General features: G+C 35.9%; 8 protein-coding genes, 4 non-coding genes and 1 pseudogene across 17 annotated transcripts; 7 read left to right on the top strand and 6 right to left on the bottom strand.

Annotated features, from left to right (window-relative positions):
• Positions 1 to 771: 771 nt before the first annotated feature.
• LOC130512072 (small nucleolar RNA R71) lies at positions 772 to 878 on the bottom strand. The gene has a single exon (XR_008945633.1). It is a non-coding gene; the product is annotated as a small nucleolar RNA R71 (small nucleolar RNA).
• Positions 879 to 6,166: 5,288 nt separating this feature from the next.
• On the bottom strand, positions 6,167 to 9,358 carry LOC130511143 (uncharacterized). Its single transcript, XM_057008004.1, has 2 exons — positions 9,354 to 9,358; positions 6,167 to 7,346 (listed from the first exon to the last, which is right to left on the bottom strand). Exons 1-2 carry the CDS (start codon positions 9,356 to 9,358, stop codon positions 6,167 to 6,169), a joined length of 1,185 nt encoding a protein of 394 aa, XP_056863984.1.
• Positions 6,921 to 7,027, top strand: LOC130512071 (small nucleolar RNA R71). Its single transcript, XR_008945632.1, has one exon. It is a non-coding gene; the product is annotated as a small nucleolar RNA R71 (small nucleolar RNA).
• Positions 9,359 to 17,383: 8,025 nt separating the features above from the next.
• Positions 17,384 to 20,432, top strand: LOC108848263 (la-related protein 6A). Its single transcript, XM_018621584.2, has 11 exons — positions 17,384 to 17,805; positions 17,949 to 18,030; positions 18,453 to 18,547; positions 18,656 to 18,721; positions 18,826 to 18,905; positions 19,004 to 19,088; positions 19,195 to 19,242; positions 19,339 to 19,404; positions 19,492 to 19,638; positions 19,860 to 19,941; positions 20,039 to 20,432. The coding sequence occupies exons 1-11, from the start codon at positions 17,512 to 17,514 to the stop codon at positions 20,227 to 20,229; spliced, it is 1,236 nt and encodes a 411-aa protein (XP_018477086.2). The 5' UTR covers positions 17,384 to 17,511; the 3' UTR covers positions 20,230 to 20,432.
• A 482-nt stretch (positions 20,433 to 20,914) lies between these two features.
• Positions 20,915 to 48,627, bottom strand: LOC108833607 (DNA replication licensing factor MCM3). The gene is made up of 16 exons (XM_057007851.1): positions 48,617 to 48,627; positions 24,657 to 24,730; positions 24,467 to 24,573; positions 24,093 to 24,301; positions 23,870 to 24,000; positions 23,556 to 23,794; positions 23,239 to 23,475; positions 22,993 to 23,147; positions 22,696 to 22,904; positions 22,444 to 22,603; positions 22,153 to 22,352; positions 21,998 to 22,057; positions 21,828 to 21,917; positions 21,551 to 21,729; positions 21,235 to 21,454; positions 20,915 to 21,151 (listed from the first exon to the last, which is right to left on the bottom strand). Exons 2-16 carry the CDS (start codon positions 24,717 to 24,719, stop codon positions 21,095 to 21,097), a joined length of 2,316 nt encoding a protein of 771 aa, XP_056863831.1. The 5' UTR covers positions 24,720 to 24,730; positions 48,617 to 48,627; the 3' UTR covers positions 20,915 to 21,094.
• Positions 36,386 to 39,502, bottom strand: LOC108855705 (3-oxoacyl-[acyl-carrier-protein] synthase I, chloroplastic). The gene is made up of 7 exons (XM_018629583.2): positions 38,968 to 39,502; positions 37,826 to 38,257; positions 37,427 to 37,600; positions 37,225 to 37,338; positions 37,008 to 37,109; positions 36,791 to 36,857; positions 36,386 to 36,701 (listed from the first exon to the last, which is right to left on the bottom strand). Exons 1-7 carry the CDS (start codon positions 39,415 to 39,417, stop codon positions 36,634 to 36,636), a joined length of 1,407 nt encoding a protein of 468 aa, XP_018485085.2. The 5' UTR covers positions 39,418 to 39,502; the 3' UTR covers positions 36,386 to 36,633.
• Positions 48,628 to 53,667: 5,040 nt separating the features above from the next.
• Positions 53,668 to 53,774, top strand: LOC130512069 (small nucleolar RNA R71). Its single transcript, XR_008945630.1, has one exon. It is a non-coding gene; the product is annotated as a small nucleolar RNA R71 (small nucleolar RNA).
• A 12,570-nt stretch (positions 53,775 to 66,344) lies between these two features.
• LOC108851652 (dihydrofolate synthetase) lies at positions 66,345 to 68,781 on the top strand. The gene is made up of 9 exons (XM_057006772.1): positions 66,345 to 66,720; positions 66,800 to 66,897; positions 66,971 to 67,115; positions 67,210 to 67,272; positions 67,338 to 67,499; positions 67,582 to 67,776; positions 67,860 to 67,959; positions 68,057 to 68,191; positions 68,279 to 68,781. Exons 1-9 carry the CDS (start codon positions 66,433 to 66,435, stop codon positions 68,683 to 68,685), a joined length of 1,593 nt encoding a protein of 530 aa, XP_056862752.1. The 5' UTR covers positions 66,345 to 66,432; the 3' UTR covers positions 68,686 to 68,781.
• A 24,499-nt stretch (positions 68,782 to 93,280) lies between these two features.
• LOC108852434 (high mobility group B protein 13-like) lies at positions 93,281 to 95,354 on the top strand. 6 transcript variants are annotated; one of them, XR_008944288.1, is made up of 6 exons: positions 93,281 to 93,519; positions 93,623 to 93,859; positions 93,967 to 94,013; positions 94,093 to 94,158; positions 94,241 to 94,416; positions 95,012 to 95,354. XR_008944288.1 is itself a non-coding variant. In XM_057007057.1 (5 exons), exons 1-4 carry the CDS (start codon positions 93,433 to 93,435, stop codon positions 94,134 to 94,136), a joined length of 327 nt encoding a protein of 108 aa, XP_056863037.1. In that variant the 5' UTR covers positions 93,281 to 93,432; the 3' UTR covers positions 94,137 to 94,158; positions 94,241 to 94,695. The 6 variants fall into 6 exon arrangements, 2 of the variants coding, with proteins under 2 accessions (XP_056863037.1, XP_056863038.1); XR_008944291.1 differs by lacking the exon at positions 95,012 to 95,354 and adding an exon at positions 94,509 to 94,695; XR_008944289.1 differs by lacking the exon at positions 95,012 to 95,354 and having other exon boundaries at positions 93,623 to 93,794; positions 94,241 to 94,695.
• Positions 95,355 to 102,316: 6,962 nt separating this feature from the next.
• LOC108833932 (B3 domain-containing protein REM9-like) lies at positions 102,317 to 104,360 on the bottom strand (annotated as a pseudogene).
• A 118-nt stretch (positions 104,361 to 104,478) lies between these two features.
• Positions 104,479 to 106,224, top strand: LOC108833931 (putative FBD-associated F-box protein At5g53635). The gene is made up of 4 exons (XM_057007016.1): positions 104,479 to 104,610; positions 104,816 to 105,377; positions 105,460 to 105,600; positions 105,696 to 106,224. Exons 2-4 carry the CDS (start codon positions 104,916 to 104,918, stop codon positions 105,978 to 105,980), a joined length of 888 nt encoding a protein of 295 aa, XP_056862996.1. The 5' UTR covers positions 104,479 to 104,610; positions 104,816 to 104,915; the 3' UTR covers positions 105,981 to 106,224.
• A 714-nt stretch (positions 106,225 to 106,938) lies between these two features.
• Positions 106,939 to 107,018, top strand: TRNAL-UAG (transfer RNA leucine (anticodon UAG)). Its single transcript has one exon. It is a non-coding gene; the product is annotated as a tRNA-Leu (tRNA).
• A 2,010-nt stretch (positions 107,019 to 109,028) lies between these two features.
• LOC108833933 (two-pore potassium channel 3-like) lies at positions 109,029 to 110,694 on the bottom strand. Its single transcript, XM_057007875.1, has 2 exons — positions 110,018 to 110,694; positions 109,029 to 109,449 (listed from the first exon to the last, which is right to left on the bottom strand). The coding sequence occupies exons 1-2, from the start codon at positions 110,575 to 110,577 to the stop codon at positions 109,275 to 109,277; spliced, it is 735 nt and encodes a 244-aa protein (XP_056863855.1). The 5' UTR covers positions 110,578 to 110,694; the 3' UTR covers positions 109,029 to 109,274.
• Between the last annotated feature and the right edge of the window lie 7,994 nt (positions 110,695 to 118,688).

Consider the following 118,688-nt stretch of genomic DNA (forward strand, 5'->3'; position numbering starts at 1 on the left):
TGGATTGACATCCTTTATACTTCAACATTTGAATAGGATCTTAGCAAAATCCTGTTATCAAATTGGCGCCGTTGCCAACTTCTAAGTTGATTGTGACATTGGGATTTAGTCATTTGCTTGAGACTAAATCATTTTTATTTTCTATTGTGATATTGCTTCTTGCCTTCTTTCTTTCTTTGACTTTTCAGGTGTATGAACTTGAGGAGCAGAGGTTCATCAAGCCTTGTTTCCATTGTTGAAGACATTTCTGCACTTGAGAGGGATATTGTGAGAAGGAGAAGGGAAGAAGAGCAACAGGCTCACATTCAGAGGTTGGGTTTTGATATGGAGAACCTGCCTCAAGATAGAGCTGCTGAAGATGGTCAAGGAGCTGCCAACCTTGGACCAAGACATCCACAGCGCCAAGCTAGAGCAATTGGTGCCCATGATCAGCCTAACATCCATGGAAATAGGGCTGGCATTAGAGCACCAGCTGTGGAGATCAACAAATTTGAGATCAAGTCAAGCTTGATCAACATGATCCAAAGCAACAAGTACCATGGGCTTGCTTTGGAAGATCCTCTAGATCATTTGGACAACTTTGATCGGTTGTGTGGCACCATCAAGATTAATGGTGTTTCTGAAGATGCATTAAAGCTTAGGCTGTTTCCATTCTCTTTGGGAGATAAAGCTCACACATGGGAGAAGAGTCTCTCAAGAGATAGCATCCGGACATGGGATGAGTGCAAAGAAGCCTTCCTCACCAAGTTCTTCTCTAACTCAAGAACTGCAAAGCTTAGGAATGAGATTTCAGGATTTCAACAAAGGAATCTTGAAGGTTTTGGTGAAGCATGGGAACGATTCAATAGCTACATTTCTCAATGTCCTCATCATGGTTTCACCAAGGAAAGCTTGCTTAGTACCTTCTACAGGGGAGTTCTCCCATCTTGCAGAAACAGGCTTGACACAGCTAGCAATGGTTTCTTCCTGGGCAGAACTGAGCAGGATACAGAGGAGCTGGTGGAGAACATGGCAAAGAGTGACTCAGTTTACAATGAGGAGTATGATAGAGCCAGCAGAGGTGAGGATCAGCAGACAAAGAAGGATATCAAATCCTTGCAAGACAAGTTGGACTTGGTTCTTTCAAACCAATCCAAGAAGGAGCAGGTTAGCTTTGTTGGTGATCCTAGTCAAGAGGTTCCTCCTAAGGTGAATGAGGTTGATGGTTTGGAAGGGCAAGAGGAGCTTTGCTTCATCAACAACAATGGTACTTGGTACAGGAAGGAACCTAACTTTCAGTACAACAAATACCAGCCTAGGCAAAACACACCTCCTGGTTTTGGGAACAACAACAATCAGTCCACTCAAGCTCAAGGAAGCTCTTCTCAAGCTACAGCTCCTGACTCAAGTATGGAGTCAATGTTCAAGCAGATAATGGATGCTCGGTCTAGATTAGCAAAGGACATTGGCCATGAGTTCCAAACCGTGCACTCCAAGATTGATACTAGCTATACCGAGCTGAACAACAAGTTCCTAGTACTTGCCTCTCGCTTCAACGCTTTGGAGAGTCAGGTCGCCTCTATGCCATCATCTTCCAAGAGCCCAATGGGATTACTACCAGGGAAACCAGATAAGAATCCCAAGGAGTCTTGCAATGTTGTCATCTCTACTACTTCTTCAAAGATTGAGCTCAGTGATCATGAGAAAGAGGTGGATGGGATTGAAAGACTCTTGCATGGAACAGAGATTGTAGCAACAGCTGAAGCATATATGGTGGATAAGGCTATGGAAAGGGTTCAGGTACAAGCTGAAAGGAAAGTTGAAGCAACAAATATGCAGAGAGCTGAGACTAGGGCTGAGAAACAAGTTGAGAGGAGAGCTGACAACAAGCTAGAAGAAGCCACTGAGGTTGAGCTGTCACCATATGAGGTCCCACTCCCATTTCCACAAAGGGTCCTCACCAAAGCTCAGAAGAAGGTTATCTCCAAGTTCAGGAAGGACCTAAGTGATGTTGGCGTCAACCTTCCAGAGATCTCGGGTATGCGTGAGGCTCATGTCCAAATGTTGCTCATCCAGGACATTCTCACTCACAAAGAAGAAGTAGCAGAGCTCCTAAACATCTCTACACTACAGCTTGACCCACCAGTCCCTCCAAAGTCTCTTCCTAAGCTTGGACACCAAGGGATGTTCACTTTACCTTGCTCCCTTGGTCAGCTCACTCTTAAAGATGCTCTTGTTGATTCTGGTGCTAGTGTGAATGTAATCTCAATGGAGATGGTGAAGAGTATAGGGATTGAGAGTATGGAACCAGACAATTCTTCACTACAGTTCGGGGATTCTTCTTCTACAACCCCACTTGGTATCATTAAAGACTTCCCTTTGAAGATTGGAGCATGCACCATTCCCATTGACCTCACTGTCCTTAGCATGGCGACTGGGAAGAGAGTTCCTTTGGTCTTGGGCACACCTTTCCTCACAACAGTTGGAGCTTGCATTGACTTTCCCAACAAGAAGGTCACTCTTATGAATGTGAACAAAGTTGTCTCCTACCCATTACAACCTCCATTGGATGCTAGCTATTGTGGGACAATCACTTTTAGACAAGAAGCTGATAAGAAGCCCCAAGATGAAGTTGTTGTTTGTGAGACAAAAGGTCTCAATGGAGAGACTTCTAAAGAGTTGTGTGTTGAGCACTTGGAAAGTGCTAAAAAGGAGGGGATGAGTGGAACCTCAAAGGCCACTCATGGCAAGAAGAAGTTGCTGCAAGAAACTCATCCTCCATCTCTTGATATGATCTCACACACTCTCACTCTCCATCCAGTGAAGCTCAAGGATGGTGTCATTGAGTACAAGCTCAGGTGTAAGGGCAAGTCAAGGCCATTCTCAAGTGCAAGAGCCATCATCAACCCTCAGCTCCAAGATGATCCACTCAAGCTTCAAGAACTCCTCTCTCAGGTCCTCACCATCACTCTTGAAGGTGGGAAGGACCCTCCCTCTCACTAGCCAAAAGAAGGAAAGTCAAGCTAGAGACTTCAAACAAGCTCACTTGGGAGGAAGTCCCATGACTATCTATGTACATATGTCTTTTGGATTTTCATTTCAAAGACCCATGGAAGAAGGATGGCGACCAGACTCAACTCCGAGGCATCAGCCTCTTCTCACGCTCCATAGAGGTACTCCACCACTTTCCATTGTATATACCATTTCATATTGCATTTAGATTTTCTCGTAATCATCTCTCTCCACTTTTCACACAAGAGACTGTGTGAATTAAGTGTAGGGGAGGTGCAAGTTGCTGATGTTCTTGTGTTTTCTTGTCATTTAGCATGCATTGTATATAGTTATTGCATAGAAAACCCATAAAAATTTGAAAATTTTGAAAAACACAAAAAGAAGCGTTTAGTTGCATCATTGGCAATTTATGATTGAGTCTAGAAGCATTCATATAAGTTGCATTCATACATAAGGGGATGATTTTACCTTGAAAGATGCTCATGCTAAGTTCTCATTTTGGCAACCTTTGTAATCATGAAAACTAGATAGAGCATTCTCTTGATAGCTTGTAGACTTTGTGCCTTGAATTCTCTTCTCAAAACTCATTGGATTGTTTGAAACTCTCTATTTGAAGATGCTCCTGTCTTATTTAAACTTAATGTCTCTTGCTTATGGTCCTTTGTGTGCTGAGTCATGGCTTATACACACTTGAATTGTCTTATCCTTTTTGTCCAATCTTTTTGACAATTTCAAGTGGCACTCCATACCTTAAACCCAAGCTTTCTTTCAAGCCATCATTGATTGTTGAGTGAGGTCTTTTTAGAAAGCTTTGCATGTGCATAATGTTGAGAGCATTGGGAACGACAATGCTTAGTCTCCATTCTAGCTAGATTAGACACTCTTTTGTCTAGCATTTAGGATGGGGTGGTGAGTGTTGTGAAGCTTATTTTGGGAGTATTATTTGGTTAAGAAAGAAAAGTTTAGACTTTTAGAACTCTAAAGTTAAATCTAAGTCTCAAGGGATAGTTAGATAAGATCTTTGACTCTTGTATTAAATGTTTTGCCCCCAAATAAAAAAAAAAAAGAAAGCAAAAAAAAAAAAAAAAAAAAGCAAAAATATAAAAAAAAAGAAAGAAATGAATGAAAAGGGGGCTAGCAAAGTTTAAAAAAGGCTAAGAAGTGTTCAAAAGTATAAAAATCCCTTGATTGACTTCATAAAAGAAAAGAGTTCTAGAATAGAAAGTGTTTTAAGTTCTTTGAGAAATCTTTGGTGAGTGATGAGAGTTGGGTTTTGGCACTTAAAGTTTAAATTTGAGTTTATATGTATGTTGGAAAGGGTAGGATAATGGAGATTGAGCATTGTATGCATGAATTGATTCCCTTTCTTAGATATATTATGTGCATTACCAAAGCTACTTTGTTTTGAGAGTAAATCACCTTTAAAGATTGTTTTGAACTTCCTATTTCATCATTGAACATAAGCATTTTCTCACCAAACCAAATGACTTGGACCTTTTGACCATATGCAAGATTTTCTATTGAGTTTGCTTAATGATTGTTAGAGAGTTGTTGGATTTGGGTTTGTGGAATCATGATGATGAGTGTAGAGATCAAAAGAGTTGAATATGCCTAGAGAAGTTAGAGAAGAATGGAAGTTTTGCTCTAGCTAGTTGTTATGATTATGCAAGGTTGTTAGGATGAGAGCTAAGAAGAGCATCTTTTGGTTATGAAATCCCTGTTTTCAAACCTCTCCTCCTTGGTTCTTGAAAGTTTACTTGAGGACAAGTAAAGGACTAGTGTGGGGGAATTGATATCTTGCATATTTACATGTTTTTAGCTTTCATATCTTATGCATTTTGATCATATAGCTTAGATTTTAGTGTCTTTAGGATCCATATTGCATTCATATGTCCCTATCAGGTGTTGGAGCATACTATGAGATGATGTGAAGTGTTTAAGAGCTCAAAGATCCAAAGGAGGTGAAGAATGAAGCTCAGCAAACCAAGTACTCTCTTAGACTCGACTAGACCGGAATGTCAAGACCGGAGTCACCATGCCGGGCGTGGAGAGACAGGACCGGATTGTGAGGACCGGGAAGTACACCCCGGGCGTGAAGCCATGGACCGGGATGGAGGACCGTGAAGAGCAAGCCGGGCGTGAGGCAGGACCGGGATGCAGGACCGGGATCACCATGCCGGGCGTGAAGAGAAGAGAGAGTGGTCTAGGCTGGTTTTCTCAAACTGGTTCGGTTCGACCCAATTCGACCTTGGGTCATTTTAAACGCTATTTTGAGGTTCTAATTAGCCTTATCCAAGGGGCACTCTAGTCTTTTATCCTATGTATCTTTCTTTACCCTAAACCTAAGTATAAATACTTTGTAATCTCCATTTTGGAGAGATTATCTTATTTTCTCTTAAGAATCACAAAACCTCTTTTGGGTGAAAGTTCTTCCCTTTGTTCTTGTGTTCTTAAGTGTTTATAATTTCATTTCTTGCTTTCTTAAACATGATTAAGCTTGGAAACCTCATGGGTTCAAGAGTAATCATGGTGATTAGTGAGTAGATCCACTTTTGGATTCATGGGTTAGGGAGATTAAGGGTGATTAGGCTTGATCTAAGGTGTTTAAGTGTAGATCCTTCTTAATCTTTGCTAGTAGAGTACTTTTAATGCTTCTTTAGGGTTGGCCTCCTTAAAGTTGAGTTCTAGACATTTCCCACCCACAAGGTGTTTGATGAAATGTCTGAACCAACTCTCCTAAGCTTTTAACATACTCTACCAAAGAGATTTGTTGTTAGAGGTGTTAAGATGGCTATTAGACTTGTCATTAATGATTGCTTCCTAAACATTCAACCAAAGAGATTTGATGCTTGAGTTTTGGAAGTGAATGAGCATTCATCTAGAGATAGAGTTTGTTTACTCTTGTGTCTAGGTCTAAGGTAGATAGATTGATTGAAAGCTGACACTTTTAGATTAAGTTTGATCACCCAAGGTCTAAATCCCTTATCCCATGAGTCCTTTACTCTCATAATCTAAAGAAAGTTTCTTGCTTTATTGCATTTTTATTCCTATTTTAGTATAATCTCTCATCTCATCTTGATAGCATTTAGCTTAAGCATGGTCTTGCATTCCTAGTGCTTCGCATTCTCTTAGAATTGGATTGACATCCTTTATACTTCAACATTTGAATAGGATCTTAGCAAAATCCTGTTATCACTTTCCCTGGTAGAGTTCCCATAGGCTGCTTGGAGGATGAAGGCAAAGAAGCAACCTGGCTCTCTAAAGCTTTGACGTGAGAGGCAAGTTGCATGTACTTGTTGTTGAGGTCAGAATAAGTTCCATCAATCTTGGCATGAACAGCCTTGAACTCATCTCCAATGTCCTTAGCAAATTTCCCTTGAGTTTCTAGGATTTGTTTGAACATAGATTCTGTGGTTGAACTTGGAACTTGAGCTTGAGAAAAGCTTCCTCTAGCTTGAGTAGGCTGGTTACTTTGATAACCACCTTGTTGGTTGTTGTAGAGGGGCTTTTGCTGGTAGTTGTTTTGGTATTGAAAGTTAGGCTCTTTCCTATACCAAGTTTCATTGTTGTTGATAAAGCACACCTCTTCACGTCCTTCCAAGCCATCAATCTTCTTGATCTCAGCAACCTTGTTTTGTTGCTGTTCCCCAACTGATTTCATCTGATCCATCTTAGCTTTGTTGGCAAGAAGTAGGTCCAGCTTCTCTTCCAAAGACTTGAGCTCTTTCTTGGTCTGCTGATCATCACTTCTGTTGACTCTATCATGATCCTCACTGTATACTGAGTCACTCTTGGCCATGTTCTCTATCAGCTCCTCTGCATCCACCTCGTTTCTGCCCAAGAAGAATCCATTGCTGGCTGTATCAAGTCTGTTTCTGCACTGTGGTATAGCTCCCCTGTAGAAGGTACTCAACAAGCTCTCTTTGGAGAAGCCATGGTGTGGGCAATGAGCTTGGTAGCCTTTGAACCTCTCCCATGCTTCACTGAAACTTTCTAAGTTCCTCTGCTGAAAACCAGAGATCTCATTCCTGATCTTAGCTGTCCTGGAGATGGAGAAGAACTTGTCTAGAAAGGCTTCCTTGCACTCATCCCAAGTAGTGATAGAGTCACTTGGGAGAGACTTCTCCCACTGTCTTGCCTTGTCTCCCAGAGAGAAAGGGAAGAGCCTGAGCTTCAAAGCATCTTCTGACACTCCATTGGTCTTGGACAAACCACAGTAGCTATCAAACTTGTCCAAGTGGTCAAAAGGATCTTCAGTAGCAAGACCATGATACTTGTTGTTCTCAATGATGTTGAGCAGTCCTGACTTGATCTCAAAGTTGTTGTTCTCCACAGCAGGCGCTCTTATTCCCAACCTATGACCATTGATGTGAGGTTGATCATAGGCCCCAATGGCTCTAGCTTGGCGTTGTGGGTGTTGTGGTCGAAGGTTGGCAGCTCCTTGACCATTTCCCTCTTGGGCAGCTCCCAAAGGGATCTCTCCATCTTGATTCTGGTTCTGATGGTGAGCCATATCAAAACCCAATCTGTTGAAATGAGCCTGTTGCTCCTCTTCTCTCCTTCTTCTTATATTCTCTCTTTCCAAAGCCCGGATGTCTGGTACTAGAGGAGTGAGGTTTGTAGTCCCACTACTTCTCAAGTTCATACACCTGAAATGAAAAAGAAAGAGGAAAAAGCAGAGCCAATATCACAATAACAATAAAAATGACTTAGTCTCAAGCAAATGACTAAATCCCAATGTCAAAATCACAATAGAACCCCGGCAACGGCGCCAATTTGATAACAGGACTTTTCGGGTCCCTATCAAATGCAGTAGTATAAGAGATGTCGAACCAATCCTATGTGATTTCGATGCACTGAGAATACAAATCTATGCTTAATCTAAGTGCAAACAGGTTTTGAATGATGATGCTAACTAGAACTATGCTAAGATGCAATAAAGGAACAAGCTTTCAATCAATCTAGGACGATAGGACTCATGGGGCTAGGCATTTGACTTTAAGTGATTAAGATCCAATCTAAGAATGACAAACTTTCAATCAATAACTTCCTTAAGTCTAGAACACTGAAATAAGCAAGCTCTATGGTCAAGAAGAATGCTCATTTGCTTTAATCAATTAGACATCAAAGGTCTTTGAGCCTAAAAGATCTAAGCAATCATTGGGGATGAGTCTATTAACTATCTAAACTCCCTTAACACAATGGTCTTTGTGTAAGGTAAGTTTAGAGCAAGCTCTACTTGGTTCAGACATTTCATCAAACACCTTGTGGGTGGGAAATGTCTAGAGCTCTAGAATAAAGAGGCCAACTTTAATCTAGCATTAAGAGAAGTAGACAAGCAAGGAAACAAGAGATCTAACACTAAACACCCTTAGATCTTCACTTAATCACCCTAATCACCCTAGCCCATGAATCCAAAAGGTAACTACTCACTAATAGACATGAATAACCCAAAACCCATGGATGATTGAAGGTTAATCATGCTTAGTGGTCAAGATTGATCAATAATCACAAGAGATAAAGATGAAAAGAAGCTCAAGATTAAGTCTTTCACCAAAATAGCTAATGTGATTACAATGAAAACAAGATATCCCTCAAAATTAGGTCTAAAGGGTATTTATAGAAGCCTAAAAACGAGTTGGGTCAACCCAACAATCCTGGATCAACCCAATAAAAAAAAGCAGTTTTTTCGCCCGTAGCGACCTTGCTTCCCGCTACAGGTAGGTCGCTACAGAACTCTTCAACTCTTCAGGATCTGTAGCGACTTTGCAAGTCGCTATGGTGGTCGCTACGCTCACTCGGGTGGCCTCCTAGCGACGTGATCATGTCGCTACGCAGAGGTCGCTACAGACACTTAGTCATTTCTTGGGTTCTGGCTTCTCCCATCATAGTGACTTGGTAAGTCGCTACGCATGTCGCTATGATGGCTCGGGTTGCGTCTTAGCGACCAGGCGAGGTCGCTACGCTGATGTCGCTACAGGGTTGATATGCCTCCAGTAGATTGATCATAACTCCTTCAATACAGATCCAAATGACTTGAAACCACCTCCATTAGAAAGCTAACTCAATTTACTTTGTCTTCCCAAAATTTGAGCTTCAAAAGATAGTTTAAGGCCTTCATCCATGTTCATCTTTCACTCTTTTGACTCAAAACCCCTCAAATGTCTCCAAAGTCACCAACAAGCATCTCCAATATCTGATAGAGACAAATGTAATGCAATGCGACCTAAATGCACTATAAATGCATGCAAAGGAACAATATAAAGACTAGAATGAAGCTTAAAAACATGTAAATACACAAGATATCAGTAACACATTTCTTCATTTTTGTGGGACCTACCTTTTACTTTTTCTCTAAATACCCCATCAGAATACTGCAATAAATATGCTCTTACACATCGTGCTAGTTTATTCGTCTTTATGTTACTGTCATAGTTCTTTGTTAGTACAATGAATACTCTTTTACTGTCATAGTTCATTGTTAGGCCATATTTAATAGGACACCAAAATATTAAATTTGGTGTAATTTCATATCTAATAAGACACTAAAAATATCTAAGAATAAGTTTACCAAAAGTTTAGTACTGTACTTAGTTTCTGAAATATCTAACAGTTGTTTACTAAAAGGCAAAAGCTATCGACAGAAAAAAAACTATTAATCAAAGTTAGCTTATATACGACGTGTATATGATTCGTAATGTCTAAATTTACATAACTCAGGGAATGGTTGGGTTTTACGAAGTGTGTTTAGTTTTAATTTTTAACTAGAACTATAAACTTACTTATTATATTTTATTTAGTTTTTAAAGATAATTCAATTTTTATTTAAGATGTTAAAAAATCTGTTTTTAAAGCATTATTTAGCAAGCTGTTAAAAATCTGTGTTACTTAATTAATGGACCATTTAAAGTAACTTACATTATATATTATACGCTAATACTAACAGAGAGAATATATAATGTGAATTGGTTGACCGGGCTACTTAAAAAAAAAATTCAACCATTTCGAGTTAACCAATCTCATTATCCAAAATTTACAATACAAACAAATAACCTACGGTGTTGTACTATGACATTAACAATACCAAGACAATATCAAAATCATACATAGACCTCTTCTTAATAGATTAGAGTAGATGGTCATATTTGTTTTTTTTTTTTTGTAACCACATTTATGGTCATATTTGTTATCTTCCGATCACAATCCGAAACCAAAAAAAAAGGTTACTTAGTTTTTTTTTCTTTAACGCTGATTTATTATGACACTACAATTATGAAAAAGATTACAAAGACGATTCGACAACCGACAAACTATCTGCCTTATGAAATCTACACCTAACTGCATCACCTGAACCGTCCTATAAAGATCCACTCCTGACCCAATTTACTTGCACCATGTTGAAGATCTCTTGCACGCCTTTCTTCTGTTGTCTGCATTAATAAACCGCTTTCTCCGGGACTTGAAACCTGGATTTCCTGAAATCTGCAAGAAATTGTATAGTCTGGGGTTCGAACTCCAGACCTAGGTGTAGAAGCCTTTAAACCTTAACCATTAGGCTACGGTGCTTCCACAAGGTTACTTAGTATTGTGGCTATTTTAATCATATTTCACGTTCACAAATATAGTATGCTTGGTTATTTTTTAACAATTACCTCTTCTTAATAGATTGGAGTAGATGATTGATCATATGTGCTATCTTTCGATCACAAACTGAAACAAAAAAAGTTTACTTAATATTTTGGCTATCTTTAATTATACTTCATGTTCACAAATATAATATGCTTTGTTGATTTTTTAACAAAGATAGCCAAATTTTTCTATGGGATCGCCTCCTTTCTGAAAAAATATATATATTAACCAGCCAATATGAACAGAATTGTTCCAGTTTTCGTATTCAATTATATGTTTCAGCATGACCATTTGTTACTTTAGATTATATCCAAACATACAATTTATATCATACAAATTATACACATGTTATATATGTTACATTTAATAAAATCTTTAAAACGTGTTTTCCAAACAAAAAAAAACGAAACAGTTTTACATATTCCTAACAAAACTAGATTCCATCAAATCTTTGTAACGTGTTTTCCAAACCAAAAACCTATATATGTTTAATATATTACTAACAATTATTAAAAATATGTAATAAATACTAGATTCCATCAAATCTTTGAAACGTGTTTTCCAAACAAGAAAATCTTTAGTTGTTTCTGTTATATTTTTATAACAAGATATATAGTTTTCAATATTTTTTCCCTAAAATGTCGAACTTATATCTATTAGTTTCCGATCTACATTCGACATATTGCATATCTTAACTTCTTTTAACAACTTACACAAAATAAGGTAATCAGAATATGCCTACAATCTTTGAAATATGTAAATCAGAAATATCCTAACGATACTCATTATACCGATTTTGGTTCAAAATTTTAGAAGTAAATGGTTATAACGTTTTCAAATAAAATTCAATTTCGGCCCTGATAATTTTTTAAAATTTTACAAAAATGTCAAATTTTATTTATTTGCATTATATATATATATATATATATATATATATATAAAACAAATGGAAACTAATCTTCTAATGTTACATTAGAATGTGTTTTATAACCAAATAAAACTCAAAAAATTAATATTTTCTTAATTATTTAATCTAATCTCATGACTTCAAATTATATAAAACACAAATATATTTTACTATCTCACATATTTCTACAAATTCTTTTTATTAAAATTAATTCCATACAATATTTGTTCCAGAAAGTCAGACCTTTTTAACACTTATATTACTTAGAAATACATCATATTTTTTTGTTAGAAATTTTAATAAATACTTTCAATAAATAAATTAGTGAAAAGAATTTTTGAAATAAAGTATATAAGTGAAAAAATTGAAATCCAATAGATCTATATTTACTAGGCCTGGGAATTAAAATCCGATCCGGTATATGTTCTGATTTGGTCCGAAAAATGGATATCCAGGAGCCCACCGGATATTGCTTTTACGGATCCAATGGATTTGGATACGTATCTAGGTGCTGAAATTTTAGGTTGGGTATCCGGATCGAGACCTATTATATATTTAAAATATTTAAAATATAATTATATTTATATATGTATATCATATATAGTTTATATATAAAATAACTAAAATTTTAATTTTAGTAAATTTCAATAATTTTTCAATTTAAAAAAAAAATTAAATAGATTAAATAAATAGCTAATTTTTTTAATTTTTAAAGGTTCGGATCCGGGTATCCGCGGATATTTGGATTTTAATCTGGATATCCGAACCTCGGATACTCTGAAGACACGAATCCGGATCAAGATAGCAATTTTACGGATCCGGTTATCCTATATACCCCGGATATCCGGTCTGTCTCACCCCTAATATCTACTATATTATATTACAAACTAAACATCTAATATTACAAACAAAAAGCATACAACATTCAAAGTGTGTCCTAAAAAAAACAACATCTACAAAATAAAAAAAAAACAACATCCCAATTCAATATATCTATAAAAGTAATTATATATAAATCAATTTCATACAAATATGATATAAATTTATAGTATATCACTAAATAAAAATTTAACACGTTTGTAAAGCGCGGATCCGAATCTAGTAACTAAATTATACATCAAAAGCTACGTCCTAACCAATCATCCCTTGAGTTGTATTTATTAGTTAGCTAGAAGAATCTGCATAAAATAATCTTAACAAATCTTTTATAAAAACAATATTAACAAACGTATAAAGCTACCCCTTTTTTAATCAAACCCGTATAAAGCTACCCTTTGAGTTCTGCTTTTTGTCAGGGAATGATTGATGTTGAAGCGATTTTAATCAGGGAAAGTTAATTTTTTAGGACACTTTGAATTAGGAGTGTCACACTAGAATTTTTACAAGATGTTTTGTCAAATTAGGATTTTAATTTTTGTAAATACTAAATGCCCTTAAAATCTCAATTTTGTAATTGAATTATAATTATAAATAATAATTTTTGTAATAGATTTATCATTTAAAACATTTAAGAAGCAAAAAAAAATTAAAAAAGGGAGAACAAAAGAGATCCCATTTATCGAGTAAAAGGAATCGACACCCTAATTATTTTTTACCGTTTTCTCCGCCGACCTTGCTCCCATGGCGATCTATGAGGTTTCTGTTTTCATCTTCTTCTTTATCTTCTGAGATTATTGTCTCCATCTTTGCTTGATGTCCTTTTTAACCTCTTTGATTTTGTATTGTGTCATGTGAAGATGGTTTATAGTCTCTTCAATTTTATTTTGTATTTGATTTGATAGGTTATTTTCTTTTGTTCTTGATTAGATCATTTGCTAATGGTGGTCATTAAATCGGAGTCACCAAATTTATTCACGTTTTATAAATTTTGAAAGCTTGAAATTGGAAGATACATGCTAAATCTACAAATTAAAATCATACCCAGCAAGAAAAACACAAAATAATGGATTAAATCAATCAAATAAAATATGGTGGCTCTGTAAAAATGTCTATGTAACCCTAAAAGCTGTTGATGAAGATGATGACTTATTTACGGTTATGCCATTAATAAAAATAAACACTAAAAAGAGCAAAACGCGTTACTTGGGTATCGAACCTGACAACCGAACAATGGAAGTTTCCATATTTTCACGATTTGCCTAGAATACGCATACTACCTATCCAGAACACCGTATAATAGGTGTGAACTGTATTCTACCTTTAGGTGTCATATAAGGTAAAAGGTATAACAGGTTATGACACGTAATGTAGCGGAGCTCTGTGACTGAGTTGTGGTTATATCTCGTTTTCTAGCTGAAGGTACACCAAAGACATTTTTCTTGATTATAACGTAACTGATTCTATCTTTGCCAGGGTATAAAAGAAAGGTTATATACTTATATTACAGTATATAGCTTGGATATATCAGTGTTTTAAACTTAGAATCCGAATTATAAACTAAGTAGACTGCCAGGATGAGTATTCTAACTGTAGACAGAAGATAAAATAAAATATGATTCAAATTTTTTTTAAAAAAAATTAAACTTATATATTGTCATACTTATGTTTCCTACAGTTTTAATCTTTTTTTATATTTTTAAAACTCTACTTACTATTTTTCTCATAAAACAAAGGTAAAATATGTCCAAAATTGCTAAAAGTATGAAAAGTCTTGTTGTGACAAACAAAAGTTCAAAGTGTCCCATTTTTCTAATTTTCCTTTTAATCAATTACCCATAATTCTATTTCTTACGGCTATCTTGTAAAGATTCACATCTATCTTTCCAGTCAAAAGCAAAAGGGAGAGAACTTCATTTTTTAGTATTAGTGCAAAAAGGAACAGATGCGAAATTGGGTATTTGTTTCCTTATAAAAAATTAAGACCTCCTATTTACTTTGACTAATTCACTGACTATTTTTGCCCCTCTTATTCTAGATTAATGCTCTTATTCTAGATTAATGCTGGCAATAAAATTGTAATGAGTTTTGACTTATGAGACCAGTTCACTTTCTTCCCCTCGTGATGATGAGATTTCTTGCTTCCAAATCTCTGGTAATTTTCACGTGAGATGTTCGAGTGGGGATATTTGGATATAGTCAACTCGATCATTTACTAAATTTACTAAATGGGATACCAATACAAAAGAACATATATCCACCAAATTTTAGCAAAAATAAAAAAGAACATATATTCCTACGGTTTACGGAGAGGGTAGCCTTTCACTTTTTAAAGACTAAAACAGTAATACCCTAGTGATTTCGGAAAACCTTTTATTGTAGAGACGTTAGCAGAATATCAAAGTGGCTTTCTAGCAGCCAAAAAGTCTCATTATTACCTTTCGTTTGTTTGTATTTCTCTACGAAACTCGGTTTTCAGAAAATGCTGAAAAGTAATGCAGATCAGAATATGTACTTCATATCTCGTATCTACGCAACGAATTGGAATAAGCATTGTTATTCCCTTTTGAAACGTTTTCACATTATGAACAACACTTTGAAATTGTTGATTCAATTTTTTTTAAAATAAAAACCACTATATAACGCTATGAATCCTTAGCAATGTTATAATTTTTAATAGATGTACGGACTAACTAGTCTTTCAGAATACATTGATAGTACTTGATTCTGTGGAATATAATCAATATTGCTAGTGACATTTTAGTGTTGTTACATCAAATATTCTAATCTAGAAAAGAAACAATATGTGTGTAAGTTATAAACTGATCGTGTTTAATAAGATGCCCTAAAAATTAATCTTTTAGTTATTCCCACTGTTCTGAAATATAAGATGTTTTAGGTTAAACGCAAAAAAAAAATAAGAAGTTTACTTTTTATCTAAAGTGTACCAATTAAACTATAAGATTTATAACTATTAGATCATATAATATAATCGGTTGCATAGTTTTTGATAGAGTTAAAATTCAATTGAAAATATAAAAAACATCTTACATTTTGAAACATAAAAAACTCTTACATTTCAACATGGAGAGATTTTATTAGCTACAGCTATTACATTGTTTGATCAAACTATTACAACTTATAATAATATTATCAACAACAATCTTGATCAAACAATGTAGAGTATTTATCAGCTACAGCTAGAAGTATTAAAAAAATTACTTGACATAGACTCCATATACAGATTGTTGAAATAGAGGAGAAGGAATATAAATGTTCTCATTTATTTGGTGGAGGACCAAAGATGGACCAAAAAAACAACTTAGCCAATCGCACTTCAGGCAAGCAAGAAGAAACTATATGGGCCAGTTACAGTGTTTCATTTATTATGAAAGTTATTTGGACCAATTTTATCATATACAAGAGTGAAGTGAGGAATTTCGCATAATGGTATTTGAAAATTTGATAACTATTGTTATTTCATATGCATTTAGTTTTTATCTTAAAATATTAGTTAATACTCCATCCGTTTCTAAATAGACGATGTTTTAGGAAATTTTTAATGTTTCAAAATAGATGATGTTTTCATATATTAATGTACTTTTTCATTTTATTAAAAATTGTGTGACTAATGATATTTTGTAGTCTATTTTGCAATTGATTGAGTAATTTTTAATTTATATTCTAATGATATTTTAAAATAAAAAGAAAGTTTCTTAATAGTTGTTCACAATCCTAAAAATTCATCTATTTTGGAACAGAAGGAGTATGTTCCATTACAATGATCTTTCGCTTAGTTAACAGCTTGTGGAGTTTTAGAAAACTAAATACAAATATCATTGCAATTTTGAATTCGACCATTTAAATTGCCTGGTCTACATATATCTTTCAAAATTCAAAAGTACTTACATGATTCGTTTAACACATAGGAAATAAAATATATAGTGTTATACTTACTATATCAATCTAAGTTGGTCATTGTCAACATGTATAATTTTGATCATTATGTGTATAATTTCTGATGATATGCTAGTGTATAGATCAACATTCCTTTTAAGTGGTTGATAAGAGAGACTATAAATTATTAATCTCCGAGTCATCATTCCAATGGAGTGTTTATAAAGGTTACTTGCCCTCTCATGTCTTAATAGTTTAGGGTTCAAATGCAAGCCAAGGTTTTAGTCACATCATTTACAAATATGGTATCCATCATTTTTCAACATATGCTTCGTCTTAAATCAAGTAGAACGTACAAAGTTATTGTGTGCATTACTGAAACATCAACATCTACAAAGAGCATGAGATTGAAAAAAAATATATACGATGCTCTCTTTCTGTAAACTTTACTTGCTAGCTAGAACCAGTCCTAATCTAGCGCAAACATGGACTTTCGGCTTCCATTCTAGCAAGTAATTAATTTGCCAAAATAATATAGAAAAGTGTAGTTATTTAGTAAACAACTTGTACGGATAAAGGAAAGTGGGTCAAGTTTTCCTTGTTGAATGAAACTGTATCATTAAAATCTTAGAACCGGTTCTACTGCTAATATATATATAAACTAATTAGTTTCTTCTTCAAAATACCAAAAAAAAAATCCCTACATAATTCTTCATTTCATGAGTTTTGTTCTTGTGGTTTTACTAATAGTGATAGAGCCTCTTAATTTGATTTGATCTGAAAATATAGATGGTTTCTGCAAAATTTAAATACAAAATATATGAAAACTATTGAGAAAACTTCCGAGAAGAAAGCCTAGTCTGCCAAATTGATGGAGGATAATATGAGACTTGCGTAAGAAAAGCTTCTTAAATGGCGTGGCTATATGAAAGCCCATCATAAGCCCGTTGTATTCGTATGCCAACTAATACGATGCCGTTTTAGCGAATGACGAAATTAACCTTTGACCGATCACGAAAAAGTCTTCCTCATATAAAAAGAGGAAGAAGGAGAAGACGCGTCGGCTGAGAGGTGAGAGGAAGAGAGAAGACGACACGACAAGAAAGAAAAAAGAGGGGGCAGGGCGGGACGGGAGGTTTCCTTTTTTCTTTTCCAACTCAATTCTTCTCCGGCGAGATCTTCCTCGGTCTCTTCCTCTTCTCTCCGTGAATATGGAAACGCCTTCCGTCTCCACCGCCAAACCGCAAGCAGTTGAAGACGCGGTTGCCTCAACCGCCGATATTTCCCAATCGCAGCCACAGCCACAGCCGCAACCGCTGTCACATGAACTCGATGCTTCACCAGTTGCTGGATCTTCCGATGTTGTTGTTGTCTCAGATGATGATTTCGACCACGAGAGAAACATGGGCGAGGATCGCGATCACGATCACGGCGATAATCCGATCGATACCGACGGTTCTGTTGTTCCAGATGATGATGAGTTGAAGCAGAAGATCATCAGACAGGTAAGGCGTCTATGCTCTTTTCTTTTTCTTGTTTTCTTGAAAACATTTGGTTTTAGTGTTCTGTCTCTTTCAACGTTAGTTAGTTTTGCTTTAAGATTTAAGTTTTTGATTGATTCTTCCTTTTAATTTTTTTGTTGTTGCAGGTTGAGTACTACTTTAGTGACGAGAATTTGCCTACTGACAAGTTTCTTCTTAATGCTCTGAAGAAGAACAAGAAAGGCTTTGGTGAGTACTTATCTCCTTTGACTTTGAAACGAGTAATAGTGCCTTCATTTTGTTACTAGCGTTGAGAAAATTCGCTTTTGTAGTTGTTTGTTTTCTGACATTTGAAAAATGGACTACTGAAAGTTTTTGACCATTGCTTGATATGCAGTTGACTTAAAAAAAAAACACTCTTGGATTGATATTTTGCTACTGATAAACTAAAATGTGTACGTACTTAAAGGAAAACTTTACTTCTTGGCTTCTGCATCAAACTTCTGGTGATGGACTGAATGAGTATAGATGTTGGCTTGCTGATAAAATCTTTGTTGTTATAATGAAATTGTACTAAAATGTTGTTATTCATAACTTATATATATCATAATTTGTGTATGAAAATTGTAAAGAATCATGTCAATGGCTTTCTTTTTTCCTATGCTATGCAGTTCCCATATCTACCATTGCTACATTCCATAAAATGAAGAAGCTTACGCGCGACCTTGATTTAATAGTATCTGCCTTGAAGGAATCGTCATTTCTTGTAAGCGTATTCATAGTATCTAAAAGTAGTATGAATGGAAAATAGCTGGGAGTAATAATATAGCGATAGGGAAGTAGAATAAAATATCAGATCTGGTCCAACCTGCAGGTTGTCAGCTCGGATGGGAAGAAGGTGAAGCGTCTGAGTCCACTTCCTGAGGTCAGGGATCCAAAGGTATTATTTGCCTCAAACATTAACCTTCTCTCTCGGTCTAACTCATGTCTTGTGTATTTACTTCCTTTTTGGATTATATTCGCTCCTAATCTTGTGCTCCATAGATTTTCACTGTTTTGGTAGAAAATTTGCCGGACGATCATTCCGAGGAGAACATTCGTGCTATATTTGGTAAAGCTGGAAGGTAGACCTTGACTTTATCTATCTTTTCATTTACTCCTTTACATCTTAGTTATATCATTTATTCATACTGCTGATTAATATTTTTTTTTCCAACAATAGCATTAAAAGTGTATCCATATGTGATCCAAATGCTGCTGAAGAATCAGAGAAGGGTTGTAAGAAGGACAAATTCATCCGTACCAGAGTAAGGAACTTCATAAACTTCATGGAGCATATATGGAACCATAGTAACGTTTTGTTTTTTATTTATACGCAGCTAAGTAATTAGCTTTTTCTTCTTTTGGCCATAGTTACATGCATTTGTGGAATATGAAACAGTGGAGGCAGCTGAGAAAGCGGTGAGTGTCAATTAAAAAGTTACACGAAATGCATCTTGTTATAGTTAGCTCTATTTAGGAATGGGTGTCTTTATCTACTTTGATTAACTGGTGTAGGCCGCTACACTGAATAACGAGCAAGACTGGAGAAATGGGTTGCGAGTTAAGCTTCTTGAACAAGCAGTAAGTAATTCCTGAAAAATCTTTAACTTAAGCATACATACTGAATCAAACGATAGCTTTTATAAAATTATACTTTATTCACCATAGGTAAAGTATGCACAGAGGAGACCAGCTAGGAAGGAAGTAGATTCAGAGAAGGACAATACAGGCCGAATGCATGATCAAACTGGAGGAGAGAACAAAAAGGCAAATGAACATCAGCATCACCATCATTCTGATACTCCGGCTGATAATGTAAGTTGAATATTATTTCTATTGCTAGATCTCATGGCCTATCTTTCATTTCTTTGTCTAAACATTTGATTGAATGTCATGGAATTCAACATTACCGTCTGGAATAGTTTAGGAATTGATCAAATTGATTCTACTAACGCGCACAGTTATGATGTGCGACTAAGCTAGGATACAAAACAAGTTGTTTATAACGGAAGATGTGTCTTTTTAACCATTTTCAGGATGCGGGGGATAAAAATGGGAACAAAACCAGAGGTCGGGGACGGGGAAGGCGACAGAATCATCAAGGCAGCAACAGTAGTGGTACTTTCTTTAGTAAAATCCATATTCGTACCACAATGGAAGATGGTAATGAAATTCTGAGACTTTCGCTTTCTTTTGTTTTGGGAATATGCCACAGGACATGGAACTTCACCATCAAACTCATCATCGTTCCATCATAATTATAATCAGCACCATCATCATCCGGTGGATGTCTCAAAGCGTCCGCCCGGCCCGAGAATGCCTGATGGGACGAGAGGGTTCACAATGGGGCGTGGTAAACCGCTTCCTACTCCTCCCACGTCTGCTCAAACTAACCAAGAAGTTTGATGGGTTTCTCATGTGTGTGGTTGCGTTTCGCTTAAAGTGTGAAAACATATGTAAGTAGTTATGAACAGAGATGTTGTGTGGGATTTGGGTGTTCTTTTGGCATCTGCAAGTACTCTGAATCCTCACTTGGGTATTCTAGCTTTTGTGTTGTTGTGAATGTTAAGTCTTTCTTGAATGGAAATTAAAGGGAATCCAATCTATTTGATTACATGGTCTCTTGTTCTTTTGTTGTTTCCTGTATTTTTTTAGTTGCGTTAATTACTCAACATATACTGATACAGTTTTAGCTATAAATAATATTAGTAATAAAATAAATTTACTGATTTCTCAAATTATCGATGAAGCCGGTGTGAAGACATCTGGGATCCCAAGTTCATGAACCACAGCGGACATGCTGATCTAGACTCCAATGGGAGAGAATAATTTTAAGAACTGGAGATTCCCTTAAACGACAGTTCATAACATCATTTACCAATTTGGGAAGAAGAACGACAGTTCATAACATCATTTACCAATTTTTTTTTTTTTGAATGATCATTTACCAATTTGGGAAGAAGAACCGTCTCTTAGCCTTGGTTAGTGGTTACCATTTTACTGATTTCTCTGCGGGGTAACAAATAATCATGCAAGGCTGAATGAGTTGAGAACTTAATGAAGAGGTTGCATGGTTCACGTACACAAGATCTTTAGGAAGAAAGCGACACTGACTAGCAATAGATTTGTGTTTTTTGCTTAAATAATAGATGCAAAGACGAATTAAAAAGAAATACTTTGGTCCCCAATAGCTTCTCTTCTCCCAGTACTACACTACTTTTGAGTTCTCTAATAAGAGGAAACTACTTTAAGTGCATGTCTTCATGAAGGATCAAATGATATGGACTTTTCCGTCGCTGATCATCACTTTGTTATCATCTTGCAGTTTCTGCATAAATCCACAAATAGGCTTAGTAACGAGGAAATGTTTAAACAAATAAAAAGAAATGAGACGCTAATTTTGTGATGTACCTCTAATAGAGCCATAATCTCATCTGCAGAGTAACGAGAAGCTCCAACTCCATTGTTGTTGACTACTGTCTCTATATCTGCAATAGAAATGTCGTCCAGCCTGTTTGTCCTCATGTGCTGCCCAAACACTCGCTCAAACGTTTCAATCCTTGCTGCAGAGACAGTCCCACTAAATTGCTCCGAGGGAGGTTCGTCGACGTCCATCGGATCTGCTGCTTCACTGAGTGAACCAGCAAAAAGAAAAAGAACAATGTATTACTATTAGGATTAAGATAGCTGCAATATGAGCTTAGATGGAAGGAATCAAATTAGATACCTTTCGACGTTTGCAGAGACATTCTCTTGATTGCCTCTGTTACCACTTGGTGTTCTTTCTTGTTCTGATTGTTCCCTTTGACGTTCTTCTTGTTCCCGCTCATCCATCTCTGTCAGTTCTTGATGATATATTGCAAAGTTCATCAGCTTCAAGGCAGCCTCTGCGTCGACTTTAGTAACCTTTAGAAACAAAAAAGTACATTTTAAGAGTGAAACTTAGTACAATTTATTCACGACGACCAGGTAGACAAAACAGAAGATTTGAGATGGTTTGTTACCTTTCTGCTCAACTTCAGTTTGGCATGTGCGGTGGCAAGACGGATTATTGTCTCTAGAGTTCTTGCTGTTATCGGAAGCGTACCTCCAGTCTACAAAGATGTGGATGGTCATGTCAAATACAAGTTTCCTAAGACGAAACACAACAAATCATACCGAAATGATTTTTTACCTTGGTATCAGAACCTGCATTTCTGAGATCTGCATATGCTTCTGCAATACGTTCAGATGCCTGAAGATTCAATAACAAAAGAAACATGTAAGCGGAAAAAAGCTTTATCAGATATCAAATAAGTAAATCTGCATGTTTAAAGTTCAGTCTCTCACTTCATCAGTAAGCTCTGGCTGAATTCGATGTTTGGCATAGTGAATGTACTTCTTGAGGAACTTAATCGTAAGAGTTTTCTCATTTGTTTGGCCTCTTTTCTTCTTCTTCCCATGCAACATTCGGTTATACTTAACAAACACTTCACTTTCACCATCTTCCTCTCTCCCATACGGCAAGTTTCCATCTGGCCCTGCCTCCCCTATAATACACTCAAAAGGCAGATATGTCTCAAGTCACTGATTGTGAATGAAATGTTTATAAAATCGGAGAAAAATGGTTTGTCAGGCTACCTCTATCGTTTTGGTAACGATGCATGCGCAAGACGTGTTCTGATATCATGCTATCTATACCAGCATCCATTTGGTCCAACACGATAAACAGCAGATCAAAACGAGAGAGCAGCGAGTCTGGAAGTCCAATGTTCTTTGTTGGAGTCAATGATCTATCATACTACAGGCAGGCACAAGAGTAGATTATCAGAACAAAGGATACTTGGTAGTCAATCGAGTCAACAGATCAGGACAAGTTATATGCAAACTTACGGTTCCATAGATGGGATTTGCTGCTGCAACCACACTGCATCTAGCATTTAGTGATGCATGGATACCAGCTTTGGCGATTGTTACAGTCTGTTGCTCCATCACTTCGTGTATAGCAACTCGGTCCTGATCGTTCATCTTATCAAACTCGTCAATGCAGACGATACCTTTATCAGCGAGGACCATTGCACCAGCTTCCAGTCTTCTTTCCCCTGATGATAAAAAAGAAAAGAAAATTGATTTTCGTGAGGCAAAGCACTTGTACCTTTTTTTCTAGCCATTGTTGAAAAAGTCTTTTACCTGTTTCTTGGTCAGACGTCACAGCTGCAGTTAACCCAACACCGGAAGAACCACGGCCTGTAGTTGATATTGCCAAAGGTGCAATATTCATTATTGCTCTAAGAAGTTGAGATTTGGCAACAGATGGATCACCAACCATCATCATGTTGATGTCCCTGAAAGCAAAAAAAAAAGAGTTTTGGTTAACAGAAACTTAGAAACAGCCATACCAGTGAACTGAAATTTATTTTCTAAGCATGAACTTACCCTCTTAAGTGGGTTCCGTTCTTGAGGTTCTTTTCCATACCACCAAGCATCAGTAGTATGACTGCTTTCTTGATCCAAGCGTGCCCATAGATAGAAGGTGCCAAGGAACGAGAAAGGAGATCAAATGCATCATCTCTTGCTGCAATCTTTTTAATCTCCTGTAAGTCTCGTGGGGTGTATATAGGTGCATTTGCTTCTTTGTTGAGCAGAGAGATATTATTGGCTATGAGGATAGTCCTACACAGATAAAGCTCTGTAAGGTTTATCACAGTGAAAAAGACCATACTGAGATTAAGAGGTTTTAAGAAAACACGCACCTAAAGACTCCATTAACGCTACCCTTGCTTTTGCCTGGAAGAGCTTTGTAAATGCCGACAATAGCCACTCTATCTCCAGGCTTGCAAGAGTCAACCAAGTCATCCTCAGCAATGACATCAACGCTTCGTGGAAGCTGACCAGGAGCAGCGTTTTCAGGCACTTCTTGAATTGACAAGGTCTGGTGATCTTTGTATTTGCACAGACCATACTCAGTCACCAATAAGTTGCCATTATCATCCTGAACATAAAAAAAAAACTCAGTAACAGACAAATCTTCCAGCAACATCAGATTTAAAGAAACATATGTAATTACCCTAGTGGGATAGACAGAGCCAGTGGGTAAACCCGCATGGGACGTAATGTCTCGATACTCTCGATTGGTAAATTCACCGGTAGATGGACAAAAGTGGACACTTTTAACAACCTTTGGCCTCACAAGAGAGCCTGAAAGCAAAAAAAGATGTGTCAGTGACTTTAACTCATCAGAAAAACAAGAACGAGTAGAATAAATAAAAAAAAAGAAGAAAGAGACTTACATTTGGTGACAATGCCCTCAACACAGACCAAAGATCCAATAAACTCAGAGAGGAGCTCTCTAGGTGTGACACGGCGAGAGACAAAATGACCTTCGAATCCGACAAGGACCTGTTCACCTTCTTTCAAGTATTTAGGGTCAATATTACGGGTAGCTTCAGTGGCTGCGTCGCAGAATGACTGCATGTACTCAATTGGATTCTTCAGTATCCTACACAAAAAAAACAAAGGAATCAACTTTAATTGAAAAAACTGAGAGAAACAAGCGAAATCATTATCATCTACTCTGACTGACTCCTAGTCCTAGGGCTTAATCTTTATCCCCAAATTGACAAAACCCTAAAATTCCAGGAATCAAAATTGAGAGAGGAGGAACCTAGAGGAAGATTCAGATTCGCGGAAGTGAGTATGAATGTCAGATATATTCACAATGAGACGGTGACGCTTGTTCTGCACCAGCGCCTTGATTTCATCCATGTAGATCTACACAAAACAAACTCCAGTTATACGAATAGAAGATTGAGATGTCTCGCGAGAGAGAGAGAGAGATAAGAAAAGGAGTTTACGTTTTCGAGGAACTGGATGAAATCTCGCTTGTGGCGAAGCCTCGTCTCCTCCGGCACATCCATTTCTTACCAAAAATCAACCAAATCTCCTTTCTTCCTTTGAACTCGGACTAGTGAGTGATTGACTGATGAATGATTCATATACCTAAAGGCACAAAAGGAGAAGGGTTTAGTGTTGTTGTGGCGGGAAATTGTGAGATGACCTGTTCCCTTTTTGGCGGGATGATTACAGAGTTGTGTTGGGCCTGATTTTAATTGGGCTTTTATGTACGCGCGTTGATTGAACCAACCAGGCCTCGGTATTTATAGTTATATCCAAAAAAATATCTAATCCGATTTGTAAAGATATCTTAATGGACTTGTAGAGCCGTAATTTGATATCAGATATCATTCAAATTCCATTCTTAGTCAGGAAAGCTGATGTTTCATTGATTTTCACATAAAATAAGTTGTGCATCTAATTTCGAGTTTTTGGAAGATTTCCGATCAAAATATTGTGCATTTTGGTGTAAGCAAATCCAATGTTGCGCCTTTTACATATGAATTGACGTAATGAGGTATCGGATGGAAAACCTCTGTTTGGCAAAAGAAAAGAAATCACTAGAAGCGTTACTTGAAAAGAAAAATTACTAGAATATGCGTGTGTGATTTGGAAAAAATAAATTACTAAAATATGGACTAGTGTTGTGTATTTTAATGAGTGAATTTGCTCAAAATCCTAAAAAAAGTTGGATATTAGGGATTTGCTATAGGAGAAGGAGGAAATAGTAGTGATATGGAGAAGAAAAGTGGGAGGATTTAGTGTGTGGGATGCAAATAGGGTGAGTTTGGTGGGTAGGGAGTGCAATTATTCTATTTTAATCGGCTGTGTGTTTTTATTTTAAAAACACAGTAGCTATGTAATATAACCATTTTTCATAATTCTATTTTTGATCAAAACACTAAATCTCTAATCAGATCTTTCTCCCTCTTCAAAACTAAACCCTAAACCCCCCTCCCCCATGGATTAGTGAACTCATGGACAAATATTTAATTTCTATACTTTTCAAATTTGAAAAAAAAATATTTTAGAAACGTTTTTAAACCTTATTTTAATGATTTTCGTGAAAATATGAAAAAAACAGTTTTTTGATTTTTGAAATATTTTTATCAAATTCTATAAATCAAATAAAAAATATTCACGTTTCCGATTTAATTTTATGATTTTTCGTTAGATATATAAAATTAAAAGAAGAAAACTGTCTAATAGAGAATGAGAATTGAGATATAGGGACATGAGAGGAATTTCCTCTAGGGAAGTGAAGGAAACTCGCGCTTCCGGCCTTCGTTTTTATAATAACTATTTCAGGCGTTAAATTTTAGAGATCTACAAGTAATCTAGTGGTAATGTAAATGTGTTTTTAGAAAAGATGTGCAGTGTCGCACACAAAAAAAAAAAGAAAAAAGATGTGCAGTTCGAACCTTGTGGCTTCATTTCCTTTGGATCATACTTTTAGAATTTTTTAGTTTAATGGGCCTTAATTTTTTTAATTGCTTCTGGTCTTACTATTCTCAAGTCCGACACTGGATATTAAGATGTTGTATTGGTTCTTTCATTCCACTATTTAGGTCTGATTTTGCATTAGTGGAAAAAACATAATCAATGTTTTAATATCCGACACTGGATATTAAGATGTTTAATTGCTTCTTGTCTTACTATTCCCCAAAGTTTTCAATTTAGTAAGGTAAAAAAAAAATTGAACAAAAAAAAGTAAGGTCAAAATTATATAGACTTACGTGTGTATAATATGAAATGTAATGATTGTAGTCTCCTTGGATATGTTGTAAAAGGGCTGTTTATTTTATTTTTCTCTTTTCATGTTCTTTCTTTTTTTTTTTGTAACTGGCTTCTCTTTTCATGTTCTTTCACTGTCTATGAATCATCTCAGCAGCTTGTGATCATTTCTTAAGAAACCAACCACATAGTTTTGCTAAAAGCTATTTACATCTGCACAAAATATAACAGAAGAACAAAAAAAAAATTGTTGTTGAAGGAATAACAACCACGCACAATGGTTAATGTTAAACACATCTCATAATAAGACTACGTATAAGTTTACACTCACCTAGTACTTTCGTCTTATTTCCATGGTTTGGTAAAACATATCCTTGAAAATGAAATCATACAATATACAAACAAAAGTATACGTACGTGATACATGTGTATATTTACTGGTGTAACGACAATTTCCGTCAGAAAAAAAAAGAGACGAGAGGGGCCGGGTGTTCTTTTTACTTTTTCAATCTTTTCCTTTTTTCACATAAAGTGTGGAAAACAATTTGCTATATTATTGAAATGCAGATTGCGTTGCACATAGATTTGATGTTTGCAAGTTTTGGTGTGAATTCTAATTTTGATTCTATTCTAATTTGAAATGGTTTTGTAAGATTTAGAGTGATCCACCATAATGTGATCCTTGGAAGATTGTTTTCCATAATAAATAATTTTTTTTTATAATTAAGAATTTAGTTATGCAGTTCAATAATTCATCAGGTCTCGTGAACACGAAAGAAAAACACAGAGACAATCAAATTGCTTAAAATGAGAGATATGAAAATCTGTATTCATTATTTGTTGCTTAGTAATAAATACTAGAGTAGGGGGAATTGTCACATTAAATTCTGAGTGAGAAGAAAGAAGCATCAAAAAAGGATTAGGATTATTAGTTATTTAAAAGACTTACAGATGGAAGTTGTAGTACATATAAGGGAGACAAATGATTGCCATGAACCAGTGTCCTGTAAACAGATAGAATACACATAGAACTCCGGTAACACCACGTAGTTTATCCTCGACGCAGAGTCGTATGGGTTGATGTAATCAAACTCCAGATCCACTAAACAAACAAGCTGCCAAAAAAATGAAAAATATATATTTTTTATTTCTTCTTCTATCTCTCAAAACATTTTGGGTTATTAACCAACACTACGAGAAAAATAGTGAAATTCTGACGACCATTCCGACGGAAAGCGAAGTCGTCGGACTATTCCGACCATATTCCGACGACATACCGACGAAATCCAAAAACACGGGTTCGTCGGTATTTCGTCGGAATAGTCCGACAAACTTCCGATGAAGGGCGGTCGTCGGAATATTCCGACGAATATTCCGATGAAAGCCCGACAAAAATTATAACCGTTACATTCGTCGGAATTCCGTCGGAAAATACCGACGCCGTTCCGACGGAAGCTCTCGACCGTTGGCGAGAAAGAATATGCCCGTTTATAGCCGTTAGACATTTTAAAAAACCGACGGAATTCCGACGGATTTTTTATATTTTGTCGGAATTACGTCGGAATGGCGTCGGATTGCCGTAAGCATTTTCCTATAAATGCAACCTCTCCTCATTCATCTCATTCACTCCTCATTCTCTCTTCATTCTCTCTTATCATAAGAAATTCGAAAAAATCATGTCTTCTGGAGATTATTTTCGTTCGTGGATGGATAGACCTCATTTGGATCCCAACACCAATTTGCTTACAGAAGAATACGTTCGAGGTATTGGAGAATTCATGAAGCTTGTTCAACAGCACCCGGATGCAAATACTGGTATGGTAAGATGTCCCTGCTCTTCTTGTAATAACAATAGAATTATAAAAGAATGGGAAGTTTGGAAACATTTGTATAGAAAAGGGTTTGCACAGAATTATAAAGTTTGGTATCTTCATGGGGAAACTGGTTTTGAATATGGTAGTAGTAGCGAACCTCAGCCTGTTAGCGAACAACCTCAGTCTTTTGGTTGGTTAGAAGAACCGAGAATGGATGTAGATTATGGTGTAGGTACTGAGCAGATGGTACATGATCATTATAGAGGGGAAGAACCAAATCTCGAATCGGGGAGATATTTTGACATGTTGGATGCAGGAAAACAACCTTTGTATAAAGGTTGTAGAGATAGTCATTCACCTTTATCATCTGCAAGTAGATTGATGGGTATTAAGACAGATTATAATTTGGTTGAAGAATGCGTAGATGCGATAGCTGATTATGTTAAAGGTGTTCTGCCAGAGGATAATCTTGCACCGGGTTCATACTACGAGGTTCAGAAACTTGTTGCGGGTCTTCGATTACCGTACGAAGTGATAGATGTATGTATCGACAACTGCATGATCTACTGGGGAGCGGATAAGGATCGGGATAAATGCAAATTTTGTTGGAAACCTCGTTATCAGGAAACGAGGGGAAGAGTTCCGGTACCATTCAAAAGAATGTGGTATTTGCCTTTGACGAAAAGATTGAAGAGGTTGTATCAGTGTGAGCGCACGGCGAAGGCAATGAGATGGCATGCAGAACGTTCTACAAATGGTGAGATTAGACATCCTTCAGATGCGAAGGCTTGGAAACATTTCCAATCAACATATCCAGAATTTGCTGAACAGGAAAGAAATGTTTATCTGGGATTATGCACTGATGGTTTCAGCACATTCCGACGACTCGTGGTTAATTCAGGGTTTAGCCTTTCGTCGGAATTCCGTCAGAATATTCCGATGGAATTCCGACGGATTAATAAAATCCGTCGGAATTCCATCGGAATATTCTTACGGAATTCCGACGACCTGAATATTTGAAATTTTTATATCATAATATATCTATATTTGGATACCGAAACTACTTTAATAACACATATTAGATGTTTAATATAATATTACATATCAACCGTTCGAGTTTTACAAGTTATTTAAATAATTATATATGTATATCATTGTTTTCATAACATCTCATCTTAATACTCATATACTTTCATTCATATTAATATAAACTTACACTACAAAACACAATTGTGTGTAAAAATTGGATTTGAAAACCTTATTATAGTTAATCTTTTTTAAATAGTCTATTTATTATCAAAGTTTTGGATTTGATCAGTAAGAAACTTGTTTTTAAACCCTAAACCACAAGTCGTCGGAACTCGGTCAGAATATACCGATGGAATTCCGACGACCTGCCCCCATTCCGACGGATCTATGTTCATCGGAATTCCGTCGATTTGTTACTTTCCCGAAATTACAAACCGCGTGAAAATTTCGAGTGGACCGCGTGAATATTTCATTAAACCGCGCATTCAATTTTTTATTCGTTTTCCGACGACATACCGACGGACCCGTGTCCGTCGGTTCCTTTAAATAAAAACAGACCATTCTTCCTTCTTCACCATTTTCGTCTCTCTCTCTAAATCCTCTCCGTTTTCTCTCTCTTCTCCGGCGATTCTCACCGCGAATCCGGCGTCCCCACCTCCAAGAATCCATCCCACCGGCGTCCCCACCTCCGTGAATCCATCCCACCATGTAAGTATCATCTCAATCTCTATCTTTTTCATTTTTTTTTGAGTTTAGGATGTTAGATTTTAGGATTTGAGGTTTGATTGATTTGCATGTTCGAAATTGAATGGATAGTTTAGGATTTAGGGTGTTAGATTTTATGATTTGTTGTTTTTTTTTTGGTTTATATATTGGATTTGTTGATTTTTTAAAAACGTTTTTCATATTTTTTATATATCTAACAACTTTTTCTATATTTATAAAAGTTTATTAAAACGTTTTTATGCAGATAAAATATTTTATGAAGATAAAAAACTTTTTTTAATATTTTATATAGATAAAAACGATTTTTAATATTTTATATAGATAAAAACAATTTTTAATTATTTTTATGTATATAAAAACTATTTTAATATTTTATATAGATAAAACGATTTTTAATTATTTTTATGTATATAAAAACTATTTTTAATATTTTTATATAGCTAAAAACGATTTTTAATATTTTATATAGATAAAAACGATTTTTATATTTTATATAGATAAAAACGATTTTTAATTATTTTTTGTATATAAAAACTATTTTTAATATTTTTATATAGCTAAAAACGATTTTTAATTAATTTTATGTAGATAAAAACTATTTTTAATATTTTTTATAGATAAAAACGATTTTTAATTATTTTTATGTATTTATAAAACCATTTTCAATTTTTTTTAGGATAAAAAGAATTTTAATTTTTTATATATATGTTTTGACTTATATATTAATTTTATTTTCTAGGTCTGATGATTCGAGTTCTCGTCAGCGTGCCCGACCTCGTCGTTCCGCACCCCGTGGCCGAGCTAGTTCGGTGAGCAGTTCCCGTGCATCGGGTTCGTCGTCTCACGAACAAAACTCGGTTCCTGTTGCTCCGGCTCCCGCTCCGGCTCCCGCTCCAGCCCCTGCAGCCGCTCCACATGACCCGGGGGTCATGCCAGTTGAAATATTGGTTCAACAACCAGGTCGAGAGCATCTCCCGGTTCTCGAACAATACCCACGAATGGGACACTCGACTTGGTTAGTATTTTTTTTTTATAAAATAATTATTTTTTTCCTTTTAATCTAACATTTTTTTTTAAAGGTTCAATAAGTCGACCAGTGGGATTAGCGGGAGCATCACCCAGATGATGTATTCGATGCTCCAGATGGGATATGACAAGTGGACTTCGATGCCTTCCGCGGAACGCGAGTTGTGGTTTCGTCAGTTCGCGGTAACTATTAAGTTTTTTTTAAAACATTTTTAAATTTTTTATATTTTATATGTACTAATCAAATCGTGTGTTTTTTGTAGCAAGAACTTACTTGGGACTCCGGCCTGACGGAAACAATCCGTCAGGCATTCAGCCGCAAAGCCCAGACCATCTATACGAAGCAGATCTACGAGTGGAAGCAAGTATGGCTGGATGAGAGGAAGCCCCGGTTACTTAGCGGGACGGTGTGGACCCAATTGATCCAGCACTGGGAGAAGGAAGAGACTATAGAGAAGTCTCTACAGAACTCCGCCAACCGGAAGAGCGATCGTGGCGGGAAAGGTATTTACGTGCACAACCTCGGCGCTTGCAGTATGTCCTCTAAGGAGGATCAACTGGTAAGTTTTTTTTTATTTGTCTTTCTAGTTACTTAAATAATTTTTTATATGCATTACCTAACACATTTTTTTTTAGATTCAAGAAAACGATGGTAATCCCGTCGATCATCTCGTCGTCATTAGGGAGGCCTACACCAACAAAGGGACGGGTCAAATTCAGGATCCGGTGATCAGAGAGGTCATTGAGATGGTGGAATCTCAAAAAGAAGCTTTTCTAGCTTCTCAGCAGCCTCTTTCTGACGACGATTCTACGGGTGCTTCAAACAACATGTCCCGACTGCAAATCAACGAGCTGGTTGAAAAGGTAATTTTTTTTTCTATTCTTATATTTGTTTTTAATACTTTATTTATTAATTTTATATTTTTTTCTATTACTATATTTTACTAACTTAAATTTTTTCTAGGCGGTCCCTAAAAAAAGGGTTATTTGGTAGGGTTGGCCCGTCGTGCTTCTTCATGTCCGACTTCTTCATCTCAAGTCCCGTACGCCGATCCATTGATTCTAGAGCAGCTACAGAACAAGGATCAACGGATTGGAGCATTGGAGGAGCAGAATGCTACAATCCTTGCTGAGTTGGCAGATCAGAAGAAGACCAACCTCGAGATAATGCAGAAGTTGGATCGTTTGTTCCCGGATTAGTAGTTTTTTTTTGTTTTTTTAATTTAAAACTTTATAAATGTTTTTTTTTCAGTTTGTATTAAAACTTATTTTCTATAATATTATTATTAGTTTCTTAATTTCAGTTTTTGTTTAAATTAATTTTAATATTTAAAAAAAATAAAAAAAAAAAATTAATTAATAAAATATATAAATCAGAAATTCCGACGAAATATTTTCGTCGGTATATTCCGACGACACCTTCTGTCGGTATATTCCGACGACATATGTCGTCGGATGATTCCGACGGATCCTTTCGTCGGAATATACCGACAACTCATCTCGTCGGAATTTCCGACGACTACGTTCGTCGGAATATTCCGATGCAATTGTTGTCGTCGGAATCATGAGTTTCCGATGAATACGGTGATCGGAATAGTCCGACGAACTTCCGAGGGAATTCGTTATCGGAATGGCGTCGGAACTCCGTCAGAATCGGGTTCATCGCTATCCGTCAGAAAATCGTCGGACTGTCTGATGGATTTCCGACGAATTTTTTTTCCGACCAACTGAAACCGACGACCACTTTCGTCGGAATGTCGTCGGAATAGCTCTATTCCGACGACATTCCGACGGTTTTGTCCGTCGGTATGCGTCTGTTTTCTTGTAGTGCAAAGCTTGTGATCAGCGCATGTAATATTTGAAACTCAGACAGCAACACACTACAAGATTGACTCCATTATGCTTAAATGTAGCTCCTTTATACATAACATTCCCAAAAACGATGGATGTTAATCTCCTCCATGATCATCTTAGTTTTTTTTTGCTGAGAATGTGTATTTTTAAGTCGATGGACAAAAACATCAAAAGAAAGCGACTCTACCAGTAATTGAACCCGCAATCTCCAATTTCGTAGTCCGGCGCCTTACCGATTGGGCGCCAATGGAGTCTTTCGGTTCAGTTTTCCCTTGTTTTACCTTTGCTCACCTTTTTTATTTACAATTTTACATTATACGTTTTGTTTCTTTCAGCTTTGAGAACAAATGGATTCAAACTTCTCTGGGTGCTATACCAGCAAACTGTTTCCGTATTAGATGCGTTTTCCCCCAACCTATTCACGTTGCTATTGGTCAAACCATAAGTGGGAAAGCTCGTTTTGTTGCTGTTACTGACCAAAGCTACACCATAGAGATAACGATGACAGGTTCGTTACTCTCGTTTGTTTTTTATCATTTAAATACTTTCTAACTTGATTTCTTCTTTGCAGCTGAGACATTTGGTAGAGTTGGAAGTATGATTCGATTTCAGCAAACGGAATCTAAGTTCAACCTTTGTGAAGTAGAGCAACTTTCTGTGATACCGCGAGCTCCAAAGGCACAGGTAAAAGAAATGTACCTTATTTTTTTTTGTGACTGTTCTAATCATTCTTGTGTTGGTCCAGGATGAATTAGGGGAATGGTATGGCCAGTTCCAGAAAGGCCTTAAAGATGAATTCCATGGATTGTTCTTACCCTCCAACTTGGTCGAAAGCTTTGATTCTGCAAAAGATGCATCATCTTCCATTGTGGTGGCGATTCTAATTGGAACCGAGAAGAATAGGGTTAGCCATCTCATGCTACCCCCACAGTGGACAACCGAAGGAGAGCTAAACATATCAGCCATCCCAATGGAGGACATTGATGTAGCGGAAGCTACGATAACACAATGAATCCTATTTAGTCTGATAATACATAGATCAAAGTCTTCTTGATTCGTTGAGAACTCTCGAGTTCTATCCGTAAAAAAAGGAAATAAAGGGTTTCAAACCTCTCTTCATAAAATATCAATATCAATAATCTGAATACAAACTAAAGTCTAAATGACTATATATAAGAAAACCATGAAAACCCTAAAACAATTAATGCAATTATCTTAATAATAAATAAAACATCAAATATTAAAATATTTAGAATATTCCTACATTCTTTGCATCTGACATGCATCTCAAAGGGACAACGTTGATTGGTTATATACGCTCGGGTGCACCTGGCAAGGGACCAACAGCAGGTGATGTTGCCTTCCTAACCAAACATTTTGGTCCAGAGGCAGTTGTTGACATTTTCTCCTCCACTACCTCCACCGGAACATCTACGTTGGCTTTATACGAACTCTCTAAGGAAGGATTTAAGAAAACAAGCTGGACGTTGGATGAAAAACTGTCTGCTATGTTCCTGGTATAAAGCTTGTCCATCCTATAAATTGAGTGTTTCTATGGTTCTAATGTGATTTGATGTGTTTGCTAGGTTCCTCGTGGTGATAAATGGAACTACAACACTATCAACAGCAGCATGAAGAACATGCCGTATGGTTTAAGGATTGATTATGTTTTCTATAGTAAAAGAAATGAATCATATGTATCTAAATGAGATTGATTATGAGCCGATGAGTTGCATAATGAGATTATGATTATATTGTATCTAAAAGTATTGGTACATTTCACGAAAATGAGATTATGATTCATTTAGAATCTATTTATAGCCAAAACAGAAAATTGATTGATTATGTTTTCTATAGTAAAAGAAATGAATCATATGTATCTAAATGAGATTGATATTCAAGACTTCTCTGGTGAATAAGAAAATAAAAAGAAATCAAAATTCTGATTTACAATGTCTTATATTTAATCTAATTTAATCTGAAAAAAAACTCTTTTGAGATCTTATCCATTTTTTTCTTGCTTGTCATATTCTCATTTTTTTCAGGATCTTGAATGAGTCTTCATGTAGGAGATCTCAATCTTTACAATTGTTTTTACCTTTGTCGAATGAGAAAAAGATGGAGCATTCATAACAGTGGTCGGAGTTGACGGGTCGACAATAATATCAATTGGAATAGATTGATTTTTCAACTAAAATAATATTAAAATATTTTCAAACACATGCATCAAATACTTTATGTCTATTTTTATTACATATGTAAAGAACGTATGAATTTAGTTTATCATTAATAAAATATGAAATATTATTCACATAACATAATTTGTGCATATAAATAATCTAAGGATTTAATTTTTTTTGACCCAAACTTGCGAGTATTGTTAATGGTCCACTAGCTATCAATTTTTTTTATCTATTTGACTTTATCCATTCGTTGAACTTGGCTTTAAGAAAAACGATAAGTTTCAACTCATGATATACAAATGGCTACGAGTTAATCCATTAATCCATTAATCCATGAGATATATAAATTTGTCTATATAAAACAACCTATCAAAAACTCTCTTTTTTTCTTTCCATTAACAACACTCATCTTTTTTGGATAATGCCATACTTTCATGCTATTTTCTACACCAGAAGAGAGCATGAGATATCTGTCCATAGGACAAAAGTAGCTGATAGAGGTGTGCGTGATTCAACATAGAATTTGATTTGGCATGAACTGGTTTTGATATTCCACAGTCGGATTTACCCATCTTTGCTAGCACTTAACACATGTTCAGTTGAAAATGGATTACAATGTATATCAGTTATGTGATCCTCATGATCTAACTATCAATTTAGAGAGTGTTATTCAACTGGGTATTTTAATATTTTAAATCTAAACATAGTCCAATATTATTCTAATGATGATTCTACATTATATTTTAAAATCTATTGTTACAGGATATGATATTTATAATCTTATTTAAAATATGGTGCTATTCAATAAGAGGAAAATTTATAAGGATGTATTCGATCTAGAGTTTGAATGGATTTGTTTAATTAGTTTTCAGATGAATTTATATGAATCCTAGAGTTTAATATGATTTTATTAAAGCATTCTAAAATATCACCTAAAACCAAAAAATATTTGATTTTTTTAAACTAAGAAATTTTATCTAAAACACTTTAAAATCAATTGAAAGCTTTAAAAATCATAATTAAAAATATTTTCAGTAATAACAGTAAATATCATAGTATTTTATAAAATATCAAATTCAATATCAATGAATATTAAATGTTTAAAAAAATATGTTTAATAATAGTAAATTTATCATTTTATTACAAATCAATTCAAAATTCTCAGCAACTACCAATCAATTCAAATTCAGTTGTAAAAGATTAGAATTTTCTTTTTTTAAACTGATTTAAATCATTTGTTATGGATTCTCATCGTAAATGATTGAAATCATTTTTTTTTCAAAGTAGAGAAAGAGATGTACATATCTTGTTGAGGGAAAAAAAGATGAAAATCTCTTACTTGATTTTTATTCTGACACTAACACCATTGCTACAAAGATTCTTGGTTTGTTTAGGCAAAGTATGAAAGGAACTAAGATACAACTTTCCGTACAGAAACAAAATCTGAAATCTCAACCAGCTTAATGAACAATAAGAAAAAAGAAAGAAAAAAAAAACTGAATGGAACCGAACCATGAAGCTGCAAGGACGATAGTGGTGATCGAGCAGAGAATCTAAAGGGTATGAAGGAATCAGGGTTTGAATGCAGAGAATGCCACGACTGAGTTATGCCCACCGAACCCAAACGAGTTTGATATGGCTGCACCAGAAAAAAACAGACACACCATTATCAGAGAAACCATCGTGGGTTTTTAATCAAAATGACAAAGAAGACCCGTCGTCACTTACCAACATTCACCTCATGCTGTTTCTTCTCGTTTGCAACCGTGTCAAAGTCCACTGCTGGTTCTGGGTTCTACAATGACAAACAACAGAGTGTAAGAGTAAAACGAGAAAGCCAAGGTATCTAAATCCACTATGAGTGGATCCTGTTCGTGGGTTCTTGCTATGGATTATGTCGAACTTGTAAATGATTTTGTTTTAGAAAAGGAGAGAATGTATGTACAAATTGGTTGATAGAGGGATGAAGCCATCCAGTGTTGATAGCCTTCACGGTGGCAATGGCTTCAAGACCTCCAGCTGCACCTAGGCAGTGACCTATCATAGACTGTAACACGATGCATTCACAAAACTGTCATGCATAGGAAATGTAAAGCAAACCAATACAGGAAATAGAAGACGAGAAGAATTAAAAAAAATAGCATTGAGCGTTGGGGACGAACCTTGGTGGCATTGATTTTGATCCCTGAAGTGCTTTTGAACACCTTTTTAATGGCATTTATCTCAGCAAGATCACCAGCAAGAGTGGAAGTTGCATGGGCATTGATGTAGTTTACCTGGAAAAAAACGTTCAAACAATCACAAGCTATAAGTAATAAAATGGAAACCCTTTTGTTAGAAGCCTGAAAAGTTAGTTCTTGTTACCTCCTCGGGCGATACACCAGCATCTTCAAGGCAGCTCTCAATGCAGGAAGAGACACCAAGCCCATCGGCTCTTGGATCAGTCATATGATGAGCATCACAGTTAACAGCACCTCCAAGATACTCTGCTACAATTGGAGCACCACGTTTCATCGCATGTTCCAAGCTTTCCATCACCTATTAGAGCATATAATAAGTTAACACCAATTAATGCGTCTTTTACATTAATTGGTTGGATGAAACCAACTTTGTTACAGCAATTCAAATGCAATGACATTTCCTGAGCTAATCAACTAAGGGGACAAATGTTTCAACACAGAGAGTAAGGATCCTCCGCTACAGACAGCACTGATCAGACCCAAACACAAATTAATAGTTTCAATGTGAAGAGTAGAGACATACCAGAACACCAGCTCCTTCACCCATGACAAACCCATCTCTCTGTTTATCCCACGGCCTTGAAGCAGTTTGAGGGTCATCATTTCTCTGCGACAGTGCCCTGCAAGCAACAAAACCTCCCAACCCAATAGGTATAATAGCAGCCTCGGTCCCACCAGCAACCATCATATCAGCCTCACCACGGCGAATGTGGTTGGCAGCAGCGTAAAAGCAGTAGTTAGAGGTGGCACAAGCGGTAGAGATGGAGTAGTTGGGACCCATAAGACCAAGATCAATCGCCAACAAAGCAGAACCCATGTTGGTGATAGCATAAGGAATAAAGAAGGGAGATATCCTCCTGTGGCCTTTCTCAACTAGAGCTTGAACACCGTCTGAAAACACAGTCAAACCACCCATACCCGTCCCAACTAGTACTCCAGCTCTCTTCTTATCAATCTACAACAACATCCACAAGTTCAAAAATATTCAAAAAAGTATTTGAAAAACACTTGCAAAGTATCCAAATTACCATAAAGTATCAAAAGTATCCGGATATTTTTATCCGAAATATCCAAAATATTCTCGAAATATTCAAGATTTATATCTGAATCAACCTAATTGTTTGATATTTTACCAAAATTTTGATATTTAACACTAACTACCCAAAATAACCGAACCAAATTTTGGTATTTTCCGGTTTCTAGTTTTAGTATCCTAGCCGAACCGAAACTACCCGAACGGAAACCGAAAATAAGTAAGTAATAAATGAGTATCAAAAGTTTCCGGATATTTTTATCTGAAATATCCAAAAGACTCTCAAAATATCCAAAAAATTTATCTGAATCACCCTAATTGTTTGATATTTTACCCAAAATATCCGATATTTAACACGAACTACCCGAAATAATCGAACCGGAACCAAATCGGAACAAAATTTTGGTATTTTCCTGTTTCTAGTTTTAGTATCCTAGCCAAACCGAAACTAACCCGAAAAATAAGTAAGTAGCAAATGGATCCTCTAGTCCCCTATCAAAACTACCCAATACCCAAAATTCCCAGGCATAGTGTAAACTCATGAAAGATAAATCAAGATCGGACATGAACTATAAACTGAATCAGTTCTTACAAGATTTGAACTTCGATGAATCTAAGAGAGAGATTTGTACCGTGTTAAGCTTATCACCACCAAGGTTGGCACTTTCGAGAGCCTTCTTCCCAGCGACAATGCAGTACTTCAAGCAATCATCAAGCCTCCGCTCGTTCTTCCCATCGATGTACCCTTCGGAGCTAAACCCACGGATCTGACCACCGAATCTAGTCGGGAACTTGGACGCGTCGAATCGATCGATCAAGCTGATTCCACTCTCGCCGGAAAGGAGTTTCTCGTAGTAAGCGTCGACGTCGTTTCCGAAGACGGAGACGAGGCCCATTCCGGTGATCACGACGCGTTTTTTCGGATCCGTCTCGCGTTTGGGAGCCGATGCGGAGATGATGAAGGAGCGTCTCCTGGCGAGGGGTCGAGCATTGGTGATCTGATGGGATTGGAGGTTGGAAGGTGTTCGGAGTGGGTTCGGCGGAGGAGATGCGCGGAGGGAGGAGGATTGAAGAGCTTGCATGGCGGAGAGGAGAGGGAGGGAAGGAGGGAGGCGATAAGTACGATGTTGTGCAAAATGTGATGTGCGTTTGCGAAGGGAGGCTTCAGTTCGTCAGATTTCACGAGCTGTTTGATTTTTAAAACACTAAAAATAAATAGAGGAAGTTTATCTTCTGGTCCCTATATATTAGCACTATTTTAGTTTCGGCCGTGTAATTATTTTTACAGGCTTTGGTCAGATGTTACGTCTCGATTAAATGAGATATGATTTTTGGGCTTTTTGCAAAAGTGACTCAAAACTTGAAGTCAAACAGAAAATTAACATTTTCTTTTGATTCATTTTTTTTTTGAGTTTTTAACCCCACACCTGCATTTTATCTACGAAAATGCCATTAACTTTTTATTTTTTTTGTTTTTCGAAAATTGCTTCTTTACTGTCTCAACCTCATCTTCTTCAAGTATTTACAATATTGCCACTGCAATAAATAGTGGGAACAACCTTGTACGAACTGTTTGGATCTTTTAATGCCATTTAATGCACGTAAATCTCTTTACACTCTCTCTGTTTCAATTGTTATGAACTAAAAATAACATTTCTTTCACTTTCTCTCCATATTCATCCAAAAAACTCAAGCTTTTGATTCAAAATATAGGCGATGGTTGACAGAGCCATATTTCTTTCGTTTTGACTTACGGTTGCTTTCGTTTGAGATTTTGGGTGGTTGGAGAAAACCTTGTGTGCAAACGAAGTCATCTCACCTAGTTTAAGGTACGAATTTGAATTTTTTTTCAAAATCTGTTGGCGTAGAAGACTTACAAGTAAGTCATCTGTATGTAGAATACTTACTGATGAGTCTTCTGGTCAAACGGACGACTTAAACTAAGTCGTCCAGCTTTGTTTGTTGAAAAAAACTAAGTCGACTTATATATAAGTCGTCTACGAGAAACATGCTAGTTTTGCATTTGACCGAATCGTGTCAGATCTTTGACTATTTCTGGACGACTTATAATTCAGTCGTCTCTGGGAAAGTTAAAATTTCAATATTTTATTAAACTAGACGACTTACATGTAAGTCGTCTTAGGTTAGTTCTGTAGTTGAAAAATAAAACTTCATAATTTAACTTTTACCAGACGACATAATATAAAGTCGTCCCGTCATAAGACTAATTTAAAGTCGTCCGGGGAAAGCAAAGTCGTCCAGAATTTTTCCCAATTTTCTGGTCAAACCTTGCTTATCCCGGACGACCTTAAATTAAGTCGTCTAGCTGGACGACTTTTAGTTAAGTCGTCTGGAGAAAGTTAAATTTCAAGTTTTATTTTTCAATTACAAAACTAACCTAGGACGACTTACATGTAAGTCGTCTAGTTTGAATAAAATATTGAAATTTTTACTTTCCAGAGACGACTGAATTATAAGTTGTCCAGAAATAGTCAAAGATCTGACACGATTCGGTCAAATGCAAAACTAGCCCGTTTCTCGTAGACGACTTATATATAAGTCGTCTGATTTTTTTTTTAACAAACAAAGCCGGACGACTTAGAATTAAGTCGTCCCTTTTAATTTTCAATTGCAAAAGTGACATCTTTAGACGACTTACCTTTAAGTCTTCTGGACGACTTAATTCTAAGTCGTCTGCGATAATGTTTATTGAACTTCTTCATTTTCTCTATGTTTACTAATGTGTTTTATTTTGAATATTTGCAGATGATTTTTAAGTTACATGCAGTGTATGGAGAATGGTTGTTGAGAGATTTCCGTTGGAATTTTGTGGTTGATGATCTCAAAGGAGCAAGATTGTTTTTATTGAATGAAGATTCAACACATGCTGAACTTGTTGCAATGGCTCAAAAAGATTATAACCTGGACATGAGATCAGTGACTGTGGAGATTAGCTACTCATTACCAGCAGAAATAATGATGACTCCAGGCAGTCCTCCCATTCATGTTACAAGTGATAGACAAGTTCGAAACTTGCTCGAGATACTCAAAACGCATAGAGTATGTCTTTGTGTATCAAGCCGCAGCAAGGTGGAAACGGTTTCAGAGAAAAGAGAAGAAGCTGGTGAATGGGAAGAAGATGTTGGTGGTAATGATGAAGCTGGTGAATGGGAAGAAGATGTTGGTGATAATGATGAAGCTGATGAATGTTTTGAAGATGTTGGTGATAATGAGTCTGTTGAAGATGAAAATCAAGATGGGGAGGAGGAAAATGGGGAGGAGGATGCTGATAACACTATTGTTGGTGAAACAAATCAGAATGGTCGGGATTACAGTCTTTATGGAGATGTTCAAGATGAGGACGAGGAAGATGATGATAATATTTGTTTTGAAGAAATTGAAAAGACATATACTAAGACAAATGCTATTGAAGGAGGAAAATCAGATTGTACCAGCATCTATGTCAACCAGAGTTTTGTTAGCAAGGATGCACTGCTTTCAGAGCTGCGGTTGACAGCAGTGAGAGGTAAGTTTTCTTTCAGAATATACAAATCAACAAAAACTCTCCTTGTGGCAATATGTCGGGTTAGCGGTTGTGGATGGAAGATCAGAGCGAGTGTGAAACATGGGCCAAACACGTTTTGGGTAACAAAGTATGTGGAAAAACATTTATGTTCAATTGGAGACCGAATCGCTCAGCGGAGACACTGTACTCCAAAGTATGTTGGTAGTCTTTTCATTGATCGTGTTGGAATCATTGATGGGATAACTCCACAGCATATCACTGATGTAATGAGGAACATGTTTGGCATGACGTTTGATTACACCACTTCATACAGAGCACTGTTATATGCACAAAAATTGGTGAGAGGATCAGCAGAAGAAGGGTATTCGCGTCTGCCTTCATATCTCGAGCAAATCTCCATTGCAAATCCTGATTCTATCACGGCTATAGAACTTGATTCTAAGAAAAGATTTAAGTGTCTATTTCTCTCTTTTGGAGCTTCTATCAAAGGTTTTAAGTATCAGAGAAGGGTCATTGTGGTGGATGGAATTCACCTAAGTGGAAAGTATGGAGGTGTTATGTTAGTTGCAGCCGCACAAGATGGCAATTTTCAGATATTCCCATTGGCTTTTGGGATCGTGGATGCTGAAGATGAACCTTCTTGGGAATGGTTTTTCACAAAATTGGCTAGTTGTATATCTCATGACAAGCCTCTGGTGATAGTCTCCGACCGGCACGCGGCCATTAAAAGTGCGTGTGAGAAGGTGTTTCCTTGGGCAACCCGAGGAATATGTTATTATCACCTTCAAGATAACATTGACAAAAAGTTTAAAGGGAAACATCTCATGTACTTGGTGAAAGTGGCTGCTTATGCGCACACGGTTTACGATTTTGACCGGTACATGGCTGAGATACGGAGTGCAAACCCGGAACTTGCAACGTATTTGGAGAAGGCCGACGCCAGGCTATGGTCAAGGGTTTATTGTAAGGGGAACATGTTCAACATAAAAACAAGCAACATAAGCTGAATCTATTAATTCCGCACTGAAACGAGCAAGAGGATTTCCGATTCCGTTCTTGCTGGAGTTCATAAGGCAGAAGTTAGGAAAATGGTATTGGAAAAGAAGACAAGATGCTTTGAGTCTCCCAACTGAACATAGTCGGGGTGTTGAATACTTGCTTGCTGTTCGATCAGAGATAGCGGATACGATGACGGTCGAACCAATTGATGGATGGCGTTTCTTTGTCAAAGGTGGCAAAATGGACTGTGTGGTTGATTTGGAACATGTAAAGTGTGATTGTGGTGTCTATGGAGTGGAGAAAATACCTTGCTCTCATGCTATAGCTGCTGGAACACATGCTGATTTGCATATCTCCACACTTGTTTGTCCACTTTACTCAAAGAATCATCTGTATGCAGGATACTCAGAGAATATATATCCTATCGTGTCACAACATATTGAGGAACGAGAATGCTTTCCTCCAAACGTAAAGCGTGGTCCGGGGAGACAGAAGAAATCAAGATGGCAATCTTGGTTGGAGCTATCTAGGATGAGAGGACACAAACCCAGGAAGAAACACAGGGCACGGAGATGCTCAAACTGCAAGGAAACTGGCCATACGAAACCACAATGTACACAACCAGTTGACTAGTTGTCCAGACGACCTAAATTTAAGTCATCCAGTCTTGATTACCCGTCCAGACGACTAATTGTTAAGTCGTTCAGTGTTTCGTCTACCAGATAACCTTCAAGTAAGTCGTCCAGAAGACCTTCTACTAAGTCGTCCAGTGTATTTTATTTTTAGACGACCTTCTACTAAGTTGTCCAGTGTATTTTATTTTTAGACTACCTTCTACTATCCCTTCAAGTGTATTTTTTTTAGACGACCTTTTACTAAGTCGTCCAGTGTATTTTATTTTTAGACTACCTTCTATTATTTTTAGACTACCTTATTTGTAAGTCGTCCAAACCTACCAAACGACTTATTTGTAAGTCGTCCAGCTGGAAAACCATCCAGACGACTTATTTGTAAGTCGTCCAGCTAGAAAACCTTCCAGACGACTTATTTGTAAGTCGTCCAGCTGGAAACCCTTCCAGACGACTTACTTGTTAGTCGTCCAAACCTACCAGACGACTTATATATTTACAAATCTATACAAAGACAAGTTCAAATAAATCATACACAAGTTAGAAAATCTATACAACGACAAGTTCAAATACAAATACACAAATCATACACAAGTTAGAAAATCTATACAAAGACAAGTTCAAAGCCATACACAAATCTAATCATACATGCCCACGAACATACCACCATCCTCATTATCTTTCAAATGCTGATCAACAAGCTCCATCCATATAACCACCGCCATATTATCCCTCATAGTCTTCGCATTGGACCTAGCAAAGTCTTTAGGGCTAAAGGGGACCCCAAGAGCATGACATTCAATGTACTTTAGAGCGTACACGCCACAATCATCATTGTTGGCCGTGGGTACATCTTTCAGCCGTCTCTCATATGTGTATCGCTCCAACCCGTATTTGACCTGTAATTTGTCGGTGTCTGCGCACTCAACAAGCAGATAAGGAACCATCTCGAGAAAAGGCTCCATTATCTCATCCCATGCTTCTGGTATGCTAGATGAAGGTATGCTGTCCCAGACGTCTATGTGCCTCTTAGGGATCGATATCCAAATAGCAACCCAATGTTTGTTGTCCAAGTTCACTGGTGCATAGATATCATCAATGTCCTCCCCCCCACTTCTTGTTTGATTGGCAAAATGAAGGCATTGATCCGTCATAAAAACTCGATGCCCCACTAGGTAGCATTCTTCCTAAACCTTTGTGATCAGGTTCCGATGCTTTGAAGAACATATACTGGTCTCTCCAAGACTGGGAAAAGTTGTTATCCAGGAAGCACATTCGCTCGCTCCGGAAAGCTTGTGGGTTCTCCTGATACCTCTGCCTCAGCACATTAATCCAAGCATCTATATGCTGCATATAAAATAATACAAGTTAGAACCTTCCAGACGACTTTTATTTAAGTCGTCCAAACCTACCAGACGACTTATTTGTAAGTCGTCCAGCTGGAAAACCTTCCAGACGACTTATTTGTAAGTCGTCCAGCTGGAAAACCTTCCAGACGACTTATTTGTAAGTCGTCCAGCTGGAAAACCTTCCAGACGACTTATATATTTACAAATCTATACAGAGACAAGTTACCAGACGACTTAAAGATAAGCAGAAGACTTACTACGTCTTCCAGCCATGCTTTGGGTGTCCGGAGAATGTGATACCACCAAGTTGGTGATGTACGCGGTTTGTCCTCTTGCTTAGTGAAATAATCACTGCAAACAAAAAAGCAATCAGTTTTGGTAGACTAAATCAAGCTATTATGGGTAAAGCAATCACTTACAGATCAGTTTTCAACCAATCAGCGAGCTCCTTCAACTTAGGTCTGTTTAGTGTGGGAAATGGATTATACTTTCCCACTCTAAGGAGTTTTTTTTCTCTCTGCCGTATAAGGAGATATCTGCGTGGGAGCAGGTTTCTTCGTTCGTTCACTCCTTGCACGCACATAAGCAGTGGGAGCTGTTTTGTCCAATACAACCAGGCTCGGTTCTGAAACTGGAACGCTTAGATCGGTGGAAGCGAAGCTCGGTTGTTGATTGTTGGAAGCGAAGCTCGGTTGGTCAGTGGAAGTGAGAGGAACAATCTCTTTGGAGGTGACACCATCTGCTTTATCCTCCGGCAAGATCTTATATACCGAGATCGCCTCATCTGCTGTATCCTCCGGCAACAATCTCTGCAATAAAAGTTGCACACAAGTTAACCCTGGACGACTTAAATAAAAGTTGTCTAGACGACTAGTTGACCCTGGACGACTTAAATAAAAGTTGTTTGGACAACTAGAAGATCCTGGACGACTTAATTCTTGTTGGGAGAGGATTTGATACTAACCTCTTTGGGCAGAGGAGAAGGTTGTTTCTTTTGAGGAGTAGGCTGTTTCGTTTGAGGAGAAGTCTGTTTCTTTTGAGGAGTAGGCTTTGCCTTTTGAGGAGTAGGCTGTCTGGTTTGAGGAGTAGGATGATTGGTTTGAAGTGTAGGCTGATCCTTTTGAGGAGAAGGCTGTTTCTTTTGAGGAGTAGGCTTTGCCGTTTGAGGAATAGGCTGTCTAGTTTAAGGAGTAGGATGATTGGTTTGAAGTGTAGGCTGATCCTTTTGAGGAGTAGCCTGTTTGTTACTAACCCCGGTTTCTGTGGCTTGAGGGGTAGGCTGTTTGTTACTAACCCCGGTTTCTTTGGCTTGAGGGGTAGCCTGTTTGGTTAGAGGTGTAGGGGTAGCCTGATTGGTGACACCAACCTTCTTCTCCACAGCTTCCAATCTATCAGACATCTTCCTAATCTTCCTGATGCACTTCTTAAACCCATCTTTCATCATGTCAGCTAAGTCCTTGAATATATTTTCCAACTCCTCTCTGGTCACCCAACTAGCCTCTTCTCTAGCCTCTTCTCTAGCCTCTTCTCTAGCCTCTTTAGGAGCCTCTTTATGAGCCTCTTTACGAGTTTTCTTCCAAGGTCTCTGATTGTCTTCCTCCTCCTCCTCCACCTCCACCACGACCATCTCTTTGGCTCTTTTCGATGGAATCACAAACTTAGGTTTTGTACCAGTGACTTCCCAGCAATCCATGGTCCACTTCCACGGTCTCCGATCATACATGACTTTAATGATGTTCTCCGCGGGCACGTCCACAACCTCAGAGTCCCATTTTGGCCATATTTCACTAGTGTCCTTCTCAACAAAGTTGATCACGCGGGTCTGCAGTAAATAGAAGAAGAATCGAGTTAGATATTTGAAACTAAATACTAAATAGACGACTTAATTATAAGTCAACTACTAAGTCGTCCAGCTGGACGACATTCCAGACGACTTATTATAAGTCGTCCAGCGTGAAGACCTTCCAGACGACTTATTATAAGTCGTCTACTAAGTCGTTCAGCTGGAAGACCTTCCAGACGACTTATAATAAGTCGTCTACTAAGTCGTCCAGCTGGAAGACTTTCCAGACGACTTATTATAAGTCGTCTACTAAGTCGTCCAGCTGGAAGACCTTCCAGACGACTTATAATAAGCCGTCTACTAAGTCGTCCAGCTGGAAGACCTTCCAGACAACTTAATTAAGTGAAGATGGAAAGGTACCTGACTCAAGATAGCAGCTTTCATGAATCTGCGGCCTCTGCTGCTCTCGTAAGCCAGAATCGGTGGAGACGGACTGTTTGCTCTGGGACTACCAATACTAGCACCCATTCCTGGAATAGCTGTGTACGCCCAGACCTGAAGAACTTGTATAAACCCATCCACGGTGTAACAGCCAGTAATATCTTTGTTCCACAAAGAGTCCATCAGCACCTTAAACGCGACTCTCCCCCATGGATAATTCTCAAACCGTTCTAAATCCATCACTAGTCTTGCCAGAGTAGATCGTGTAGCGGTTGAAAACTTTCTCCCTTCAATGAATCCAGTGAAGATGGAAATGTACGCGAGCCGCTTGCGATCTTCCTTGGACCAATCCCCGCATCTCTTCAGTGCTGCTATTATCTGATCAGTAGTTGGTCCAGCTTCCAGATGAACTCCCATCATCCCCCAGAAAGAAACCATCTCTTTGGTAACTTCACATTTTGGTGTCTCAAGGTCTTCGATGTACTCGCAGTTTAGACCAGTGATGTTTTCAAACTCTAACAGTGAAAACCTCGCAGGTTCTGGACCAACGAGACACCACATCTCGTACTTCTTCTTAATGTCCAGCTTTAAACAGAGCATGTAGTGAACCAGCCTTGAAGCCCAACCAAATCCCTGCTCCTTGAACTTGATGAAAACTCTCAATCTCGACTCCTTGAGCTCTTCAATTCATCATCAGTGAGAGCTTCCCTAAGAGCAGTATGCAACTTCTTGTTATCCGTATGATACGAAATGCTATTGTGGGGTTCTGGCTCTTCCCCTAATGTGTATAACCTACGGGAGAGTTCTGGAATATCCATCCTTTTTGTCTGCAAAATAATCAAAGACAACAATAGAAGTCAGAACACAAGCTAAATCAATCACGTCTTAATTGTTACTCCAGACAACTTAGTAGACGACTTATATTTAAGTCGTCTGGAAAGTCTTCCAAATGGACGACTTATATTTAAGTCGTCTACTAAGTCGTCCAGTTGGAAGACTTTCCAGACGACTTACTTACAAGTCTTCCAGTAGAAAAATTCAAGCGGACCTGATTAGTCGCAGAAGGAGTTGGAGTACTCGTCATTGTGGTTATAGATCTGAAAAAATAAACGTGAAACAGTGAGAATGAGTAAATTGATAGAGACAACGTTTTATGTTCATCTTTTCCTCGAGATTGATGACTTACCGGCGTTAGGATTTACAGAGAAACGGCGCTACGGTTTACAGAGAAGAAGCGGCGGCGCTAGGGTTTAGAAGAAGCGGCGGTGCTAGCTAGTGTTTAGAGGAAGCGGCGTGATAACAGGATTTTGCTAAGATCCTATTCAAATGTTGAAGTATAAAGGATGTCAATCCAATTCTAAGAGAATGCGAAGCACTAGGAATGCAAGACCATGCTTAAGCTAAATGCTATCAAGATGAGATGAGAGATTATACTAAAATAGGAATAAAAATGCAATAAAGCAAGAAACTTTCTTTAGATTATGAGAGTAAAGGACTCATGGGATAAGGGATTTAGACCTTGGGTGATCAAACTTAATCTAAAAGTGTCAGCTTTCAATCAATCTATCTACCTTAGACCTAGACACAAGAGTAAACAAACTCTATCTCTAGATGAATGCTCATTCACTTCCAAAACTCAAGCATCAAATCTCTTTGGTTGAATGTTTAGGAAGCAATCATTAATGACAAGTCTAATAGCCATCTTAACACCTTTAACAACAAATCTCTTTGGTAGAGTATGTTAAAAGCTTAGGAGAGTTGGTTCAGACATTTCATCGAACACCTTGTGGGTGGGAAATGTCTAGAACTCAACTTTAGAGAGGCCAGCTCTAAAGAAGCATTAAAAACACTCTACTAGCAAGGATTAAGAAGGATCTACACCTAAACACCCTAGATCAAGCCTAATCACCCTTAATCTCCCTAACCCATGAATCCAAAAGTGGATTACTCACTAATCACCATGATTACTCTTGAACCCATGAGGTTTCCAAGCTTAATCATGTTTAAGAAAGCAAGAAATGAAATTATAAACACTTAAGAAAACAAGAACAAAAGGGAAGAACTTTCACCCAAAAGAGGTTTTGTGATTCTTAAGAGAAAATAAGATAATCTCTCCAAAATGGAGATTACAAAGTATTTATACTTAGGTTTAGGGTAAAGAAAGATACATAGGATAAAAGACTAGAGTGCCCCTTGGATAAGGCTAATTAAAACCTCAAAATAGTGTTTAAAATGACCCAAGGTCGAATTGGGTCGAACCGGACCGGTTTGAGAAAACCAGCCTAGACCACTCTCTCTTCTCTTCACGCCCGGCATGGTGATCCCGGTCCTGCATCCCGGTCCTGCCTCACGCCCGGCTTGCTCTTCACGGTCCTCCATCCCGGTCCATGGCTTCACGCCCGGGGTGTACTTCCCGGTCCTCACAATCCGGTCCTGTCTCTCCACGCCCGGCATGGTGACTCCGGTCTTGACATTCCGGTCTAGTCGAGTCTAAGAGAGTACTTGGTTTGCTGAGCTTCATTCTTCACCTCCTTTGGATCTTTGAGCTCTTAAACACTTCACATCATCTCATAGTATGCTCCAACACCTGATAGGGACATATGAATGCAATATGGATCCTAAAGACACTAAAATCTAAGCTATATGATCAAAATGCATAAGATATGAAAGCTAAAAACATGTAAATATGCAAGATATCAACTCCCCCACACTAGTCCTTTACTTGTCCTCAAGTAAACTTTCAAGAACCAAGGAGGAGAGGTTTGAAAACAGGGATTTCATAACCAAAAGATGCTCTTCTTAGCTCTCATCCTAACAACCTTGCATAATCATAACAACTAGCTAGAGCAAAACTTCCATTCTTCTCTAACTTCTCTAGGCATATTCAACTCTTTTGATCTCTACACTCATCATCATGATTCCACAAACCCAAATCCAACAACTCTCTAACAATCATTAAGCAAACTCAATAGAAAATCTTGCATATGGTCAAAAGGTCCAAGTCATTTGGTTTGGTGAGAAAATGCTTATGTTCAATGATGAAATAGGAAGTTCAAAACAATCTTTAAAGGTGATTTACTCTCAAAACAAAGTAGCTTTGGAAATGCACATAATATATCTAAGAAAGGGAATCAATTCATGCATACAATGCTCAATCTCCATTATCCTACCCTTTCCACATACATATAAACTCAAATTTAAACTTTAAGTGCCAAAACCCAACTCTCATCACTCACCAAAGATTTCTCAAAGAACTTAAAACACTTTCTATTCTAGAACTCTTTTCTTTTATGAAGTCAATCAAGGGATTTTTATACTTTTGAACACTTCTTAGCCTTTTCTAAACTTTGCTAGCCCCCTTTTCATTCATTTTTTTTTGCTTTCTTTTTTTTTTTCTTTATTTGCTTTCTTTTTTTTTATTTGGGGGCCAAAACATTTAATACAAGAGTCAAAGATCTTATCTAACTATCCCTTGAGACTTAGATTTAACTTTAGAGTTCTAAAAGTCTAAAATTTTCTTTCTTAACCAAATAATACTCCCAAAATAAGCTTCACAATACTCACCACCCCATCCTAAATGCTAGACAAAAGAGTGTCTGATCTAGCTAGAATGGAGACTAAGCATTGTCGTTCCCAATGCTCTCAACATTATGCGCATGCAAAGCTTTCTAAAAAGACCTCACTCAACAATCAATGATGGCTTGAAAGAAAGCTTGGGTTTAAGGTATGGAGTGCCACTTGAAATTGTCAAAAAGATTGGACAAAAAGGATAAGACAATTCAAGTGTGTATAAGCCATGACTTAGCACACAAAGGACCATAAGCAAGAGACATTAAGTTTAAATAAGACAGGAGCATCTTCAAAGAGAGAGTTTCAAACAATCCAATGAGTTTTGAGAAGAGAATTCAAGGCACAAAGTCTACAAGCTATCAAGAGAATGCTCCATCTAGTTGTCATGATTACAAAGGTTGCCAAAATGAGAACTTAGCATGAGCATCTTTCAAGGTAAAATCATCCCCTTATGTATGAATGCAACTTATATGAATGCTTCTAGACTCAATCCTAAAATGCCAATGATGCAACTAAACGCTTCTTTTTGTGTTTTTCAAAATTTTCAAATTTTTATGGGTTTTCTATGCAATAACTATATACAATGCATGCTAAATGACAAGAAAACACAAGAACATCAGCAACTTGCACCTCCCCCACACTTAATTCACACAGTCTCTTGTGTGAAAAGTGGAGAGAAATGATTACGAGAAAATCTAAATGCAATACGAAATGGTATATACAATGGAAAGGTGAAGGAGTACCTCTATGGAGCGTGTGAAGAGGAATTGGTGTCTAAGGAGTAGAGTCTGGTCGCCCTCCTTCTTCCATGGGTCTTTGAAATGGAAATCCAAAAGACATATGTACAGGGATAGTCATGGGACTTCCTCCCAAGTGAGCTTGTTTTAAGTCTCTAGCTTGACTTTCCTTCTTTTGGTTAGTGAGAAGGAGGGTCCTTCCCACCTTCAAGAGTGATGGTGAGGACCTGAGAGAGGAGTTCTTGAAGCTTGACTGGATCATCTTGGAGCTGAGGGTTGAGGATGGCTCTTGCATTTGAGAATGGCCTTGACTTTCCCTTACACCTGAGCTTGTACTCAACGACACCATCCTTGAGCTTCATTGGATGGAGAGTGAGAGTGTGTGGGAGCATATCAAGAGGTGGAGGATGAGGTTCTTGCAGCATCTTCTTCTTGCCATGAGTGGCCTTTGAGGTTCCACTCATCCCCTCCTTTTTAGCATTTTCCAAGTGCTCAACACACAACTCTTTAGAAGTCTCTCCATTGAGACCTTTTGTCTCACAAGCAACAACTTCATCTTGGGGCTTCTTATCAGCTTCCTGTCCAAAAGTGATTGTCCCACAATAGCTAGCATCCAATGGAGGTTGTAATGGGTAGGAGACAGCTTTGTTCACATTCATAAGAGTGACCTTCTTGTTGGGAAAGTCAATGCAAGCTCCAACTGTTGTGAGGAAAGGTGTGCCCAAGACCAAAGGAACTCTCTTCCCAGTCGCCATGCTAAGGACAGTGAGGTCAATGGGAATGGTGCATGCTCCAATCTTCAAAGGGAAGTCTTTAATGATACCAAGTGGGGTTGTAGAAGAGGAATCCCCAAACTGTAGTGAAGACTTGTCTGGTTCCATACTCTCAATCCCTATACTCTTCACCATCTCCATTGAGATTACATTCACACTAGCACCAGAATCAACAAGAGCATCTTTAAGAGTGAGCTGACCAAGGGAGCAAGGTAAAGTGAACATCCCTTGGTGTCCAAGCTTAGGAAGAGACTTTGGAGGGACTGGTGGGTCAAGCTGCAGTGTTGAGATGTTCAGGAGCTCTGCTACTTCTTCTTTGTGAGTGAGAATGTCCTGGATGAGCAGCATTTGGACATGAGCCTCACGCATACTCGAGATCTCTGGAAGCTTGACGCCAACATCACTTAGGTCCTTCCTGAACTTAGAGATAACCTTCTTCTGAGCTTTGGTGAGGAACCGTTTTGGAAATGGGAGTGGGACCTCATATGGTGGTGGCTCAACCTTAGGAGCTTCTTCTAGCTTGACCGCTTTTAGCTTGTGGTCAGCCCTCTTTTCAACTTGTTTCTCAGCCCTAGTCTCAGCTCTCTGCATATTTGTTGCTTCAACTTTCCTTTCAGCTTGTACCTGAACCCTTTCCATAGCCTTATCCACCATATATGCTTCAGCTGTTGCTACAATCTCTGTTCCATGCAAGAGTCTTTCAATCTCATCCACCTCTTTCTCATGATCACTGAGCTCAATCTTTGAAGAAGTAGTAGAGATGACAACATTGCAAGACTCTATGGGATTCTTATCTGGTTTCCCTGGTAGTAATCCCATTGGGCTCTTGGAAGATGATGGCATAGAGGCGACCTGACTCTCCAAAGCGTTGAAGCGAGAGGCAAGTACTAGGAACTTGTTGTTCAGCTCGGTATAGCTAGTATCAATCTTGGAGTGCACGGTTTGGAACTCATGGCCAATGTCCTTTGCTAATCTAGACTGAGCATCCATTATCTGCTTGAACATTGACTCCATACTTGAGTCAGGAGCTGTAGCTTGAGAAGAGCTTCCTTGAGCTTGAGTGGACTGATTGTTGTTGTTCCCAAAACCAGGAGGTGTGTTTTGCCTAGGCTGGTATTTGTTGTACTGAAAGTTAGGTTCCTTCCTGTACCAAGTACCATTGTTGTTGATGAAGCAAAGCTCCTCTTGCCCTTCCAAACCATCAACCTCATTCACCGTAGGAGGGACCTCTTGACTAGGATCACCAACAAAGCTAACCTGCTCCTTCTTAGCTTGGTTTGAAAGAACCAAGTCTAACTTTTCTTGCAAGGACTTGATGTCTTTCCTTGTTTGCTGATCATCTCCTCTGTTGGCTCTATCATTCTCCTCATTGTAGACTGAATCACTCTTTGCCATGTTCTCCACTAGTTCCTCTGCATCTTGCTCGGTTCTGCCCAAGAAGAAACCATTGCTAGCTGTGTCAAGCATGTTTCTGCAAGATGGTAGAACTCCCCTGTAGAAAGTGCTAAGCAAGCTCTCCTTGCTGAAACCATGATGAGGACACTGAGCAATGTAGCTGTTGAATCGTTCCCATGCTTCACTAAAACCTTCAAGATTCTTTTGTTGAAATCCTGAAATCTCATTCCTAAGTTTTGCAGTTCTTGAGTTAGAGAAGAACTTGGTGAGGAAGGCTTCTTTGCACTCATCCCATGTCCGGATGCTATCTCTTGAAAGACCCTTCTCCCATGTGTGAGCTTTATCTCCCAAAGAGAATGGAAACAGCCTAAGCTTTAATGCATCTTCAGAAACACCATTAATCTTGATGGTGCCACACAACCGATCAAAGTTGTCCAAGTGATCTAGAGGATCTTCCAAAGCAAGCCCATGGTACTTGTTGCTTTGGATCATGTTGATCAAGCTTGACTTGATCTCAAAGTTGTTGTTCTCCACAGCTGGTGCTCTAATGCCAGCCCTATTTCCATGGATGTTAGGCTGATCATGGGCACCAATTGCTCTAGCTTGGCGCTGTGGATGTCTTGGTCCAAGGTTGGCAGCTCCTTGACCATCTTCAGCAGCTCTATCTTGAGGCAAGTTCTCCATATCAAAACCCAACCTCTGAATGTGAGCCTGTTGCTCTTCTTCCCTTCTCCTTCTCACAATATCCCTCTCAAGTGCAGAAATGTCTTCAACAATGGAAACAAGGCTTGATGAACCTCTGCTCCTCAAGTTCATACACCTGAAAAGTCAAAGAAAGAAAGAAGGCAAGAAGCAATATCACAATAGAAAATAAAAATGATTTAGTCTCAAGCAAATGACTAAATCCCAATGTCACAATCAACTTAGAAGTTGGCAACGGCGCCAATTTGATAACAGGATTTTGCTAAGATCCTATTCAAATGTTGAAGTATAAAGGATGTCAATCCAATTCTAAGAGAATGCGAAGCACTAGGAATGCAAGACCATGCTTAAGCTAAATGCTATCAAGATGAGATGAGAGATTATACTAAAATAGGAATAAAAATGCAATAAAGCAAGAAACTTTCTTTAGATTATGAGAGTAAAGGACTCATGGGATAAGGGATTTAGACCTTGGGTGATCAAACTTAATCTAAAAGTGTCAGCTTTCAATCAATCTATCGACCTTAGACCTAGACACAAGAGTAAACAAACTCTATCTCTAGATGAATGCTCATTCACTTCCAAAACTCAAGCATCAAATCTCTTTGGTTGAATGTTTAGGAAGCAATCATTAATGACAAGTCTAATAGCCATCTTAACACCTTTAACAACAAATCTCTTTGGTAGAGTATGTTAAAAGCTTAGGAGAGTTGGTTCAGACATTTCATCGAACACCTTGTGGGTGGGAAATGTCTAGAACTCAACTTTAGAGAGGCCAGCTCTAAAGAAGCATTAAAAACACTCTACTAGCAAGGATTAAGAAGGATCTACACCTAAACACCCTAGATCAAGCCTAATCACCCTTAATCTCCCTAACCCATGAATCCAAAAGTGGATTACTCACTAATCACCATGATTACTCTTGAACCCATGAGGTTTCCAAGCTTAATCATGTTTAAGAAAGCAAGAAATGAAATTATAAACACTTAAGAAAACAAGAACAAAAGGGAAGAACTTTCACCCAAAAGAGGTTTTGTGATTCTTAAGAGAAAATAAGATAATCTCTCCAAAATGGAGATTACAAAGTATTTATACTTAGGTTTAGGGTAAAGAAAGATACATAGGATAAAAGACTAGAGTGCCCCTTGGATAAGGCTAATTAAAACCTCAAAATAGTGTTTAAAATGACCCAAGGTCGAATTGGGTCGAACCGGACCGGTTTGAGAAAACCAGCCTAGACCACTCTCTCTTCTCTTCACGCCCGGCATGGTGATCCCGGTCCTGCATCCCGGTCCTGCCTCACGCCCGGCTTGCTCTTCACGGTCCTCCATCCCGGTCCATGGCTTCACGCCCGGGGTGTACTTCCCGGTCCTCACAATCCGGTCCTGTCTCTCCACGCCCGGCATGGTGACTCCGGTCTTGACATTCCGGTCTAGTCGAGTCTAAGAGAGTACTTGGTTTGCTGAGCTTCATTCTTCACCTCCTTTGGATCTTTGAGCTCTTAAACACTTCACATCATCTCATAGTATGCTCCAACACCTGATAGGGACATATGAATGCAATATGGATCCTAAAGACACTAAAATCTAAGCTATATGATCAAAATGCATAAGATATGAAAGCTAAAAACATGTAAATATGCAAGATATCACGGCGGTGAGAACGTTGGTGAGCACGGTGGCGAGGGCGACGGTTTGTTCGGAAATAGTGGAAGCGGGGGCGCTAGAGTTTAGAAGAATCGGCAGCGCTAGGGTTAGAAGAAGCTGCGGCGACAACGGTGAGAATGAAGTGAGAAAGATAGCCGACGTTGAGAACGATGGTTTGTTCGGAAATAGTGGGAATTCGAATCGCCTTTGATATCGCCGGTGAGAGAAAACTGTTAGGGTTTCTGAATTTTGCGGAAAATGAAACAAAAAAAATCACTTTATATATTGGGTAAATAATCCGGTTAGCTTTAAAAATACATTGGTAAACTTTAAGGTTTGGTCCGGTTTAGACGACTTATTATGGCTGATAATGTACATCAGACGACCTAATATTTAGTCGTCTGTGCACAGAAGACTAAATATTAAGTCGTCCCAAACCCTAAAATGAACCCCTAAACTAAAATGACTAAATTAACTTACTAACGACGTTATAAAATCAAATTATACTTCAATAGTGTTTACTATACACAGAAATGAACACGCTTAGGTAATTTTAAAAATTTCAAAAACGGTTTTAATGCTTTCCAAAATCTAACCCTAAGAACACATACAATACTACAACATATGTTGATGAAACACAAACTAAAGAATATCATGACTCACTACTTTCACTCATATGGGCTGAAAACAATTGAAATTTGTTATATATTAATTTATATCTCTTAGGACATATGTTAATTACATAATTCCAATTTTTCACTTATCAAAATATTTTTTACAAAATTTTTAAATTATGTTTAAGAATAACTGTCCACACGACTTTAAGTTAAGTCGTCTGGACGACTTATTTTCAAGTCGTCTAAACAGACGACTTGCAAAGGGGTAGAAACGTAAAAAAAATCCGTTTTTTTGTTTGTTCACAAGGAGATAGTTGTAATTTTAATAGCCTTTTAGTTTACTTTTGTCTTTGACCCAAGTTGGAGTATTCTTTGGGGTTTGACTCCAAGTTTTGAGTCACACTTGGCAATTCTCCCATGATTTTTCGCCTGTCAAGAAAAAAAAAAGAACGATTGATTTTTCTTTTATGATATAAGTATTCTTGCAACTACAGTTTTTCATCTTTCAAAATCAAATTTGTGCATCATAAATTCAATGGAACTTCATTGTAACCGTACCGTACGTATAGACCATATGGTAATGGCAATGATGATTGCATATACAGTATTAAGCAATAAAATGAGTTTTTATAAATGTAATATAATGAATTTTGTAAGTAAAATTGATTATAGCTTATGTGATCAAGAGAATCATTATATAGAACTAACACTAAACTAACGTGTAATTATGATTTATGCCATTAATTTTTTTTTTAAATTAAGATTTTCATTTAGAGTAATAATGTCATCATTTTAACTAAGTTATTTATAATATCTAATAATATTAAAATAAATATATGTTTTTTTCTTAATTTAACAAAATTTTATAAAATCTGTTCTGTTTTTAAATAATTAAACTTCCAAATAAATATATATTTATATTAAAATTTTATAAGAAATTAGTCCTGAACTTTAAAATTACGGGTGGGAATCTTGTCTTATTTATAAAACATTGCTGAAATTTCAATACTCCACTAAATATAGAATACTCAACATTTGAGCGCATGTCCATCATTCTAGATTCGCCTTAGGACAGAAGATGATTTCACAAGTACTCAAGCTCGAATAAGGGATAGAAACGGCAATTTACTACCCCGACTAAACTCCACCATGAGTGTTTAGTTTTTACCATGACTGCAATTCGATTTTGTTTGAACTCAATTTCTAAAGATCTTTTAAAACCTGATATAAAACATTAAAATATAAATGTAGTTGAGCTCTCGTGCACTAGATAAGTGATGCCACTTGGCTCAGTTTATCTGAAAGCCAGCTTGCTTACAACTTCCAGTAAAATAAGACATTTCATAGTTGAGCTCTCGTTTTCTAGAACCTATAAAATATATTTTTTGAAGACAAATCTAACTATCGAAGTTGAAAACATACAACCAAAATTACATTGATAATAGAAGCAAAAAAGTAACCGGAAAATAAACACTCGGAAGGCAATTTAATACTACTAGTGTCTAGAGATGGTAGGGTAGGTGAACTGATACTCACGTGGAAACATTACTCTAAATCAGCCAATACAACTATGAAAAGATGTAAGTAGATAGCCGGTATAAGTTGTTCAACACCTATGTTCTCTTCTTTATCAAAAGTCAAAACCAATCTTCTCATCCTTTAGAGCATCTTTATCAGCATATTTCAATGCATCTTAGAGCATTATAATAAAAGGAAAAATTTGAATAAGTGATGAAATATATATATTTTGGGTTTTATACAAGAATCATTTTGGTTAGGTTCCCCCACTTATCCTAATACTAATTATTATTAAACTTTATTTTTTACATTATTTTATTAATCTTTTACACATAAGCTATATCCTTCCACTTATACCATTAATGATGCTCTAACATTTAAACCAAGGAGAAACAAACTTCCCGTGTAAAGTGTTTTTTTTCTTTTTTTAGAAAGGGTTTACTATCTCGTGCAAAGTTTCCTAACGCGTTATGTCTACTTGACTACTTGTTTAATAATGATGTACACGTACAATTGTCATCGCTGATATCATGTTGGTTTAGTACCATTCTTTCAATAACGCAAGTTTTTGTCAACATGACCACGTTTTGATACATTTTCAACTTTTTTTAAATTATTTATACCATGCGAGCGTTAATGCTACAAACACTAAAAGGTTTTGTGTAACGCTATGATCACTTGTAACATCGGATCTGGACATAGTCGAATGAAACATTAACCTTAACTTCCAAAACTTTTAGAGGTTTTTGACATAGAAATATTCCCTAAACATTGACGTTGTCCCCCAAACTTTATAGAGTTCTTAAAAAATGAATAACAAAGATTGTTGTATTGGCTGAATAACAAAGTTCTTAATAAATTTATGAATAACAAAGATGACTAAAACATTTAACCCCAAAAATCTAAAAAACCAAATAGACCTAAACCGAACCGTAATGGTTGCCTGAAGGCCACCCCTGTTAAGCTATTACTCACATTTTAACTTTCGTGTAGAAAAAAACTAACAGAATAAGATAATGAGTTTATGGTTTCGCTATAAATAATATAATATAAAAAATTTAGACTAATTACAATTATTAAAATGATATAAAATGGAAAAGTTTGACAAAAAATAATAAAACAAATAACATTGATATAAATAATTGAAAAAAAAAACAAAAAAAAAAATTCCAGCGCGAAGCTCGGACAAATCCCTAGTATTGACAAAAAGAGTAAACATAACCCAATTATATTAGAAAGAAACTGGTCCAAGAATTTTGGATCAGAGGTTAAGTATTGATTAATAAAAGTGGTTATAGTTATATAATTCGTTCAATTTACTCTATAATTTTTATGTAAGTCCAGTGGCAAAAAAAAATATGCCAAGTAGTACCAAGGAAAATATTAGCAATGATTGTATTTTATTAATATCAATATATGTCTGTGTGTTGTGATTTTTAACATGGATGAACTTACAAACTCTTTTGTATATGCGTCTAACGCTTATATTCACGTTTACGAGCATCTTTCAATAACTTCAAATATGAAGTTTTTTGTTCTCCAAAAAGAAATTTCAAAACTTCAATTTAAAATTTCATCTTTTTCATTGCATTATAGCCATTACATTTACATATTATATTTATAATTTTTAAATATTTTGTCCTTTAATCTTTTTAATCCTTCAAAATTTTGTAACTCATAAATATTTCAAATTTGCTTTTATAATTTTAATTTCTAAAAATAATAATAAAAACTTTAAAATAAATTATTTTTTCAAAACTAGATTTAGATAACAACAATATTAGAAAATAAACTTAACAAATGTACTAATTTATAGAATAATGTAGTAAATTACTTGTAATTTAATATTTAATTATGTATTTCTCTGTAAAATTATATATATTTATTGTATCATTTTGTTAATTAATATTTCTATAATAGTTTTACATATGTTCTATTTATTTATAAAGTTCTATGAATTAAAATTAAGTATCATAAATATAAAGACCATAACATAAAATATAATTTTTTCTGAAGAATGTTTTATAACTCATAAATATTTCAAATTTGCTATTGGAGAGGACTAACTTAAAACTTCATTGTAAACTTCAAAATAGAATGTCTTTTTGGAGATGCTCTAACAAGTGATTTTTTAAAAGCAAACACAAGTAACCAATCAGAATATTCTAGTCATTAGTTGAGAATTAATTTTCCAAATTTTCTGATTATGTGTCCTCTATATAAATACTTTTACTACAAAAATAACATAGCATAAGAAAAACTATAATATGGCTTATGACTAATTGTGATATGAAAAATTACTTCTAATACTGATTTTGATTTTTTGTAAATATTGTACATTACGGAACATCGTCATTAGAATAAATATATTCAAATATAAAATTAAATAATAAAATAATAAAAATATAACAATATTTTATAAAATTTAAAAATTATTTCACTCTCTTTTTATTATGTTATTTTAAAAATATAATTTTTTTAATCTTAATACCATTTTTTTTTGATATCTATAAATTTTAGAAATGCTATTTAGTTTTAATTTTTGTTAATTATACAATTTTTATATCAAATTTTTTTCTTGATTTATACAATTTGATTTAATATATTTTAACCAACAAATAAATAAAAATCTAGACTATAATTTTAAATATATACATATTTTTTAGTAAATGCAACTTTAAAATAAACAAACAATTTTGTTTATCCTAATTTTTATGTTTAATTAAATCATAATTTATATTAAAATATTGGTAAGAAGATAATAAAATCTAGAATGTTAACAAATTTTTATTTTTAAATATAATTTAAATCTAAAAATGTTATTGTTGCATGTAAGAAAACACATAGTTTTTTTTTTTTTGGGTACAAATGTTTTTTTTTTTTTTTGTTTAACCTGGGGGTATCCCAGGCCCAGAAGGCCCAGACTAATCCCCAAGGGGAAGGAATGCCCACGGATAGACGCCCCTCCCAGTTTTTCAAATGGGCCGAAAGCATGGCCCATATCCGTGTGGGTGACAAGAGCGTTGCAAGGTAGTTCCCTCCGGCGTGGATCGAACCCCTTACCTGGGTGCAGGCGGGGACCCGTCCTAACCATTGGGCTACAACGTCTTGTCAGGGTACAAATGTTAAAGCATAGTTTTGTTGTAATATAGTTGTGCATTTTCGTTAGGTAAACATTGGTGTATATTCTTGTTACACACTTGTGTATCATCCTACTGTTTGACTTCCATCACACAAAAAAAGTAAAAAACTAACACTAGCTGTTTGCAATTTAGACATGCAATTGACAGAGAACCTTGTGCATGTATAAGAGACAAAAAAAAGATTTAAGTCGCGAAGATAATGTACATATTTTTCTTTCGTTTTGAACATAATTTAAAATTTCATTAAAATGAGATTTGATTTGATTGTAAATATCACATTTTGACTATAACTTTAATCTAGTCCGAATTTACACTAAACCGATCGGAATCCAAACTAATTTCAATAATTATGAACCTTATGGATTGCTTACATTGCACTTCTACTCTACAAATACTTATGGCAAATGCAAATTCATTAGAACTTAAAAATTATAAAAGCAGAAGCGGAGTAGACAAAGTTTGGATATTGAATTGAAATAATTAAAATGAAATTTAACATATAGACTAATAATACAAAAAACAAAAAAATACAGAATTGGTCACCAAAAAAATAAATAAATACAAACGTGTTAGAATCTGCAACCGCAACAAAGAAAGAAGAAACCAAGCTTAGAAACCAAAACCATTGCTTCAATGATAGACATGAATCTGAATTTCAAAGTTTCGAAAAACGACATCTTCAGATTCAGCCTCTTCCATTTTAGCCTTCCAAGTCCCAAAAATTTCAGCCTCGTCCTTTCTTTCCTCGTCTTAAATATCGAAAAGGTGCCTTTTCCCATCATCTTTAATCTTGAGATCCTTTTGCAAATCAGATGCAGAGAGGGAGAGAGAGAAGAGTTAGTTTATGTTTTCTTTCTGGTTTGTTATAACTTATAACGCCTTCGCAGACGAACAAATTAGTTTTATACAAGACAATGTTGAGGGTGTGGTAATTAATAGTCGTTGACTGGAAGCGCGTTTTCACTTTCTAATTTCCAATGATCAACATAGGTGTCCTGACGTGGAAACTCTGTTTTTTTCCCAGAGAACTTCGTGGATATTTCATTATATATCTGTAAATAGTATTGTGTCAAGGTCTATCTATATATAGTTGCCATAACACCAATCGATTATTTGATTAGTAAGTTTTTGTAACTAAATTTTTTTTTAATCAATCTATTTCAATTTTTCTGTTTAATCTTGGAGAACATGTCAAGACTAATTCCATACCTTTGTCTCAAGGAACGATGCTAAAGGTTGGAGCCCCCTCGAATGACAACTCTTGTTAGCAACTAGGAGCTATATGTTGAAAACAAATTGATGGCATGGGTTAGGCTCGCTTCGATTAGGTCCAGATATTTTACCTGGATTCGAAAATCTGAACTGGAATCAACTTGAAAATATCTGATCCGAAAGTGAAATCGAAAAATATGTAAATATGTAGCTAGATCCAAAATTCTTTTATTTGAAAGAATTAGAACCGAAAAAGCGATCCGAATAGACTGAACACGGAAAATCTGACCGAATAGATCCAACCGTACAAAGATCTATTTACTTCCAACTTAAAAATATAAATATTCAAGACTATGACTTCATTTATTTTATTTTTATATAATCTTATAATTTGGCCGTAGTGTTTTTATTTGCAATTTCCATAATTATATTTTTGTAACATTTTCAATCCCCTTTTAAATATCATATTTAGAGTTTTAAAATGTTTAATTTCAGTTATTCATAGTTAAGTTTTGATCATTTTACAAAAATTTAGATAAATATAACGAATTTTGACTAAATTTTAATGAAATTCAGATATTTTAGGTCTTTTCGAGTCTTAAGTACCTGAACAGACCTAGACTGCTACATATTAGAAAATTATATGTATTCTATATTATAATTATAAATATAAACTTGAACCTGAACCTATCTTATGATGACATACCTCTCATAAGGAGTTTAGTCATAAGCACAACTCATAAGCCTGACTCATTTTGCTGGAACTTCGCAAGACATGGACAATATACGGTCAAGTCTGGATATTGGGTGGCTCAAAATCTTTTGAAGGATGTAGATGAAAGGCAAATGGTAGAGCCAAGTATTACAAAGCTCCAAGTCTTTTCTTGGAAGATAAAGGCGCCAAAGAAAATTGGTCATCTTATATGGCAATTGTTAACTGGTCATGTGGCAGTAACGAGAAATCTAGTAAGGCAAAATATGAGATGTGACAACTACTGTCCAAGATGTGGTGAGTCAGAGGAATCAGTAACACATGCAATTTTCGAATGTCCACCTGCTCTGCAAGTTTGGCTACACTCATCGAGTCCAACGAATCCTGATGTTTTTCCAGCATCAAGCATCTACACCAATATGAACTATCTTTTTTGGGAAAAAAATGGTTCACTTGAACTAGAGCAAGACATGGATCCTTATCCCTGGCTAATTTGGTATATCTGGAAGGCTCGAAATGACAAACTCTTTAGAGGAATAGACAGAGATCCTCTGGAACTAGTTCGATATGCTGAGAGCGAATGTCAAGCTTGGTTTAATGCTAACGAGACAATACCACCAGTAGTACAAGTGTGTAATGGAGAGGAATCCCAGGTCATAAGCTTGGGCAATATTTGCTTACTGGATGGATCTTGGACTTCTCATGCGCAATTTAGTGGATGTGGATGGGTATGGTTGGATAGTGGAGGAAAAACACAGCTCATGGGATCACAGAACTTCCCCAAGAGAGAATCAGTTCTGCACTCAAAAGTGGATGCGGTGCGATGGGCGATGGAGAATATGCTTCAGTACTCAACATGTCAGAAGTTCGGAACAGATTGCAAAGAACTGATTGTTATGATCAAGGAACCTCATGCTTGGCCAAGTTTTGCTACGGAACTAGAGAGGATAGAGACATTGCTCATATGCTTCCCGGATTTCAAGATTTCTTATATTCCAAGAGCGCGTAATCAGATCTCAGACTTTTTTAACTAAGACAGCTAGATCCTTTCACAGGAAGTTACATTTTGTTAGTTGTTCTATTCCGATCTGGTTACCGAGACCACCTCAAGCTTGAGTAATAGAATAGCCGTTTGCCGTAAAAAAAAAATATAATCAATCCAAACCCAAACCAAAAATTTCTAAATATTTAACTAAATTCAAGTGTGTAGAATTCAAAAAATCAAAACCCGAAAGAAACCAATCCAAACCCCACTCGAAAATTCGAATAGACATGCCTACTTTCAGAGCAGCAAGGCTTTATGGGACAAATATTAGAGAGGAAACCAAAGAATCTTGTAATATTATACCAGATTTGGTGGTGATTCAACACATGAGTTTTTCACAGACCTAAATTTTATTGTCGAACATTCAGAAAATAATTTTTATTTCAAACTAATATTAAATGAAAATAGGATTTTAACTAAAATATATTTATAATGTTGAGATTTTTCCAAAATAAATCATTGTATATTACAGAATTCAAATATGAATATGTATATAATTATGAAAATTTGATTCAATTTTTAGGTATATATGAAATTTGTTAATTTTTAATAAATAATTATTATAATCAATTACATTTACTAACTATTTTTTTGTGTGAAATGTTAAGTTTTTGATCATCTTAAAAGAATATATGTACAAAGATTTACTAACTATTTTTGATATTAATTACAATTTATATTAAGTTTCCTTTTAAAATAATAAATTTTGATAGCTAATTTTATTTGACATTCATATCCAAAATCTTATTGGGGAATTTTCAAAAATACCACTTTCAAGGTACCATTATTCATCTTTACCACCACTAAAGACACATTTTCAATAATACCTTATTTATTAAAATGGTAAAGACTCTTATATCTTTGTTTTTATATGTTTTTCAAAATTCTAATCCCAAATTCTAATTTCTAAACCTCCAATTCTAAACCCTAAACCCAAAATCTTCAACTCTAAACCCTAAACCCTAAACTATATACCCTAAATTCAATATACTAAACCCTAAACCCTAAAGTCTAAACTATAAACCCTAAATCCTTAACTCTAAACCCTAAATCTTAAACTATAAACCCTAAACTATATACCTTAAACCCTAAAACATCAAATCTAAACCCTAAATCTTAAACCTTTAAATCTAGACCCTTCATTAAAAGTAGTGGTAAAAGTGGTTAGTGTAAACATGAAAAGTGGTACTATGAAAATGGTATTTTTGGCAATTTCTCAATCTTCTTATTTTGTAGTAAATACTTTATAAATTTTTTTTTTCAAAAACAATTGGAACAGTATTTTAACTTTTAATTTATCCAAATTTTTTTTTCTAATGATTAAGTCGTTTTTAGTCCAATCATAGTTAATGTGACTAGAAAATTTATTAAACAAAAATTGAGAATTAGAATAGATTGTCAATAAAAGTGAGCATTTTTATATACGAAAATTTGATGAATGAATTGAAAAATTCAAACTCAATTTGTGCGTGTCAGATTATTTGTGGGTTCTTAGCCCAAATTATAAACATAGCCCATCAAAGAAATAAGTAAAAACGGTTGCAAAATAAGATCTTACTAAGGGTGGGCAAAAAACTCAAACCGAACCGAACCGAACCAACCAAACCGAAGTTAAACCGAACCAAACCAAACTGTGCTCTTTATGTAATCCAATTGGTTCATGTTTTATTCAACCCGAACGGTTTGGTTTGGTTTGAGTTTAAACCGAATCAAACCGAACCAAACCGATAATCCAATATATATATATAGTAAAAATATATATGATATATATATATATATATGTATTATTGTAAATTTTAGTTAAAATTTTACTTTTTATTTTTTCATAACTTCCATATCTTTGAAAAAAAATATAAATACAATTCAAATAATACTATTATATATAAAATTATGTAGCATAAATTTTTATATTCTCACTCTATCATTTATGAGTTGATTATTTTTTAATAAAAATATAAAACTGATGTCTTCATATTTTATAACCAATCCAAACTATACCGAACCAAACTAGATCATAATAATGTAAACCAAACTAAATCTAAACCAAACCGAACTGAACCAAACCGAATGAAACCCAAACCGAACCCAAACCAAAACTACTTTGGTTTTAATTGGTTTGAGTTTTATAAAATCCAAATTACCCAAACCAAACCGAATCCAAACCGAATCCGAAACTAAACCGAAATGCACACCCCTAAATCTTACTCGGCTCTGAGTTTCAGTCTCAGCTTGTACATGTAAGAAGAAATTGCAGAAAGACAGACAGAGAGATACGGTCGCTTGGTCCGGTTGTAAAGAGAATGAGAGCAGTGTGGAGCCAGTTGAGTATCATTTCCAATTACAAACTTACTCCAACAATCAGAAGACCATCCTCCGCAGCAGCAGCGAATATGATGACGACCTCGAATCGAAACCTATCAACTGAAGATCCAGAGCTCAGAGATTTTGTAGGCTTCTTAGAATCTCTCAAAAACTACGAGAAATCAGGTGTCCCAAAAGGAGCTGGAACCGATTCAAGTGAAGGGTTCGATCTCGGTAGAATGAAACGTCTCACGCTTCGTCTCCACAATCCTCATCTCAATTACAAGGTTCCTCTGCTGATTCCAATTGCTGAAAACTTGTTGTCATATCATCTTCAAAGTTTGAATCTTTCTGCATATCTTATAGGTCGTTCATGTGGCTGGAACCAAGGGAAAAGGTTCAACTTCTGCTTTTCTATCTAATGTCTTAAGAGCTGGAGGTTATTCAGTTGGTTGTTATTCTAGGTACATACTCACACTATCTTAAAGTTTGAATCTTTCTTGGTTAGTAACATGAGCCCTTTGGTCTTCTGTGTAGTCCACATATTCTGAGTATCAAAGAACGCATTTCTTGTAACGGAGAACCTGTCTCTGCATCTACTCTTAATGATCTTTTCTATTCAATCAAACCCATCATCGACCAGTCTATTCAAGAGGAAGATGGTTCCTTAAGTCATTTTGAGGTTACTAGTCAATTTCTTCTTATAGATTACATTCTCTCTACTTTCCACACAAATTTTCTTATATATATATAAGTTTCCTTTTTTTTTTTGTCAGATTCTCACTGGGATAGCCTTTTCTTTGTTTGCAAAGGAGAATGTCGACATTGCAGTTATAGAGGTTGCAGAAGCTAATCATCTAGCTTATGTCTACCACTTTCTTATCTTTTGATTTGGTATCCTCAGGCTGGGCTAGGAGGAGCTCGAGACGCTACAAATGTCATCGAAAGTTCAAATCTTGCTGCATCAGTTATAACAACCATAGGTGAGGAACATATGGCTGCTCTTGGAGGTTCCTTGGAAAGCATAGCAGAGGCCAAATCTGGAATTACTAAACATGGTCGTCCAGTTATGTATTATTATTTTTTTTGCTTTTATAATCATTAGCTTATAAGCACAATGATATATTGAGTTTTATATAAACTTGTAGGTGGTTTTAGGTGGACCGTTTCTTCCTCACATCAAGGACATTCTTTACTCTAAAGCAGCTTCATTGTCCTCACCGGTTGTATTGGCATCTGATATTGGACCTGGTTCATCAATCAAAGGCATCATCAACAAAAACGGGATCGGGCTTTGTCAGTCCTGTGACATTGTAATACAAGATGAAAAAGATGAGAAACCAGTAAGTTTCAAAGACTTTGTATTCTTCTATTTGAAGCAATACATTCGTTTGTGTTTTCTACAATTTGTACATCATACACGCAGATTGTTGAGCTTGTTGATGTAAATCTACGCATGCTTGGACATCACCAGCTCCAAAATGCTGTTACTGCCACATGTGCATCTCTCTGTCTTCGAGATCAAGGTATTAATACATGTTAAGTCAACTCTACACTGTTCAATGTTCATACTAAACAACAAAAGTGTTTTAAAGAGTTTCTTTTCTTGATGGGCGATTCCAGGATGGTCGAGAGTGACAGATGAAGCAATTAGGATTGGTTTAGAGAATACTCGTTTACTTGGTAGAAGTCAGTTTCTTACACCAAAAGAAGCAGAGGCGTTAGAGTTACCTGGAGCAACAGTGCTTCTTGATGGAGGTTTTGATCTCTCTTCTTAAGTCGATCTGCAAATGTGTTTTATAGTTTTGGTGAATGTTATTCAATCTTTTTTGGTCTGTCTTTCAGCTCATACCAAAGAATCTGCACGAGCTTTAAAGGAGATGATAGAGAAGGAATTTGCAGAGAGGAGACTAGTGTTTGTGGTAGCAATGGCTAGTGACAAAGATCATGTGTCCTTTGCAAAAGAACTTCTCTCAGGTGTGAGACCAGAAGCAGTAGTTCTAACAGAAGCTGACATTGGTGGAGGCAAGGTTAGATCAACCTCATGTTCGGCTTTGAAGGAATCATGGATAAAAGCTGCTGATGAGTTAGGTTTAGGGTTTATGGAAGCTTCAGAAGACAAAAGTGTGTTTGGTTCTTTAAAGCTTGCGTATGAGATTCTGAAAGAGAACACAACCGGTGAAGCAGGAATGGTTATAGTCACTGGTTCACTTCACATCGTATCCTCAGTCTTAGCTTCTCTGCAACATTAAGTTTCTTCTATCTTCTGTTCTAATTTATCACATTTTTGAGTTATTTGTAACGGTTTCATGTTACATGAAAAAAAAAACACAGATACCATTTTGGTTCTTGCCATCTTCTTTACCTATAGAACAAGAACCAACCTTAAATGAATTGAAACAACTCAAACCAACTGAACATTGCAAAATTTATGGAAAACCGGACCAAACAAGATTCCGGTTTTCACTTGGGTAACATATCCACTGATGTGTCACATACGCTCTCCTATCTCATCACAAAAGATTTAGGTCGAAGTAGCGTTTTACTGAAACATTGGAGAAAGTCTTCTGGTTAGGGTATGATTGGTTTTTCCGCTACCCGTAAATGGTTGGTAACGGAGGATTGCGGAAGAATAGTTTTTTTTTTATTTAAAAAAAATAAAAGTAAAACTAAAATTATTCAATAAAGGTTTTAAATTGAAATAATAGAAATTGTAAAATGTATAGATATTATATTTTAATTTATATTATAAAATTTTAAAACAAAAATATTTTCTATAATTTTTAAAAATTTAATAGTATGATTTGATAAATATAATTTTATATTTATTATAATATTATGATTTTTAATATTTTTATAATTATATAAAATATAAATTTTGTTAATTTATTATTTAAAAACTATTGTATTTGGTAATTTACCAGTCATAAGAGTCCTGCAAATGCACCAATTTGTAGTCGATGTATCAGTCGTACAAATCTCTAGCAAAAGTTTACAACCGTAACAATTCGTAACCGCAAATTCTCGCAACCGCAATCGATGTGGTTACACCAGTCAGATCCTTAATTCTATGATATTTTTTGATAGAGACCGGAAGCTAGATGACCTAAGATCAATGTATGATCTTGAGTTTAGTAGAATGTTCTCAAAACTGAATTCGAAACGAAATTGATAGGATGCAAATATTTTTCGCAGTGCTTGCAAAAGCTCTTAAGAAAACTTCAATGTATAAATCAAAACAAGGTATCTCGTTACATGTCGAAATATTGCTATATACACTAATCTAAAATGTCCTAATCCCGTCTTATTAAGAAGGTTATTATTATCTAAACAAAAGTTTTTAGTAATTAAACCCCTCAAGTAAAGAAAAATTGTAAAATAAACTCTCAACTCAACTAAAAATCTTACAAAATAAATTTCTAACTTTAAGGGTTTAACTTGTTTCCCCGCTACCACAAGCAAATGCAGTTTTGCGGTTGGTAGCCATTGACAGCGTTTCAAAACAATCATACAAACCGCTACAAATCGCTTCAAACCGTTAAAAACATCCTAAAATAAAAAAATAGTTCTAGGCTTCTAGGTAGCGTTTGCGGTTGTGTGCGGATGGATAGAAAAATTATTTTTCTCTAAATATTTTAAATTTTAAAATAGAAATATTATAAATAAAAATATATTAATTTTAAATATAAATTTAAATTCACAAACAATATCATAATTTATTTTATAAAAACTTTAAACTAGCTATTGATTAGAATTTTTTATAAAGTAACATACATACATATATAAAAATATACACATATATAAAATGAAACAAAATATTCTTTTTAAATTTTAAATATAAATCTTCAAAAAAATTAATAAAAAATTATAACTTTCAAATAATTAAAAAAAATAACTACTAAACATAATATTATTATTAATCATTTATATTAATAATTATTATATTTTATCACAACAGTATATTTTTATATTTTTATAAAAAAAGATTGCGCAAACACAATAATTTTTAAACGTTATTCCAGTCATACAAAACGCTACATAACGATTGAAACTTCAAAATCCTGCACCCGCAAATTCCCACAACCGCAACTGCAACCGTTGCATTTGAACCAGTCAGACCCTTAAGTCTATTAACGCTCGTTACCCTCCATCTAATATACCATAACAGAGGGTGACATATGTTAACGGTTTATAAATTGGAGGTTTATAAAGCTGAAAACTTATTTAAGGGGTTCTCATACAATTCAAAAATAGTTGAGAGTTTTTATCACTAAAAAGCATTAAATATTTTAAAATTTATATTATCATTTATGCATTATTTAATATTTATTTATAAGCCTTTAAAATTAATATATAAACCTCTATACATTATTTTATCAATTATATAACCAATTTATAAAAAATCATAAATATTTTAATTTTTTTTTACAAATGATTAATATAGCTTCATAAAGCAAGAATAATAGATCTCAACGGGACAAATGTACAGCATATTGGTTCATAAATCATGAGAAGAAAAATAACCTATACATTATTTTGCGGAGAATGTAGAAAGTATGACTCGAATGTCGGAAATAGTGGAAATAGGAAAAGAGAAGAGCACTGCACTAGATATAGGAAGAAAAAAGGCAATTTTCTCTCTCAGACACTAAACCCAAGAAAGGTCCATAGCAAGTTGACTTCTACCGACTAACCCTTTTACCCGCTAGTTTCTTTCTCCTTTTGGCAACTGTACTTCTGCAAAACAGAGTACCGTTTCAAATTCCTTCTGTTTTGAGAAGAAACCATCGGACTTTACCAAGCTCCCTTGCGCGTGAAGCTCACCTCACCGGGTTCACGCCTCCGACGCCGTCGGAGGGTCCGTCGCTGCTCCCCCTCACTGCACTTACTGGTGAAGATGGCTGGTAATAACTCGAAACCTCACTCTGCTTACCGTGCTGCTGCTGGAAAATGTGATGCGGTTTCCCTAGAGTGTGGCTCTTCCTCCCTTCTCTAAACTACTTACTGACAAGTTCAGCTCTTACCTCTGTTTGAGGTCGATTACAAGAAGATTTTCCTTACCGCTATACTTCCTTTCCCCTACACTCATCCGTTTAGTGTAAAGGCTTTCCTCCGTGTGAGGTTGTTTGTTGTTTTGTTCTGTTTGGAAGCTGTTTGTCCTTGGTCTCCTAGATAGCTTAAAGGTATGACGCACCGTTACTCCAGATCTGCTAAGGAAAAGTGGGTTGCGGATGCGCGCAGGCCACCGAGAAGACCGCCGGTAGTAATCCCAAACTCTGCTAATGCCCACCTCATAGAAGATAACAAACTCACTCTCATTGGAAGGGTGGCCAACCCGACAGTGCAAAAGACTAGAGCTTTGGTGGATTTCTTCACTCAACATTGGTCTACAGTTGGAACTGTAACAGGAAGAGAACTAGGACCTCAGCCATTCCAATTCCGTTTTGAAACCGAACAAGATCTCCAATCCATCTTGCGTAAAGTACCATATCATTTTAAGAAGTGGATGATTATCCTTCAACGTTGGGAGCCAAGCATCTCCGACGTTGACTAACTCTCATAATCACTCGGGTTCACTTAAACCTTCATCAGTAGCTTATGACTATAGGGTATCGGGAAGGAGAGTGACAAACTCTCGTTCCTCCGGCGCTCATAGCTCAAACCTCCATCACGCTGATACTGTTCTTGCCTCTCAAAGTCAGAGAGTTAGAATCTTGGACTCCACGTCAAAAGGACAGGACAGAGGCACCTGGATCCGTAAGACACCACAATCTCTTGAGAACAGGCTGCATAGTCCCAAGTGTCTCATACTCCTTCTCCGAGACCGGAACGTGAACCCATGGTCTCCCCTATTCAACAACACCCCTCAACAGTAAGGGGCTTACCAAGAGAACGAGGTTCAGCGCCTGAATCGCCTCTCAATTCCGATTGATAAGGAACAGCTGGTGCAATGTGGAGCGTCGATCTTGGAATCAGGTCGCTTACAAGAGGTGGAGATTCAATACCTCAAAGATAACCTCGCGTCTGGGAACAGGGAAGTGAACTCAATTCCCTCTAGCTCTAGAGGCCCAATTCAAAACCGTCTCTCGCTGCCACAAGTCTCCCCCATTAGATCACTGAGTGAAGACCGTAGACATGTCTTTGAAAGAATAGGAGCTCCTTCTGAACCTGATGGTCCTGGAGATTTGGTAGGATCCCTCCCTCTAGCGCAAAGATCTTGTTCAACCGCTGCCAACAAAGCTGCTGGTAGGCGTATAGCAACGGAGAAGCAAGCAACTACAAGGAAAAGAGTACCCTCGAGTCTCTTCGATGGAATAGGCACCAAGAAAAGACGTGTTGCCAAGGAACAGGGATCTCCTAAACGAAGAGCCGCAGCAGGGAAACAGCCTGCGAAACAGGTGGCGAAGAAAAAGACCATAGCAGCTCGCAAGGATGCTCCCCCACTTCCGACAATCATCCCAGCGATCACTAGGTCCAAGGCGGGTTTTCACACCGCCAAAGGCCCTGTTCCTTAGCCACTCTGTGCTGGAACTGTCAGGGCATTGGGAGCAGCCCTACAGTTCGTCGTCTGAGAGAATTGCGCCGCAAGTTTTCTCCGGACATAATGTTTCTAATGGAAACCAAAAATCAGGATGAAGCTGTGATGAAGTTATTTGAGAAGAATGATTTTACTAATCATTATACTGTGCCCCCTATGGGATTAAGTGGAGGACTTTGTCTCTCTTGGAACGATAATGTAACTATTGATATCCTGGACTCGTCTCCTAATATCATAGACACATTTATTAATGCTGAAGGTTCTTCTTGTTATGTCTCGTTTGTCTATGGATCTCCTCGTAAGGAAGAACGATCACAGTTCTGGGAGAAACTCATGCTTATAGCCCAAAACCGAGAAGAAGCTTGGCTTATCTCTGGTGATTACAATGAACTGCTGGATAAATCTGAAAAGGAAGGTGGCCCACTTCGATGAGAAGGATCTTTTGTTGCCTTTCGGGGCTTTGTTACGTAAGTGGGGCTGTGGGATGTCCCTTTCTCCGGGAATTCTCTCTCGTGGCGGGGAGTTTGCTACAACCATCTGATCCACTCTAGGCTGGAAAGAGCTATGGTGAATTGCACCTGGTCTGAGATGTTCCCTGCAGCTCACTGCAAGTACTTGAGGTTCGAAGGTTCTGATCATAGGCCCTGATCACATTCTTTGATCGTACTAAAAGGAAACGCCGAGGTACCTTCCGGTTTGACAGAAGACTAACCACCAAACCGGAAATCAAAGACCTAGTGAAAGAAACCTGGATCTCTACGGATGAGGAATCTGTGCTATCAAAGATCTGTTGCACTAGGAAAGCCATCATTGGTTGGACCAAGGAACAAAATCTGCATAGCAAAAATCTCATACTTGCTACACAAGTAGCACTAAATGGAGCTCTCTCTGCTGCACCACCGGATCCTGACCTCATTGCTACTTTGAAAGCCAAACTAGATGAAGCTTACGCAGAAGAGGAGAGCTACTGGCGACAACAGAGCCGTATTCAATGGTTACAGGACGGTGACTGTAATACTGGCTTTTTCATGCGGCGACCCGAAGGCGAAATGCCATGAATAGCTTTGCGGTAATAGAGAACGCGAGAGGAGAGGCAACGTACGGAGATGATAGTATTGCTCAATGCATCGCAGATTTCTACCGTGACGTTTTTACCTCTTCGCCTCCTAGAGACCTCAGCTTCATATCAGAAATCATCCAGCCGATGGTCTCAGAGGAGATAAATCAGACTTTGATTGCTATGCCAACGGTCCTGGAGATCCAAGAAGCGGTGTTCTCGATCTATAAAGACAAAGCGCCAGGGCCGGATGGTTTTTCCGCAAGCTTCTACCATAATTTCCGGGAAATTATTGGGAATGATGTATGCAGGGACATCATGAGCTTCTTCGCATCCAGCAACCTTAACCCAAGATTCAATGAAACGTATGCTCGGCTAATCCGAAGATCATGGGACCGAGGAAGGTTGCTGATTATAGACGCATTGCTCTCTGCTCCACACACTACAAGATAGTTGCAAATATCTTGACGAACGGATGAAGCCTCTGCTCACGACACTGATCTCGCCCCAGCAGTCAGCGTTTGTGGCAGGCCGAGCGATTTCTGATAACGTAATCATTACTCACGAGGTCTTGCATTATCTCCGCACTTCCAAAGCCAAGAAATACTGCTCAATGGCCATAAAGACGGACATGAGCAAAGTATATGATATGATTGAGTGGGACTTCTTAGACCAAGTCCTCAAATGCTTTGGCTTTCATGAGATTTGGCGATCATGGATATGTCAGTGCGTTCAGTCAGTGTCTTACTCTTTCCTTATCAACGGAGAACCGAGAGAGCGAGTAGTAGCGAAGAGAGGACTTAGACAAGTAGATCCCCTTTCACCATATCTCTTTATCCTCTGCTCAGAGGTTCTCTCCAGACTGTGTAGACAGGCGCAGGAAAATGGTCTCCTCCCGGGTTTGAAAGTGGCACGCAAATCTCCTGCAGTTAATCACCTCTTATTTGGTGATTGTTGGGCCCAAATATGACCCCCTAGCTAGTGATAGACAATAAGAAATGATAACGGGCCGCGAAAGGCCCATCATGAATTCAATCTTCAAAAACATCTAAGTCAGATCTGGAGGCTGTGAGTAGGAGATGTTCATCAGAGAGGTCAAAGAAAAGAGGCAGCTCGTTGACAAGTAAACAGGCGCAGGACCCGGTCAAAGAGGTAGCTCGTGGACAAATAAATAGGCGCAGGACCCGGTCAAAGGGGAGCTGTTACAAATCCCTCAAATCACGGAGGGGATCTCGGGAACCAGTTGGCTACGATCAAGCGGGACCTGAGGCTATTTAAAGAAGACATCAAACAATAATCAAGGGATCCGCATTCTTATGATTCATACGTATTAGCTCTTAAACACTATTATCTCTTTGTAATCTCAAAAACATTCCTTGTAAACAATTCTTATCAAGAATCAATAAAATCATTCTTTCATCCTATAAAGTTCTTACGGGATTCAGCCCACGCTTTCTTCCCAAATAATCTTAACCTGACCTAAAATCAGGAGGTGAGTTTAGTCCCTCACAATTGGCGCCGTCTGTGGGGAAGAAACAATCGAATCCCTTACTCTAACTTAAGGATGAACCCTACCGATCAGACAACAAACCCGTCTGACCTTAACCTCCCGATTCAGAGCGATGGCTCACTGAACGACGGAGGCTCTAGACTCGTAATCACAGAGCCTCAACGTAGCGACCACCGATCTGGGCAGCAGCTTACGGCTGGCGCTCAAACGAGCCGAACTACAACCGGAGGAACTAACCCAAGATCATCGGGTGGAAACACTCCCGAGCTCCCGATCACCGAGAATCCTCAGCAGCAGGCCATCCCGAATCAAACGGAGGCTCAGCTCTCTGAGATCCGCCAGATGATGATACAATTAGTAGACAGAGCTCAGGAAAGTGAGCGCACGATGCATCAGCTGACTATACGTCAGCAACGATTCGAAGAGATAACTAGATCTCTAAACACAATAACCCAACCACCGCAACGACAAGCTCCGGGGGTCATTTTTCATGATCGATTAACCGATCCCTCATTTCCCCGAGCACGATTAAACTTTTCCCCTGATAGCACTGCCCCGGAAGGACGCGGATCTACTTTCCAGACACCTCATACTGGAACAGCTCCCGTGTTTAATCCACCTAACGCCAGTGCTATGGGAAGTAACATAGCGACAACTAGTTCCACACCCGGCCAGGTTACTGACAGGAGTACTCGTTTACCTCCTCCGCCGCCTGATCTTAGGTCCGGAGCAGGAATATCCTTCCCATCTGGGGGCAGAGCGTCATCTTCGGTTTATCAAACCAGAAGCTCAATCCCGAATGGGGACGGTTATCAAAGGATAGATTCCGATAACCCAAGAAATGGCGAGCGACTTAGCGCACCAACCGCATGGGAGGATGAGCCAACTCGATTCCGTCAGGAACCTGCCCGTCGGGAACCTGCGAACGATCTAAACGTCCTTCCGTTTGAAGGACCTGAAGCTATCCGTAGATATATGGAGCGAACTCATGCGGCTCTCCAAAAATTGGGAGCTCAAGTCCATAACGCTACGAGCTCAGCTCCCGAAATCGATAGCTTGATCGAGGAAACCCGTGGAACTCCATTCACGGACAGAATCGCCAGCTTTCACATAAGAGATACCCGAAAAATCAGAATCCCTTAGTATGATGGGACTTCCGACCCGAAAGCCTATTTGAGAGCTTTCCGATTGGCAATCGTTAAAGCCCATTTCACACAAGAAGAATGTGAAGCAGGTTACTGTAGGACATTCGCCGAAAATTTGGTCGGAACAGCCCTTGAGTGGTTCTCCGGTCTCGAGCCAGCCTCGATAGATAATTTCGATCAATTAACTAACGCCTTCATGAAGCAATACTCAACCCATATCCTGAAGCAAGCCTCTGAGGCCGACCTTTGGAAGGTCAGTCAAGGAATGGGAGACTCATTACGAGTCTGCATTGAGAAATTCAGGGCAATAAGAACTAAGCTCTCGAATCCTAACAACCTAGTCGCCATCGAGGCCCTTAGGAGAGGTCTGTTCTATAGATCGAAATTCTGGTCAGAACTAACACTCAATACTCCTCCAACTATCGATGACGCTCTTCATAGAGCCACCAAATATATTACTTTGGAGGAGGAGACAGCTGCACTGGATAAACTCCAAAAGAAACCTCAGAATCATTCGAAAGGTGAATCCTCTGAGACTAAGGGACCTCATAAAAAGGGTAACCCTCGAAATAATCATACTCAAGGAGAACATTCCTACGCAATTGAGGAAGACAAGAAAGAGAAACCTGTTGCAGCAGCAAACAAAACTCCCTGGTCAAAAGGCTTTGATAAAGGCAAACGTTGCTCTTATCACGATCGCGAAGGACACTCAACCGAGGAATGTTGGGACCTCCAACGCCAGCTGGCAGCTAAATTCACAGCTGGGGAAATAAAGGGCGTGGACCTTAAAAAGCCATCACCTTATCAGAAAAGAGGCTCCAGGGACACTTCCCCGAAACGCGAAAGGTCACCTGAGAAGGAGACCGATTCGCCACCTCCAGCTCCCAAGAAAAGAGTCGACATGATTCTTGGGAAATTCCCCCAAGGAAAAAGTTTACAAGTCGAAGCTCTCTTGAGCAAACCCTCCCCTCAATCGAGCCCCGACTCGAGGGTGGACTGTATCCTTGGAGGATAAGACATATGTCAAGACTCCGTCAATTCCATTAAGAATCACGTGCGGAAGGCTGTGTCTAACACTGGACCTAAGCCTCCTAACCCCGAGTCCAATACTAAGATTTCTTTCTGGGAAAGCGAGACCTCGAATCTTGACAGACCTCACGATGATGCGTTGATTGTCACCCTGAACATCGCAGGATACGAGGTTCCTAAGCTCATGATAGACACAGGAAGCTCTGTCGACCTCATTTTCTATAACACCCTAAAAGGGATGGAAATAGACGACTACGAAATTATTGGCCAAAAAGCTAACCTCGTAGGCTTCTCCGGAGAAACATCTACCTCATTGGGAACTATCAAGCTCCCAGTCATAGCTGGCGGAATAATGAAAATGACCAACTTAGTAGTCATCGATAGACCTTCCCCGTTCCACGCGATTTTGGGAAGACCCTGGATTCACAAAATAAAGGCAGTAGCCTCAACGTACCATCAGTGCGTAAAATTCCCAACAACTGAAGGGGTAGCTACCATATATGGTAGCCAGAAGATATCTAGGATCTGCTATTTGGGAGGATTCGAAATCCTCAAAAAGTCCCCCCAATAGCAATTACAGATCCAGGAGAGTCGCGAAATGCAACAAAATATTCGAGGTCCCCCCAGGAACCTAACCGAAAAAGTCTGCATCGACGACTCTGATCCTGAAAAACAGGTGAGCATCGGGTCCGAGCTACCTCCTGAGACAAAAAAGAAGCTCATTGATTTTTTGAAAAGCAATGTCAAAACCTTTGCATGGTCCACCAGCGACATGAAAGGAATAGATCCGAACGTCACCACCCATAAACTAAAAGTAGACCCTACTTTCAAACCGATCAAACAGAAGCGTCGTAAGCTAGGCCTCGAAAAGGCTCAAGCTGTTAACGACGAAGTTGACCGACTTACGAAAGCGGGGTCCATTCGAGAGGTACATTACCCCGACTGGTTAGCTAACCCGGTAGTGGTAAAGAAGAAAAACGGGAAATGGAGAATCTGTGTAGACTTCACAGACCTAAACAAAGCTTGTCCTAAAGACAGCTTCCCGTTACCTCACATCGACCGCCTGGTTGAAGCAACAGCTGGCCATCGACTCCTATCCTTTATGGATGCCTTCTCAGGGTACAACCAAATCATGATGGATCCTGAGGACCAGGAGAAAACTGCGTTCATAACCGAACGAGGAACCTATTGTTACAAGGTTATGCCATTCGGATTAAAGAACGCAGGAGCTACCTATCAGAGGCTAGTAAATAAGATGTTCGCTGGACAACTTGGAAAAACCATGGAGGTCTATATCGACGACATGCTAGTCAAATCCTCAGCTGGAGAAGATCATATCTCTCACCTAAGGGAATGCTTCGACATCCTTAACAAGTACGATATGAAGCTCAATCCCACTAAATGTACTTTCGGGGTACCCTCAGGCGAGTTCCTAGGCTATCTCGTAACCGAAAGAGGCATTGAAGCCAACCCGCAGCAGATAGCAACCTTCCTAGAAATGCCGTCACCTAAGACGACCAGAGAGGTACAGAGATTGACTAGACGAATCGCGGCATTGAATCGATTCATATCCAAATCCACCGATAAATGTCTCCCGTTCTACAAGCTTCTAAGAAATAATAAGAAGTTCTTATGGGACGAGAAATGCGAGGAAGCCTTCAAGCAATTGAAAGCATATCTCTCCGAACCTCCGATCCTATCTAAACCAGTAGTAGGAGAGCCATTGTATCTATACCTCGCTGTATCAACTGCTGCAGTCAGCGGCGTTCTGGTACGAGAGGAACAAAACGAGCAAAGACCTGTCTATTATACCAGCAAGAGTCTGATAGACGCCGAAACTAGATACCCTACTATGGAAAAACTAACTCTAGCTGTCGTAACAGCTGCCAGAAAATTGTGACCTTATTTCCAATCGCACTCAATCGTCGTAATGACTTCACAACCATTGCGAACAATTTTTCACAGCCATAGCCAATCATGACGATTTGCTAAATGGGCCATAGAGCTCAGTGAATACGATATCGAGTATAGACCTCGAGCAGCAGCAAAAGCTCAGGTCCTTGCCGATTTCATAATCGAGCTAGCTTCCGAACAACTAGACTTGGAAACGGAAGCTCCGAAGTGGAGTCTGTACATTGACGAGCCTCGCCAAGACAAGGTTCCGGCATCGGTCAAAGGCTGACCTCCTCAGCTGGAGAAACCATCCAACAATCCTACAGGCTCGGATTCAGCGCTTCTAATAACGAGGCTGAATACGAAGCATTAATTGCAGGATTAAAACTCGCCCTAAGCCTCGGAACTCGAGAGCTGAATGCTTATAGTGATTCACAGTTAGTAGCTAGCCAGTTCCACGGCGAGTATGAAACAAGGGACAAAATAATGGGGACATACCTAGAATTTGTCCGGAACCTCACTAAGCAGTTCAACAGATTTGAACTAACAAGGATCCCACGAGGAGAGAACTCCTCAGCAGACGCGCTGGCTGCTTTAGCGTCAGCATCAGACCCCCTCGTAAAACGGATCATACCCGTAAAGGGAATCGAAAAGCAAAATATCGACATAGCTACCAAAGCTGAGATCGATAGCAAGCCAAAAGAGCAAACGGAAGGTAGCTACCCCCAGACGGTAGCAACCCAAGTTCTTACAACGTACTGGTTCCCAAAAACCCGAATTCGTAGCTTTTAAAAGCATACCTCCGGGGGCAAGATCCAGACCTCGGATTCACCTGTCCACGCAGCCAGGACCAGGAGTCGTTCTGCTTTTGAAAGCGCATCCGAAGAAACGACCCAGACTCCGGAAAACAACACCAGAACTGGAGATATTCCTCAGAATTCAGACTCCTTCGAGCCTAATCCGACCAATATCTCCGGGGGCAATAAGACATCAGGTCACGACACTCAGGGACCTGAACAAGACATATCAGGTCACGACACTCAGGGACCTGAACAAGACCCGCCCTCATCTCTTCATGACAAAATCATTGGGAGAGAGGATTGGAGAATACCGATCATGCAGTACATCTTGTAGGGTAAGATCCCCTCCAATAAGTGGGAGGCCCGAAAACTCAAAGCATTAAGCGCAAGATACTGCATAATCAAGTCAGCCCTCCATAAACGAAGCATTTCCGGACCTTACCTAAAATGCGTCCATGGCCTCGATGCTATCAATCTTATGAAAGAAATGCATGCATGCTCCAGAGGAAACCACTCTGGGGGCAGAGCTCTAGCTATCCGAATCAAAAGACAGGGTTATTTCTGGCCCACCATTATAGCTGACTGCGAGGTTTACTCCTCTTCATGTGATAAATGCCAAAGGCATGCACCGATTATACATCAGCCTGCGGAAAAATTATCCTCAATACCCGCTCAGTACCTGTTCATGAGGTGGTCCATGGATATCGTAGAACCACTCATAACGTCAGGAAGAGGAAGGCAGAAGCTACGCTTCCTCTTGGTCTTGACAGACTACTTCACGAAGTGGATAGAAGCTGAAACTTTCCAACAGATAACTAGATTCGAAGTCGAAGGATTTGTGTGGAAAGACATTGTCTACCGCCACGGCGTCCCGTATGAGATCGTAACCGACAATGGAGGACATTTCATTTCTCGCGACTTCAAAGCATTTTGCGACAAGTGGAATATCCGCCATACCTTCTCAAACACCTCGACGACCTCAAGGCAATGGTCAGGCGGAGGCTGCTAATAAGTCAATATTAGCAAACCCCAAGAAACGCCTCGGAACCAAAAAAAAACCTGGTCTGAAAAGATACCTGAAGTACTTTGGGCATGACGAACCACCCCTAGAAAGGCTACAGAGGAAACCCCTTTCTCTTTAGCCTACGAAAAGGAAGCTGTCGTTCCGGCGGAAACCTCCACTGGGAGCCTCCGTCGAGAGCTCTGTACGTATGATCCCGAAGCTAACGACCAGCTCTTATCAGACAGCTTCGATTTAATCGAGGAACGACAAGACCAAGTTTTGCTTCGGATTCAAAACTATCAGCAAGCAATGGCCCGACATTACAATTCCAAAGTCAGGCCCCAACAATTCGTTGTATGTGACCTAGTACTTAGGAAAGTTTTCGAAGGAACCAGATGCTGGGAAACTAAGGACCAATTGGGAAGGTCCTTACCGGATTGTCTACGTGGTACGACCTGGCGTCTATAAGCTCCTGAAGGTACGAACCGAGGTACCTGAAATCAGATCGTGGAATGCCACAAATCTGAAGAAATACTATCATTAGGTACTTAAATTCCTCGAATTACGTTAGGCTTGACCCCTTGACTGGGTACGTAGGCAATTGTGTCATGAGTGTAACCCCAATCTCATTTTAACACTCTTTCCACCATGGCGAAAGGGGGCATATGTTTGAGAACATATAGCCCAAACAGCGATTGTATGATTATTGTGATACCATGTATCCTATTATCAATAAAGCAATTATCTTCGATACCTTGACTTTTTAACAAATTCAGGTCTCAATGAACCTGAACCTAAGGTCTTAAAACCCTTCGAATATATTCAGGTCTCTGTGAACCTGAACCTAAGGTCTTAAAACCCTTCGAACAAATTCAGGTCTCCGTGAACCTGAACCTAAGGTCTTAAAACCCTTCGAACAAATTCAGGTCTCCGTCAACCTGAACCTAAAATCCTCAGTAATCTCGAAGGTCTTAAAATCCTTCCAACAAACTCAGGTCTCCACGAACCTGGACCTAAGGTCTTAAAATCCTTAGTAACCTCGAAGGTCTTAAAATCCTTCAAGCAATATCAGGTCTCGACGAACCTGGACCCAAGGTCTTAAAATCCTTACCAAATCTCCAAGGTCTTAAAATCCTTATCAAATCTCCAAGGTCTTAAAATCCTTATCAAATCTCCAAGGTCTTAAAATCCTTATCAAATCACAAAGGTCTTAAAATCCTTATCAAATCCCAAAAGGTCTTAAAATCCTTATCAAATCTCAAAAGGTCTTAAAATCCTAAGCAGACTTCAATGGGTCTTAAAATCCCACACACGAATTCAGGTTCCCATGAACCCCCTCCTAAGGTCTTCAGAGTAGCTCAGGTTCCTAAAAACCCTGAGCTAATCTCAATGTTTCAGGAACTCCTTCTAAGGATCCTCGTAATCGAATGTACTCGAAATCTTCGAGACCTGATAAGTCATTGGACATTGTATATAATAATTACGATACATGTCCAAACCAAAACTTCCACTTGACAAAAGTCAATCTCATCCAAGAAACGATCAAACCAAGTCAAATGACTTAATACGAAAAACAAAACCGAAATTTGAATAAAAGGGTTTAAAAGCCTCCTAGGCTAACGAGGGTTCAGAAGACCCTAAGGTTTAAAAGCCTCATCAGGCTATAAGTCTGAAACGTAAACAAAGCCTATTGGGCAAAAGTCATGAAAAGCAACATTACAATTCAAAAAGAGCCGCAGCTCTTAGCCATCATTATCACGGGAGCTCATCCCGACATTCTTGTCTCCCTCGACTGGATCACTTTCTTTGGCTGGATCTCCCTCATCTGCCTCCTTGTCATCGCCCATCTGGGACGTCTCGACTGGAGCTGAATCAGGACCCACCAAACCTAAGTTAGAACCATACTCTCCGGAAAAGGATAGATTAAACATGTTAATCTCGAAAGTACCTGAACTCTCTGAGAATTGAGGAATGGGAAGCTTGCTGGCCGAGAAGTCGGATACTTGCTCCTTTTCATACGCAATCGTAGCCATCAGATTAAGCAAAAGAAATCTTCAATAAAGATAACTGTTGCTCGAGATCTCAACAAAAAGATTGATGCTCGGCGGCTAGGTCTAGCTTCCGAGGTAAGGAATCTTATCTCGAAAGCTGGGGGCAACTGTTGGGCCCAAATATGACCCCCTAGCTAGTGATAGACAATAAGAAATGATAACGGGCCGCGAAAGGCCCATCATGAATTCAATCTTCAAAAACAGCTAAGTCAGATCCGGAGGCTGTGAGCTGGAGATGTTCATCAGAGAGGTCAAAGAAAAGAGGCAGCTCGTTGACAAGTAAACAGGCGCAGGACCCGGTCAAAGAGGTAGCTCGTGGACAAATAAATAGGCGCATGACCCGGTCAAAGGGGAGCTGTTACAAATCCCTCAAATCACGGAGGGGATCTCGGGAACCAGTTGGCTACGATCAAGCGGGACCTGAGGCTATTTAAAGAAGACATCAAACAATAATCAAGGGATCCGCATTCTTACGATTCATACATATTAGCTCTTAAACACTATTATCTCTTTGTAATCTCAAAAACATTCCTTGTAAACAATTCTTATCAAGAATCAATAAAATCATTCTTTCGTCCTATAAAGTTCTTACGGGATTCAGCCCACGCTTTCTTCCCAAATAATCTTAACCTGACCTAAAATCAGGAGGTGAGTTTAGTCCCTCACAGTGATGATACTATGTTTTTCTACAAAAGTGATTTGGTGAGTTGCGGATCACTCTTAGACATCTTGGAAAAGTATGAAAAAGCTCCGGGACAGAGCATTAATTTGCTGAAGTCGGCCATCACCTTCTCGGCCAAAACCCTGATTACCATTAGAGCTAAAGTGAAGGAGAGGCTTTGCAATGCGGCTGAAGGAGGGATTGGGAAGTATCTCGGGCTTTCGGAACACTTCTCTCGCCGTAAAAGAGAAATCTTTACTAACATAGTTGACCGCATCCGACAACGGTCACACAGCTGGTCGACGAAGTTTCTCAACGGAGCTGGGAAACAAGTCTTACTGAAGGCGGTGTTGACTGCTATGCCATCTTATGTGAGGTCGTTTTTTAAACTACCACTCTCCCTATGCAAACAGATTCAAACGGTGTTAACGAGATTTTGGTGGGATGTGAAACCAGAACTGAGAAAGATGAGCTGGGTGTCTTGGAGAACTCTAACCAAATCTAAGGCAGATGGTGGGCTCGGTTTCAGAGACATTGAAAAGTTCAACGACGCTCTACTGGGCAAGCTTGCATGGCGCATACTGTCTAACCCCGACTCTCTCCTTAGCCAGATATTACTTGGGAAATACTGCCATGATACAATGTTCTTGGATGCGTCTGTGCCTTGATCTTCATCCCATGGTTGGCGTGGAATTTTGGCTGGGAGAGAGGTAATCAAGAGAGGTATTGGCTGGATGATTGGTCCTGGAACAGGTATAAAAGTATGGTCGAACTTGTGGCTGTCTTTAGGAGAACATGTCGCTCCCATTGTACCTCCTACTCTTGAACTCCAGAACCTAAGGGTTTCTGATCTCCTCTTACCTAACTCGAGGGAGTGGAATATTCCTGTTATCAGGGCAATATTACCTCAGTATGAGGATATGATCAGAGAACTGGTGCCAAGTTGTTACATGGAAAAGGATGAATAGGTATGGCTCTTCACAAAGACCGCTGAGTACTCTACAAAGTCTGGGTACAAGCTCCTCTCCCAACCCCCGTATTTGATGGATCGGCAGTTTAACTGGATCAATAATGTTTGGAAGGTAGAGACAACCCCAAAAGTGAAGATCCTTGTCAGACAGTTTGGGGTGGAGCAGAGAAGGTAGAGGCGGAGGAAACAGATTTGTACCAACTACGAGCAGTGGTTCATGGACAAATCAAGACAGGGGCATGCAACCTAGAAATCGACGGCATAGATCCAAAGGTCTAAAACACCGACAAATCAAGACATACACAAGGATTAACAACCTCAACGAAGACGGGAGCAGTAGTGCCGTAACCATAAGAACCAGCCACTCGATTTTGATCTTAATCTAGATTCGGAAAATGAAAAAGCCATAGCTAAATATAGAAGACACTTTACATGAAACAGAGAAAGATAATAAAATAACGATTGATTAAGACCAATTGTAAATTAGAAAAAGCTTTTTATTAATAGTATGTGAAGTTTGATAAAAATGAAATTTAAAGAAAAAAATCAGGAAGCCATGAGAGAGAGAGAGAGAGAGAGAGAGAGAGAGAGAGAGAGAGAGAGAGAGAGAGAGAGAGAGAGAGAGAGAGAGAGAGAGAGAGAGAGAGAGAGAGAGAGAGAGAGAGAGAGAGAGAGATGAGAAAAGGATAAAGAGGAAGAGATAGTGAGACAGCGAGCTAGTAGGATTATTACTGGGAATTAGAAATGTTAACAGTACCTTCTCTATTTACCTAATATATTTTATTTCTATGGTTATCTAGTGCAATTACTCTATAAATAATGAAATTAGTATATTATTTGGTGATATAAATATCCCAATTTGTTGTCACAAATTAATATATTTATATCATAAATATATAATAGAAATACACGTATAATAGTATCGATCACATACTATTCATGAATGTTTGTAGAACTTTACAACTATAGGGATCAGCTATATTTATAAGTTAAATATCCATATATAAATATAAAACACAACAAGAATATGTTAATAGTATATGGTGCATTTCTTGATTTTTTTGTAAAACATGACAACTATAATGGTCACGAAAGTTATATATTCATAAATGTATTTTTTTATTCAATTTATTAAATAATTTAGAATTTCATAGTTTATTCATATTTTCATTTACATGATATGATATGTCATTATATGTTACAATTAAAAATAGTTGTTGTTCAGAAGATCTTTGAGTTTGTTTATGTTTATCTCAAAAAAAATTGTTGTTCAGAAAAATATTCAAGTTGAATCAATTATCTAAAGACGAAAATACCTAATCATAAAAAAATAAAACTCTAAGTTTAGTTAATAAGACATGCTAAATTTTTAATAAATAGATCCAACAATCCTGGGCAGTAGATTTTTAAAATAACTATTTTAATAGTATAAATGTGTTAATAGTATATGGCGTGTTTCATGTTTTGATTTACGTGATATGGTATGTCTCAATAAAAAGGAATTAATATACTTAGTACTCATGTCATTCTATGTTGTAATAAAAATAATAGTTTTTCAAAAATAATAATTAATTTGAATCAATTAATTAAAACAAAAATACCTTATCATAAAATAAATTAAAGTATAACTTTATTTAAATGAAACATGTTAAATTTTAATAAATAAGTCCAACAATCATTTGCAGTCGATTTTTAAAATTGTTTTAATAGGACTGAACCTTTGGGACATTCTTCAACCTCTAGATGTGATGAGTCGACAACGAGATGCCAAACGAATCCATCGATAAGAGCATTAGGGCTGCGAAGACCACTGTGCAAATTGCGGTACAATAAAGTTGTAATTTAATAGTTATCCAGATGCTAGCCAAATCTGAAAAAAAACTAGAGTTTATTTGTAAACTAGGGCAAGCCCGCGCTATGCGCGGGATTTGATGTATGGGATTTTATGAAAAATAATTTTGTGTAAATTTTATTTTAGGTTCAGTTGATTGTGAATGTGATATGTTAAATGATTACTGTCTTCACCAAATTCCAATTATACAACTAAAAATGTCATGAAAGCATTCTTAGTTGTTATTTGAAGCAAAAAGAAATGGAAGAGGTGCTTAGGCCTAAATGCATTAGATTTTTGTCTATTAAATCTAATGCATAGAACCCAATCTATGATTTGTTAGACTCAGCATCATTTGATCATTATTTGTTTTAGAGAAAATGTATTTTTTTCATAAAAACTAATGAATTCAAGAAATAAACATACAAAAAATTTATAATTAGTGTATATAATTTAGTCAGCTGTCGTTCTAGAGATTTATATCCCGAATACTATCATACACGAATTCGTGATTTCCAACAAAATAAAATATACTCACATTTCAAGTAACACAATTCAAATAGACACTCGGGTCATGTTTTATATCGTAGGTCTTAACGATAAATTTGGATGGAATTCAGTTAAAAAAATAGGATGGAACAAAAATAATGAACGCAAATACAACATTCGAGCTACAAATAGTTTTACTATTTTTTTTTAAGGGGTGAGGAGAGGTGCATGCAGTCTGTATGAGTTACGTATGATCACCTAGTGTCGTATTTCTTTTTTTTTTATGAATTGTGAACACATCGTCTGTTGTGTGTAAAATAGTAGGGAATATTTGAGAAGCTTGATCTTGTAATTCTTAAGTTGTAGTCGAGGATCAGTGTATGGTGTGTTTAAAATCGTGGAAAAATATCAATTAAAAAAAAGAAAACTTTTTATACAATGCATGTGTCTTAGAGACTATAACATTGATCATCTACTCTACCATAATTTGTTTGAAGCTGAAAAATGTTACATAGCTTCATTAGTAAACTATCAAATAAAATTATTGTTAAGTATAGATGTTACACATGTATTTAAATTTTATACTTAATACATTAATCACCTACAACCTCTCTTCTTCTCATCTTCTTTAATTGAACTCGAGAAGTGGAGCATAGCCTACAAACCAACTGAGCCCCCACAATCAGCTTCTTATAGTATGACATCACCTACCCTTCTACATGTTTTGCTAATCAACTAAACGCAAGGTTTTTTCTCAGTTCATTTTGTGTGCTTTTATCAATATGTCAAGCTCACACTAATTACGGTCTCGCCATGTACTCGCCCAGGCCTTTCTTTCTCCTTGATTAACTTCATTTTCGATATCAATTTGGGAGTGACCCGCTTGCAATTTTAAGAAACGTTTTACCCATATCTGTTTGGTTCGTTGTAGGCTTGTAGCTAGAGCCCACAACATTAATTCCCTCCTCCACATTAATTATATCTCAACATTATTTATTAACCAATTCTTTTTTTTAATAACCCTGTCATTGATTTCAATGTACAAAAACATACAAAAAGACTTACAATAAAGATTTCTGTTAAACTGTGAACAAAAAAAAAAAGATTTCTGTTAAACAAAATTCGATAAGATACACATACAATACAATCAAGCTTGGTTATTTATCAAGCTGGCAATAGTTCTAATCAAAAACCGTTTTTACTGCAATGCTTCCGGTCCTTGAAAATTCTAATCCTGCATAAGCTTTAAATAAGCCATAAGCTAGTTGATCAAAAAAAAAACCATAAGCTTTAAATAAGCTGCAATGATAGCCAAAGAATAATTTTGAAACAGTTAAAAAAGGAACGGGAAAGCCAAGAGAGATATATATACAGTATAAGTCTTTCACTGTGTAAGCCAATGGAGTTTCAGGAGAGAGATGATACTTTTTCAACTTTCCGTTTGGCATATCCGTAATAAGAAGTCGAGCTCCACCATGACACAGCTGAATAACATTCCAAAACATATGTAAAAACACATCAGACAACAGTCTAGACAAAGTCATATAATACAACTTTAAAAAGCATCTTACACAAACTTGGAGACTTCAAAGATGGCACGACAGGTTGCAATCAGAAGCAGAACGACCAAGAGCAACCTGCATTACTTCAGTTCGAGTCGAAGAAGAACCTGGGCCAATAAGAACCAAAATACAAATCAAAGACTCAGCGTAACATATATTAGACAGAGCTCTTAGTATTATGGAGATCAGAGAGCTTCTTTTAAACATTTTCATATCATTAAAGTTGTTTTCCAAACTCTGGTTGATGTTAGATCTATCAAATAAAACAGTATCTAGAGCGACGGATATCAGAAAACTTACAATTCTCTGGCTGATTTGATTGACATAGAATGTTTAAACTTATCAGATCCTCATGATGCACCATACAATTGATTGGAATCTGTAAAAAAATGATTGTTAAATCATATTGCTTGTTAAAGCGAGATATTTCAACGGATGGAAAAGCAAGCCATAAGAAGAATCAAGTGCCAAGGTTCAGACTCTAGAGTGTGATGAACATAATCGAATTTTTTCTTCGACTAAAACCAAAAAAAAAAGACGTAAACAGAACAAAATATAACCCAGAAATCAAATCAAAGAGCTTGTAATTGTCAAATGTTTGGTATTGTAAATTGTAAAGCTCAAATATATTCATTGAAAAGGAAAGAGACTGATTTTTTCTTTCGCCGGGATTACCTTAATGCCGAGGTGGAGTATGTAGATGCTAACCTTTATATACTGAGGTTTCCACCGCTTTGCAAGAGCGAAGCATACAATAAATGTAGATTGTGAATGATGGAATCAAGGAGGACTTTAAGAAGAATGTGAAACTGGTAAAATTCAGGGGAGGAAGAAGACGAATAGAAACCTAGAGTTGGAGACTACATCACGACGGCGGAGAAGACTAAGGGTTCAACCCTTGAAGTAGAAAACGAAATATTTCAAGATGATTTTCTCTTATTTTTTCAGATGGGCTTTACAAAGCTTCATTAAAAAACCGTGTGAAATCAAAAGCCCAAACGAATATTAATCTTGAATAAATGAAACGTTGAGTTTCAACGTGTCAACACCAAGATCAATGAGTTTATGACCTGGAATCTGACGTGGCGCAAGGAGGAGTGATTAAACTCTACTTTATATAATTAGATGTATTAATAGTATATGGCACATTTTTTGAAATTTTGTAAAAAATAACAACTATAGTGATCACGAAAGTTCTATATTCCTAAATTTAGTTTCTTTATTCAATTTACTAAATAATTTGGCAGTTTATTCATGTTTTTATTTACGTGATATGGTATGTATCGATAAAGAGGAAATAATATAGTTAATATTCATGTCACTATATGTTATAACACAAAAGGAAAATAATTAAGTTGAATAAATTAACAAAAGATGATAAATACATAATCATAAAATGAATAAAAGTATATATTTACTTAAATAAGACCTGTTAAGTTTCTAATAAATATGTATAACAATTTTGTATAGAATGATTATGTTTGAATAGTATTACAATAAAAAAGATATAACAAACGTTAAAGTTCACATGTAATATAAAATAAAATCGAAGAAAAAAATGATGATAAAATAGCAAAATTTAGTAGAAGTGATAATCTTACAATGATTAGTATGATAGTTTTTTTTTTCATTAACTTAAATAGATTCGGTTATGATTCTGCAAACCAAATTGGTAGCTATGTGTCCACATGAATGACATCGGATATGTGTCCACATGAATGACATCGGATGATTGTTTCCTCGCACTATGTGCAATACTATCCACCTTTAAATGATGTATTCAAGGAACATGAATTATCTTCAGATAAGTAAAAATATCATTTAGAATATCTATGTTTTCCAGAAATGTTCCAAATGCAGATCATTTTTCTGGTTCCAAAACCATCTTCACTAATTGAGAACAATCTGTTATAAAAATTACATAGAATTATCATTAGTTCTTGCTAACTAGAGATTTAGCTGATACAATACTACACCACATATATGATGGTGAGTACAATCTTATCGGTTCCATGGGTGATATGTTCCTGAAATACCATTCTTTGAAGACTCTTGAAAACAAAGTGTTTGATTTTTCATGCAACCGCCAACATTTTTTTCCTAACGTAACTGTATTGAAATCCCACAGATCCTTAAAACTTAGCGTTCCATCGTCTTTATGGAGACAAAACTTCCATCGTCTATTATTTCCACCTGAACCCCACCAAAATTGAGCAACTGCACTTGTCAATTTCTTCGTCACAGTCTATGGTAATCGGAAGCAAGACATAACATGATTTGATAATGCCGTAATAACCATTCTTATGATCACATATTTTACTCTATTTGTTAGATATTTTGGCTGTCCATCAATTTATATGATTATGTAGTCTATCTTCTATAAATATAAAGATTTCAGTCTTTGGTCCTCCCAAACTGTTTGGTATTCCTATATGATTCCATTCAACAAATATTTTGTATCGCCAAGATATCCCGGAGTACATAACTTATATTTTCTTTAATCTCGTGCCCAAACTGTAATAATTTCTGAAAATTTTCTGTTAACCGGATACTACTTCATAATTTTTTAGTATCCTTAAGATGGTATGACATTTTTCTTTCTTTTTCTTTGCAGAATTGTATGTTAGATGTATATGATAAGGTAGATAAACAAGTGTATAGATAACCCAAGAAATCCGCTGAGAAATGATGCTATATGAAAAAATTCATCTTTTCATAGATAATAAAAACCAATTGGTAAAATAAGAACCACATTTTCCTAGATTTCAAACAACATGATCGCACATAATGTATTTTTTAAGAAAAAAATTAATTTATGAAAATCCATTGTTTAAAAAAAAAAACAAAAAAACAAAAGAGGAATGGCACGATTGTTTTTTTAGGATTTTGTTTTTGAGAAATTTCTTTTATAATAACATAATGTCCTTCAATTATTACAACAAACCATAGTTATTTTACAAACTTTTGGAAGGAATAAAATCAGAACCGATAGGTATCATATCATATAATGTATTACTTATTTTTATTGTTTTTATCATCTTTCATAAATTTCTCCATCTCCACAAATTAACGCTTCATATCATCTCTGCTGAATTCTTCGAGCTTTTCTTTGAAGGTAACGAATTCCTCCAATGTCAGATCTGATATATCGTATATTTCAAGAGTCTCTTCGTTTCTCTTCTTTAAAACCTATAATATATGGAGAAAAATGATTCAAGTTGTTAGCCACCAAAAAGATAAGATTGTTTGTAGACAAAACAAAAAAAAAAGATATACACACAGATACTCCAACTATGACTCTCATAACTCAGCGATAATAAGATCAAATATTTCAATATCAGAATCTACATGTTAAAATCAGCTGGTTCAAACTTTTTTTATAATAAGGATTTTTGAATTTTGCAAAATATTATTCAACATAATATTATTTTCGAAAAAAATAAAATTTAACAAATATTTAAAATATAATACTTACATTCTCATGCTCTTTCTGATGTTTTAGTTCTTCCTTGAGTTCATCGAGTTTGGCACGACTCTCGATAATCCTAGTTTGCAAGGGCGGAGATGTTTCTGATCTCTGTTGATTAGGGTTCTTATGACGTTCAATCACAGAGTTGAAGCATGGACTTCCAAACACATAGGGTCGCCCATTGGAAGACATGAGCAAAACAGCAACTTGAACATTACAAAGTTTTGCAAGTGCATCAGCTTTGCTAAATATACCAATTCGGCGTTTTAATTCAGTTTTTTGTCTTGTGAGGCGATCTTGAATGAATTTTATCTCTATTTTTTTACGACCCATCTTTTTTTTCTGATGTTAATTATTGTAACTAGTGTAACCCTTTTTATAGATGTGTTGGGTTAAGTAGAGAAACGGTAAAATATCTTTTCTATGTATTTTCATAAAACTTCTAATTGGTGGTGAAATAACACAAGATAACACCATTATCTTTTATCTCATCTTATCCCACATTTATAGTATGAATTCTGTAATACCATTGGACTAGTATTAATTTTAAATTTTATTCTATAAACATAAATATTTTTCTTTAAATGACAGTTGACATGAACATCCACATTGGACTACTATTATTTCTAGATTTTATTCTATAAACATAAATATTTTTCTTTAAATGACAGTTGACAAGTTTCAAACATCCATATTGGCAACGATATTGTTTTCTAAACAATATATGAAATTCTTTTAAATAAAGAAAGTATATTAAATTTTATTTTCCAAAAGGAAATCTAGAAATTTCAAATATTCAAAATAGAGCACCATGAAAATATTGAATTTTTCTTGGCGGATATTTTTGAACCGTTAAGACTGCAAGTTCTTTTTATATTTTAACTTAAAGTGGCGATATTTAGAGGGAGATATCAGTTCATAAAGGAAGATCTGTTGGAGATGCAGGCTATGTTGGAGAAGATGAGGATGATCGAGAAAGTTTCTTAAGGACATGGACGAGATTCTGAGGAAGAAGGAGGAGGAGCTCAAGACGGAGTTGAAGAAGCTTCAGAAGATAAAGGAGTTTAATCCTAACATGGTACAATCTCTAGATCTAGATCTAGCTTATGGGTTAGGTTATGTGATTAGCTTGGGACTTGGTTAGATCTCAATTATGTAGATATGATTGAACGTTCCATTAGGTTTGAGATTAGCATCAAGCACAAACACGTGGTTGCTGTTGAGGATTTTCTGATCATTGATGTATGTACTACTCATTTGGTTTCCAAGTCATTTCTAAGGAGACACGCGAGAGTGAGAGGCCATGTTCTCAAATGGGGAATCAATAATGTTCTACGAAAGGTGGTACCAATGGTGAGGAAAACATGGAGGAGTTATTCTTTCTTTCCTTTTTCAGCAGATAATTTATTCACGATAGGGTAATTATATTATGATATTTCACGTAGTATATTCAAATTTCAAGCACTGTGACTTTCTATAAATGAAGTAATTAGCCTTTTTACTATTTGGGGTTGTGAAACTTTAGGTGTTGGGAGAGGAGAGCTGCTTTTCGTGAACAAGAATGTTATGGAAGTAAATCTCAAGTATTTTAAGTTGTTCTCGAGGTCTATTATTTAAAAATGTTGAACTTAACAAAGTTCTGTTTTTATAGGCCGCAAAGATGACAAGAGAAGAGTGGAAGAAGTTTTCAGATAAACAAAAAGCACCATACGAAAAGGTCTGTTCTTTTTGTATACTTGCATTCACAGCTATATAAATGCTTGATAATGAAGGAACTGATCAGGTGTGATATTAAACAGGTGTGGTATTAAACTGATCAGGTGTGATACCTGGAAGCAGTGGAGGAATACAAAAAGATGAAGGAAGAAGAGACCATGAGTCAAAACAAATAAGAAGAGAGGAGCTCATGAAACTCCATAAACAAGAATCTCTCCAACTGCTTAAGAAGAAGTAGAAAACCAACATTCTGATCAAGGTCACTCATTGAATCACACTTTCACCTTTAACTCACTAAATGCATTACAGTTTATAGCAGTGTCTGAACTGTTACAAAAAATATCTCCACAGCAAAGAAAGCTTTGACAGAAGAACGTAAAATGGAAGGTCTGTACAATTTTAAATTAATCTTCTGCTTTTAATAAGTGATACTGCTTGAACTCTTCTTGATTATGACAATGGGGACTTAAAGCTGGTCATGAAGGTGTTTACTTTTCTTCTTTTGTGGGGACATAAGGTTAAGGAGTTTATCATTATATGCTTTACCTCTTCTGGAAGATCAAGATGGTTCATAACATTCTTTTCCTTAAAAATGTTTTTCCTGTTTGTGCTATTTATAGTTGTCTAATGCATTCGTCTTTATTGATCTCCCTGCAGATTGATTGGCGAGGAAATTTGTAATATGAAAATTCTAGGGATGATTCTTTTTTTTTGTAACATAGTCATATAAATATACTGGTTTACAGTTATTAACCCGTGTACTTTTATCAAACAAGTCTTTTAGGAGTTTTTGTTCGAATTTTTAAGTTCAGATTCTAACATATTAATATGTGAAAACTATGATGTTGTTGCAGGCAGAATCAACAAGTGCCACGAACGAGTCAATCCTCTAGGTTGCATTAGACCATGGGAAGCAAGCAAGAGTGATAAAGTTGCATGAGAGAGAAGTGGTGTGTCAGAAAGTTGGTAATGCATATATAGTCAAGATCATCGAGCTAGAGGATTGGTAAACTAGGAGCTATAATATTTTTCCTTTAATCTATTGTCGAATGAGTATATTAATTTGTTTCACAGATATGTAGTTTCATGAACAAGCTCATGCATTGCTAAAATTACATTTTGCATTGTTGAGATTATATGATCTCCCAACATATTTTCAATCTCATACATGTCACAGATATGTAGTTTCATGAGCAAGCTCATATATTGCTAAAACAAACTTTAATATCATGCATAAAACAAAAAAAATATATAACATAAATACTCCTTACACAACAAAAAAATAAATTTACAAACATATAAATGTTCTTAAAATAAAAAAATAAAAAATTACTAAAAGTTGAAATACAAAACAAACTCTATTGGAATCTTCTAATCACAATTTTCACAAAAAGAATTTTTTTTTTTTTTTTGATAACCGTGGGGGTCCCAGGCTTCGCCCAGACTAATCCCACGAGGCCGACGGCAACCCACGTATTCTTACGATTTAACGCTAGCCTAACCCCGGTGGCCACCGCATGTCGAACCCATGGCGCTTCCTCTTTGGCGCTTACCACTGGACTACCATGAAGTGGTTACAAAAAGAAAATATTAATAAAATTAAATTTAAAAAATGATAATTATCAAACTAAACACATTTTGATAAGAAAAATTAACATAAAAACCCCTGCAATGTAGCGCAGATATTTACTTAGTCATAGGAAAATAACAAGAAGAAGAAACTAAGAGAAGTCGAGAGTCAGGAAGTGATTTTATAGCAGAGCTCTTTGGAGGTTCAAAAGTATTAGGACTAATATATCCGAACCTCATATTATTATATAAGGAATGGGACTAATTTCTTTTAAAGGTTTTCAATGTAGCTTTGTTCAGTAAGCAGCTTCCACGTATAGCTAACAGAACATATATCGCTCTCGCTAGAGTGTACAAGCAAAAGTATTTTAGTATGTCACATCCTCTAATAGACACCATTGGGCTGCCCCATCTTATGCATGAAGACGGATCCATACGATCAGAGTTTAACAAATTAAAGTCGGACAGAAAACTGGGGGAAATGAGAAACCACTTGCATTGGTATGGTAGGACAATTAATATAATTCTTGGCAAAATAATCAAGAATAAATTATTGATTGAATAGTAATTACGCAAAAGTTATAAAAAATAACGAATTTGTCACAAAATGCAAAACGTGGCTATCCTGATCGTATTCCAAAATTTTCATAGAAGAAAACCTGGTCATATAAAGACTTCTGCTATTTATTTTGTTAATAGTTAAAAAAACAATGACTAAATCGTGACAAACAACTGTTTACTAGACACAATGTTATTTATTAGCCAGTTTTTATTTTATGACCATTTTATCACGAAACACATTTTAATAGAATAGATTAGTATTGGTGTGATATATCCAACTATTTTAATAGAATATATTAAAATTTCTTATTAATCACTAAAAAAATATTATAAAAGAAAATCATAAATATAACTAAAAACACCAATATTAAAACTAAATTTCTAAAAAATGTAAAACAAAAAATATACCCGTCTTTTTAAAGGCGAATCATAAATTTAGTTCAGCTATTTGAAAAAAAAATCGATTTTCGGTTGCGGGTTATGAGTATTTTATTCCGGGTGGATGCAGGTTGGTAGATTTTGGATTGCAGGTACCCGCCGACCCGAAAAGTATTTAAAAACAAAAATAAAAAGTGAACACTTTTTAGAAAATATGGTAATTTAGAAAAAAATTAAAATAGATAATTTTATTATAAATAATTTTTATATTTTTATAATAATTAAAGTAAATAATTATTTATAAAAAATTATAACCCTCGGACAACCACAAAATTAAATGGGACGGATGGCGGTACAAATTATTTGTTTGCGGGTTGTGCGGATCATATTTTTGACCAAAACAAAATTGAAACCCGCGGTTTGGCGTGTTCGACCGACAATATACCAGATCAATATTTAAATTATTATTATTTAATACAATATATTTTGATTAAGATTTATACATAATTATAGTTATAAAAATATAAATATTATCACAAATAACACAAATATGAGAATTAAACAAAAACAAAAATTATACCCGCCCTTTAAAGGGCGGGTCAGAATCTAGTCAAGTATTAAATTTAAAACTCTAAACACAAATTTTAATTTTGTCAACATTTTTTTTTGTTTCGACCTCCCTTGTAAATCTTATTGAATTTCAGTAACCTTTTATTTATGCATATGTTGATTAGGTTTTTGTTGATTTTAATATTAACACTTCCAACGATTAAAATTGTATTTATTTCTTTTCAATTATTTTAACATTATTATTTTAAGATGCTTTCTGCCATTTTCCATATTTTTACATTGAGCCATCACCATTTACGTATTTCATTTACCTTTCCGACTGTTGTGCTTCTCACTATCACCAGAAAAAATCTCACCTTCGTGTTTTTGTTCTTCATCACTTTTTCTCATGTGAGATGATCCGGTATTTGTTATAGACCGGATTTATAAATTCTCGGTTGTGCAATTGTTTCTCACGGTTGGTTTTGGTTTATGTTAGGAAGTGCATCTCCTTAGGTTGGGTACGAGTTTAGTCGTTTTTGATGTTGTTTTCCTCATCGTTAGTTTACCGTCGGTAGTCCCTGCTCGTGTTGGTTTTCAAGATCTCTGATTTTTGGTGCTCTGAATTTTATGTTCTCTTTTATAGTTTGAAGACAGCTCCACGATTTGCATTTGTTTCGTCTACCATTCTTTATCTTTTATCTCGTCTCGTTGCAGCTTTCATCAATTATTGCGTCTATGTGGCTCCCTCTCTCTCTCTTTCTCCATGTTTTCCACTCCAAGTTTGGAAAGTGTTTTCCTCCGTGTATTTTTAATAGGTTTGGAATGTTGTTTCTGGTCTCAAGCTTGGGTTTGGTTTCTTAGTGGTTGGCTTTCATTCTCCTTATTTTAGGTTGTTTCTCTTCTTCCTATTCTTCCCTTAGTATAAGTGTGCGAAGTTAGTCTCTTAGAAGTTTGTTTAGTTTGAGAGATGCTTCTTACCTCTTAGCTGGTCGTTGTGCTTATGGTACGTTAGGTATATGTCTTCTTGCTTCGTGGCGATTTTGGCTATCTGTTGATTATTCTTCTTCTAACTGCTTTCTTGGTTTTTTTATGTTGGTCACTGATTGTGTTCTTTTGTGTTTGAGGGATTGATTTGTCTCAATGTATATCTTTCTATTTCTTCTAACTTCTTCTTGTTCAGGCCAAAACACTCTATGATAAAGTGAGGTAAGTTAAGACTTCATTTCATCTATTTTCAGTTTTATATTTTTATTGAGTTTGTATTACTTTGGGATTTTGTTTTTATCTATGATTATGAAGATTTTATGTTTTGATTATGTGTTGTGTTGTGTTCTAGTTTATTTTTATTAGTTTGATTAATATTAAATTAATTATATAATTTGTAAATGAAACAATAAAAAAAGTAAAAATAATAAAATAGTAAAAGTTTATGTTATTTTAAGTTGTATATAAATTAAATATTTAAAATATATTTATATAATTATACTTATTTATTTATTCATCTTGCACTTTTGTGACCAATAAAATAGATTATCAAACTTCAAGAAATGATGGCTAGTGTGAGAATAATTAGATAGTGCACAATTAGAAAATGATGAACTAAATTGTAGTAATCTAAAAATAAAAGATTTAAAATGTAAAAAGAAAAAAAAGGACACATGTCAAAAAAACCCCTTCCACACGTCACAAGAAGATATAAAAATCTACTTTATATATACATATATCTATTGATTTCTTATTCAAACATTCAAACTAAACCAATTTTATGTTAAGTTTATGTATTTTGGCATACATTATTCAAATTTATATGTTATATATTATTTTTGTTTTTAGATATTAAGGAATTTAAAGTATATATAAACTAAACTGGTTATCCAAACCCGCAAAGATCCGAAGCAAAATATAACCGAAGTTAATAAATACACGAATGAGTTTCAAATCTTTTGCTCAAAAATTCTGAAACTCGACTAGGTACCCGGACATCCATTCATAGTTGGGCTATTGGCTTGGGAAATACAGACTATGAATAGTAACATCCAGAATGACTACACAATTTTAATGGTAATAAAAGCTTAAATATATACATATATATATATAGTGAAAGATTTTGTTACTATTAAGTATAAACTGTGCGACGTTCTTTGCATGACCATTTGAAACCACAAACAATTTTTTTTGCAAATAATATCTGATTAGCTTGATTGACAGAATATTAGCATAAGCATTATGCTCATTATCACCTAATCAATATTTATCATAGAAGCATTTAGAAAATCATTTACAAGATATGGGCACTTTGGTTATTTTTTTGGTTCAGTTTGAGTTTGGTTCGGTTTGGTTAATTCGGTTCTAGTAATTTTTCAACTGAAGTAAACCATAGTTAGTTAGTTTGGTTTGGTTTGTGTTCGGTTTGATTTATATTCGATTCGGTTTGTATTCGGTTCGGTTTTTTTTGAATCGGTTTAATTAGGTTCTTCTTTGTTTAAAAACATGAAAGCATATAACTATTTTTACAGTTCACAAAGATTATTACTCTATATAGAAAATCTTCTACTTTCGTCTATTTTCAGGACTTGGTATTGAAAATCTCCTAAAGTTGTTTAGAGTTGATACCACAAAAAAATTTGGATGCAAGAAAAATATACAGGATACGAGGAGAAAAAACACTGTGCAGAAGAACTTTTGCTTTTAATAAAATTTGTTTTAGGTTTTACATTTAAACTAGATTTTGACCCGCGCTTTTGAAGCGCGGGATATTTTAACATGAAAAATTTCACTAATAATTTAACAAATATTTTGGTAATTTTTAAAGAGTGTGTATTTAAAATATTTTTGCATTTAAATCAGTATTTTTAAATTCAACCCAATTGTGATTATACCGGTTAATCCAGAGATCTGACAATTCAATTTATGTTTTTAAAATATTCATATTAAAAATCACTAAAACCCGAGACTAACCGATTGAACTGATGGATGACCGATATGTAATCTAATTGGATTTAAATTGTAATAGTTTCATAATTTGTAATCTTATAATCGAAATTTTAAAGTTTACTATTTTGCAATTTATGAAATTATGAAGTTTCTACAAAATTTTAAAGAGAAAATGATAGATATAAAATAATTAAGATTAATTATTGTATTATTTGAAAACATTGATAATAGTATAAAAAATATATTGTTTGAAACATTGATAGTAGTATAAAGAAATAAGTATATTGAACCGGGCTTCGTAGCCTGGTGGTAATGGAACCTCGGCTGAGGTGCCCGCCACCCAGCTTCGAAACCCGGCCACAGCGATTTAACATCCTTACTGCTGGGGCGCTGGACCCCTTCGGGGGATATTTGGGAAAGTGGCTGCCCAGACACCAGAGATATCAAAAAAAAATAAGTATATTGTTTGGAAACGTTGATAGTAGTATAAAGAAATAAGTATATTGTTTAGAAACATGGATAGTAGTATAAAGAAAGGAACATTAATGATTTAATGTATGTTTAACTATAAAGTATAAATGTGTATATAATTTAAAAATTTACAAAATAAATGTTAGGTCCAACAAAATGTTTCTGTTTTAATAAGATAGATTTAACATCCACGTTTATATATACAATATACGAATATAAGATCACAGACTTAACTATTCTTTTTAAATCAACCATTTTAGTGAATGAAAAATGGAAAATATGCACGTGGTTTGGTATTAGAATTTTAGTATATATGTATTACTAATATTTTTTTTGTTGAAAAATGTATTACTAATATTTTAAATTTAAATAATTAAAAACAACATTGGTTTCTCAGTTCAACAAACTATTCGGGTTGGAAAAGTCTTCAACCGAATGATTTGAAATAGAATTTGGTTCGGTTTCAGTCGGATTCGATTTGGTTGGTTCGGTTTTGACTCGGTTCGATTTGGTATTTTTACCCACCCCTAAATTGCTAATGCTCTTAGAATGTATAAATTTTTAAAAATAATTATATATAATTTATTTATATTTATTTTAATAATATAAAATTATGTTCATTATAAAAAATAAATTTATATTTTTAAAAATAAAAGTTACGCTTAAGTATTTTTAACTTTTTAAAAAAGAACAATATTTCACACATAAAATATAATATCATTTATATAAAGACAAATATCATTAATTATATATATTATAAAATAAATATATCTATATTATTTATAAATAAATAAATTATATGTCCTAAATTTGTTTTTATAATAATATTATATATGAATCATTTACTGCTCTATCAATAAATAAATAATGATTTCATATATAAATTATATATAATTAATTATTTTGTATAATAATATCAAAAGTTATATTTATATCCAAAAAAAAATTACATTTATTTTTTAAAAATAATAATAGTTTACATTTAAAATTTAATTTAAATTTGTAAGTAAATAAGATTCATTATTTTTAATAACAAATATATTATTAATATATGTTATAATATATATTATTTAAAAATATATATATTGTATACTAACTTTTATCATAATTTTAAAATTATATATTTATACTGATTTACCAATCACTTTATTTAAAAAATTAAGGAGAATATATTGCTTTAGAGCATGTGCAATGGTGAGCTTCAGCCATGAATCATTAGCATTTGTTTAATAATTGTTTTTTTTTTGGTTTTTGTTTGTATAGTTAAGGATTCAAATCAAAATTGCCCGTCCAATGGTGATCCCGAACATGGAGTCCTTAGGAATTAAATAATTATTTTTTAATTGAAATTGAAATTTTATTAATTGCATGGTTAAAAATAAAGATACAACAAAAGAGAAGTTTAAAAATGTATAAGTATAAAAACTATAAGTTTTTCAATTTCAATTGAAAAAAATTATAAGCTATAAGCTAAAGAATTTCTATTAGTTTTTCTTATTTTCTGTATAAAGTCTCACTTTGTTAATATTTCAGATATACAGTTGTTAATATTTCTGCAACAAGTGAATCGATTAATGCAAAAGCAATGTCGATTAATGCAAAATCAGTTGTTAATATTTCTGCAACATGAATGCAAAAGCAGTGTCATTTCAAAAATCAAAGGTTATAGATGGAGCTAAATCAAAGGTTATAGATGAATGCAAAATCAGTGTCATTTAATAAAGGTTTAATCTTTGATCAAAGAAACATACACATGAGCTATTGAAGCAAAGAGAAGCATACATTGTAGCAAGGAACATACACACGAACTTGAGTCTACAAGAGGATAGAAGAGGATACAACAAAAGAGAACAACTCCGAGATACATTGCTAAAGAGACGCAAGAGTACTTGACCATTCTCCTAATTGACCCGTGAGCAAGAAGCAATGTCACCTGCAGAACAAAACAAAACAAGCAAATTAAACCAGAAGCAAAGAAAGAACAAGCAATGGAGAAGACTCACAACGCTTTCTGCCCAAGTGTTTGCTCAGTAGTTCAGCACACTCTTTACTTTCCGGACATACACACAACAATGGAATAGTTTTCCCATCTCCAACCAGATTGAACCCAAATAAGTCTCCTATGTCGCATATGTTATCAACACACCACTTTCTCCAGCCTCTTGAGATGTAACACTTGCCGCCTGATTCGCTAAATCGCAAACTTACAGTCTATGATTTTCCCTCTTTGTTCACCAGTATCATCTCTTGGCATTGCTTGTTCAAAGCAGTAGAACTCGTAGCTCCCACAGGAAGATACTGCAAACACAAAACGTAAAGATCAAACCATATATTTGACTAATAAATATGTATGAAAATTGACTCACAAGTTTGTCTTCTTCTAGGTTTGAATCAGTGACCTCAGCCAAGAAACAATAGTCGTATGAGAAAGAAGACATTGACCCTGTATCATCCGTCTCGGCTTCTTCCTTGATGATGTCAGGATGTGTATACTGAATCTCACAACAGTTAGGACCAAAAGGAGTGACATGAAACACCATGTCTCCTTCGTGTTTGAAGATGACAATGTCACCGATTGCAAGGTCATGTGCTGTGGTGAAATCTTTCCAACCTCCGGTGAGTGTCCTGCCTTCTTGTAGCACTTCCCAAGTTTGATCTGAAGCGTCCGACCTTAGTTTTCATGTTTTCTGGTTCGTCTTCCCTTCTATGTGCTTTGAGTAGAAGCCAAGTGGTATTGTCTGCAAGAAAAGGCAAAGTTAAGCAAACAAGAAACGAATGTAAACAAGCAACGAATGTAAACAAATAGAGAGAGTGAGGTTCTTACGACACCACTGTGGAAACCAGGAAGCAGAGGCTTCAAAAAATGAGGTTCATGCGGATTCGCCATCTGCAAACAAGAAACGAATGTAAACAAGAATCATAAGAGCAATAGCTAACTAGAAGAATCATAGCTAACAAGAAATTCGTTTTCAAACCGCAAGAACAACTATAATAAGGTCCTATAAGAATCATAGCTAACAAACCGCATCAACTAGAAGGTCCTATAAAAATCATAAATCCATAGCAAAAAGTTCGTTTTCAAACGGCAACAAAAGGCGCATAGCAAAAAGTTTGTTTTCAAACCGCAACAACAAAGGCAAAGATCATCAAATCGATAGAAACAAATATGGTTTTCAAACCGAAAGAACAAACGCAAACATCATCAAATCCATAGAAACCAATTTCGTTTTCAAACCCTAACGAAAACAATCGAACCGATCCCCAAATCGATTGAAAACAAATTCGTTTTCAAACCCTAACCACAAACGAAATGATCCGGAAATCGATTGAAACCAACTTCCTTTTGAAACCCTAACCACATACGGAAAATTTCCCAAATCGATTTAAACCCAAATATTTCTGAAACCCTAATCGAAACGAAAACATCTCCAAATCGATTGACAACCCAAAAACCAACCCTTGATTTAGAAGAAAACAACATGGAACCTAATATAAATCTATGAATTCACCAAAACAAGGCTTCGATTTACCTCGTTTCTCACAATCGCAATATCGCCTTCGTCGCCTCACTCTCCGTTTTTTTTATCGGGGTTAGACGAAAATGAGTTGGATTTTTTTGATCGACGAAACACTGGTTTCGACCAGACCAATCCGAATCCACCACATCCCTAAAGATTGAATCCTTATAATCCTTAATCACGTATCAATCCTTAGGTTACGTTTCATTTTTATTATTTTTTTATTCCAATCCCCTAGGTTTAAACGCTAAAGACTCTACATTTGGACCGTTGCACATGCTCTTAGGATAATGCTAGTCTGCTAATACTTTTTAATTAACTGTACCAATCTAGTCCTACTTACACAGAAAGTAGGTAATCTATGAGTAGAGCGATTCCAAATTTCCAGAAAGAAAAAAAAAATACAATCCAGTCTCGGCGACATCTCTACAGTCACGGCAGGTGATTGCCTTCCTTTCGGGCGAAACACGGTTTGGATATTTCTTCTACTTCTTCCTTGACACATTTTTTGGTTTTTTTCTTCTTCTTTCTGTTATCAGTTACATAAGAACCTAAAAAACCCTAGTCTCAATGTGGGTTTACAGTTCCTCCCCCATTGGGAAGTTGAACTGAAGTCAGCTTTCAATGTCAGTATAAAAAACACTAGGGTGATTCTTTTTTGTGTCTTCTAACCAGATTTCAAACAAATGAGGAAATGGCAACGGGCTCGTTCCAAAAGGCCGAGGCAGAGACTGAAGGAAGAAGATAGGATAAGCCATTTACCTGATCCTTTGATATGTCAGATCCTCTCCAACCTCCCCATAGAGTATGCTGTCAAGACAAGCATTTGATTGAAGTGTATTATCCTTCTCCCGATGGGGCCATATTTGAGAAACTTGTCTCTTGCTCTCCTCTCTTGGAAGAGTTAAAGATTCGCAGATGTTGCTCTGCTCCTGAAGTCTTTCGCATACACTCTTTGTCGCTAAAGAAGCTCCACATAAATTTAAATGATATTGGAGATGAATGTAGAGTTGTGATTGACGCTCCCCTACTACGCCGTTTGAAAGTCGATGACAACCACTCCGAAAGTTATGTAGTAAACAACTTGGATTCCATAGCCAAGTTAGACATTTCTCTCAGCTTTGGTTTGTACAATTTTGATGAAACTAGCGTTTCATCAAAGAAAAGTATCATCTCCAGTTTTCTCACCGGGGTTTCGAAGGTCAGGGAGATTAATATATATGCAGACTGTTTAGAGGTATATGTTTTTTTCAGTTCGGGTATTGGACATGTTACATATTACTATCATGAGAATTTCTGAACAATCTTTTTGGTTACAGATGTTCTGGCAATACTCGAAATTAGCACCACTTCCTCAGTTTGGTTACTTGTCTCGCCTGGATGTGTATCTTTGTACACCTGGTTTGAAATGGTTACTAACCTTTCTTGAGACCTGCCCAAATTTGGAATCTCTCATCTTGGTAATGATTTTTGCTAATAAAAACCCTATGAGCTTTTTCTCACCTCTCTGAATATAATTCTTCCCATCTTTTCATTGCCTTTTCTTTTACCTCAGGAATGGAATGGTGACTCTAAGAGAGAGCATTCTAAGGAGATGAATCAAATCAACTTTTCATACGTTCCAGAGTGTTTTACGTCCTCACTCAAGTTTGTCGATCTCAGAACCAGAATCTCGGGAGATGCTGGAGAAATGAAGCTAGTAAGGTACTTTCTAAAGAATTCTGCAGTCCTTAATAAATTGACTCTGCGTTTGGGTTGTTATGCAAATGAAAATGCCGTCTTGAAGAAACTCCTGAATATCCCAAGACGCTCTATCACATGTCAAGTCGACGTACGTTGATATGCAAAGACTACAGATAGATAGAGAGAGAGAGAGAGAGAGAGAGAGAGAGAGAGGGAACATGTGAACTTTAAGCTCTTGTCATACAAGAAATGCAGCTGTTGTTGACTTTGTCTATATTTCTTTTGGAGTAAATGGGGTTGAAAACTGTCTCTTTGTAGTTTAGTTTATAACTGTGAAGTCTCATCTCTGGAGACTATTATGTTTGTTTTTAACAAGTTAAGCAATGAAGTGAGTTAGTCTCCTCTTTCTTTTATGTTCTGTGTTTGCTTATGAGGTTAGGATGGCAGTAGTTAAGCTTACGATGGCAACAAAAATGAAACACAAGATTATTACAGAGCATTTCTTTGGCGTTTTCTTATTATAAATTTTATTCATATAATGCGTGTTAGTAGTACCCGTTTATGTGGTTCGTGTCAATTTAATCAGAAATTTTGAATTTTCAACTTCAATGGCCATTCCCATTAATAAGAAACAGACAACTTTTTTGGATGTTTATGTCAGACTTGAACACACTTTGATATACAAGTTTTGATCTTATGAAAGTATATGCATACTAATCATTATCCTTTATTTCAACGAGTAACCCTCGTGATCGCTGTATCATCGACCGAACAAGCCAAAGACTTGCTAGTAGACAGACAAGGCAGCTGGCAGCAGTTTCTAGGCTGATGGGTTCGGCTTTGATCTGTCCCTGAAGAAAAAGGAACATGCGGACTAATTGAAGTATTGCTGAGCATCTGAAAGATTGTAGACATGGCTGGACCATCTGCATGATCCTCTTGAACGCATAATAACCCAATGTGAATGAAATCTAAAAACTTCACCCTTATAATAGTTTTCCCCAAAATTTGCAGCCAAAATCAGTTACATCCAAAATACAAAAATAAATCAAAATAGAATAATTTTTAAATTGTTTTATAGTATTATTTACAGGATGATATTTATCAAACAAATTGATAGTTTGGCCGAGTGGTCTAAGGCGCCAGATTTAGGCTCTGGTCCGAAAGGGCGTGGGTTCAAATCCCACAGCTGTCAACATTTTTTTTTCCAACTAGGGATGGGCAGAAAAACCGAACCGAACCGATCAAACCGAACCGGTTGAACCGAAACCAATTCGAACCAAATCAATGTCTATTATCAAATAGTTAGGTTTAAGATTTTTCCAACCCGAACCAACCTAACCGAAACCGATTAAACTGAACCAAATTAAATCGAATTCATAACCAATGTGTTTTTATTATTATTTAATTAAACATACTAGCAATATACAATATACTAAAATCCTAAGACTAAAATCGTTGTTAACTTTATTAACGATTTTTTTTTACTTTCTATTTACGAAAATGCTATTAGTTTTTTTTTTTTGAAAATGATATTTTTACTCTCTCAACCTCATCATCTTTATTTATTTACGAGATTATCATTACCATCAATACATCAACCACCATGAACAACCAATTTGAAACTCTTAGGCTCTAACTGGTGACCACAAAAAGAATAATAGGAACAAAGAGAAATGGAATGTAGAGGAACAAAATAATAGGAATACTTATTCTTTCTTGTTCCTTGCCAGATTTTATAAGGAATACTTTTACTCTATAATTCATTAAATTAAAAGGAATGAGAAGGAACATTAGGAAAATAATATTCCACATGAATGATGTAAAATTTGAGGAATGAAGAGGAATTACCCATTCCTACTCATTCTTTTGGTCGCCATTTAGAGCCTTAATGAACCTCAAATCAATTTACATTTCTTCTTTCTCAATTTTTATCAACTAAAAAAGCATCTCTTTCACTTTCTCTCCATATCCATCCAAAAATCCCAAGATTTTAATTCTAATTTTTTTTATGGTTCATAAAGCCATTGAAGCTTGCGATTCTTGGTGGATCACTTTTGTTTGAGATTATGAGTGTTTGGAGAAGATTTATGTGTGCTAAACAAGTTATCTCACTAGTTAAAACTATGAAATCGAGATTTTTTCCAAATCTTTTCGTGGAAGTCGTCTGGTTGTAGACGACTTACCTGGAAGTCATCTGGCTGTAGACGATTTACCTGGAAGTCGTCTGGTCAATGCAGAGGTTAGTTTTGCATTTGACTTTTAATTTTTTTTAGACGACTTACAGCTTAGTCGTCCAACTTTGTTTGATAAAAAAAATTGAGACGACTTACAGGTTAGTCGTCTAAGAGAAAACATGTTAGCTTTGCATTTGATCGGAATGTGTCAGAAATTTGACTTTTCTTGGACGACTTACAGGTTAGTCGTCCAGTAGAAAATTTTAAAAAATAATATTTTATATTTTCTAGACAACTAACTTGTAAATCGTCTCAGGTTAGTTTTGCAATTGAAATATTAAACAAAAAAAAACAAAATTTCTAGACGACTTAAACGTTAGTCGTCTCGAGTTTTTTACCTAGACGACTAACTTGTAAGTCGTCAAGGGTTTTATTCCGAGATTCTAGTCAAACATTGCTAATCTTGGACGACTTACAAATTAGTCGTCTAGGTAAAAATCTCGAGACTACTAACATGTAAGTCATTTAAAAAATATATTTTTTTGTTTAATATTTCAATTGCAAAATTAACCTTAGACGACTTACAAGTTAGTCGTCTAGAAAAAATGGAATATTATTTTTTTAATTTTCTACTGACAACTTACAAGTTAGTCGTCTAGAAAAAATAGAATATTATTTCTTTAATTTTCTACTAGACGACTAACTTGTAAGTCGTCCAAAAAAAAGTTAAATTTCTGACACATTTCGGTCAAATACAAAACTAATCCGTTTTTTCTAGACAACTTACATTTTTTTTATCAAACAAAATTGAACGACTAACCTGTAAGTCGTCTAGGTTAAAAATCAATTGCAAAACTAACCTAAATGACTGGTTTTTCCGCTAAATTTCTGAGAGTTACTCAATGCGATTGACAAGTCTCTTTTAATTGCAAAAAAATACTTAAAAAAATGCAAAGCAAAAATATGAATAATGGAGCATAAATGAAGTGATTAAACATAAAATTTAATTCTTGAAGAAAAACCAAATACACTCTTGAAAAAAAATATTAACTCCAAAACCAAACAGAAAATCTCGTTCAATGAATACACACATAAAAGACACAGACGTCAAACTTCTTCATCCTCCAGCAAACTCCTCCTTTCTCATAGTCAGCTTGGCGCGAGAATACTTTCTGCTATAAGAAAAATACCAAAGACAAATCATAATTCAAACCGGCTCAGTTAGATCGGAAACAGCAGTCACGTCATCTTAAATCATGTCGTAATGTGGGTTCCTACGCCGAAGTCGCAGTGGATAAATCGTCGGTGCTGGATCCTATAATATCTGCAAGAGTAATCTTTCCACTATTAGCTCGGTCAATCTTGTCAAACTGATCACTGATCCGTTTAATGTCTTCAACGGATATTTCCCCAATCTGCGTCAGTTTGTATATAACGTACTCCGATATACTGCAAATAGAAAATGAATTTCCAGGATGTCTCAGAAAACAATATCTTTAAATGTGATTCAAGTTTGCTCGAGTTCATCAAAAAACATGCATAAACCGGAGAACACAACTACTGTATTCAAACAAAAAATAATAATACGCAAGATTTGTATTTTGTGGACCAAATATCATGAAACTTAATCTCCTGTTATAAAGTGAAGCACGTAAAATCTATTCAACCTAAGTCCAAGAATATTATATAAATTATATTACGAGAAAAATATTTAACATATATATCATCAAATTTGGGTAAATTCTATTTTTAGTTTAGATAGGTTCAAGTGTTGTGTATATATACAACTTTCTATGTAACTTATTAAAGCATAACACGATAATAAATCATAGTTTCTAATTCTACGAAAAAAGATTCAAGAGTATCCGAATCTAATGATTTCAAGAACATGAACAAAGATTAGTCAAAAAAAAAGAACATGAACAAAGATGAAACTTTGGAAGTAACATCAAACGTGAATTCAAAAGGCATGCATCAAAAGTGATATCTAATCACAGAAATTGAATTATAATGATACCTCAGGTAGCCAGTGTTTTCGATATCTGCAGCAAAGAAATCACTGATAGACATGTGGGCAAGGACTCTGTTCTGCCACTCTCTTCTCCTCTTATCTCTTATTGCTTCAGCCAAATAGAGAAACGCTAGAGCGACAGCTAAAGTAGACACAAACACCCAAATCGAAGCAAGAAGCCAATCCGGTAATGTCTTTAAGGCCTGTTTTCCATACACAACCGTAGCAACCGACATAACTGCGAGATACACAATAAGCAGAGCAACAGATAAAGATCTCTTGTGATATTCGGGTCGAGGTTGGTCGTTGACTATTGCAGCCACAGAAGGAGCTGATTTAGACCGGACAAATCTTCGACGGGTCGATCTAGGGTTTATGGTTATAGGGGAGGATGGCGGTGATAGGTTTTCAGAGAGAACGTCGGCAAAGGAAGAGGGATTATATGGTCCGAAGATTAAACGGTCTTTGAATTCAGATGGCGTCATTGGCATCGGAACCGCGACGTCATTGTGCTCCGGTTGGAGTAAAGGGTTAGTGACGTTACTGTCACTTCCGTCGTTGGCCATCACTTTGATAGATTTTGGGAGGTTACTTGAGTATTGATCTGTTTTTTTGTCAGCAATGCATTGATCCTTGGAGGGTTATATCAACATTTGATCGGGTATCAGTTCAAAAAAATAAAAAAAACATTTGATCGGGTAGAAGAAGACTGAGACTTTCACCAAAAATAAAGACCGAGACTTTTACATTTTAATAACAGGAAAATCGCATAAAAATCATTCAAAGTGTTGCTTACTATCACTTTATTTTTTTTGAATTATACAGAGGTATCCTGGCCCCACAGAAGTAGTCCAGACTAGTTACGTGTCGCCACATGTCGGTCCTCTGTCCCTGGCGATGCCGAAATGTTAATTCCCCAGTGGCCGGGATTCGAACCCAGGTGGCGAAACTCACAGCTGTGAACCCTTTACCAACTGAGCTAGAAGCCCCGGTTTACTAGCACTTTAAACCTTGAAGGTTTTTCACTTACACTTTTAACCCTCAAAGTGACATTTGTATCATAAAAAACCTCAAACGCAAAAATTTGACTTGTTCAGCAGGTAATTTTTCAAAAATAATTATTTAATTAATAAAATAAAATAAATAAATGAATAATAAATTTGAAAAATAAATAAAAATCGAAAATTTTAATAAAATTCATAAAATGAAAACATAAATCAAAAATTAAATTATAATTTTAGAAAACTAAATAAATATTTTCAAATTAAGTAATTTTCTAAAATTTTAATATCAAAAATAATTAAAATTTAATAATAAATAAGATTAAATTTAAATAGAGAAGAACTGAATAAAAGTTCACAATTTTTTAAAAATAGAAAATTAAAAATATATTTTTTAATTATAAGATTTTTTTTCAAAAAATATATCGTATCATCGTGGACTATAACAATTTCTAATATATCACTAGTGACGATGATGGTTTCTCACATAACCATTAACAATGACGATAATTGTCATATCTCCAATGATAATTTCCAGTATCATCATTGAAAAAAATATTTATGAAAATATATTATTTAATTAATAAAATAAATAAAAATCAGAAAATTTAAAAAAAATCGTAAGATTTAATTAAAAAATCATAAGTTAAATAAAAATCAGAAACCATCATCGTCACTAGTGATATATTTGAAATTGTTATTGTCCACGATGATATGATATATTTTTTGAAAAAAATCTTATAATTAAAAAAATATATTTTGATTTTCTATTTTTAAAAATTTATGAACTTTTTATACAGTTCTTCTCTATTTAAATTTAATCTTATTTATTATAAAATTTTAGTTATTTTTATTTTATTAAAAAATTATTTATTTTCTAAAATTTTAATTTAATTTTTCATTTTTGTGAATTTTATTAAAATTTTCGATTTTATTTATTTTTGAATTTTTTATTTATTTTATTTATTTATTTATTTTATTTATTTTATTAATTAAATAATTATATTTTAAAAGGTTTTTTATGATACAAATGCCACTTTGAAGGTTAAAAGTGTTAGAGAAAAAACTTCAGGGTTTAAAGTGCTAGTAAGTGACACTCTGAGAATTTTTTATGCGATTTTCCCTAATAATAACTGACTGATTCTTAAAAAAAATATTATATATATATTAGCAGGTGAAAAATAGTTTTAAGTTTTATATTACATGCATCATTTTAGATTTTCTTAACTGAGGTTATTAAAGGGTAAAATTGTAAAATATTTTTTTTATTTTTAAACTCTCACATTAAAAATTAGAGTGATTAATATTGATATTATTTTTAATGAAAAATTAGATTTTTAATATACAATTAACAATAAATTAAAAGTGAATTACACTGATTTGATAAATATAATTATCTAAAACAATTCACATTGTTATATCAAGTTTTTATTAACCTTACTGAATAATTAGGTTTGTTGATATATAATTAATCATAAATTAAAAATAATTTTCATTGATTTGATAATTATCCGTATATAAAAATAGTTTATATTGTTTTATACTCTTCATTTATATCTTAGGATGTGCAGCCTCATACAACCTCTCTAGTACCAAACACTGATGTTTGGATTGTGAATGAAACATCATGACATGCATTTAAGTATCCAAACTAAGACCTGCTAAAAAAGGCACTTGTCAAGTATTCTTCTGACATTTTGATTCTTGTTCGTATGATTTCAAACTTAGCATGATATTCTGCAATACCCTTTGATTCCTTCAACTCCTTAAGGCTTAAGCTATGCCATTGGATCATCAAGAACCACCTCAAATATTTCTTTGAGTCTATTCTTATAACCTCTCCAACTTCGTTAAATCAACACTTCTTCATCTTCTTGCATCAAATCTTGATGCCAAGTTGATGCTTCTCCATCAAAATGCATTGATGCAAATTCTACTTTTTCTTCCTCCGGTGTATTATCAATCACAAAGAATTGTTCAGTTTTACTGAACTACTAGGTTAAGATCCGCGTCTTACACAGAATAAACATTATATATAAATTATTTTTACATATTATATGTTTTTTACATATTATAAATAATAAATATATATTAAATAATTAAAGATTCAATAACTATTATGTTAATCATTAAATTAGTGCGAACACCTAAATATATTTTATTAATCCAAACAAAAATTATTTCTACTTTATATGATAAATAATTAAATTTAATTTTTAATATTGATATCTATTAACTAATGTTTTTATTCACATTGTTTTTGATCATTTGTATCTTTTTATAACAAAAATTTTAAATTACTGATAACAAAATTTTAATTGTGGGATGTTTAATAAATTTAGTAATTTATATTTTTTAAAAAAAAATTCTATTCAAAATTTAAAATTTAATATTAAGTTGTCAATATTTGTTCAAAATTTGAATCGAAAAAGATTTGTTCAAAGCTTCGAAATTAAAATATACATATGTATTTGTATGGTATATAGTCAAATTTAAATGATATGTATATATATTATTCTTAATATTTATTAAAGGAGACTTCCTACTTATATGATTTTGTAGTCATTTGTATTTTGTCGTAACAAATTTTTAAACCATTAGTTTATTTAAGTGATATGTATATATATATTAATCTTAATATTTATTAAATGAGATTTCCTACTTATATGATTTTTTAATCATTTGTATTTTGTTGTACCAAAATTTTAAACCATGGTCACAAAAATTTTAATGTGAGATTTTTAATAGTTTTAGTAATTTATAGTCATTTTTAAAAATTAAAATATAACACATATGGAAAAATCTAAATTTTTATTATTAATTTATTTTAATATGTTAATTTTTTTAAAAAAAATGATAAAGGATACTCTATTCTAATTTTTGTCAAATTTTTATTATTGAAAATCATTAATGTTCATATATATACTTTATCTACATTAGGCAGTTCTGTAATTTTATTTAAGGAAATAATGAAAAACATAAATAATTAATTTATGGTTAATTTAATAAAACCTTATTATATATGATTTTTTTACCTTCTAAGACACATTGTGTCTTTAAATTTACTCCTTTAGACACTTCCCACTTGGGAAGCACATTATCCATGTCTAAAATAATTCTTGTCCTCCATATTGACCACTCCACACTTCACTAACCGAACCCAAACTAACCATGGTTTCTATTATTTTATTCTTTTTTTATTTTTTGTCGGACAAACCCAAACATCACTTTACTCTCTGCTTCTCTCTATTTTCAAATCCGATACAATCCTCTTCTCCTCCAATCGCAAAACCCTAACCCCCTTCTGCCCAGAAATCGACGAATCGACGAATGGCGAAGAAGAAATCTAAGACTAACCAGAAGGAGTCGAAGAAGAATGCTGGTGCTTCTCAGGAACCAGATCCGCCGCTTACTTCATCAGGTTATATCGGATTTTCGGAAACTGTAGCGTTCACCTTTTTTGATTATTTCTTCGATTTTCGTCTCAAAGTTTCTAACTTTCTTATGTCTTTATCGGCTGTTTCAATCCCCATTGCGATTTTTTCGTCGGGTTTGTTTCTGGGTTTGTTTGAGCCCGCTTTTCAGTTACAAAATTCTAGGGTTTTTTCTCTTCCCACTTTTTGGAATTTGTCTGGGTTTCTCGAGTCCATGGGTTTTGTAGTTTTCTTATTCAAAGTTTTGATCTTTAGGGTCAAGAATTTGTGTCCTAAAAACAGATCCACATATACCAGTTCATGTCCATATCCACAATCAAATTTAACAGTTACTCTGATGTCCACATCCACAAACAAATAAGTTTTTGCAATGTGTCTGTTTCATAACCAGATGTTTCCTCTAAATTTGAGTCTCGCACAAGGGGAAGGACCTGGCTTTCTTAGACCTGAAGATGGCCATGGAAGAGGAAACATGTAAGTTAATTTCTTAGCTTGTGTTACTCTATGAGCCCGTGTGGTCGATCTTGTTATTGTGCTTCAACTGTTTTCTATTACAGCTTATGAAATCAATTCTTGTGTAAATTGTTTGCGTTTTCATCAATTATTATATGTTTTTTGTTGTTGTAAGGTTTTCTATTGGGAGCCAGTTCAACAGCCAGCTCCATCGGCGTCACATCAGCCTACATCAATTTGTCCTAGAGTTCGAAAATACCAGAGAGGTAAAGCTTTAACTTTAGTAGATTCTTTTCTTTGTTTGTATTATAAGATTACCAAGAATCTGATTATGAGTATGTTTAAGCTCCGATAACAACACTGGTATTGAAACTTGTGTTGACTAATAATGTTTAGGTGCTGGTAAAACTACAACATGTACCAAGTATGCTTATTACCATCAGAAGAAACACTACGAACCAGCTCAGTATGTGTGGATACTTTCAAGGATGGTGCTATTGATCAGCTGAGACAGAATGCTACCAAGGCTAGGAATGCGTCTTATCTTAGTAGTTGTCTTATCTTAGTATCAACTTTCAGGAATGAATGTGTCTTATCTTAGTATCAGCTTTCTTCTTGCATGTTTGTTAGACTTTTGGTGCTTTGTTTGCAAGATAATAGTAGTTTAGGTGCTGGAATGCGTATATAAATTGATGGAATTTCCTTTGTGACTATCAAGTCAGAGTACAACCATAAAATTCATGAAAGTTTTTGATTTAGGTTCGATGTTTTGGTTTAAAATTTTGGTTGCAGAAACCAAATAATTGTGTTGATCACCGGCCGTAATCTTGACCACAAATAACCGTCCACATATTACCATCCACATGGACATATCTACATGAATATTAAGCATGCTTGTCCACAAATATCCATCCACACACACTTAATACGTAGCCTTGTTTAAATTTGAGTTTCAACACCATTTACGTGTACACAATTCCTCCATCCATATTTCCTTAGTAAGCAAAACTCTTCTCCACTCTATGTCTCCATTTCTTCGGTCCATGTTTTCTCCATCCACATTTTTATGTCCACAAAATAATTATTTAACAAATTATAATTTTGTAAAATATCAATATATATATATATATGGATGTCAAAACAAAGAGAAAAAAGTATACATTTTTATTTTGTATGTTATATATGTTACTATGTATTAGATAAGAAAATAATGAAGTAAAAAATAGGATGGGATAACTTCAAAAAAAATTACAATAACGTGAACCGTCGGATTGACCTTCTGATTTACGATTTTGTGGCCCTAAAAAATTACAAACACGTTTCCTCTTTATATTTTGGTCCCCACAAGGTCCAATAAAAGAATAATAAAAACTAACTCAGCTCTTTCATCGCTTAACCAAGAGAAAGGGATAAAAGTGTCAAAATACAAGGGGGGGGAGAAGGACAAAGTGCCTGGCCAGCGGGAAGTGCCTAAATGTGATAAAAAAAAAGAAAATTGTGTCCCTTGAAGTAATCAACTCATTATATATTTATATGGACCAGCATATTTCTCTAAGGATTTTAAGAAGCATTGTAGTGATGACACATGCCTACATAAAATGTTGTAATACTTCTCTTTTAATATATAGGGGATTCTTTGATCATACTCCCATTGAATCGTGGAAACTCAATCTTCGTCAACCTCGTCATACCAGTGTAGTTGAGATGATGACCATAAGGATTGTATCAATTCATCTCAGTCTGATTATCTCCCACACCTTGTGGTCCATCATGACAATAAACATCTCCGCTTGTACATACGTTCAATAGATTTGGATTACACATTCGTTTGAAAGCTCCAATCAGCTCCCGTACACTTTCATCCAACTGCGATGATCTCTCGTTTTGAATCGCAATCGCTTTCTTGATCGCCTTAAATCTACTTGCAATCGCTGCTTCAGAGTCACGTGTCCACTGTTCCCTAAGCCAACGCTTGTAATCGTCTCTCCGCCATCACTTCTGATCAGTCTGTAACCGATTCCGAGGATAGTAAGCTCTGATCACAAGTTTGATTCGTTATGAATCGTGCGACTTGATGACTCGTGTGACTCGACGACTCGCGATGATCGAATCAACGTTACTAAAACGTGGAGTCGTAGCTCAATATGTATAAAATTACAGATTAATAAGAATCTTCTCCAACAACAAACTTTTAGTACCAAAGAGAATTATGTTCATAGATTAAGATGATACAACTTTTCTGAATGAATCTCTATACGCTTCTCTTATATATACTTAAAAATGAACTCGAAAGTAAAAATGTCAGAATTGATGACTTTTGGACACATTTTCTTCAACGTCCGTTATAACGACTTCCTAACAATTTCTTTCTCCCATTCTTCAATAACCTCGTGTCAATTCCGTCAGTATGTTTATTCTGGTTTATTTTATTGGATTTCCTTCATTAGAAGGAATCCAACCTTATTTTCGTCGAGATACCAGATTATCCCCTGTATATTAAATGAAAAGTACTTTTAAAAACTTACCATAAAAGTTTATTGACAAGGTTTGTGATGTGTCAAGTGGAGAATGTTTCTCACAAAAACTATGACTTTAATGCAAACTACTACTTTCCTTTTAAAAAGAACTTGCCGTGTATAGTGTATTTCGAAGAACACGTCTACGTGAGAAAAACCAACATACCTCAAGTTCGAAGATTTTCTTTTTTTTGACGGCAAGTTCTTTTTAAGACTTAAGACACTTCTGAACATACGGTTAAGACTTAAGACTGATGAAACCTTTTGTGTGGAATTTAAAACGGAAGACAACATAACACACTGAGGTGGTAGAAAACAGAAAATCTATAATTAAGATGCAATGGCATAACTAAAAAGTTTCGATCTTGAGGTGTGTCTAAAGATTGTCACGAGAAGTGCACATTGTACAGTCAACAATTCGTGAAGAAGACAGAATGAGAGAGAAAAAGAAAGAGATTGAACATTTCCATTGTAGGAGGAAATCTGGAGTTTATGTCTGGTGAGAGAATCTGAAAGTGAATGAAGCAAGTTGAAGAAGAAAGAGAAGAGAAGAAGACAAAGAAAAGAAGGGGCACAACACAGGTGTTAGAGTGAAGCAGAAGAACATGTAGATAGTGTCCGATATTTCCTTTTATTTCTCACCATTTGTTTTCCTTTATTTTTTTAATTAACATTTTTCTACGTTAAACTTCACAAATATATATATATATATATGTCATAAAGGAATCTTATATTTTTTTGAAAAAAATATGAGAACTACAGCAGTAAAATTGTCTATAATCTATGTGATTTGATGCAAGCCATAGTGTCCAATGCAGCATTAATATTATGTATACCACGTGATTTATCAAACTTTTCTACACTAAAATCATTGCTCTCATGATACCACATTTGTTAACTATTTATCAGTTGTTAACGAAAATCTACTGAGGAATAATTTAGACAAAGACCCAACTCAAAACAATTGCATTATGTGGGAGAGAGGGTCTCCTTACATTGTATGCTTGTTACACCTACAGTGTGAATATTTTTAAAATGGGGGGTTTTTTTTAACCAACATTTTTGAAATGGGGTTATTTATGAAGTAACAAAGAAAAAATAGTTTTGTAGAGAGAGGGTACAGAAAGATAGAAAGAAAAAAATAAGAGAGAGAGAGAGAGAGAGAGAGAGAGAGAGAGAGAGAGAGAGAGAGAGAGAGAGAGAGAGAGAGAGAGAGAGAGAGAGAGAGAGAGAGAGAGAGAGAGAGAGAGAGAGAGAGAGAGAGAGAGAGAGA

Source organism: Raphanus sativus, chromosome 4 (assembly GCF_000801105.2).
Source record: "Raphanus sativus cultivar WK10039 chromosome 4, ASM80110v3, whole genome shotgun sequence".
In the NCBI taxonomy this organism is placed as follows: domain Eukaryota; kingdom Viridiplantae; phylum Streptophyta; class Magnoliopsida; order Brassicales; family Brassicaceae; genus Raphanus; species Raphanus sativus.

Coding starts and splice junctions, on each gene's coding strand:
- LOC108848263 (XM_018621584.2), top strand. CDS start 17,512: ATGGAAACGCCTTCCGTCTCCACCGCCAAACCGCAAGCAGTTGAAGAC. Junction 19,089..19,194: donor ACAAATTCATCCGTACCAGA/GTAAGGAACTTC, acceptor TTTTGGCCATAG/TTACATGCATTTGTGGAATA. Junction 19,639..19,859: donor CTGATACTCCGGCTGATAAT/GTAAGTTGAATA, acceptor AACCATTTTCAG/GATGCGGGGGATAAAAATGG.
- LOC108833607 (XM_057007851.1), bottom strand. CDS start 24,719: ATGGATGTGCCGGAGGAGACGAGGCTTCGCCACAAGCGAGATTTCATC. Junction 24,574..24,656: donor TCATCCAGTTCCTCGAAAAC/GTAAACTCCTTT, acceptor TGTTTTGTGTAG/ATCTACATGGATGAAATCAA. Junction 22,905..22,992: donor GACGTCTGACCAAGAAACAG/GTAAAAGACTTT, acceptor TTTTATCATCAG/GGGAAAGAAGACTGGAAGCT.
- LOC108855705 (XM_018629583.2), bottom strand. CDS start 39,417: ATGCAAGCTCTTCAATCCTCCTCCCTCCGCGCATCTCCTCCGCCGAAC. Junction 37,601..37,825: donor GTGAAGGAGCTGGTGTTCTG/GTATGTCTCTAC, acceptor ATGCTCTAATAG/GTGATGGAAAGCTTGGAACA. Junction 36,702..36,790: donor ACAGCATGAGGTGAATGTTG/GTAAGTGACGAC, acceptor TTTCTGGTGCAG/CCATATCAAACTCGTTTGGG.
- LOC108851652 (XM_057006772.1), top strand. CDS start 66,433: ATGAGAGCAGTGTGGAGCCAGTTGAGTATCATTTCCAATTACAAACTT. Junction 66,898..66,970: donor TCAGTTGGTTGTTATTCTAG/GTACATACTCAC, acceptor TCTTCTGTGTAG/TCCACATATTCTGAGTATCA. Junction 67,500..67,581: donor TTACTAAACATGGTCGTCCA/GTTATGTATTAT, acceptor ATAAACTTGTAG/GTGGTTTTAGGTGGACCGTT.
- LOC108852434 (XM_057007057.1), top strand. CDS start 93,433: ATGGACGAGATTCTGAGGAAGAAGGAGGAGGAGCTCAAGACGGAGTTG. Junction 93,860..93,966: donor GATAATTTATTCACGATAGG/GTAATTATATTA, acceptor GTGAAACTTTAG/GTGTTGGGAGAGGAGAGCTG. Junction 94,014..94,092: donor TGAACAAGAATGTTATGGAA/GTAAATCTCAAG, acceptor CTGTTTTTATAG/GCCGCAAAGATGACAAGAGA.
- LOC108833931 (XM_057007016.1), top strand. CDS start 104,916: ATGTCAGATCCTCTCCAACCTCCCCATAGAGTATGCTGTCAAGACAAG. Junction 105,378..105,459: donor TATATGCAGACTGTTTAGAG/GTATATGTTTTT, acceptor TTTTGGTTACAG/ATGTTCTGGCAATACTCGAA. Junction 105,601..105,695: donor ATTTGGAATCTCTCATCTTG/GTAATGATTTTT, acceptor CTTTTACCTCAG/GAATGGAATGGTGACTCTAA.
- LOC108833933 (XM_057007875.1), bottom strand. CDS start 110,577: ATGGCCAACGACGGAAGTGACAGTAACGTCACTAACCCTTTACTCCAA. Junction 109,450..110,017: donor GAAAACACTGGCTACCTGAG/GTATCATTATAA, acceptor TTCTATTTGCAG/TATATCGGAGTACGTTATAT.